The 123,947-nt window shown below is 39.2% G+C and overlaps 3 protein-coding genes across 4 annotated transcripts; 1 reads left to right on the top strand and 2 right to left on the bottom strand.

Annotated features, from left to right (window-relative positions):
• Positions 1-22,467: 22,467 nt before the first annotated feature.
• Positions 22,468-43,880, bottom strand: slc9a8 (solute carrier family 9 member 8). Of its 2 annotated transcripts, XM_031745481.2 has the most exons (17): positions 43,727-43,880; positions 43,201-43,620; positions 42,606-42,790; positions 41,693-41,773; positions 39,838-39,896; positions 35,128-35,211; positions 34,576-34,677; positions 34,248-34,282; positions 32,071-32,214; positions 28,829-28,970; positions 28,622-28,727; positions 28,402-28,518; positions 28,231-28,313; positions 28,035-28,146; positions 26,485-26,705; positions 25,600-25,746; positions 22,468-23,255 (listed from the first exon to the last, which is right to left on the bottom strand). In XM_031745481.2, exons 2-17 carry the CDS (start codon positions 43,437-43,439, stop codon positions 23,142-23,144), a joined length of 1,971 nt encoding a protein of 656 aa, XP_031601341.1. In that variant the 5' UTR covers positions 43,440-43,620; positions 43,727-43,880; the 3' UTR covers positions 22,468-23,141. The 2 variants fall into 2 exon arrangements, with proteins under 2 accessions (XP_031601341.1, XP_039460947.1); XM_039605013.1 differs by lacking the exon at positions 43,201-43,620 and having other exon boundaries at positions 43,727-43,879.
• A 547-nt stretch (positions 43,881-44,427) lies between these two features.
• On the top strand, positions 44,428-75,476 carry b4galt5 (UDP-Gal:betaGlcNAc beta 1,4- galactosyltransferase, polypeptide 5). Its single transcript, XM_031745460.2, has 9 exons — positions 44,428-44,933; positions 65,222-65,341; positions 65,921-66,034; positions 66,386-66,513; positions 68,292-68,408; positions 68,604-68,791; positions 68,882-69,004; positions 69,426-69,527; positions 70,945-75,476. Exons 1-9 carry the CDS (start codon positions 44,828-44,830, stop codon positions 71,090-71,092), a joined length of 1,146 nt encoding a protein of 381 aa, XP_031601320.2. The 5' UTR covers positions 44,428-44,827; the 3' UTR covers positions 71,093-75,476.
• A 4,848-nt stretch (positions 75,477-80,324) lies between these two features.
• On the bottom strand, positions 80,325-96,968 carry LOC116324751 (EMILIN-3). Its single transcript, XM_031745467.2, has 6 exons — positions 96,290-96,968; positions 85,224-85,346; positions 84,086-84,366; positions 83,548-83,894; positions 83,057-83,407; positions 80,325-81,948 (listed from the first exon to the last, which is right to left on the bottom strand). Exons 1-6 carry the CDS (start codon positions 96,472-96,474, stop codon positions 80,803-80,805), a joined length of 2,433 nt encoding a protein of 810 aa, XP_031601327.2. The 5' UTR covers positions 96,475-96,968; the 3' UTR covers positions 80,325-80,802.
• Positions 96,969-123,947: the final 26,979 nt, after the last annotated feature.

Here is a 123,947-nt window from a genome sequence, read left to right as displayed (position 1 = left end):
TTTTTTCATTATTACTTCATTTTACCTTGTTTCTTTATTTACTTGTTTAAGGTTTTTTCATTATTACTTCATTTTACCTTGTTTCTTTATTTACTTGTTTAAGGTTTTTTTCATTATTACTTCATTTTACCTTGTTTCTTTATTTACTTGTTTAAGGTTTTTTCATTATTCATTTTACCTTGTTTCTTTATTTACTTGTTTAAGGTTTTTCATTATTACTTCATTTACCTTGTTTCTTTATTTACTTGTTTAACTTTTTCATTATTACTTCATTTTACCTTGTTTCTTTATTTACTTGTTTAACTTTTTCATTATTACTTCATTTTACCTTGTTTCTTTATTTACTTGCTTGTTTAACTTTTTTTCAACTTATCTAAATAATAAACCAATTGAATTTATCCTTTGAGTATTTTTCATCTCATCTTTGCAGAATTTTTCCAAAACATTTTCAAACATTCAGATCTGTCTTTTATTTTCTTCTTGAAACCTCATAAATGGTGAACTAAAACCCCGGTGTGTGTGTGTGTGTGTGTGTGTGTGTGTATTACATTTCTATTATAAATTTTACTCTGTTTTTATTACTTTAAGGAAAAGTGTATCCACATCGGTTTACCAAATTAGTTTTTGTCTTTAATGTTTACATGTAATGAAAAATATATATAAATAAAATGGGCTTTGCCATCTTGTTCACCTGCACCTAACAGTAACTTCTGGTGCGTGAACCTTTTAGTTTATAGCTGAAGAAAAAATGAAAAAAAAAAAAAAGAAGAGAAAAATAAGCATGTGAAAGCAAAGCACAACAAAGTATAAAGTGCACAGTTCCCAAAAAGGGTATGACCCATAGTCTATTGGTTAAAAAAAGAAAGCTATCTCCTGGCATCTAATGGCTGCTGTTACATCAAGCCATCAACACCAGGGACACATTGTGTTTATGTGGCAGTATGGGAGAGTGTATAATCATGTAATCTCACTATATTACACTATTATTTGAAAGTATTATTTAAAAACAAAGAAAAACTGTTTTATTGTAAAAGTTCTACTAGGGCATAAATTAAAGTATTTAAAATCGTCTGTATTCTGATTTCTTTGCATTAGGTATTGTTACAGTGTCAAAAAAAAGAAATAAAGACACTATTACAACGCAATACAAAACTTAAAAATTGATAACAATTCCAGGAATCTTCAGAATTCACCTTTTTTTTAACAGAAATTTCCATTCACAGAAATGATGCAGTGAAGCATTCAAACATCATTGAAAATATGAGTCAGCTGTGACAGCGTAGGAGACTATAACAGCTGGCTGTTCTCTAAGTTTGTTGCTTTTAGTGGAAAGGAAGCATTAGACAAGACAGGAAAGGAAAAACTGGTGGAAGGAATTATGATAATAGAAGAAAAGACAAAGAAAGAGGGACAATCAACAACCATATACATGTTGACTGGGTACATAAGTCTTTTCTTTCCGCGGCCACATTACGCCTTCACATTTTAATTATGAAACATTTTCCATTATAATCCAGTCAGCTGCATATGAAAGCCAGCAGTTCCACTGCATGTGCCCTGCAAGTGGTGAGAAGAAACCAGGTATTGTGTGTGCACATGCACTGGTGCATACTATCCGCATGTGTTAAGCCCTCAATATTATATGGCTAATTGAACTGACAGAGTGAGAATTCAATAACCAGGCCACTCTGAGGATGTGTTGACCTTTAATGCTGATACAGCAGCCACACTCCATGGACGGATTGTGTTCGACTGTAATCGACATGTGAGAAGTTTAAACAGCTTTGGAGACTGAGGTGCAATAAGCCTCTTTTCAATACCTTAATCACTTACCTGCTGCTACACCAAGTTGGTGTTGTATTGACAAATACACAGATAGCTTAAGGCATACAGTCGAGTGTTTGTGCATAGGTGTTTGCAGGCGTGTATACTTTTGTTTGTGTTGCAGCATCTATGGGTTTTCTATTTTACTTAGAAATGGATTTCAGATGCATTGTCCAGTGTTTTGATGGGGTAACTGGGATGTGTATGATATAAATACAGGACTGATGGAAGCATTGAGTGAGTGATGCCTTCAAATAACCATTGTCAGCTTTTAAATTGGTTCTGCTGATGCATTCTTCTTCTCACTGAGCGTAGAAAGGTGTGAGTGTGTAAAGATAGAGGAGTGCGGTGGGTAGAGCTATTAAACCAGACATTTAATTTAGCAGTTAATAAAAATCGCCTACACCAGTCATGACGTAAATGGCCAGGAGTATCAAATTCTCGCAGCAGAGGCGACGTTTGCAGAGTCGGTGCATGCGGAGGCACGATAAACTTCAAGCAACACATAGAGTGATGCCATGAGGCAATTATTATTACTTTAGCTTATTTTACTTTGTATTTGTGTAAGATAGGAGCTAAGGTGGGCTTGGAATATGAGCACAATGTACTTACAGTTTGTAATTTTCAGTTTTCTTGGGAATAAAATATGATTTTGCACTGTTTCCTGATAGTTGGCAGTTTATCTTGTTTTTACTTGTTTAGACCAACTGAATGCATTATAAACAGGTCTTATACATGCTCGGAGACAACTGGAACACAAAATCTTTTATGAAATTTTAAATGCAAATACCAATTTGAGACCATTTGTGTGGATGTATAAAGACTAGAATTGTTAGTTTGACTCTGGAAAAACAGCAGTAATGGCAGAAAAGTCCATTTCTTGAGGAAGTTTTTAACTATCAGCGTACACTTCATTTCAGTTTGGAATGATAAAATATATTTCAGAATCTGAACAAGTTATTGCCTACAAAAAAGAAGAGAATTTATATTTTACTAAATTAATTATTCTGAAAGTAGAACAGTGGAACTTTATCATAGCATCCATAGCTCCCTCATTTCACCAGACTTCTCTATCTGTCATCCAACATCCACTCTGCAGTCCTTCACCTCTTCAGCTCTGCTCCTCAAGGCCTGAAACAAATCAATATGAAAGATGATGGGGTTTTATTCTTGCAGAGTTTATGATTTTAAAATGTCAAAGGAGTTTAGCAGTTTGAGTATTACAGAGAATTTTGATGTCAAGTTGACCTGTTATTTTAATATGTTGTTTTCAGCCATCTACGTGGTTGTACCCCTCATAGAACGCCCAGTCTTGCCACTGCCAGGTCATTTATAGCTATTTATCTTACACAGAGAAGTCTATTGTGTGTCATTTTATCAGTTTTTCTCCTCTCCAGATATACGTCACACATTTTGTTACGCTGATTGGTTGTACGTTTATCTCAATTGTGTCCAGAGGCAAACTGAACTCAGGGGTCACATTTGTACATTTGTCTGGTCATGTCAGACTATGGAGAGCTCTCATTTGTTCAAACAAAATCAGTGTGAAGTCAGGACAATCCCATGAAGTCTTTCATGGAACACACAAATTTTATGAAAGGTGCAATGCTGTCCGCATTTTTAAATACAGAATGAGTTGTGAGAATGTAGTGTATAATTGCATATCAGCTCTGTAGAATGCATGCTGATTTTTTTGCAAAATCCAATGCACTCAATCCAGTGCATATTTAAGTAACAGCATGTAGCAAAATTAAGCATGCTGTTCTGTAAATGTGTCTGACAAACTTATCGCAGTCAGTTCTCCAGGGTTTTAAAAAAAGCAAGTGATTATAGTGTGATGATCTAAAGCACCTTGAAGACAAAGCTCACAAATGGTAATTCAATAACCTGTCCAATATAAAAAAAAAGGTCTTTTTACTTGGCGCTCAGTAAGTCTTACAAGAAATGTGAAAATAGCAAATTTCAGAATCACAAATTCACAATCTGCAAACGGTCATTTGACACAAAGATGGCATATAGACAAAAGACAAATACTCATCCATTCTTCTTGACATACAGTACTGTGCAAAAGTTTTAGGCAGGTGAGAAAAATGCTGTAAACAAAGAATGCTTTCAAAAATGGAAGTGTTAATGATTTATTTTCATCAATCAACAAAATGCAGTGAATTAACAAAAGAGAAATCCAAATCAATATTTGGTGTGACCCCCTTTGCCTTCAAAACAGCATCAATTCTTCTTGGTACACTTGCACAGAGTTTTTGAAGGAACTCGGCTGGTGGTTGTTCCAAACATCTTGGAGAACTAACCACAGATCTTCTGTGGATGTAGGCTTCTTCACATCCTTCTGACTCTTCATGTAATCCCAGACACATTCAATGATGTTGAGATCAGGGCTCTGTGGAGGCCATACCATCACTTCCAGTACTTCTTGTTCTTCTTTACGCTGAAGATAGTTCTTAATGACTTTGGCTGTATGTCCTGCTGCAGAATACATTTGGGGCCAATAAACAATCATTTATATTTGTGAAAGCATTCGTTTACAGCATTTTTTCACACCTGCCTAAAATGTTTGCAAAGTACTGCACATGCTAATTGTCACGGTCCTGGGTCGGATCGACCCAGCATTTGAGTTCCTTATGTTTTGGTTTTGAATGATTGTTCTTTATGTTTCTCTGGTGCTTTGTTGATTTTTGTTATGGATCTGTGTTTCAGTTATTCTGGTATGTTTCTGCATTATGACTAAGGTTCGGGTTGTATTTTGTTATTATTGCCGGTGTAGTGCAGCGTCAAGTCTGCCTCTCTCTGTCTAGTCCGTGTCTTAGTTAAGTGTGTTCTGTTTCCTGTTTTAGTTTGAAGGTTCATGTTCCTGTCTGATGTCAGTGTTCCAGCTTTGCTCTCCCTGTCTCGTTAGGTCTTATTCCTCCCAGCTGTGTTCCCCTTCTGTCTCTAATTCCTTGATGACCCTCTGTGTATTTAAGCCCTGTGTTTTCCTGTGCTCACTGTCGCGTCGTTAACGTCTTTTCACCCTCGCTTCCTCTGTGTGTTCTGTTCGCCAGCCTGTCAACCTGCCTAGTTATTCTGTTTCCCCGGTTTAGTTAGTGTTTTCCTGTTCTGCTTCTTACCAGCAATAAAGCTGTGTATTTTGAGTTACTTCTGCCTCCGTGAGTCCTGCATTTTGGGTCCTCTCTTCCTGCCTGCCTACACACAGACATGACACTAATCAAATCTATGTAATGTGTACTTCACAGTTTTGATTGTTGCTACAATGAAAAAACATTTAAAAATGCCGTTTTAAGTTTTATTTTAACTTTTTAATTACACTAGTCATTACGGTACACACCATATCACCACACACATTGAGGGAGGGGTTCCCACTGCCTTTGGCTTGGGGGGGTGGGGTGGGGTATTGTGGCTTCCCACATTCATTGTCAAGTACATTTCGTATCAGAGACACAGACACTATTACTCTTTCTCTCTCTCTTGCCCCCCACCCCCTACCCTCTCCACACACATGCAGGTGCTGTATGTTTGCTTTTCTTACAGGAGCTGTTGATGATACACTGTGCATTTCTATTTGTACTCTATCCTCTTACTATATTTTCCCCTATTTTCTCCCCCCATCCCTTTTTTCCCTCCAGCCCTACCTGCTGTAGACACTGTCATACCATATCACACATAATGTAATAACTGAAATAACACAAATACAAAAACAGGTCTGATTGGATTAATATACGTTGTGACCATTTGCTTATTCATTGTTTTGCTTTATTTCTAGTTGTGTTTGGGTTTATGGTGTCGGTCAAGTTCCTTTTAATTTTGTATTGTTTTAATGGCACACATTTCCTGGTTGGTTTCTTTATGCTTATATTCTCACTTTTAGCTGTTGGTACTTTTTGACATATAATAGTTACTGTTTGCCTTTATAGTTATAGGTTATATTCAGTTCCTTGAGTTTCAGTTCATGCTGTTTCCCCTGTGTTCACTTATATATTGCTGTGAAGTCTCTGTGCTCCATGTTTTCCCTGTATTAAGTGTTTTCTTTTTGGTATTAATTTTTCTCTTATGTCTTCTATTTAGTTTTCATTTTGTGTCATTCTCTCACCTAGTTTCAGCGGTGTCTAGTTCCCAAGAGGTCTCCACTTGTCTCCTTATCTTCAGTGTATATAAGTGTCTGTTCACCCCAGTCTTGTGTGTCTCTTCTTGTGTCCCGATGTGCTTTTGGTTTGTTTTTAAGCCTGCCTTGTGAGTCCTGCATTTGCATCCTTTTCTATTCCCTGCTTCAAACCCCAACACTGGCAATCATTTTGGGGGTTTTTTGAAGGTATTTCCCACTCTACCCACTGTCATCCTGACCCAGTCTTCTTTGAACTCTTCACATACAGTAGATTTTACATTTTTAAGAGCAGGAAAGAACAAAATGAAGGATAAAGATAATGAGTAAAATGGATAATGATGTAATAATACATTTATACTGCAAGATGGGAAAAATAAAGTTTTGTTGCATGGGTCCAAAGAGCCACCATACAATGCTCTGTTTCTTTGATCGTGACATTAAAATCTGTGGCTCCATTAGAGTTGGTAATGACTAAATCAAATGTCAGTCTGTTCTTAAGCGTACTCTGCTGTGCTACACCTGCCTCACCCGGTTATTATGCTTTTTTACTCACTTTAAGTCATGTTTGTATCTATGTCCCAGCGAACAAAGTTACATAATCAAAACCCCAACAGGGAGAAAGAAAAAGAGAAGAAAACATAACAGAAGTCATTAAGAGATGAGGCTCATTCTCCTCTTGGCTCAGGCCCCTGACGAGATTCTGAGTTGCTTAAAATAACCAGAGTCAGCAGCATCCCACTGTGGACCAAAGTCAGAGAGAGAGAGTGATAAATCAGCAGCCTGATGTGGCAAATGCAGAGTGTTTGTGGGCAAGTCACCAGGGTCTACAAATGCAATATGTATGGTTACATATGTGTGAAGCATTAATAAGTATCATATTAAATCCTGATACTTTTTGGCATTACTTATATTTATTTTATTTTATTCTAAAAATAATCCAAGGAAATTTTTACTTGGAATTTGGATTGCATAAAGTACTTAATTTCAAAAACGTAATGGGATCTAAAGTGTAGATGGGATGCAAATATGAACTGGATGAAAAATATTATACAGGTTGGTGGAACGAATGTATGTCAGCACTGGGGCACAGGAGAGGGAAGGTGAAGCCACAGAGAGGACAGAGGAATCAGAGCACAGCAGTTCTTGTTTTGCTTGATATCCTCCTCAGTGACACCTTCTTCCTCAGGGTATTGTGACGTCCAGAGGACATGTCGAAGCAACTCTTATCAGGGTTTGCAACACATGCACACACAAACAGTATGAGCCCCACTCAGGCCCCAGCTTAAGAAAAGTGCCCACTGTGTGGGTGCATGATAACAAAACTGTTCTATTTGATGTCTTACTCTTTCAGTACAGATCTATTATTGTTATTTGTCTATTTATTTGTTGCAGAGGCTTCATGCTCAGGCTAATGGTATGAGTGTGAGCTCTACTGCATCATTAGAATGCCTCTCTGTCTTCAGATCCCCAGTAAGCTTGGGACCATTCATGGTTCATTTAAAGGCTGGCTATTTCTGTGCTGCACATCATGCGTAACATAACATGCATGAAGACACGGCATGCTTGTGGCCTTCATGGCACTTAGATTACATGGCACTATGGGGACTATATGTGGCTGTAGCTGAAGTGCAGATAAATCTCACTGCAGGTTTAGGCAGCCTGCCATGTGGGTATATAACAGATGAAGGTGACATGGTAAGTAGAAGAGATCTGGTATTTGTTTTTGTTGTAATGTTAGAGTCCATTCGGTTAGAAGAACTGACCTAAAGAAATGTATTCTTTTAGGTTTTTGTTTGACACTACAGTAGATGTGTTTTCCATTCTCAACCCAGAGGGACAGTTCAGGTTGAGCGGTTTCGAAACAAAGTTAGAGAAGCAAGGCTGGGATGGTTTGGTACGGATGAGGATTAGGGCCACAATTTTTTTTTTTTTTTTTTTTAAATGGGCACGTCTTTTTTTCTTCTTTTCTAGAATTCTGACAAAAAGTGAGATGACTTTTTCTCAGAATTCTAAAATTAAAGTCAGAATTTAAGTCAGGGTCTAACGCTCACTGAGAGCTGTTGCAGACAGGTATGACATAGGTGGGGTTTTAATATAACAATATAACAGCAATAAGATGTAATCAGATATCTGCTTATTAATGGAAATCCTGAATAATTCTGGTCCTTTATCCATACAAATGAAATTGAAAAGTTTTTTTTCCCCCAAATCTTTAGGCTAAGCTTTATCTCCTGACAGTTGCTGAAACAGTTCTGAGAAAAAACGTCAGAATTCTGAGATTAAAGTCAGGATTCTGACTTTAATCTCATAATTCTGACTTTTTTCTCAGAATTCTGGAAAAGAAAAAAAAGATGTGCCCTTTTTTTCTTTTTGTTTTTTTGTGGCCCTAATCCTCTTCCGTAGTTTGAACATGTACAGAGGAGGGAGAGTGGATATATCTGACAAAGCTTGTAAAAGATGAAGATACCAGGGTGGGGGAAAAGAGGAAGACCCCAGTGAAGATTCATGGAGATAGTGAAGGGGGGCATGCATGTGACAGAAGAGGATGTAAGGATAGGATGAGATGGAAGCAGATGACCCACTCTGACAACACCTAAAGGGAGAAAGAAGAAGAAAAAGGCGAGCATGTCTGTGTACATTCCCAGTCACCCACGTCATGGTAGTCTAAGGAGCTTGGAAAGAAAGTAACTGGATTCTGAAAGAAGGTGAAGACAGTCCTACATTGTATCATGAAAAATCAATATTACCCAGATGCACTAGTTTTTAATACCTAATTAATTCTTTACTAACGTCTGAGATATTAATTTATTATTGTCCTTGTAATCGAAAACATTAACTTTCCAAATGTAATATAATTTAATTAAACAGATAATTTTATGTTTTCAACTCATGTATATGGTACTTAATTTAATAATCTAATTTACAGAACTGCATTATATTTTTAATTAAAAGTGCTGTTCAAGCTCATTCTAGCCTACTTTTGTTAGCCTCCTAAGACCCGAACTCTTCCACGGCATGCATTTTTAATTTCTCTTTGATATTTGGGCATATTGGGGCCCAATGAATGTAAAAACAAAGAATTACCAGATTTTTTTTTTACCTTATTTTTGTTTTTATGAAAAATCAGAGCCACATATGAGGATATTCGTTTAAAATTTTGATAGAACAGTAGCAGTATAATGTCCTCGTAAGTGGATACCAGGCCCTTGTAGAGCAAAATTGAGTATTTTGGTCTAAATAACCCAAAATGTGATGTCCACATATGTGGACGCCAGGTCCTAGGAGGTTAAAGTAGTTTAATCATGGAGCAACTGAATAAAAGGCTAAAAAAATTTTAAACCTCTGAGTGTCTAATAAAGTGCAGCTATCTTGAAGGTATGCTACTTCTTAGGAGATGGTTAAGTGTATATACATCAGGGCAGATATCCCAACAGCAGACCATGATGCCTTTCAGCCATAGACTGTTTATCAAAAATGGATGTATTCATTATGACATCAACCACTGGTTAGTGAAATCCTGTCTTGAAGCCTTAAGCTCAGTCTTTTCGTGGTGTTTTGATACAGAACGTGACAAGCAGGGTGGATGTGACTGAAAAACGAAGTGACGCCGTACACTCGTGCTACAACAGTATACCCGGTGCGACAACATATCCTGCTTTAATAAAGCTTGAAAATAACAACTGAGACCATAAACTCTTGAAGTAAGGCTGTGTTTGTAAATGGAGTGAGCTGCAGGGTTGTTTACACAAATATTTTTCATTTTTTAGCCAGAGGATTGGTCACCTGTGCTTCACAGAAGTTATCTTTTATACACTCTAAGCTTATTCTGACTATTACACATGAATGAGATTTTAATACAGTCATCTCTTAAAAGTATATGTAACAATATATGTAACTGAAGGTTAAATGTTTACAATAAAATCTAGAATATATTAAATCAAACCCTGCCTATATGTAATGAATGCATATGTTCAGGGCATGTTGTTGAATACACTGAGCAATAGTCAGAATAGATTTAGAGTAGAGTTTTGATAGATGTGGCCAGCAGAGAACACCATGAGGAAGAAGGAGCACTAGAAAACATTGATGTACACTGGGATGAAGCAACAACTGGAGCAGATGTGGAAGGTACAGTCCAAAGTGGTCCCAGTGGTAGTAGGAGCATTAGGAGGTGTAACCCCAAAACTGGAAGACTCGTCCCAGCAGATTCCAGGCACATTAGCTAAGATACCCTAAAACTCCCAAGCTTCTGGTAGAGAGTCTGAGCTTGAGGAACATACACGTGCACCCCCACCCATTTTATTTGAAAAAAATGTACACACCATTTTTATACCTGTTTTTTTCTCTTGTATTCTTGAATCTGTAAGAAGAAAAAAATTGAATCGATGCACTTAAGTTGGCCAAAGCTCTTGCCGTGAGTCCTGTGTTTATGCCAGAGATGTGATCTTATGGGTAGGAGAACATAATCTAACCAGTTTGTTACACTGAAAGACCAGTCTATGGCTGGTATAAGATAATGACCATTAAGTCTGTGAATCATGATGATGAAATAGTAATTAATTTTTATTTTTCAGTGATACAAAGCTACTCTAGTAGAGTTCAAAAATAATTTTTATAATGACCTCACTTACAAGTACATCAAACAGTACTTGAGTTAATGCACCACTGCTTTTGCTTCCATTTATTAATAGTAAAGTAATGTAAAGCATAATCCAGTGCGGTACCTCTATCAAACATTTTATATTCACTGCAAGATTTTCTTAGATTAGGGTGCATTTACATATAAATATCAGTTCACTCTCCATTTACATTATTTAATGACACAGACACACAAATATGCAAAAGAAAAAGAAAAAAAAGATGATTAATTCGCAAAAATGAGATGTGGAGTAAAAGAAAAGGAGTTGGTGAGAATAAGGAGAAAGCGCAGGCATTGTGAGGCTTTCTATTGAGTGTGTGCTAGTGCGAGTGGAACAGCTGGAGGGAGCAGATGTTACATGGTGTCCCAGGGGTTGCAAAAGGCCACGCACCATCTCGCATCTTGCAGTACTTACAAAGACAGGTTGGCTTAAGGTGAGGACTAGACAGGCTGAATGCTGCAGGGGCAGCACTGAGAAACCCGCTCACTCATCACTGACTCTAATTAATGCTGAAAGATGCAGTGCTGCACACCAATCTCCAGCTTAGCTCATTAAAATGGCCAGCTCCTCTGCCCTGTTTTAATAACTCCTGCTTGGTGTCTTTGATTTTTCTTTTTGAAACGATCAACCTTTTTTTTTCTTCATTTTTACATATTGGTCTAAATTATGTTGCCCTTCTCTATTGCCATGCATTTTTTTATATACCCAGTTTGTCTCTATCTAATGATTTCAAGTAGTTTTTGGTTCCAGGAATATTACATTTCTTGTAAACATAAGGTTACCAGATTCCAGGATATTTCCATAATGCAAGTAATTAACCAGAAAATATTGCAGCAAGAAAAAAGAAGCCATTACTCAGACTTGATTGCTCTGAAATTAAGCACAGTCTTAAAAATGATCATTTCGAGAAAAATCAGTAAATGTGACTCTGGCAGCAGTCATATTTTCTGAACACCTGGCTTTTCAGAACTCCTTTTTCCTGGAGCCTTTTGTCTGCTTTCTTTCCTAATAGTTTGCAATTGAAAGCCCAACATTTTAATATTAATGATACAATTACCTGCTTGCAGCTGCAGCTAGTTTTTTTTTTTTTTTTTTTTTTTTTTTGTCCTGTTGTCTCTACAGTCTTCCTGGTGCTCTTATCTGCCTAGAGTGCTGAGTGGCTTGTTGATGGGGGGTTTTTCACCTTACAATTGATCACAGTCATCCACAGACCTTATGACATGTACTTGATACATGCAGAAGAACATAAATTGTCATGGCCCACTATGATTACATACAGACATACAGTCTTCTCACAGTATGGGGCGATCGTGGCTCAATAGTTGGGAGTTGGAAGTTCGCCTTGTAATCGCCTTGTAATCGGAAGGTTGCCGGTTCGAGCCCCGGCTTGGACAGTCTCGGTCGTTGTGTCCTTGGGCAAGACACTTCACCCGTTGCCTGCTGGTGGTGGTCAGAGGGCCCGGTGGCGCCAGTGTCCAGTAGCCTCGCCTCTGTCAGTGCGCCCCAGGGTGGCTGTGGCTACAACGTAGCTTGCCATCACCAGTGTGTGAATGTGTGTGTGACTGGGTGGATGACTGGATGTGTAAAGCGCTTTGGGGTCCTTAGGGACTAGTAAAGCGCTATACAAATACAGGCCATACCATTTACCATTTAATCAACCACATGTACAAAAACAGTTCTCTGAAATCCATCAGGTACAGCCCAGACCTTTGCAGTTGAACTTTAAACAATTTCAGTTTAAGTAGATCCAAACACAATGTGACAAAAGCTTTTTAACATGTTTAAATGATGTTTATGATCTTAAGATGAAGGCAACTGACCTTTTTTAGGCTCATGAAGACATTTCACTCCTATCCGAGGGTATTTAACCTCTAGCAGTGTTGCCACCTTGGATTATGAAGGTTGTTGCCATCACTGAGTAATTATGGTCACATGAGTCAAGGTGTGAGTGGAGACTGAATCTCCTGCAAAGGTATCTCAAGATTGCATTATAGACTGCACTAATGGTTGTTGTCATAGGCCACCTCCTCTATTCATTGTTGGTCTCTCAAACAAATGTCAACATTAGTAGTGTTTCTCCATGTTGTGCTATGCATCTGTGGAGTGGATGTTTTGTCTCTCCCTGTTTTGCTAGTTTCATGCCTTATTAAAGTAGAGTCAACTCAGGTGTGTATGACTATCCTGAGCTGGATCACTGAGAACCTGAAGATGAAAATAGCAACAAATAAATGAGGAGCAATAAATTAAGCTAGAGGATAGAGGATGTAGTTTTATAAAGGCCTTGCGGCGTGGTCCCAGGTCCAAATTTCAGATAAACCCTTCTGCAAATATACTTTTTCTGTTATGTATGAATGACAAGAGTATTGTATTGGTGCATGTTATATTCCCATTCCATACATTTTTATTATAACAGGTAACTAGCACACTGTCACCTTGTAACGTGTGACCAACTATTCATTCCATACTAATTTACCCCAGGGGGTGTATATTTCAGAAAGCATGGAAAATGCCTCTGAAGGTCTGTGCTAAGAGTTCACAGTATGGAGGTATAATGCAGCCACCTGACTTTCTTAGCACCTGATTCATTGTAAGTCACATCACTCCTCATAGTATTTTAGTCAACCAGCACCTTGCACTCACAGTCAATTACAATCCTTCTGCTGCTTTATGGGGTGTTGTTTGGTAGGAATGCAAGGGGTGTTTATGTTCAAGGGCAAGTTCGTGTAGAGTAAATGACACCAATCTCCGCCCATCCCCTCCAAACCTCTTTTCCTTTATCATTTATCCACAGATGAGTTGATAAAGTTTCTTACTGATTTCGCTGAGCAAAGTAACAACTTTCAAACAAACAAAAAACAAAACAGAAAAAACAACCCGTGCTCAAAAATCCCATGAAGGTGATCCTGTTTAACCTGTCGTAAACACTCCTGTCACGTCAAACACATCAGCAGACCAAAAACATATTAATTAGTTCAATTATAATAAAAATTAAATATTTAAAATGAAAGGCGATTCTAGAAAAGAGGTGAGAAATGTGTAAATTGCATGAATATTGCTGGTTTGTTTATAAAATCTGCCTAAATAACAAAACATATGACAATATTTTAAGCATTTCCTGATATGCATGAGCACATTCAAGCTTTCTTCATAGAATATTTGCATTAATAGGGCAATTTGTATACAGTGTGGTCCTTAAGAAAAGCTGTACGCCTGAAATGGCAGATGCAGTTGTGTTTCCTTATTGCCTTTTGAACAAGAACCTATTAATTTTTGCAGTAGCATGGGCTCATGACACTAAAAAAAAAGTATATAACAGGAAAATAACCATCAATGGCTTAAAAAAATTTCTGAGCACCTTTATGTGATGTTAACACTAACCTGCTGGGGTGCTTAATGTTCATATGGCTGATACAGACTTAATTTTGATGTGTTTACACAAGAGTGTGTTGAAAAAAAGAAAAAAAGGAAAGAAGAATCCAATATCTATACACTGTTAATGCTACACCGTGCTGAGGGGATCAGGGTAGATGGCATTTTCTCTCTTGTCAATACACAGAACCCCACAGGCTCTCAAACACAGTGTCTGCAACAACAAAAAAAAAAATAAAATAAAAAGGAGTGGTGGGTCTATAATTCACTAAGCATGATTCCATATTCTGAAAGTCCTCATGGGGGATGTCCATGGATTGAAAAGATTCAGCAAACATGCCCCTGGTAGTCAGATCAGCACCCTGGACAGCAGCCAAGCAAACCTCTTGGTTTAGTGAAGCAACATCAACATGCAACATCTGTGCAGAGGTGCAGTTAGGAGTGTGTCGCTGGCATCTGGGTAATTTTGCTGTCCTGATCTGGTCAGTGGTGCTTCTTTTCTGCTATCAAATGCTCGCTCAAAAACTGTCAAACACTCTAATGTATGTTAATGCGTCCTCCTTTCCATCGTCTCTGCTTCACTTTGTTCTGCTGTGTACAGAAACACAAGTGGCAGCTTTGGCCTGTTTAAACCACTGTAGCCATAAGAGGTGCAGCTGCGGAGCTGTGTCTGCTACTAAACATCTATTACAAAATGCTAATGTTTAACCAGTAGAGCCAACTAGATCCCCTTAATTCTGAATAATAAAGGTATTAAACTAGAAAATCTAAAGAATTTTAAGTTGGGGATTTGTGTGTGGTGCTGTTGATTTGAGCAGACTGGCTGGTTTCATAAATTCCTTCTCGACACCTTCTTACAAAACAGCCGCAGGTGTTATCCCTTTAAAGGTGTGCAGTTGTTTTTACAGATGTTTCTACTCTTCTTTTTCCCGACAGGGAAGTGTTACATGTGTCCTTAACAGGCAACATACTGTATAACATTTAGATGAAATGTATGGACCCATGACCTCGATTCAGTATCAAGTTCCTTTTATTTAGGCGCAGAACAGTAAGGCTGCAATTTAATACTGACAATAAAAGTACGCACTAAATGCAAAGTTACACCCTTGATTTATTGTTCTGAAAAAGAACAGCTTCATCTAAAGAATGTCAGCTGTGAGCGTGACCATGAGCTTATGTGACACTGTGGCCTTCAGAGGGAAGAACACATTTCTCTCACATTCTCTGCTCCACTCTCATTATTATTGTGCTTTTCCTTTATTCCTCATTCTGTCACTCTTCATTTCACTCTTTGCCACCTCTGCTTCCTACTGACTCACACACAGTAGCCCTGTTGCGATGCACACTATAGCACTTTGCCATCGTGTTAGATAAAGGGGCAATTTGTTGATGATGCACATTCCAAGGTTGTTTTACCACTCGGGGTGCTTGTCAGAGAACATTTAAAATATACAGCCAGGGCTTTGTGTTGAAAAAAATGGCTGTTAATTTCCAGTGTACATATTTACACATAAACTCTGCTTTATGCTTTGGAGGTGAATCCCCAGAAAATTGAAACCCTATCTACAGGGTAATGAAAGTTTAACATAGATAATAAATGCATAAATACAGGTTTTTGCTCAGTTGTCAGTTGCAGACATTGAGCTGCTTTATTTATGTGCAACCACATAAGTTTTGCAGCACCTGGCTTAGATGGAGGTCACTGACCTTATGAATGCCCCTGCCTGCAGATCCATGATGAGCTCGTCAGCTTGCTACAGCCTGCTGTACTTTTCCAGCTGACAATTCCAAAAAAAAAGCAGACACAAAGTGACACATTTCATTAAACGTACATAAATATAGCATAACTATAAACTGCAGTAGCAAAGCAACATCTTGCAGTGGTATGTTCAAGATTATGATACAGAGAAGACATCGTATCCAGAATGATTCCATACAAATGTCAGGACTGAACCAGTGCTTTGTAATTGTCTTCTTTGCGGATGTGAATCCGGCAAACAACATTTTGCATTGTATTTGTTTTAAGGAGTTGCCAGAGGTATCGTTAAGGAGACAAAGACCAGAATTGGGGTTCTTTGGACCATTGTTGATTGATGCTCACCACTATCCAGCCTTACTGTTTCAGAGATGCACACATTAAGTTAACCGACCATAAAAACATGACCTTTTTCCAAAACTGCTCAGTCTTCACTCCTGCCAAACATGGAATCGGCTCACTATCCCAAACAAAAGTTTTGATACTTTAACATATCAAAATTGTAGCAGCAGGATGAAGGATGATGTCGTTTTCACCACATGAACGTTATTTCTTTCCATCTTTCTTAGTTGCCTTTGTTTATCATTGGCTTTATGATAATAATGGTTAATGTAGCGTCGGATCTACAAATGTAGTTTCCAGGTCTTGTTGACTACTTCTCGTACTTCTTTGTAGATTCATTGGATGCTGACATTGCAAACCTACTGCAATGTCAGCATCCAAACATAGTGGCTGTGTAACTGTGTATGGCTGTGTGAGCAGTAGGCACATCTGTAAGCCAAATAGCTTAATGTTATAATATTCACTACTTGATCTATACCTATTTGTCTTTAGAAAAATGCAACCAATTATTTATTAAGAGCTACTGAACACACTTCCCTTAAATCTTGGCCACTGGCAGATCTGACTAAGGCTTAATGTTGTGGGAATTTTTTCTTCCTGCGTTGAATAAGTAATGTGAAGGATGTTAATTAAGTGTAAAAAGTCACAGGTAATATATTTAAATTCCTGCAAAAATATGCACAGAGACGATCATTAATTCCACAATATTCAGGTTTTACTCCTACTCCACTATGTTTTTTGCATGACTACATTATAAAAAGGTGAAAACCTGCAGTAAATGCTGGGGTCAGCCCCACAAAGGAGCTGTTGAGGGCTGTCAGTCTTCAGTGATGCATCACACCCTCTGTGGTGAATATGAGTTGTGACCTTCATACCTTCCAGGGTAGTTCTGATAAATCTGATTGATATGCTTTTGTTACTTGCATTATTATGTACTGGAAGAACATAAATTTGCTTTCACATTTATGTTCAGCTCCGAGCTGTTGCTTTTGACAAATTAGAAAGAAGGACAGTTCTTTTTCTTCTCTTTCAGTTTCTTGAAGGCAGTTTTGGTGCATTTTGCACTGGGTAATGGATTAAGAAAAGTGCTCAGTGCTGAAGCCTTCCAAATCCACTCCAAATTCTGAGTGAATTTGCTTCCTAATTAGGAATACCTTTAGCTTGATAATATGTCTCATCGTTTATGTGCAGCTGAGGTTTTCAAGAACTCTAACTCCTGTCAGTTGTCTCTAACCCTTGTTAGCAGCGTTTATCTTAAAATATCAACTGCTGGTATGTGCAGCTTGGCTTCACCAGAAGTGAAACATTGTGATGTTTCTCATACGCCAATCTAATGTCATAAACTAGTAGCTGAGGTGCTGGTAGCTGACACAAAGGGATTGGTGGTCACTTTGGCAACTGAGCAAACTAGTGGTGTCCCTAATACACATATTAGTAAAACTGGGGAGCCTTGTCAAGAAGAAGGCTTCTGGTTTATGTCAGTTCATAATAGGTCATATCTGAGCCTGTTTCATGCTGCTATCTGTATATAAATAATGGATATGCAGTCTAGGTAAAAGAACACCCTCTAAGGTTTTTACATATCGGGACATAGTAAAAAATAATGTGGTCCTAACTTGTAAATGTTAAATGCAAGATTTGCAAGTTTCTATGTAGCTTGATTAAGTAGTGTGCAAAGAAGACGAATAAATATACATGTGTGTATATATCACTGTAACATGTCTACATCATTCCATTGTTAAGTGCTTATAAACAGACAAGTTTTTGTCATCTGACTACATACAGTAGCATCCCAAAGATATTCAGAATAACAAGCTAAATTAACCATACATGTCTGTGCCATACATGAGCGCTACAGGCTAGTAAAAGAATAATAACAAACGAGCACTAAAGCGACACAGAGCTGAGTGAAGGAAAAAGAAAAAAGAAACATACAGTTGAATTCAGTGAAAATCCGACTAACTCCTAACTCCACCATTGGAATAAATAGCATCTATGATAAAATAATGGCTCATGCTCAAAAAGTGATGTTCAGGTGAGTGACAGGTAGGTGTTTCAGTGCTGTGCAGAACACATTGGGTGTAACTATTGATGTTAAAGGATGTCTAATGAAATGTCAATAAGGTTAGCCGCAATAAGCCTCTAAATCTTGTGATCTAATTACCACCAAAACGTTAGCTATCAGTCCGTACTGTGTATTATTGATTACTCTCATTGCCGCCATTGACTTTACGTCTCTTTGTGCTGAGTGGTCAATTCAGCCAGTGAATACACACTTCAAGCGTTCTCTCTTCTGTTATCAAGCGAGCACACATTTGAGAAACAGATCTTTACTTTGCATAGACTGACAGTGCAGTTGTTTATTCATTTAAAAAAAAGTTCATATATGAAGTAGAAGTAGTCACCGGCACAGTTATTAGGCACACCTGTTCAACTCCTCTTTAATCAGCCAATCACATGGTAGCTACTCAATGCATGTAAGCATGTAGACAAGGTCAAAACAACCTGCTGAAGTTCAAACCGAGCATCAGAATGGAGAAGAAACGTGATTACGAGCGTGCCATGGATGGTGATGCCAGAGTGAACTGGTATTTCTGAAACTGCTGGTCTACTGGGATTTTTCCCCCCACACATCCATCTCTATGGCTTCAAGAAAATGGTCAAAAAAAGCAAAAATATCCAGTGAATGGCATTCCTCTGGAATGGAAGGAGAATGGCCACAATGCTTTGAGCTGATAGGAAGGCAACAGTAACTTCAGTGGAGTAGAGTGACTTTTACAGAAAGGTAAGCAGAGTTTATGACCCTCCCGTTACTGTTTTGTGCTGTGTCTTTTATTCTGCTAAATATGCTGACAGCCTCCTGCACCTTGCTGCACTCTTCTGCACTGATCAATACAACTGCTGCAGATGTTTAAGGTTGAGCTCATTTTAAAGAATTTATATTCTGTCGAAGCTCCAGAAATGTGTTGTATTCTATAAAGCCCTGTATTTTTAGTGGTTGTCTTGTGAGGAGCATGTGCACCGTTTAATGATCTCGAACATCGTGTTTTTGAAGATACCTAATCATGATACTGACCTGTTGCCAATGAGCCTATTAGCTGTGAATTGTTCATCCAGCTGTTTCCTTTTAGTACCGTTAATTTAGCAGTACAGCCTTTTGTTTCTCTGTCGTAGCTTTTCTGAGGCATGTTGCTGTTGCTGCCATCAAATTCAAAATGAACCAATCATTTCATCATCCTAAAATGGTACATTTTGTTAGATAAGTTCTTGTAAGATTAGACTTTCCTTTTTGCTAAACAGTACTGGGTCTCTTTATTATTGCGTCTACAGACACCAGGCTGCCAGATGTACTTTCTCAGATACACCGAGTTTTTCCTCTTCACAGTGTTTACCCCTGCCGATGACTATTTTTTGTCTTCTCTTTCCTATAGTCTGTGTTTTGTCATTGTCTCCCCCGCCCTGAGCCTGGTTCTGTTAGATGTTTCTTCCTTTTAAAATGGCATTTGTCCTTCCAACCATCACCTAGTGTTTGTCCAAAGGAATTTGTCTGATTGTTTGTTCTTCTTTCTAATATTGTAAGATCTTTTCCATGCACTATCAAATTCCTGGAGGTGACAGTTGTTGATGTGTTTTTGATTTAGAACCATATAAATAAACCTGAACTGAACTTGAACTGAGCTGTCTACCCTAAGGCTTTTTTCTGTGTTAAAATCCAAATTCCTATCATTTGGGGATTTTGGATTCCATGATAAAATGTGGCTGACTATTGTCTTCTTACTAAATTCAATGAAGACAGTAACAAGAAACCATCATATCAAATGCGATTTCATGTTATTTAGTTATATTCAGTTACATAATCAAGGTCAAAGAATGAAAACTTCAATTCTTGCATTACTGACTGAATAGTTGGAGGCGGGTGGAAATCTCATCAGTGATGCAGAGACATAAAAACAGGTTGAGCAGAAGTAACGCTGATGTTCTTTTTATACATGACTTTTTCTCTTTATTGTACGGCATATTAAAATGGTTTCATATCTAAATGTATAGATATTTGCTTTAAAAGACTGCTCACAACATTTGCAACCCCAGCAACTGAATGTCATGCAACAGAATTCAACCGCAATAAATTCTGGTACAGAGCCCATTTTTATTTTTGATTCTTCAGGACATGCTTTTTATATTCCAACACCTCCATGTCCGGTGAAAACTAAGACAAACTAAGATCAAACCACACTCAAAACACCTGGTGTGACATGTTGTACTTTTATTTGATTAAAAATATGAACTCAAACATCCAGCCATCTGCTGAGTGTTATGGCTGTGTTTTCTTCATTATTAACACACACACACACACACACACAGACAAACGAGGATCACTGGGGGCAGCTGGAAGTATTTGCTTTGCCTTCTGAGGTGACTTTATACGTGACAAAAGACAAAAAGCTGTTGTTCTAAACGAGCCCTGATGCAAAGACTGCTGGTAAACTGTACTAGTACTAGTAAAAGAATTGACATATATTATTCTTTGTGGTGCAAAAGAGTCAAACCATGATGCCCAGATATAGTGCTTAAGTTTATTTTTCTCCATTACACCATGACTCTCTGTTTAAGTACTGGGTATTTATTTGCTGTACTTCTCCCAGATGTTCTTTCCTCAGTTTGTGTGCTGCCTTTGAACATAAAACTTAATAAGTGAATTACTTCAGCAAGTTTCCATAGTTAAAAGCTGAAGCAATTCTCACCATATGGAGACTGCTGTGACATATAGGGAAACGTCATTTAAATCTGTAGCCTCTGATTCCAGATATGAGCAAATTAATCAGTGAAATCCCCTGCTGTAGTTCTTCTACAGCTGAAATCGAATACTCATATGCGTGCATATACATATGCATGCGTGTGTGCATAATCAGAAACTGTAAGTGTGCCAGAGCGGGATATTAATTCACACCTGTACCAATTTATTTTGGTGTTTGGCAGAGGACCAGACTCAATTCAGACACTGTGTAGTTTTTAATTTTTCCATCTAACCTCTTAAAAAAAAAAAAGGAAAAGACTGTCCATTTGCAGTCACTGTGTAGTTTTTAATCTTTCCCCTAACCTTTTTAGTAGTAATTTGAGTTACTGAGTACTGAAAAATAATATTAAAACCACTTTTATCTGGCGTCATCAATTTTTCATGGATGTAGTGGATTAAGACCCCCCCCTACTGGATGCAAATCATTATTGCAAAAAGGGATTTCTATAGAATTAAATGCCCTGTTTATAGGGCATGTTAACACTGTGCTTTCAGGAAATGATGTCCATTTATTACAGCTGGTTATTTCTGGCTATGTGTTTGTCCTGCAATAGAGGACACTGTTAATAAATAACAAATGCACAAAATCAAACTCACGCTCAGAGATATGCGGTACTGTATATGGACCAACTGGCCATGACTTGTAAATTATGTTCTTGCTCCAGTTTAACACTGTCACTTCTTCATCAATATGCCTAATGAGTTCCCACAAGATGTTTCAAGGGTATAATAGTCTGGCCTTATCAGGACTGGACATGAGCGCTTTGAGTGTATGGGTATAGGATATTTTCCCAGCAGGATAATGCATTAACCTTTTTATGTATTCTAATTACTCTGTGGACCAGTCTGGCTCCCTGTCTATGTCAGACACATTTAACCTTCCACTTCCACCTACTACAGTCTATGAACTAATTAGTTCCTGCAGCTTAAGAAATGGAAAGTGAACCCTGCAAGAATAATGCCTACCGAGTAATTATCACTGAAATTCACATTAAAACCCGGAGATGTCTTAAACGCAGTGTAATCTAAGATATATTTAGGAGACATGAGTGCACAAGTTGAATTTTATCCTTGTATTATTTTATCCAGCATAATAGTGTGTTATAAAAGATGAGACTAATAATTAAAGTGAAAATGTGTGAAACCGCTTACTTTACGCACCTAATTCACCTAATTCCCCAAAAAAAGAGTAATGCATTTAATTATTAACAGAATTTATTATAGATATATATATTTTTAATCATCTTGTGGTACTCACAGAGCTTGTATAAAAGCCATTATCCATAAACAGCACATAAATATTCTTCAAATAAATACAAAAAAAGAAGACATTACCATTGCCATCAGACATTCATTGGTGCCCATGATCAAAAGAAATACTTTGTGAACAACGTCCACTTTTAGACAGTCTAGTGACAGAAAACTTGCCCACAAATCAGCATAAACACATGGAAGTTAATTGTTTTTAGAACTAAGGTGTACATAGAAATGAAAGCAATTTCCAGTTTTTCAGAGCAATAATCATTCTCCTGGAACTCCTGGAGCTTTTAACTATTAGTTTTATCCCGCCTGCTAAACTAGTTTTAACTCTCTCCTGCATTTTTCTTTGTTGACCGGTAGTTGGACCTTTTTTTTTTTTTAATCTTGTATTGTATCAATATATGTGCTTAAAATTTACTCAGAATAATTATTGAACACAAATGTGGAGACTTGGAGAGAATTAAATCTAGTTAAATAGCTATTCAAACCTCTGGCAGTATACAAATAGATCCCACAGCGCCACTGTATTGTATCTTTCTCCTCACAATCATTAAAACTTCCAGTGTACTTTTAACTAAGCAAGGGCCAAATAGAATCGAGCCATACAAATGGGAAGAGATAAGGTGCTTTAGAACTGAACATTTCCATCACAGTATCACTTGAGGTTTCCCTTCAGATTGAAAGATTCATACATATAAAAAAAAACAAACAAACAAACAAACAAACAAACAAACAAACAAACAAAAAAAACCACACACACACAGGAAAAGTTTCTCAGAATCAGCAAAACTCCCTTCCTGCCCTTCAACAAGTCAATGGTGCATGCAATCAGATACCCTGCCAATTTCTTTAGAAAGTAACAACATGTTTTTTCTCATCCAGTTTTACAGTGTTAAATGTGAGTTTTACTCAGACTATGACTTGACACATTCCACACATTCCTGTGGGGGAAATGAAAAGTATGCTCATTTTCACAGACGGACACACAAACCACAGCCCAAGACACACAATGTCCATAAATTGCCTTCAAAGTGAAAGTGATCAGAGAAGTTCGGCTTCGTCTTCGTCGTCCTCAGAGCCCGACGGTCCTTGTCGAACTTCTTCGTACCACTTGTTGGTCAGAGTCTTCATTTGGATCCGGCCATGTAACAGGTCCTGTTAAAACACATCAGACACACAAAAATTTGGCCACATGTTAGAATGAACATGCACATACAGAAATGATCGCACAAAGATACTGAAAACTAGACAAAACAAAAGATATGGGAATCCAATGGCCCTGCAGTGAGATCCAACTTGGTAAAGAATCAGTGTTCAGCATTCAGTGTTTTTCTGTCACTTTGGTCCATTTCTTAGATGGAATTTGGCAACTTTTTTGCAGATGGTTGTGCCATTTTCTTACATTACGTAGTTCAGTTTGTGCCATGTTGGTCCTTCTTGCAATAGTCTTACAGCAAAAACATTTAGACGCTTGTTCACCACATAGTGAACTGCATGCAAAATGGTTGAACTAGTTGTCAGAATCTCTCAGACATATTTCTTGTATATTTCTATTAGATTATTGTTTCTGTGTCCAAACATGACAGTTTCATTTTGATACAAGAAACACAACCCTACATAACATCCCCCCGGAAAACTATAAATATAAATATAGGAATAAAGCCTTGGGCAGAAATGTTCATGCAGCCATCTTTACACATTTCCTGACAACACAGATTCTCATCCAAATCAAAACACCCATCCTCCCCTCGCAATATAGCGGGGAAAGAAACTTTAGGAATGCTGGACCAGCCTCTGCAAACTTCTGCAGCGATGCATTTCATTTGTTTTGTGCTTTAAATCAGTCTCACCTTTTTCTTTTACAATGAAGAATAACAGCAGGTTTCTTAATTTTTTACTTAACATGAAATATCTTATGTTTGCCCATAAGATATTATGTCCATCTATGTGCAACAGGAATTCAGGCAGAAATGCTAATTGGCTACTAGAAATCCTTCAGATACAAATTACCACAAATTTACAAAATTTCACATTTAACAACATTTAAGTATAACGGCATTTTCTGACTTACAGATACTTATATACTTATAGACAGTGCTCGACAACAAGGGTGGAGAAACCCTTGTTGGTCAGAGTCTTCATTTGGAAACGTTTCTTGTAACAAGACCTTCAAACACATCAGACAGAAAATTTGTCCCACTCCTGTTAGAGTGAAACTCTAAATCTTCAGATTTCTTGGCAACTCGAAGCTTCAGCCCCCTTCACAGATTTTAGATTTTTTACAGTACACGGTGTCATCTATTGGTCACTCAATCTGATGAAGTTGTCCTGCACAACTTCATCAGATTGAGCCCCACAGCATAATGTTTGCACCTCTGAATATGATCATACTCTTTACTTCCTCCAAACACAGTGGTTTGAGTTGGTGCCAAAGACCTCAATACTGGTTTCATCTAACCGCAGCGCTTTGTCTAAAGTTTTCTGAATCATTTAGACATTCACTGAAAAACCTAAGACAGGCTTGTACATGTGCCTTCTTGAGCCGTTTAGAGCTTGCAGGCACTGTAAGATTTCAGTCCATTACAGCATAGTGTGTTACCAAAGGTGTTCTGGTGTTCAACTGTCTTCAGATCATTAACAAGCTTTTCCCGTGTTGTTTTGGGCTGATCCACTACCTTTTTAATGATCACTGTCACCCCATGAGGCAGGATTTTACATGGCGCTCCAGACAAGGGCAATTGATGGTTATTTCATATTTCTTCCACTTTTGAATAATCACATAAAGGTTGCCACTTTGTCATCAAGCTTCTTTGTGATGGCAGATGAGCTTTATGCACTTAAAAAGTTGAGATCAGGCGCATGTGTAAGTGATCTATGTGGCACACAGACACAAAGCCAATCAGTGGGAGCCACTGTTCTAGCTTGATTTTAGGGGGTGAAAAACTTCTTTCCCTCACTATATAATGAAGATTTTTGATAATTACAGCCAGCACTTTGAGAACACATAAAAGGCCTTTTGTCTTGGTATCTGGTGCTGATATTGTGACTGGACAGATTATGTAATGAAACTTTATAAAGTTTGTGAGTGCTGCATGTAACTCACTCCCTCCAAACATGAAATCTGAACTTCGACACAGTGTCTTCTGTAAATCTGTTTATACTCAAGGTAAAATAAGTTGAACTGGACATTTATTTTTACTTATAAATGTTATTCCTCTCCATACTTTGCTTGTCCAAACAGCAATGGGTTTAAAATACATAATTCATGTTTTCTTCAAAGTCCCCTTCCTTCCATGTTACCAGTGTAAAAAACAAAGATAAAAAAAGGCCCAGGGTACTCAGTTATCCCTGAATAAATATATTATTATATTGTGAAATATATATTAATGGATAAATCACAATGACTGGGGACAAAGCATGATGACTGCAAAACAACCAAGTATTAACAAAGGATTGTGATCGTTGTGCCACACAAAAGATTTCCCCCCGATTGTCTTACCTCCTGTGTAAGCCTGCGAGTGAAGAAGGGGTTAAGGTACTTAGCATCCAGCCACATGAAGCCCTTTAGATCTTGCCTCTGGTAGATTTGAGCCTCATACTCCTCCTCTGTCAGTTCTGATAGATGCTCTGACTCAATGGTATTACCCTGTAGAGAAAGATGAGCACAGAGACTGGAGTCATATAAACAGATAATGCAATTAAATGAGAGGGGGCAACAACGCAAGGAGGAGAAAAAGATGAACGCATGAAAGAGTTCAAATGGCAGAAAAGCGGTGAGACTGGTGAGTCAAGATCACACACAGAAGGAACAAAGACGAGGGAGAAAGAGCAAAGGGACCAAAGAGTGAATTACATCAAAGCGGGCTGGAGACCCGTAAGGAAAAATGGGGATTTGATAGATCTCGCAGCTAGTACCTCAGGGGGTAACACTTAGCTTTGGAAGACATCAAACATGCAAATACTATACATGCAAGTCATGGAAACACACCACCATTAGCTTCAAATGACCTCAATAATAGGATCTACTTCAAAAGAATGACCCATTATATTGAGCTAGAGCTAATACAGTTAACTGAAATATTAAACACAAGAGCTTGGCCTCTAGTATCTGGGAAATTTTTATCAGTGCCACTGGTTAAGGTCTATTTGTGCCTGTCAGAGGTTTGGTGTTTTCAAGTGTGAATCTCTATGATAGCAGTCCATTCCTCCTCACTGATTCAGTGTCCTTCACACAAACTACAATCAACCCTTTGATGTTTTTCCCTCTGAAGCGAGCAGAAAGAGCCTGATGGCAGATGAGAGGATGGCACAGCTAGTACCAATGCAGACAACAAACTCTCTGTGTGCCCCCGTGTGCTAGAACCCCGGGTGCTTCATCCATTACCATCTTTTGTGTCTTGCTGAGATTGATGTCTTTCTTGTTTTTACGCCGTGACTGGCTATCCTCAATGTCCATGATACGGATGAGTGGCATGGTGCCACCCCCGAGGAAGAGGATGGTAAAGAGCACGATGATGATGGTGGTGGTGCCGATTAGCTGACGCTTCTCAATGGGTTCCAAGCCTAAATGAAGGCTCAAAGCATAGGGAATAGCACCTCGCAAACCTAGCCCAAAGAAAAAAAAAAAAATAGCAGAATGAATGGAAAAAACACAACATATAGCATAATGGCATTCACAAGAAATGGTTATTATATAAAGCTCAATATGTTTTGACTTTTTCCACATTTTGGTTTTAATGCACAAGGTATACAACAGGAGCACATCTCTGTTTAGCTAAATGACGTTGTTGTGTTCAAAAACAGTAGGAAAATGGTTGTCTGCTATATCAAAAACTAGAAGTTTAGACTTACTAAACAGGCACCATAGTGCAAAGTCTTTGCTTGAAAAGTTAGTGCACTTTTCTCGCTTTGAGTTTTACTGCTTCCGCCTTTATTTTTAATGACAGACTCAGACCTCCTCAGCATGATAGATAGCAACATAGCACAAATTTCTGGAGAGATTTTCTGACTAACTTTAGAGATGTTTTTTCAGATGCTCTTTGCTGTAGGGGTTGTGTTCCTCTAACTCTCTCTTTGAACTACCCCGACTGCATTCCACTACACTTGGGCAGCATGCTTGTTCTGGTCAGTTTTCAATTCTTCAGAAACTCTTTGCATAATTATCAGGATAAAATATTTTGCTGCTAAAGAGTCTTGAGACTGGAAGTCATCTTGTTAAGTAGTACTTTGTTACTCCTACAGGCACTTTTGATGCAGTCTACAAATTTCATCGTCCGATCTCACAGGAATCACAGGTTTATTCACTTTTGTTGTAGTGTCTACTAAACAAACAAACAAAGAACGCGTTAATATATAAAGTTGAAGCAAAATATTCATTTTATCTCCAAACACAGAATTCAGTGACTATATTAATCTTTGAATACAGAAAATGCTGCGTCAGAGATGCTTTTCTTTTTTCACAATTGTTGCAGTCACAAGAATTTCAGAAAATTTGACCTCTGACCTTGAGGTCGAGACCACTGAGAACCGAACTTTGATTTTTAGAAGGTACGGTATCAATTTGAAACTCATGCATTGCCTCGTTATCGCATTCACAAAACATGATGCATCTCACAGCGTACTGGGACACTAAGATTTACAAAGCCAAAAAAATATAATATGAATTCATTTTTATATTATAGAGCAGAGAAAAAGAAATCAGACATTCTTTTGATAAGGATAAGCTAAAATCAGTGAATTTTAGACATCAATGTTTTTTTCTCAAAAATATGATAAACGCAACTAATTTTCCAAAACAGTAGCAGAATAATACGAACTCTACTTTCATTTGCAGCCGGAGATGTGCACACTGTGTTAAGTGTAATGAGTGTGGTTTACACACCAATAAAAAGATGACTCCCTGTAATTAACGAAACACGAATCATGCCATCTTACCACTAAACCACATGATGAACATCATTTTGGGTGTGATCTTGTGGTCCCTGCAGAAGTTCAGCAAAAATGACAGAGGGAAGATGTTCACAGCACGGCCAACAAGAACCAGGACCTACAGAGAGAGAACAGCTGTCATTCCTGATAACCGTGGGAATAAGCAGAGAGATTAAAATGACATCAATAAAAGACAACTTACTATGCACCAGATTACAAATGATATTTCAAATTTATGAGGGAAGCTGAAGATGGAAAGGCCGAGGAACGCAAACACACACGTCTCTGGAGAAAGAAGTTAAGAAAGCAGTGAAAACGTCTGATAAAATGACAGCAAACGGTGAACTGGGATGCTAAGCGAGAATCTACTGACCACACATAAAGGCCACAGTGCGCAGTGTCTGCTGCATAAGGATCTGGGTGACAGGAGATAGGTTGTGATGGGTGTAGTGAGACATCACAATTCCCGCAAACAGGATAGACATTATTCCTGTAGGTAGAGAGAAACAGGTGGGAGATGGAGGTCAGAGGAAAAGTCAAACGTACAAAAATATTCATGTATTCATTATGTGAATGTGATTGTATTGACCCACCAGATAATTTGATTCCCTCTGCCAGTCCATAAGGAAGGTAGGCAAAGATGATCATCATCCCAAACTCCAGCGATGGCGTGTTCCTCAGGTCAAAGTGTTTCAGAAACTGATCAGTGAGTTAGGGAATTGAAATAAGGCCAGACAAGAAAATAAAATTCTCACACATATAAAGTACAAACACACGCAGGGAGAATGGCGGCTGGATACAAGAGCTGAGATGAGTCCAGTGAGGGTTCCCAGTGCAGCAGAACCAAAAAACATGTTAAGGAAATAACCCAGAGCTTGTAGAAAAGTCTCCCAGCCTGTTACCGTGGAGTTGTCTGAGCGGGAAAAGAAACCCTCCGCTGTGCTGAAAGACAAAAGAAATGACAAAAGTAACAAATTAAACCTTAATGTCAGTGTGATGCATTTAGTCTTGTAATATCTACATTGGACACTAGAGGGCAGAAACACTCCACCAAATTGGGAGCTACTGCAACCATTAAATTCCTGTTGGTTTAACTGAGATATTTGTACCATGCATTTCAATTTGTTTCTTTATTTATTTTTATCACAACAAGAAAACAAACAAACTGTAAGACAAAAGTTCCCAAACATTTACTGTGATCTGTGATTACCAAAAACACCAAAATCTCTTATAGAGAGTGACAAATGATTATCTTGTTGCTGGCACCAAAAATGTTGCATCTTTTGTATTTTATAAATATTAGTTTAGCTGGATTCAGAGTTTGAATCCTATTTATAATCACAATGTTTACTAACAACCTTCCAAGGTAAAGCATTAGCTTCTGCGTGGCTTTTGGAAATGGCTACGCGATTGCTTTCTAAGAAAACCACTTTGTTGGGTGCTAACAATAAACACACTGCCAGGGCTGCTCAGTCAGTCTATTTATTATTTATGCACTCATTTAGACTCCAGAGACACCCAGATACTTGAGATCACTTTGCAAATTTAGTCTGTAGTGAGTAGGAGAGATAAGGAAGCAATAAAGGGAGTACAGATATGGAAGCTAGCACAATGTGTGTGAACAGGAATCCCGAACACCGTTTCTGACAAACTTGTCTGTCAAGTTTCTGTCACCTGTCTGAGGTAGTCAGTAAGCAGATAACAGTAGAAACTAGATAAACGTTTCTGAGTAGCAGATATTCTAAAAAAAATCTAAAGGTGAGTCAAGACAAAGTTCAGTGACACTAGAAGTCTACAGACATCGCCGCTTTCAGCCTTCCAGCCACTGAGTTTCATCCTTTTTCCAATTTTGATGACAGGCTGCTCACATCCAGTAATTTAATGTCTATAAAAACAAAATATATTGCTATTTCTATCATCTTCAGTCTTACCCATAAAAGTAAAATGAGTAATCTGCAAAAACTAGATCAGGTTCAAAGGTTGGAAAATGCCTGACATCAAAATTTTAAGTCACCGGTGTGTTGGTGTGTTTAAGAGGTCTACCGCTCTCAAGCAAATAATTAAGCCTTGAGGACAGTATAAGTCAGCACATGAGCACATGACTATATGTTTTAATATAAAAAAATATCCCTCTCTCTGTCTTCGCTTTCACCTCATGTAACCTGGTCGAGGCAGGTGGCTGTCCTACCCGAGCTTGGTTCAAGAACGTTCTTCTTGTTAGAGTAGTTTTTTTCCCCACTATTGCAAACGTCAGTATTCAGTATAATCTGAGGTAGCAGGCTTTACAAATACATAAGCCCTGAGATCCTGAGTTGCGTGCTGTTATGAATCAAGTGCTGGAAACGTAGGCATGTCTCAGCTGACATATACATCAGTAGATCTTTACTGTGTTACTTAATGACGTATTTTGGACAGAGTTGCATAGTGGCAAACTGTATTGTAACTCTTGTGGTTGTCAGATCATGCTATTGTTTCCTGTTTTGTTCAAAGTGCAATAGTCCACCCAATTTAGAAAAGAGACAACACATGTAAGAGCATGTTGGTTATCACAAAGACGCCTCTTAGACTTTGTTCACCAAAAGATATCTAAAGGTCCCTTCTGAAGCATACTGTCAGTATTACCTGCTGGTGTCACTAATTTATACCCAGTTTGAAACATGCTTGTGAAAATTCTCGCAGTAATAATTGTATTATTACCTAATCTACCACCCATTCTCTCTCAAGACCCAATTCAGGGTTGTGCGGAGGAGCTAAAGCCTATCACAGTGGCCAGGATGAGAGGCAGGGTACACCTTGGCCAGGTTGCCAGTGTGTCCGAACATAAACATTACCTAATGTTTATGTTTATTTTGTCAACTTCATGGTTTTCTTGTAAATGAAACATCACTGTTTACTTTAAATGATCTCATTTCCTTTTCCTTCATTTTAAAATGAAGTCATTGGCTTTTGTTTCAAAATGGAAAAAAATGTTAAGCTTATTTTATCCACCAATAACATGATTGAATAAAATTAAACCGATCAGGAGAGCTGCAGTTCAGTAAGTGCTGTAATGGGCTAATATGATTTCAGCTAAAAGCAGGTACTGCTATTCTGATCCCTCTTTATAGCTAGTATTTGTTTACATTTTGTCTAACTGGTACCTGTAAAAGCAATCTGAATGAACTAATAGCAGTCTGTGCTTGTAACAAAGGTTGAATTACTTTGAAAACTGAAGAAATCCTATAAGTGTAGTACTTGTGATGTTCTGAAACATGTAATTTTTTGCTGATTTCTATGAGCACTTGGGGATCTTTATTTGTTGTTTTTTAACTGCCACAGTAAATGTCTATTACAGACCACAAAATGCCACAAGAAATATTTTATCCCCCACGTCTCTAGTTTAATGGACCTTAATGAGGTGATCACAGTAAAGCAAGTTGGACATACTAATATGTTTTCATATGAAATAATTTTTGCTATAATTACACATGGTGTCCAGTCAAGTGTTTTAAGACTTGAAACACTGACATTTCTGGAAATCATGCCAACCCATATTAGCTAGAAATAGTTTTAGTCTGAACAAACAGAAAAAGAGAGTTTTAGAAGCATCTATGTTCACTATTCGTCATACCTTGTGAAGCCCCTGCCTCATAGAACTTTTCAAGTAGAAAAACATTAAATCTTGACTAACTGTGGTTACTTCAACATGGATAAAGAACTACAGGCACTGCTGAACTTATCAATGCCAGCAGCAGCTATTGCTTTATCATGCTAGTAGTGCCTACATGCCAAGGAGGCAAACTTATTAAATGAACCTCATTCTGGACAGTGAACAATGTAAAAAGCTGTTTTAATATGAAAACAGAAGTTTGGACTTGGCCTCAGTTGCTGTTAGATTTTAAGACGCTATGTCGTGTTGTACATCTAACCCTTGCATAACATGTGCAGAGTGCAGACTCTTTGCATGCTGTCCTTAGGCCTGCTGTTTGTGAAAGACTGGGAAAATGTAAATGTGCCAGTGTGTGCAATGGAGAATATACAAGTCATGAAGGAGTGTCCTTACTTGGTGAGGACAATGGAGACAGCATCGTTGAGAATGCTTTCACCAAACACCAGCATATTAAGGACTGGGTCCACGTTGAGTGCATTGAATATGGCGATGGTAGCTACGGGGTCCACAGCTGAGATCAGTGAGCCAAAGGCAAAGCTACAGCAAAGTAGAAGGGAATGAGAAAGATTTACTTAATTCATACAAGAAATTAAGACACAAACACATATGGGCAGTAAAAGAGGAAAAACATTTGCAAAATAAATAAGAGGAAGCAGGAGACAAGAAATATGATTTTTACTTTCTCTGCAGTCAGAATGCATACAAAGTAGCACACTTTAGTATTAGGAAAATATAAAATTAAAAGATTAACAAAAGTTTCCTGAAAAAAAATTGAAAAAACAAAACAAAACGCAGTAACAGGTGCAAAAATGCAGTAATTAAGAAATGGAGAGGCTGTATTGGGACTTTCCATCAGAAATTCTACAGGGAGTGCAGAATTATTAGGCAAATGAGTATTTTGTCCACATCATCCTCTTCATGCATGTTGTCTTACTCCAAGCTGTATAGGCTCGAAAGCCTACTAGCAAGTAAGCATATTGGGTGATGTGCATCTCTGTAATGAGAAGGGGTGTGGTCTAATAACATCAACACCCTATATCAGGTGTGCATAATTATTAGGCAACTTCCTTTCCTTTGGCAAAATGGGTCAAAAGAAGGACTTTACAGACTCAGAAAAGTCAAAAATAGTGAGATATCTTGCAGAGGATGCAGCAGTCTTAAAATTGCAAAGCTTCTGAAGCGTGATCATCGAACAATCAAGCGTTTCATTCAAAATGGTCAACAGGGTCGCAAGAAAGCGTGTGGAAAAACCAAGGCGCAAAATAACTGCCCATGAACTGAGAAAAGTCAAGCGTGCAGCTGCCAAGATGCCACTTGCCACCAGTTTGGCCATATTTCAGAGCTGCAACATCACTGGAGTGCCCAAAAGCACAAGGTGTGCAATACTCAGAGACATGGCCAAGGTAAGAAAGGCTGAAAGACGACCACCACTGAACAAGACACACAAGCTGAAACGTCAAGACTGGGCCAAGAAATATCTCAAGACTGATTTTTCTAAGGTTTTATGGACTGATGAAATGAGAGTGAGTCTTGATGGGCCAGATGGATGGGCCCGTGGCTGGATTGGTAAAGGGCAGAGAGCTCCAGTCCGACTCAGGCGCCAGCAAGGTGGAGGTGGAGTACTGGTTTGGGCTGGTATCATCAAAGATGAGCTTGTGGGGCCTTTTCGGGTTGAGGATGGAGTCAAGCTCAACTCCCAGTCCTACTGCCAGTTTCTGGAAGACACCTTCTTCAAGCAGTGGTACAGGAAGAAGTCTGCATCCTTCAAGAAAAACATGATTTTCATGCAAGACAATGCTCCATCACACGCGTCCAAGTACTCCACAGCGTGGCTGGCAAGAAAGGGTATAAAAGAAGAAAAACTAATGACATGGCCTCCTTGTTCACCTGATCTGAACCCCATTGAGAACCTGTGGTCCATCATCAAATGTGAGATTTACAAAGAGGGAAAACAGTACACCTCTCTGAACAGTGTCTGGGAGGCTGTGGTTGCTGCTGCACGCAATGTTGATGGTGAACAGATCAAAACGCTATGTAGCCTACATTCTAAAAATTCCCCCAAATGTAAATGCCTTTAAGTCATTTCTGAGAAATTCATTCAAATACAAATAAAATACACAGGCAAAAGTACTGCCGGAATGTGCTAGTTGCTAGAAAAAACACATGGGTGTGGAGTAACATACTGTGTTTGTACTGGTTATGTCTGTGGTAGGTGGATTATCCTGTTACTTGGAACTCCTAAAAGACAAACCCTTCAGATGCAGAGGGCACAGTTCAAACTAAGTAGGCAGAGGGTGTTATTAAGAATAGAGAAAAAAAAAAAAAGAAAACCACTAGTGAGTAAGTTTTGACCTTTTGTGGCTCAAGTAAAAATGGTAAATTCCAAGAGTTCAGTTCTCCACACTAGCAGAAAATGATCTCAGCTCATCTGTATGTGATTTCATCAGTGAAATGCATGTTTAGTCCAAGACTAGGCTTAACACTTGTCGGTCTTATCTGACACAGAAAAATTCTATCACAATGAAGTAAGAAAGCTAGCTCACAGTAAATTCTTAGAAAAAAAATCTCACCTATCAGTCATGGTCATCTTATAGATGACATCAGCCTGTGAGGAGGGTTATCATAAAACAAAACAAAAAAAACAGATTGTTAAGGTGCAAGAAGACCATCTGATTACGTCGATATCAGCAGAGTGTTACAGATTTGTACAATAAGGGGAAGTGATAATGGCGATGAGGCGATAATTTATTTGTGAGCATATCCCATTAAATATTTCCGGTACAAACAAAACCCTGACAGAACATTGGAAATATTTAACATGAGGTCACATATTCTTTAACTGAATGAGGTCTGTGTGTCACGGACCAGTGTTGATTACTAGATTAGTAGAAACATCACCTGGCCAAGGAAATAGATGCCTCCTCCAACTATGAAGGCAGAGATAGCTGTGCCGATCACAGCAAAGAGGGTAATGGAACCAATGTTCTGGAAGAAGTTACCCTGAAGACACGAGAACACGCAGGTTAAGTATTAGATATCGCCAGCATAAAAAATTATAGCATAATTTCACAGAGTGTTGTAAAAAACTAAAAAGACTGTGACATTTTAGTTGTTTGGAAAAAAATGAAGCTAGTTAATAATATTATAAATATATTCCATATAAACTAAAAACAAAGGGAGCAAAACTCAATTATCAAAACAGAAAACACAAACAGGTGATCTGCTTAAACCTCCTGCTGCTTTTGAATGATTTGTAGTTACTGCATTTGTAAATGTAACACACATAATAAAAAAAGGCTTCAGCTTATTACTGGGTTTCTCAGACTTTTGGTCTCATGAGTCTTATTTCCTCATGCCTAAAGGTCGGTTTTGTCCTTTATAAATATACGTGGTGGCTCTAAGAACACAAGGGTGTTGGTTGTGTAAATTGAGCTTCATACACACAAGTACCTTATGTAAAGAGTATCCAGATTCAAAGATGATTGGTGGCAGAAGCAAAAGGAAGAACATGTTGGGTCTGAACATTTCCTCCTCCTTTTAGAAAAAGAAAAAACAAAACATTTTATTGCTAAATAAACTGCAGCAGAGAGGCAACAAAATACTGCCTTTGACCTTGGTTTAGAGCTGCAACTGGCCAATAGTAACAAACTGATGAGGTACAAGTACAATTGCAAGTGTCTTTACTGTAAAGTGAGACATGTGCAAACATTGAGTCATAGTTTCAAATGTAAAGAAACGATTTGAAAACGTTAAAGGGAAATGTAACTGGTGCTATTCAAAGAAAAACAGCACTTAAATAATTTGGACTGTTTTTACACATTTGGCACTGTTAATCTAAACAGGAATCCTTAGCAATACTGTTGAATATGTTAATGCAATAAGTATGTACATGCCAGTAAATGATAAAACACTAACTTGTGGTTACACATTCAACAAACACTCCACATTATTCATCTGACACATGAAAGCCGGTTCAGTGACCATCAGCTGACCTAATGAGTCATGGGGGAGGGGAAAGGGTGAGGTGGAGGGGGGCTGCCTGAGCTGTTATAGTTACAGCTCCTTATCTGACAAAACAAATTTGGATGTCGACTCCTCAACAACGAGCACGCACACACACACACACACACACACACACACACACACACACACACACACACAACAGGTATTTGTCTAGGGACCGCCTGCCCTGCCTTCCTATTAGGCAACTCACCATTCTATTAGAAGCCTTTCAACACGTTCACTTCAACATGCTGTAAACAGACATATAAGCTCCCAAATGTGCTTTTTATCTGTGAGCTCATCATTCATACAAACAAGAATATACACACAACACACACACACACACACACACACACACACACACACACACACACAGGGACCTTGGCTCTCTGATTATTTCAGCAAAATAATGCAATCTTTGTTGCTTCTCAGCTAAATGGGCCAGCCTCCAAGATCAGGCACAGGCATCATGTGCCCATGCCTTACGCTCTAGCTGCCAATGTGTCTGTGCATCATGCACCGTGTGCTCTTGTGTTAGCTAAGTGTGTTTGGACGGGTGTGTTCTTGCCATAATCAATCTTAATAATACAAAAGTCAACACACAGTATGCATTAATAAATGTTCATGCACAAGTTAGCATGAACATGCACAAGTTAGCGGTTGACACGGCAGTTGTTTCTGTTAGAAAGTTTGAAAAAGGCAGGGCCATATTTACACCACCCAGTCAACAATCTCCCCCTTTGTATTATGAAAGCCTGTCATGACAGCTGGTTGAGCCTGAATTTCAATCCCAACAACCCCAGGAGCAGATGGACGTTTAGACAGTTATTGCCACATTTGATGTGGCTTTCCTGAAAAGTATTGCAACTCTGGCAACGTCTGACTGTTTAATTAGATCCGGAACTTTTTTCTCACATACACAATCCCAATCCACAATCCTCCAATTTACTATTTGAGACACTATTTTTATAGAATTTGATATAAAACATTAAGTAGTTAATAAAAAGGTTTAAGAACTGTTAGGGGTAGTATATTTTAATCAAAAATATGCTGGCAAAACTTCTTGCATATTCTTCTGCTTTTAGGTATTTATTTTTTCCCTTTCTAAGTAATTATTTAGAATTGAAAGAGTATAACTGGAGTGATATAAGATGAGACAGAACCACAAAAAAAAAAAATAAACCAAATGTGTGGGTGCAGGAGCAGTCATTTTAGTTCAGATGGTAAATTTCTCAATATCAACAAAACCATGGCTACAAGCACAGAGGGTCAAGCATTGAGGACAGCCTGCGGAGGATGTACTGTATGCTTTTGCTAAAAGGCTATGCCCTTGCCTACTTTGTTTTTCCATTACATTCAAATTTCAGGAAAAGTAGACCAACTCTTGCTTCCAGGTTACCAGTTTCTCTCGACATTTAGGTCAAGCAGCAGTCTTCAGGCCAGGTGCTCAGGAATGAATATTAACACCAGAGACACATGAAAGTATGCCATGCGTGCACTGCAACCTGACATCTACCACTGTACTCCCGAGGCATCAATGCACGTGTTTCTTTAATTCAAATAAAAATGCCTACTGGGAGGACTGAACAAGTGCACATTGTTTTTTCTCTACACATACCTCAAAAGATTCTCATTAATTTACAGATAAGAGACTGGCTAAAAATTGAGTGCAATAAATGATATTTATCAATTAATAAAACAATTAAATAAATTGTTAAATAAAACAGTCTAAAGGAGAAATAATTGTTCTTTAGAATTTTGGGGCAAACAACTGTTGTTGGGCATTACATTTACAAAGCACTAGACTTTAGGCAAGATAGCACTGTAGTGACCTCCTGAAACTATGGAGAAAGTTATGGACTGATGAGGAGTAATGAGATTACAGAAGCACTGGTATTAGTGGACATCACAGAAATCTGTTGTAAGAGAAGGAAAGATGAAATGGATAAAACCAGAAAGCTGACGATGGGTATACTCTGGAGAAGAGCTGATACAGAGGTTGAACTAAATGAGAAAAGATGAATGCCAAAGATGAAGAGAACACAGTTAAAAGAGAGTTGAGAGATAACAAAAAATATGAGTGCAGATGTTGAAGAGACCTTCATTTATAGTACAGGGTCCCTGGAGGCTTGATTTTGACAACCGGTGAAATCACCACATTAAAAAAAAAAAAAAGCACAAAAAAGCCCCTAAAACCACAATTAAAACTTCTCTCATTCTGTCGCTCTCTCTCTCCGTGGCGTGGGAGACATCTATTAAAATATGTGCAGCCCTTTGGGGCTAAAAAACACCACTGCTCCCACAGAAGCAAAGTGACAAGCCCGGATAGGACAATACAGAAAAGCTTAAACAGAGAGAGAGGTCTTGTTTGGAGTACAAATATTCTTGTTTATCTCTCTCTCCTTTGGCAATGAGACAAATTTCTACTATTGTAATACTTAATACCAGCATCCTACTTCCGCAATCTGTGTCAGAACACATGGGAGAGACGGGCGGATAAAGGTAAGTATAAGGGAAAAGCAGAGAGGCTTTCCCTGCATGTGCTAGAAAAATGAATACAGGAAAAGGCTCTCTTTGTATGGTGGGTTGTAGTAAGTGCACTGAAGATAGAAAGCTCAGTTGTCAAAAGCAAAGACAGCAGATTGGTGGTAAAAAGGAAAGAGCAAATCGAGCAATAACAGGATGCTGCTGCCTGAGGGAGTTGTACACCCTTCAGGCAGGGTATAGGGCAGTCCTCCAGGCTGGCAAGATTAACCAAGTGGGCCAGCTGTAGAAATGTTCTAGTTGGATGAGGTGGCGCCAGCCTTACAGGCAGCTACCAAAAGACATTGATCAGGGAGAATAGATCCCTTTAATTAACTCTAAAAATAAAACACAAACCTACAAACAAAGGTACAATTTCAAAACAGCTGCAATTAAAAGTAAACAATAAAAAAAAGCCTGCTTACAGAAGCCCAGTTCTGCCACTGGCAATCTTACTTCAAACTGGTTTCATTGTGCTTCATGGAAGCTTTTTAAAAACAAATAGGTCAGACATAATTCATTTGCATTGTGTCCTAGGTCTTTTCAGGTCTCAAATGGGCTATAAACCACTTAGCATATCCATGCTCCTGCAGAGAAGCAGCTGCAAGCCATAGTGTAATTCATATTACTTTACTACTATTGAAGTCACTGCCGCCTAGACATAGACAGGAAAGCAGGCTTGTTTGCTACAACTTAAACACAAATAAAGACATAGAGCAGTCTAGAGATTCACAGGACTGGGGCAATGTGTGGAAAGGGGCTCCAGGGGCTCTGGTTACTAATGTAGATGACTCAGCAATACCCTGGGGCCTCCAAGCTTAAAAGACAATGGGACCCTGTGTGCAAGAAACATTGACATAACCTGTCCTCTTTTCCTGTCTCCCTTTCACTCTGCATATCCTTCCCTGTCTACCGCTCCTGTTCACTTGTTTTCTAACTCACTTGCAGAGAACAGGGAATGCTAATTAAAGGGTCCGAGAACTGCAGGGGGAAAAAGGCTTGTGGGGGGGGGGATACCAAGCACAAGAATGGTGCATGTCACAGGTCGATAACAAAGTTTGCATGATATGAATTATGAGATTTGTGACAACAGGAACCAGGAAATTAATGAATGAGTGAAGAAAGAAATACGATGCAAAGATGAAAAACCAAAACAGATGTTTTGGGCAGGCGTGGGAAGGGATTTTCTGGGGAATTTGTTGCATGAAAAGTTACTACAAGTTACAAGACTGTGCATTACGTAGGAATGCAGCTACACTAAATATGATCAATCACTGTATCTATCCAAAGTATAAAATGGGCAAAGGTTTTAGAGAATACTTGTGTATATTGTTTGTGCGTTTATGGGAATGTAATTATTTTACTCCATGCTAAGAAAATTAAGCAAAATTAAGAACCACAAATTTTGAATCTGAGAGCAGTGAGTGTAGTGTGGAGACAAGAAAGGTTGCTATGGGTTAAGCTGTGGACATGCACTGCATATATGTATTTGTTTGTGTGCTTGCGGTGTAGAAGAATGTGATTATTTTACCTAATGCTAAAGTAATCAAAACCAAAAAAATACATTTTAAATTTGGACCAAGTGCAGTGCTGACAGAAGAAAAAGAACCATGTTGAAACCCAGTAAAACTATACCTTCCAGTTGGCCAGTTCCTGGAACTCAATGATCTTAATGAAGCCTCCCATTAGAATCCCTGGAAAGAGTAAGGAAACACCAGTGTTTGAAAAAAAAAAGTTTACTACTTAATTTCATGAAAATCACGCAACACATGCTATTTTAGTGGTTGACAGTAAATACCTCATAAATGTCATCATAGTTCAAATATAACTTGTTTAAAAAAAGCTACTGTTATACTTTTGTCTTTGAGAACATCCTGCTGGGGCTTCAGTTCTCGACACAACCCAGCAGAGCATTAATTAGAAGGGTGATGAAACACAAAGCTTTGTATAGAGCCGAGAAAAGGAGATAGATAAGATGAAGACAGAAATTAAACACAAGCCTCAAAGCTGTGTGTAAGTTCTAGATATAGTGGCAGATGGAGAGTGATAGTGCAGAGGAAGACATACAAAGAATAGATGGGAAAAAGGAACTGATGAGGAAGGAAAAGCAGTCTTTTCTGATTTGTAAGCAGTGTGTTATCGCTCTTCAGCAGAGTCCCCTGTGACGAGGCCTGTCTTATATGCAGCAAGCAGGTCTTGCAAAAGCACAAGGCCTTCAGGGTCAAGACAGACGAGTGTCACTGAATTATAGTGAGTGTAACTGCACAGGCATGTAAAGAGGAAGCTGGTGGAGAGAATTAGAAAGAGAATTAACCTAAATCGACCGCACAGAGGAAGCAAAGCTGCACCTCAGGAGAAAAATTAAATACATCTTGTTTTTGTTTTTTTTTAATTAATAAGTACTTCTTAAATATTGAATAAGGCTGCAAATCGCACCAATGAGTTAGTGTTTGCTCATCTTAAATCACACAGACAACCTAAAGAAAAACGATTTTCCTTAGGTCGTCTACCCTTTCTTTCATTTTGTCGCATAACACAGATGAAAACTGAGTCTGTGTGTGTGTATAGAATATATGACTAATATATGAAGTCTTGTGAAAAACTAATTACCCCAGCCACAGGATCTGGGTACCTTGCTGTTGTGGAGTCAACCATGAACTCCTCTGTATACCAAAGTATTTTTGCTTTAAATATGTGGCTATCTGTGTGAAAGTTAAAGGTTGGAAAAATTGGGTCATGCAACAGGACTGAATGGCTGAAAAAAGAAAAAAAGAAAAAAAAGAATCAAGGTGCTGCAATGGCCCAATCAAAGTTCAGATGTCAACCTGATTGAAATCCTTAACAGAGCTGTGCGTGAAGAAATTCCAGCAAAATTCAATGAACTGAAGCAACGTTGTAAAGAAATTCCTCCACAATGCTGTGAGAGACTGTTCATTTATACAAAAATCAATTACTTCAAAGTTTTTGCTGGAAAGGTTCTTCTACAAGCTACTGATTCATGTTTTTAACAAGAATGCAAAGACATCTTAATGTTTAAAACAATCCATATGCTTTGGTGCAATTCATCCACTGTCTGAAATAAGCCATTTCTGCTCTTCTGCCTTTAAGGCCACACTCATTTGAAGGAAAATCCTCGCAAACAGAAGGTTCAAACATTAGATAGTTGAGGCTGCTCTGCAATGAGCTCTTAATATCAGATTGAGGATTACCCTCTTTGACATAATAAAGTTCCTTACAGAAAGTTCATTGTAAAATGTTAAAAACTGGTGATTCAGATAAGTCTGAAGCCTAAGCTTTTTATCTAAATTAAATGGAAATATGTTGACATAATTGAATTTTTTTTGTGAACGTCCATTAATCTAAATATAAATATGACAGATAACAAGAAATAAAATTCTGCTTTAATTACTTGGACAAATACACTTATGATCTTAGAATTTTAGTATGATGCCAAATGCAATTACAAATTTAATACATAAGCAGTACTTACCTAAGGACACAACAGCCACACTCTCTGGAAGAAAATGCAGCTTGAACTTGATGAGCAGGTGCACCAATATGATGCAAATACCTGGGGGCGAGTGTGAAGAGAAACATACATCCATGTTAATAAAAGCACACAATCTCCCAAATATTACAATATTTTCATCTTTTCGCAAGCTGCCTTCCTTCCAATAACCAAGTACACAGGGATGTCAATGAGAGATGAAGAGTAACATTGAGCTCCAATTAAATTTTTTAATTAAATTTCATTTCTTGAACACTGAATCCAGGAGATTTACTGATTAGATCTAAATTATTTGTCATAGGGGAGATGCTGAATTAAGGCGAAATTCATTCATGCAGCAATGAAATAAAAGGCAACTTTACAATATATACAACTATGTGGTTTCTAAACTGCTCTTTGAGATGATTTTTCCATTTTCATAGTTTAGAAAACATTTTTTTTCCATATGCTTCTTTAAATCAATGAAATGTTTTCTTAGTTTACAACTAAAACTGCATGCTTTTACAGTGTAAATCAGTCTAAATACTAAGTACATGCGTCATTTATGATAGTATCTTGGTTTATGATCTGACAGCAAGATAGTGGACTAATGTGCATAATGGCTACTTTAGGTGGTACTTCATGGACATTCAGTGTGTAACCACATCCTTCTCTATATGCACTGGTATCATCCTAGATCACTATCTACAAACTTGATTTAATAAAACACTAAATTGGTCCTCCATTATTATGAGTACGGGATAAAATATGCATGCTTTGTTAACCACAAGAGGCATATTTCCTGCTGTAAAACAATTTACTTCTTTTGGTCTATCCTGTTTGCTCAGACAAACAGTGATCCTGTACAGACAATATGGAGTCATACTTATTCGGTGATGGGTGAAAACACACTAACCAATAACAAGCAGGCTGAAGAATATGGTCATCCCGCTGGACTGTTCTTCTTCTTGGGCCTTAACCCCTGTCTGCACTGGGAGAATGGGCTTGACTGTTGGGGGTGCCGGGGTAGTTGGCTTGACAGTAGTTGTTGTTGAGTGAAGGGTGTCATTGCTGTAGTTGTCGGTGGTGTCATTGGACTTACTGCAAGGTGACAGACAAGAGATTAGATTCAGAGGTGACTATGTCAGCTATCTCAATAAGGCTCAGTTATGTCTTGCATTGAAATAGCCTAAATCAAAATGCCATCTAAGTTTAAGTTAAGCAAAGCTGAATGGAGCACAGAAAAACATTTTATCTATTTACCCAGTTTAAACACATGGAATGCAGATTTTGTTTTGATGGAATTATGTTTGTCTATGTATTTTTGTACTTGTGATATTAGAAAGTATAAATATTTATTTGGCTTCCATACAAAAAACAAAATTAATTTGGCTTGTACCGTGTATTCGTTACTGATAATATATTAACATCACTGAAATTATTTCTGGCTAGGTACAATATGCCAAATGAATCCAGAGAGAGTAGTGAAATTAGTTTTTGACGTCTCTGACCTGAGCGATGACCCATCCTTCTGTAACTCGTTTGAATCGAGGTTCAAACCATGTTCTTTTTCATGGTTTTCTACTGTCTGCCCTTCTTCGGCTATAATATTGTCCTGTTGTTTCACATTTCCTCCATCGTCATCTCTCTCATGCAAGGACAGTGAGTTTTCCCTCTCTGCTCGCTCTGACACACACAAACTTATGAACAACAGCAAAAAGGACAAGGCTTTAACACTAACGCCTCTCATCCTCAACCGACTTTTTTAAAACACCAAAGCTACGTTTTGTAATTTAAAAAAGTAAAAAAAAAAAAGACCGTCTGTTTCACGTCGACAGCTCCATGTATCTGTTGACATTACGACTCTACTTCCGGGTAAAGCTTTTTCTGGGAGTTGTAGTTTTTCTAGTTACTGTGCAAGGTGGCATAAACTAAGAGTAAGGGAAAAATCAAAAGTTGTTGATGTGGTTTTAGTTTAAAAAGATAGATAGATATAGATATTGGTCAGTGAATAATCCAACTTTCATGTGTACATACCAAATGTTGGCGTTTACAATTCTTGTATTTTCACTTTCCCATGAGCCATTGTAATCTCACGTCAACCGTCTTCTTGGTGCCTCGTGGGTATTGTAGTTTTATTGTGGCTCGCGCTGTCTGCGAAGTACCAGATGTGTATTACATAACACTAAAACACCTTCCACCTTGTACTGAGTGATATAAGATGCCTGCGAAGATTCTGCAATATATAGTGTAAAGTAAAAAGAATTTAAAAATTTAAAAGGTCTGCCCAAATACGTAATAGAGGTCTGTGTTTTAAATGGACAGATTTTAGGGCTTCTAAGTTACAAATAGTCTTGTATTTATATCCAAACTGTGGTCACAGTATACTCATGGAAGGAGGGACTGGACAGCCAGCGTTTACCCGAACATACATCCCCTAAGATTTTTTTTTTAAATCCCAATATTGCTAATAAACAAGCCAACAGTTACAAGATATTAGCTCAAGTAGTGCTGTGAAAAGCTCTTTAACCATTACGCCATAACGTCTACAACGTCTATTGAAGCGGGCATCTTATTCGAAATTTTGCTAGCCGGTGTTACGTCGTTAAACGTCGAGCTCGTATATGTTTGCTAGGCCTGAGCTGAGCTGCTGTGAACGCCCACTTCAGCTACTGCTGCTTTTTTCCTTTTTTTTTTTTTTTTTTTTTTTTTGCGGAGGGACAGTTCCATTCATAGGGCTGGGCAGGCGAGGCAAGGCAAAACGCAGGAGCGGCAACACCATCGGCGACTACTGTGGAACCCAGATGATGGTCTTACACTGAGTATATCAGGCCAGTTCAAAGTGTGCTGCCGGTATCAGACCTTTTGTCATCGGACCCGCCGCGAACCTAAACCAAAAAAGTAATGGAATTTAAGTGCATTTCCTGAATATTGGTGGTCCTATACTCGACCTGCCGCGGAAATAGACGGACTTCCTAGACGCCTGGCTCTCCCCTGCCGCAGCCCTACCACTCCACTCGGCTCATTTAACACACACCGCCACCGGACTACTGGCTCTGGCATCTGGATACATCGAAACGGGTCTGCCATCGTTTTAGAAACGCGAACGTGCCTGTGTGTGCTTCTGTTGCCTGTATAATGCCGACACATTTGCGGTTCCGGAGAAGGTCATTCCTTGGGCTTTTATTCCTTTTTACACTGTCCACCTCGGCACTATATTTCATCTACTCCGCCCCCGGAATCGGTAAGTCAAGTCAAATTGATGAATTTATTACAAAAATTATTGGTGATGAGGATGTAGTGAGGTTGTTTGTATGGGCTGTTAGGTCATGTGTGACAGCTCGGCTGAGAAAAGACGTTGCCATGCGCCTGTACTCATCTCCCAATCTATGATGATGATGATGTCCATCTGGGATGCTGGAGTTCAGTCTATAATATCCATGTACCTGGACACTATAATAATAGTATCACTGATGAGCGTGGCTATTATATTCATGCCGATGTTAGCAGGCCTAACGGCTATGATTATACTGCTCATCGTAACGTCAGGCAGCACAGAACAAAATGTGGTATTCTGGCCCTCATTTCAGATACCCTGATGTCACTGATAGACTTATCAACGCCGAATCATATGAATTTTACAGTTCTCTCCCTCTCTATCTCTCTTTGATATACTTTATGAATCTTGGATACATGAGCCTTAATGACATCTGCGGTGTCAACCTGAGCATAGGGATCACTTACAAGCGAGTCATTCCTGGATCATATGCCGCCTGTTAGTCACATGCAATTGTGTAATATCACATGTCCTGAATACCTCCTATAATTAATTCATTAACGTTTCTCATCATCTCCACCCTTCTCCTGTTCTTTTACTCTCTGTTTGCGTTACTGAGTGTGTGTGTGTGTGGACATCCCCGTCACCTCAGCATCTCGAACATCCTTATTTTAGGGCCTTGTAGCTTCAGCCGTGGCCCATTCATCCTATCAGCCTGGACAACTAGGTATGCTATTTTGGACTAACAGCTACCCAATTTTAGCTCATTCTTCCGCGCTTATCTTGATATACACCTAATAAAATGTGGACTTTTACCTCCGCTTATAATAAGTTTCCACTAATTACCTTTAAGAACATTGACGACCCTTGATATTCACCTAATAAAATATGGACCTTGCCTCCAATTGTTCCGCTGACTAGATTTAAGAACGCTGACAGATACGATAAGAAGCACTTATTGTCACTGTTTACTGGGATGCAGTGACATTACAAAACACATGGCATACATCCATACATAGGCTATGCCCAATCACACACGATCATTTTCAGCCTGTCACAGAACCATATAGCATAAGGAAAAAAAACAAAACAGAAAAAGGCAGGCTATAATAGGACGTTTTGGTGTTTAATATGTAAATAAGGAGCAAAAGCATGGTTTTGAATATTGATCTATTTTTAGACGAGGAGAAAAGGAAAGTTAACAGATATTTTTGAGGAAGTCAAGATTGCAGTTAAAAGTGCTTAAAAGTTAGAAGTACTTTGATGCTTTGCTATTTACTGAGTGGATGTCCTGTTTGGGTTAACTGTGCTGGTAGTTAAAGTCAGGCTCTCTTAGTGAAATGGTAACTGCTTGTTTTAGTTCTATTCTTAGATGTCACAAATCATCAATCTGAGCCAAAATAAACCAAGAGATTGTTTGTCTGAAGAACAGCTTCTTTCCTCTCGTTTCTCCATGTTTGAATAAAATAGCAAGACAATTACTTTTTCCACCCTCCCACCACTATCACTACCACCACCACAATAAAAAAAGAGGATGACATAGAATGTAGTGGACTTTTGCCTTTGCTTATTATAAGTTTCCACTAATTAGCTTTTGATGAAACACTGATATTCACCTAATAAAATATGGACTTTGCCTCCAATTGTTCCGGTAACTAGATTTAAGAACGCCGACAAAGACGTCACTGTGTACAGGGATGCAGCAACATTACAAAACACATTGTTGCGAAGGTATGGATGCATGCAGTCATGCACATGATAACTTTCACAAAACTATACAGCAAAAAAAAAGAAGAAAAAACAAACAAAGCAGGATGAGATAAGGTGTTTGCATGTTTAATGTGTAAAGGAGCAACAGCATGGTTATGCATGCATAAATAATTTCCACATGGTACATAATTACCCCCCCCACACACACACACACACACACACACACACACACACACACACACACACACATACACACACACACAAAGATGACATTCATGTGATCTAACTGTAGCCTTTCTAAAACATCAAAGAAAAAGCTTTTACTTCTTCCTCATCTAAATGGATATTGATCTATTCACGCTTTTTACCAGCTTTGGGCACCTTAATCAATAATCAAATCAATTCTCATATGGAGAAAACATTGCTGACAGGAATAGCCTGTGTTGGGTCTGAGTAACAGAGACCAATGATTTCTCTAAATGTGAAAATTCTTCATTTAGTTGACTATTTTCCAGCTCGAGCATTGATGGTGTCTGGTAACTGACGGAGAGGTGCACATGCCTGTATTCTTCTTCCTAGGTGTCAGCTATTGTGTGGCTGCAATGGTCACATAGATTAATGGGTTTGGTTTAGAGGCAGAACAAGAACCAGAAGCGCCAGTCTATTAATTATAGATGGTAACCAGGAAAACAAGGCAGCTTTGCTGCTGTTACTAAAAGCCTCACTTTAGTCTTTTACACTTGGGGAGCCTGGGTGAGCTCTGGCAGCAGACCTTAACTGAAGGTTTGTCAATGGTGCTTAAAAAGGGAGTGGTTTTGTTCTTTATTTTTAACCATATGTTGTGATCTTTTATCTTTTATTCACTGGCAGTGATATTGATTCAGAGACATAAGCAGAAGTTTCACATTCTGTGGTCAGTGATGCATCAGTGAGCTGGTAGCATGTCTCACAGACACACAGAAGTATAAATTGAATATCTGAAACAATGGCACAATGATACAGTTCGATTGAAGTTTCCCCAACAGGATACATCATTTTGAATGGCTTTAATCTCTTGGACCTACGTGCCTACCTAAAATAAGTTCATAATAATGATACAGACAAGTTGAATGATAAATCAACAATCAGACATACAAAATGCTGTTACCTGCTGTGTATACTTTGAGTATTAAAAACTGTCGGGTTGACATTTTAATGTTAGTTTTGATCTGATAAACTGTGACCACACTTTGCACATTGTAGTCTGAACTTCCCTTAGCTTTGACCACATTTTTAAGAGTTGACCAATGGAAATGCAGTTCTCAGAACGTTTTTCTGTGAAACGGCTGCTACATTCTACACAAATATTCCAAGAAAATACTTAGGAGTAGCTTTACTTTTGCAGTTGTTTTCTCCCAGCATGCAATGTGCGTTTAATAAGTTAAACAACAAAATCCTGTACCATTAAGCAACACGTATGACCATCTTTCCTCCCTTTGATAAATGTATGAAATACATCATTTTGGGCTGTCACACATTTTAATGTGAACAGATTTACTGAAAAGTAAATCAGAATAGTTCAGAGTATAGAGAGGAATTTTCACAATTAAAAAGGGCAAGAGGGTTAGGAGGGGAAATGAAGAGGGGAGGATGAAAGAGCTGAACTGAGCTCCTTTCCTTCTGCTGGTTTGCACATTGGGGAACCCATCCAGTGCACCTGAACAGGGCTTCCTATGATACTCAGGTGGCTTTAGTGCACCATGCCCCAATTTCACAGCTTACTCTCTCTCTCTTTGCCGCTCTCTGTGCACTTTCTGCCTCCTTCAGTTTCTCTGTCTGCATGTACTCATATCCACTGATACCACATCCTCTATGTTGTCCCTGACCACGGATGCTGACTGATGCAGACTGGGGATGCAGGGCACAGCTGGGCCTGATAGAAGCAGTTTATTTAATTAAAACATGTGAGGATCCCACTGGAGCGAGCGCTAGGGAAGACAAAGCCTCTATTTATAGGTCTGAACACCAACACGCACACACACACACACACCTCCATATCCAGGGAGAGCAAGGAAGACAAGAAACCAGGTGCCTCTCTTTGACACTGGAGACCCTGTTTACCCTTCTGTCAAAATAGAAAAGTGCAGGCGAAACTCCTTCTGTAATGACATTTCCATTTTACCTTGTACCTGATTCAAATCTAGGTGTGCCCTATTGAGTCATTCTTGTTTTGTTTTTTTAAATTGCTTTACGCATATGAAGCAATTATGGGAAGACTACTACAAAGCAAACACACACTGAACCTGTGTGGTTACCACACATCCTCTCGGCTGCACAAGAAATGTTTCTCTTGCCCTAACTAGCTATTTAGAATTTCTAAATGTAGACTGTCAAATCTAATGTGAATTTGCTAAAATAATCTATAAAAATATTTTTTTTGTTTTGTTTTCTTTTGTTTTGTTTTTTTAGCAATATCTGCAGGATTAATCTCTTCTTTCACTGAAACATGCTTCGGAAATCATAAAAGGATTTTTTTTTTTTTTTGAACTCATAGAAACTCATAAAAGAAGTCATGAATTAGGTGTGAATCGTGAATCGTTTTATTTCAGTGTACCTAAATATCTTTTGCAATGTAATCACACCAATCAAGCAATTTCTTATCTTGTGCTAATGAAAACCATAACTTTCATTTGCAAAACACATTTTAGCATGTTTGAATTTCAACATATTTGTAGTTTATGGCTACACATTTAAATTATGTAACATGTGGCATTTTGTGTGTTTAAAAACGTATATATTTATTGCTATAGAATTATTCCCAGTGGATGTCCATGAAATGTAATTTTAAAAAAGTCTATTTCTTGTAGCTTATTTTCTTACAATAGATCACCACTTGCAGAATCCATTTGCAGTTGATAATCTAACTTCCATCACAATGTCATTTCTTGTTCGCTTTGTAGTAGTACTATAGTATGATAAATAAATGCTAAAGGCATTCTCCCCACCCTGTCTCAAGAAATTACTTGCAGAAGGACCACATTCTGAATTTTTGCTTGGCAATGTGCCCTTTCCTCACTTTACGGGCAGAGCAATCAGGGCAGTTCCATGTTGTAATGCTGCTTGCAGTGTGTTCCTGAGCAAGCTGTTTTCCCAGAGCATTTTCCATTTCCTCTGGCCACGCCCACTATGTGTTGCAAGTGCGAACTTGTATGATTCACTTATGTGCATCTATTTGTTTGTGCAGCCACTTCCTGCCTGGAAAAGTTTCCAACTTAAGTGGCTACCTTACTTCGGGATCATTTGAATCCTAATTTGAGTAAAAAATTACTTCTGAGGTGGGAAGGTTTACGGGAGGAAGACTCTTATAATGATAAGACAGATAATATTTTTAAATTTGCAGTTTGGAATTTCTAGGGAATCCCACATTAGGTCTGCATAGTACATGTTTGTAACAACAACATGTTCAAATGCAGCCCTGTTACTCTAGTCTGAATGGGGTAAATCATTAATTTTGTCAAGGTGCATTACACTTTAGTTCATTATGCTTAATGGATTTGTTAAATCTGTACTTTGACTAAGAACAAACAGGCAGTTGATGAGCATTTTAAGCACCACTAGAAGAACTAAAATCCAAATAAGTACTAGTTGTAGTAAAACTGCCTCTGTTAAGTCTTGTATTGTTGGTGTTTATACGCAGAGTTTGAAAGCATGGCTGATGCTAATCACAGAACTAAAAATTGGCTGTACTCCAGTAGAGATCCACTTGTAATAATAATGGTGTCTGTGCACTGCAGTGTTAAGTGAGTGTGTATGCGTGTGTGTATTTAAGTGCAAGTGAGTAGAGTTGTCTCTGGAAAATGCGGCCTGTTGTGTGTCATAATACTTGGAGCCCATTTGTGCTTGATGGGTCAGTTACTTCTGTGCTGATGCTGGTGTCTCAATGTTAATGCCTGAGCTTCTCTGGCACTCTTAAAGCAATTTATCCTGGTCCTAGAGGCCTAGTGTAGTACTATTCTTACTCCCTCTAACACCCTCCTGCTACATGAAGTTGCTGGAATTAGCCAGCAACCTCAGGCTAATTTCCAGAAGCTAGAGAGAGCCAGGGTGAAATATTAACTGTGTGCCAAGCTGCCTCAGGTGGATTTCATTGTGAATAGACAAGCGTGCTGAATAGGGATTAATTATGTAGCTTTAACTTTTGTGACTCTCTTTAGACAGCTGCAAATGGACTTCTCTGATTTAATAGTAAGTAGAAAACTGTATGAAATCTAAACGCACACAAAGTTGAATGCCTGAGAGTCCAGACACTAAAATTCCTCTACTTTGGTGTTTGACATTTTCACTGCAGTTGCCATGGTTCCCTCAGGACTTGTTCCCATCCAGGACTGACTAGTTTTTATTGTCACAGGAACCATAGAGACATGCCATCCTGGTTCCCATGATGGTCTGTATGATGACAAATCGTCATTGATTCAGCCATTATAGTAATTTGGGATTTTGGATAGAGACATCTCTTTTGGATTGAGATTGTATAGATAGGACCTCTCAGTAAACTTCATTAGAACTAGTATAAATAAAACAAAGTAACCCTGACGGGTCAGAAGACCGCTTGCCTCATTATTTCAATAAACACATATAAATTGTTATTTCTGCTTCAGTGTAGACCCTTTACCTCTGCACATGCATTTACACATATGAAAAGGACACGTGACTTAAAACTCTGCCACTGCAGGAAGCAGTAAACAAGATTAAATTGATTAAACTGTAAGTGTAGTGAAGAAATTAAAATAACCTGATACATGTTTATTGTGTGATATTCTTTACATGATGTGTTTGAGTGAAGTTTTCAATATATAATAAATATAAATATATTGACAATCAGTGTCCAGCCTACTACTGGTCATTCCTGATCTTTCTAATTTCCTTCATCGATGAATACAACTTTTACATACGGGTTGCAGACAGTAGTGTGAAAATACCAGTCACCAGTTCCAGATATGTCACCAGATATTCTACTAAGATATTCATGTACACCTCTCTAGGACTTACAGAGAATAGGCAAAGCAGAGTAACTAGTGAAGCAGAGTAATGGTTTGGTAGCAATTGATGATTATTAACTGGCACAACCTACCTGAGTATTGTTGTTGTTGTTGTTCTTTTATGAACACAGAGCTAAGATCATCTAATGACTGCTATCAGCACGATAACGGGCATGTACAAGCTCATTTAATTTTAGACAGGTTGCCTAAATGTGAGAATGATTTCCTTGTAGTCAAATAACCAACTGTATCACCAGATCTCGATCCAAAAGAGTGTGTTTGGGATGTGGGGGAACAAAAGATGAGTAACTTGAAGGTGCTGCCCACAGATCTGCAACATCTGTGTAGTGCTATCATGTCAACGTGGATCAGAATCTCAGAGGAATGGTTCAAGCACTTTGATTTTGATAGAGGCCACAAAGAATAAAGGTGAGGGTCTATTTGGTAGTAGTAGAGAGAATCTAATACTGAAGTGAAAAGTGCTGAACAGTTGACTTAATCTCAGCAGTGTTGGTTTAATAAATTATGATAAAGAATCTAAACTCTGATTTACTCAAATTTAAAATGTCCTTCTCATTTTATTTTATTGGTTTGTTCTTGTTTTTTTTTACTTGTAGCTTCTTTAAGATACAAGTAGAAGGGCATAGCAAGCACAGTCATATGCTTCTTAATCATTTTTCTGTAAAATGACTCCTTAGCTGCCTGGATATTTGATCAACAGATAGCTAGTGGAGGTGAGTGTTGGTATACCACTGCTTACACCTTGATTATAGTCTGTTATGGACATGGACAGCTAGAGACAGTACAGCAGAGTAGTCATTCCTCTTAAACCTTGATTATACTCTGTTGCGGACAGTTGGAGACAGACACGGAAAGTAGTCGTTCCTGATATTCTTCTTTGACGTCTGGGACTGCATCTGGGACACATGCACAGTTGATGTATTGTAATGTAAAATCCCTGGGGTGGAGTTCAAGCATTCTCAAAAAATTAGCAGGCACATGTCCATAGGGACCCTCGCATTTACTGTATGATGACAAAATTTCAGTTGCTCAGACCCTAACGGACTCGCAGAAACAAGAAAGTATAATTAAGGCCTTAGCTGGAGGGCAGTGAGTTATTTTAGAGGCTTACTGAGGGTCTTGTGTTGGGGCACTAATCATTTATGTAACCTAATCATCTGGGGGAGAATCCCAGTCTTTGTTGACCTGGTCTGAGCCTCCCTTTGTTTTTGAGACGGTTACCGTGGTTACTTTTGGTCAAATGTTTGAGGGCAGTCAAACATGCTGGTGAGGCATAATCCAAATGCACACAGTGTGTTGATGAGTGACGCACTGCTGATTCTAGGGGATCATTATTGCAGGGACAGCACTGGTTTTAAACATTGCCCACAAAAGCCATTTACTGAAAGCAAATATTCGCTGTCTACGCTTTACATGAAAACATAGTGGAAGTTCCAGTTTTGTTTCATGGAGACATGAAACTGTAAAGTTTTGCTCATCTACCATTATTTTCTTTAAGCATATTCCATTTGGACTAGTTTCTATACCTTGACATAAAAATAAAGGTGAGGTAAGAGTAATGATAGAGTCACAGTAAGCTGTCCTGTTCTGTCCTTAAAAAGTAGTTATGCTTCATGCTGTGGGTGCTCCTGGCCACAACAGATTACTGGATTCAGTGGCTGTGCGTAATTATCGGAAAAATCTGCTTACTTTTGCTAAATGAATCACCTGACTGACACATGACGCTGACTTAAATGCTTGTGTCATATAAGTGTACATGTAAACGTCTGCCAGTATGAAGTGGACTGGAATTTTGCTTTTGTTTTTTTCTTTTTTTCTTTTTCTTTTCCAGTAGAATTGCAAAAAGTTTTTTAACAATCAGTATACAAAAGAGGATTGCTTCCAGTAATGATAATAAAAATAACCTGGATTTCGTTTTTTGTTTGTGGGTAAATATAAAAAAGAGCAGAAAACCATATCTCCCAGAACTCAATTAGACGGCTCTTCTAAAGCCACAGGAGAGCATCTTAAATGATAAAACTGACAATATTGAAGAGGTCCAGGTAACAAAACATCTGTCTCTGCCAGCTTAAATGGAAAATCAAAATCCTTATTAGGTTACTGCTCAAGCAAACCAAACATTTCCAGCATTATGTTAAAAGTATTTAACTGGTATGAGATGACTTGCAGTATATTATGAAGGATCCTCCAGATGTCCAGTTTAGTTGTTTAGGTTTTAGGTTGTTCCTGTTTTCTGCATGTTTCCATAGCAGATGAGTTTGAAATATTGCTGGGTGGTAATGAAATGACAAGAAGCATTTTTGAAAGCTGCAGGCGACAAGTTGCGCACCTCAAAATCCACAACAATGTAACTGACTTCTTTCCGTGTGCCCTGCTTTTTTGCAACCTTGCAGCATAAAATCAGGTCACCTGTGATCAAAGAATGTGTGAGAAAGGCTGATTATTTACCCAATATGGACTTACAAGTAACTTTTGACTGAAATCGTCAGCAGTACCTGTAGCCATAGCTGTTTTACGACCACTATGCTGAGTTAAAAAAAAAAAAAAAAAAAGAGCGACTATTAATATGTGTCTGCAACAGATATCAGTGTAACCAGAACTATGTATTTTAGGGGGATTTAACCGTCAGGATTCCAATTCATTCACTTCATACGTGATCTAAAAATTTATGATAAAATAATGAAATTGTATATTGTCAAATGTCAGCTTCACATCATGTCATACAAAACCACATTTCTGGCCATTACTCAATACCTTAAAGCAGGAACTGAAAAGTAGGCAAAGGTGTAAAGCTGCAGTGTTCAGTAATATTGTTTGCTACTTGGATTTTGGGGTGATTTGCATTTTAACAATAAAAAGTTGTAATGATTTTAGAGATAAACCATTCCATCTTTTTCCTGTTCCGGTATCTGTTTATATCAAATAACAGTCCAGTAACAGTATTAAATTATTAAGCTGTTTTCCTCGTTGTGAGATCTTGGAGTCATCTTTCACGTGTAAGGCAACACAAGGCTCAGCTTAAACACTGCTTTTCTAACTTTAGAAGATAAACATAATTCATACATAAATATAAATGAATTGGTATTTCTTGGTTAAATAACCCATGACTTTAGCTCAAAGATGATAAAATGAAAAATTGCCTCGGCGTTAGTCATCTGTTTAATCTGCTGTCAGTGCAAAGTGAGTCAGTACAGCTCCACCTGTTTGTCTGTTTATCCTGCACCACTTCTTTCTTCCCCATTCATTTGGCTCAGACATGGGAATAGTAGGGGAAATACAAAAAAATTTTTTTTATCTTTGCAGCATTCCATCTGAATAATGAAATGTTCTCATGAAGTTAAATAGAAATGCATGGCTTGAGTAAAGAGAATTCTTTTTTCCATATGCATCAATTGCATTAAAAGAAAAGTACTATTATTCTCATGAAATATTAAATGTATCAAATGCAGCTCCAAAGCCTTAGCAGTTTTTTTTTTAATGTTATCTAATTAATGCATACATAGATGTGCATGCAGTATAAAATAGCGCAGACATACATTATTTATTCCATATTATTAACTTGGAATATCATCTCATATGTTTTCCAAAATCATTACACAGTTTATGTTGCAGCTAAGCAAACTGAGTTTTGAATTTAGCATTGATGTGATTAACCATGATATTGAAAAGTGTCTCAGATGTCGGCATTGAAACCTCAGTGCTGTACGCAGTTTATGTATTTTGGAGGATTTCGAATAGTAGCTCTAGCATGCCTTGTAGATAGTTGAATGTGTATATCACAAGGAAAGGCTGCGTTATTCTGCATCTTGTTCCACTATATGTCACTACTACTATTGTGCAGCGTGCAACGTTTGCTTGCCCGTCTGGCCCATTGCTCAGTCAACAGGAGTAACCTCCAGCTGTGAAGAGATTTCAGCTTTGTGGTGGGGGGTGGGGGGGATTGGTAGGAAAATATCAAGCAGCAGGAAATGGGCAGTACAGTGTATGTTTGGGGGTTGGGGTCCATGTGTACCTGTCTGTGCATGTCCTTTGTATGCCCATTATTCAGAGCCACTGCAATAACACAGGAATGCATTGGACAACCGCCAAATATAAAAGCAGGAGGAAAGGGGTGAGATGAAGCTGTGGGTGTACTTGAGGAATGAAGCAATGCCCTGTCTTAGCAACACTGCAACTGTCTTGCATATTGTGACCTGACGAGATTTGAACAGCAGTTTTTTCGTCATACAGATCAGAAGGTCAGTTGGTTCTAACAAGGTTAGATGTGCATATTAAGTAAACTCTACGATTTCAGATTTTGTGAAATGAAGAGGCAAGAAAGGAAGTTGCAGGTCGGGTTAGCAGGTGAAATACAAGAGAAAATCAGAAACATCTGGCGAAAGACCAAAAGCTACGTGAGTAGAACCCAGTCATGTTGAGCTGGTTTAATGATCTGCATAGTTGTATTTCGCAGGAACTGCTTTGTTGTTCACAAAACCGGCACCTGAGATATTCTTGGCATACTACAGTAGAAAAAAAAGTGCAGGAGAAGGGAGGAGAAGGGCTCTCTCCAACTGGGGGCAGACTTGGTTCAGAGGGCTAACAGCAACTGGAAAACCATAAAACATGGTATAAAATGATACAACTTTGATTTTTATCGCTCCTAATCTGTGTCCTTCAGTCTGAATGCTGAATATTCCATTTTGTTATGCTGGGAATTACATAAAGGAATTCTGTAAACTGTGGCCTACAGTATATATTTGTTACTTTTAATGAAGTTGTGCTTTTAATAGTTGTGCATCCTTATTATTATTTTATTTTTTATTTAGACATCGAGCAGTTCTGAAACACTGTAAAACTCTTTTTCAATAGAAAAGGCTCTCTTAAACGTCATAAAAATCCACCTATAGTTGGGCACAGGCATCCCTGTAGCTAGCAATGAAGTCACCAATTTACTTTAGAGCTAAAAATAAAACTGCCTATCGGGAGAACCAGAACATTTCCCGGTGGCTCTAGGGTTTTCTGCACGAACAGTCAGCTTGTCGAGCAATAATAAAACAGCTTTCAGAATCCCGGCATCAGGCAGACTTTCTCACTTTTGTTGCAGTTGTGGGCCTGTTAGATAAACAAGGAGCTGAATTTGTTGTAAAGCTTTATAAACCAGAGGAGGGCTGCAGATTCGAGGTGATTATTCTCCAGAAGTTTATCACTTCAAGCAGTGCAGTTCATGTGGGTTCACCCAACACTTTAATACTTAAAAAAGAATGTATGTTTATTAAACCGTGCAACAAGCGATGGTTTGTTTATTTGTTGTTGTTTTTAATGGAGGCTGTTAAGTACTATCATCAGCAGCAGATGACTCTCTGGTATAACATGACTTAAAATACGTATGAGCTCTTTATTTCCTTTTTGTAACCGATCTCAATAGGAACCATAGCTTTCCTTTCACTTCTCAATTCATGTAATCTCGTTGTTCTTCATGTCATGTTGCCACCCCGTGATCACGCGGTCATCTCATTCATTCTGATCGGTGCACTGATACCGTTTTCAGACACAATCTTGGACCATTCATAAACGAACATTTCCCGTAGTCATGATTGAGTGAACAAACTCGGAAATAACCTTGCATTTCATCCTGTCTGCTCTTATCACTTACAAAACAAAGTCCCATTAGGATGAGAAAGTGAGCGCGCACTAGTAAGAGAGAGTCTCTCTCCATCTTGAGCTAACACCCATACGTATCAACAATCTGTCTATCTCCCGCTTTTCATCTCTCACAGTCCTTCCTTTAGATCTCTTTTCCAGTATTTGCCAGCAGCAGAGTGAAAACAAGGGATCCTGGCCACTGTGTCGTTTATGTAATTCTCACTGCCACTTCTGGTCCCTGTGCTTCTCTGCCATGTAGTGGCTCAGCAGACATAACGAGTCAGGGGAGGGTCAGATATGCAGACAAAAAGGCTGATATGAGCATGTTCACACACACACACACACACACACACACACACACACACACACACACACACACACACACACACACACACATCCATACATTTGGGAGAGCAGAACAGATGGAGGGACAGAGTGGCTAGTGCAAGACCAATAATGAACTCAAACTGCACCTCATGTTGTCCCTGCTGGCATGTGTTAGTGTATACTGTGTCTGAGCGTGATTACATTATGTGGCTTTTTTTTTTTTTAACATTTTTTTTAAATAGACAGCAATGATTTTTCCATTACAGTCACATTTTATATACAGTTACAGTTTATATACAATTCCTACATCCATAAAATATTCTATTCTACATTTCATTCATATAATATAGTATGCCTGTTTCCTACCGTCTTTCAAGAAGTGTGTCTCTCCTTCCAGCCACAAAGTTTCAGGCATTTATGTCCCCTCCATCTTTGCAAATTGCTGGTTAGTTTCTGTAGCACAAACAGAGCTGACGCTAAACAAATATGAGATGTTTTGCAAACTTTGGATTACAACAGGCATTTCCAAAGAAATGCCAATAACGTTCACGTATCATGCATGTCATAATCCAAAAATACTACATCCGAAATGTCCAAACTAAAAAAACAAAACAAAACAAACAAAAAAAAACAATGTTTGCATGGTCGCCTTAAATCCATTTTCAGAATTATAGTGATTGTATGAAGATAATTGGTGACTAACGAGGGAGGTTCAAAGCAACCTTCGAACCTAGCGGTCAAGAAAGAGGCAGTCACTGTAAGAAGGTTTTAGTTTCAAACAGTATTCCTGTCTTAAAACATTCACATTTAAAGCTCTGTAAATTCAAAAGTGAATAGGAAGGGAGTTCCCTTTTAAAATTGGTGTTTTCCCCATTTTTACTCTGCTTCCTGTGCTCACAGCCATTGAGTACATGGCTCATTGATCAGTACTCACCTCCAATTTTACATCAATAAAAAAAAAACATCCTTTAAAACATTTTGCTAGAGGGTATAAATCTACTCTTAGGTCTCTGTAGGCATTCCCATTTGTTCTTATCTGAAAAAACTGAATGTAGGATTTATGTTCCACATATGCTCATATTCACTTTTGCAGCGCAACCCCTGGCATCTGCAATCAACAGAGCTTTTCACAGACCGTACCACCTCATCTATATGAAACACTTGCATGTAAGACTGTCAGGTCAAGTAATTTAAATGTAAATATTTTTTGTTCTCTGAAAGAAACATTTGAAATGTGACCTCTCACTCAAATCCTCACCACACAGGAATATGAAATTTGGTTTCTCTCAACTTGCAGTGACGCAGTAAGTCCAGACCACAAGTTTTCATACAGACGCCCACACAGCCAGACTTCTCTTGCTGTTACTCCTGCAGGCTCATGGCGATCTTTGACAGTGGAATGAAGAACTTAACCTTTGATTATGTAACTATTCTAATATCTGATATCCCAGAAGTATTGAAAAAAAAATTAAAAAAGAAATTGGCAAAATGCAAACAAGCATGTTATGGGAAGAGGCAGGAAAAGGACTATCATTAGCAGGAGCTCACATTGTGTTAGGTAAAATAAGGAAGTTCCTAACTTCCTCAAGGTCAATTCAGATTTAGATTTTTTTTTTTCCTCCTATTTCTTTTTCCTTTGTCGACATAAAGTATGAGGATTTCAGAGCGCACTGCTTTCACTTTTGATGCTAGTCACATACAGTATGAAACTGATATTTTCACTGACAGGAAAGGTGGCATAACAAGAGAGTAGTTTACTTTTCAGGATTTCCTTCAATAGCAGGCATTTACCACCAGCAGAGATATTGTGGAGGGGGAAGCAACATTTCAGAGATACAGTGGATAACAATGATTGATTGAATTCAGTTGTTACAAGAGGAATTTAGAAGCTTTTAGAAGGCAGGGGGGTGGTTCCCACGTCCCTAGGAAGTGGGCACACAGCCACGAACATAAGTACTGACGTCATTTAATTTGCGGTAAAAAAGTATCTTGATCTTGTCAAAAAAAAAGGCGGGGGTGCTCTGAGAATGTAGACTTTAAGGAATTTTTCTTTTTTTTCTTCTTTTTGTAACTCCCATGGACCTTTGCTTTCTTCGTCAAATAGCTCTGTTGGGAGCAGGTCTGCATTGCTGTGCACGTGACGAGCATTCTGGTCAGTGCACGCATGATGGTTTTCCTGTAATTTTATTTTTATACATAGCGCTATTTGGAGTTAGTCTAGATGTATTGTGAAAGATACTGTGAGTGTGCTCATCAGTGTGTCATGCGCGTGTGTGTGTGCAGGGCAGCTTCCTGATCTAGTTATGACTAAGTGTAACAGAGCCGTAACTAGCACAGCTGCCATTCCCTTTGTTCATGGTGGTATGTTTCACATTCTCTGAGCAAAATCACATTTTAGTTTGCGAAGTTGGTCAGACAAGAAAAGAAAAAGATTCACCATTATTACTCTCTCTTACTTGCTTCTAATCCCTTTTTCCTTCCCTGGTGTCATGCATTACGGAGACTGTCCAGACCCTGACAGCCGGATAGACTCTTGAGTACAATAACAAGTCATAAATGAGTAAATGCCAGAGCCTGGTTTGCTAACTGGGAATATGACAAACACAAGAAAAAGACAGACACTGAACAAACAAATAAATCTATCATATCCTTCCTGCCTCTGTTACTACTAATAAAAACACTTATCCACAGTAACCAAAGCACAGCAAAGACCTTTGAAAAATAATTGCACACTGCTGCTTGCATAACCTGAAGTTAACCATGATAACATGAATGTCATTGTAAGCACAACTGTTAGAGACATGGTACCTAATCAGCAAGTCAAACATTTATAAGTACCAGAGCTGTGCAGGCAGGTTTTGGAGCACTTCACTGAGGCGTGGCTCAGCTAGTTAACTTTTGGTACAGCACTAAAAAACAAAATTTGCCATTGCTTTGCAACCTTTGTGCAACTCTGAAACGCCCCATCAACAACTCACTAGTTACAACAGCACATTCAGTGTGTGTGTTTATGTGTACATGTTTAGGCGTCTTTGTAATGACAGAAATTTGGCATGCCGCTATAATTGTGGGGACGAGCAGTGACTTATGGGGACAAAATGTACATCTCCACGAGTCTGAAGACATTTTTGAGACTCAAAATGTAGTTTTAGTGTCAGTTTGTTTCTATTATTAATGATAAAACAATAAAAGCAATACTGTGTGCAGGAAGTACCTGTCTTGAGGTTTGATGTTCACACAGGCTTATTTGAAAAACTGATAAAAGGACTGATAAGGAGTTTATTTCGTGAGATAATTATGTCTTGAGGTTTGATGTGGGTGTTTTTTTGAGTTTTTTTTTCCTTTGTTGGGGTGGGTGGGGGGGGTCACACCTATCAATGGGTAAAAGGACAGGGGAGGATGTAGAATGTTCTCTGTGGTAAGTCATTGTTCATTTCACATTCTCAAGGCATCAATACGGTAGCTTATAAACAACATCATATACAAACAGTTCAACAAGATAAAAACAAGTGTGTCCCTTCAGATAAGATCCAGTTTGTGTTTAAAAAGGTCAAGTTACACATCACCATGTGCAAATGCCAAACCTTTATCAGCTGATCAATGCACTCAAGTTACAATTGTTACAATTGTTGTTCCAGTTCATTGTGAGGGATTTTGCGTTTTTGCTTAGAGTAATCACCCATTTTCCTTCCCATAAGGTTTTCAAACGAAACTGTGTAGAAAACGCTCTCACAATTCAAACGCTCACCTAATCCACTTTTAAAGTCAATTAATATGTGTGAATAATATAAATGGTAAATGGCCTGTATTTATATAGCGCCTTTCTGGTCCCTCACCTAATCCAGTCACTCACCCATTCACACACACATTCACACACTGGGTGATGGCAAGTCAATTAATACAGTGTGAAGATTATAATATGATTAATTTGTGAACATAGTGCTTTCTTGGCATGGCTCTGTAGGTGTCAATGATATACAGCGGCATTAAAATGAACATTTTGAAAGTGACATCTTTAAATGCTGAGAGCTATGAGTGCAACTAGAGTGGATGCATGCAGAAAGCATTTCTGGTCTGAGGTGTAGAAAAAAATGCCTTTCAGCTCTTATCACCCAGCTAGCAGAACAGGACCAATCACCTCCCACTGCTGAGCTATATCAGTGTGCAGTTAATTGCCTTTTTAGAGAAAAAACAGAGGGGCATGTGCGTGTTTCTTTTTTTTTTAGTTCTTTGTTTCCTTTTTTCTTTTTCGATTAACCTCTCTTGCACTACAATATGGTGCAGGGTCAGTGCCTGGAATTGTCCCCATAAGCCTGCAATCCATCATTCAGATCATTTTCTTAAAATGATAGCAACAAACGGACTTGACAGAAAGTGATACAAACCACATTACACCGAGACGGCAGCACAACTAGATGAAGAGGGAGATAGAGGAAATGACAGATAAGTGGGAAGAGGGAGTGATATGGAGAAAGAAACGAGGATAGGTGGGCTGGGCTTGGCGTGCTGGCTGGATGTTCTCTGAGAGCTATAGAAGACAAGGTCGTTCAAGGTCACCTGTCGTGGTTGATGGGTTACAGTGCGTGGTGCTGATGGGATGAAGAGCTGGAAGGGTTTGGCTGGGGGGGGGGGTCCTACATCTCTCCGTGTCTCATTTATATAGTTGTATATGCCGACACTGACAAAGCTCTGTGGTGATACATGCCTCCTCTGTCCTGATATATCTAATGTTAATGGCCTTGTGTTGTAACCGGCTATGTTAGTTTCCTCTAAAGCCAAGGTCTCTCATGGCTATTGGATTTGCTACAGTTTATAACCTTGCCTACCTCACCGTAAACCATTAATCCAGCCTCTAGACTGTTTTTTATCACATTTTTTTATCAAATTTTTTTTGTTATCTCACTACATGGCTTGTTTTTTAGCTAGTAATTTCAGTCAACCCTTTATATTAAAATTTTATACCAAAGAAAAGACTTCTTGGCTTTGCTTTAATCTTCATATGCTGATGTTTAGTACAGTATGGCCTTTTCTTGATAGGGTTGTTAATATATAATACACTTGTGGTAAAATGAAAGTACACCCTCTTTCAATTCACCTCTTTCAGGTTCTTAAATTTCAAAGTATAATGATAATTTGGTCCTTAATAGGTCTTGAAATGGCACATCTTTGCTGCTTCCATAGAAATTAGGGTAAATACTAGCCCATTGCCAGTATTCCCAGGAGTGTGCAGATACCCAGGAAATTCATCCGAAGAGCAGACCCTGCAATGTTCAGAGAAAATGCAAAAGAAACCCAAGAACAGTTGACGTGTAAATGCTTCACGAAGAGTACAGTCATACTTGTTTGACTTGGACAGGTTGCAGGAGAAAGCATCTTCTTTCTAAGTTCTGAGGATAACATGGCAGTATGGTTTAGGTTTACAAAGGACATTCTTCCAGAAAGAAGTCTCATGACTTCTGGAAAAACATGCTTTGGACACGTGAGACCAAAGTGAAGATGTTTGGTTTTAATGCACAGCAACACATTTGGTGAAAACTAAACACAGCATGTCAACACAAACACCTCATATTAAATGTCATGCATAGTGGAGGAAGGGTGATGGTTTGGGCTTGTTTTGCAGCCACAGGCTTATTCTACAGTCACTGAGTCGACCACACACTTTTTTTGTATATTGAAGTATGAGACAAATGTGAGGCATCTGTACGATAGCTAAAGCTTGGCCAAAACAGGACAATGATCCTATCAGCAAGTCTATAGCAGAATGACTAAAAAAGACAAGAACAGATTGTCCATAAACCTCAGTGAACAGAAGTAATGCTATAAAGAAGAGTGGACCAAAACGCCTTCACTGAGATCTGAGTCTTCTCAGTTAATATTGTTTAGCTCATTTAAGATCTTCTATGATAAACACCTGCTTATTATGTTGTGGCAGGGTATTTTATGGCTTTTTTTTTTTTTTTTTTACTGTATATCCATATGCTTGGCAGGGATGAGAAAAAGATTTGTCAGAATATGTTGGTGCTTGCACTGGGTCACACTCCAGACGCCTCTTAGCCTTTTTCCATCCATATGGTGCCTCAGAAGGGCATCAGTTAATGCGTGTGCATGCGTGTGTGTGTGTGTGTGCGTGTGTGTGCGCATATTTGAACATGCATACGTGTCGCTCCTCTACATGTGTCACAGTGCAAGTGAAGAGAATCTGTTCTCGGTTCCATTGTCATCTTTTGCAGTTCCAGCTGCACTGTAGTATTTGTGTGCTGCAGAAGTCAAATTAGAAGATTGATTTCAGCTAACGCTTAGCCACTAGTCTCGGGTCCTGCAAGCCTGGCAGTTTGTAAGATGTATTCAGCCATAAGATAAATGTGATGGAAACTGTAACGCAATTACCATGACAAATCACATCCTGGGGATTTCTACCTCAGCAGTATACATGGCATCCACACAGATACAATGTCCGCAAGAATGCGGTCATCTTGATATCTTGCCGGTGTTGGACACAGAGCTACAAAGGCAGAGAAGTTATTCTATGAGTTGTGTTTTTGCCTTTTTTGTTTGAATTCTGAAACTTGAGTGAGTGTTTTAAATGTTTTTTGAATGTTTTTAAAGCTTCTTACTATGCGCATAGTATGCCATACCTCTTTACACCAAAGAGTGCATGCATCACTCAGTGTGTTCAGCCACTCAGATTCACAGTTAGACCAAATAACCCCATTTTGTTCCACTACATTGCTGGGCAGGTTAACCACTGTTGTGGTGTTTATCTAGGTCAGTTCCATGCTGACTGGAACGCTCACTAAGCCTCTCTGGTGTAATTCCTAATTATAATTGGGAATAAATCTACTGAACTGTTATAGCAAACAGATCTACTACATAATATTGTGTCAGTTTGATGAGATGTCACTGGTACAATAGTAATCTCACTACAATTCCACAGACTGGCAGATTCACCTAGAATCTTTTTCGACTTCCTGTTTCCTGTATGTGACTCTTTGCTGTGTAGTTTCAGCCACATCCTATATGTGCCCGTTACACTTTCTCACGAAAAAGAAGGCTTCAAAAAGATACAGTGGTTTCCAGACCTTTATGACTGCTTAGTATAGTATAGTAAAATATTGCGGCTACCATGGAAGGAAGTTAATCAATCACTAAAAATCCTTTTTCAATTTCATAAAAAAGTTTAAGTTTAACCTCTTCTCCCACTGCTTCTCTTCAATATACATTAACATGCCATCGGTCGGCCTCTTGATATTTAGTTGGGAAATTCCCTCCTTACTGAGCACACCCATGATGTTTGCAGTGCAACCTAGTGCAACCTGATTTCTTAAACATGAATATTGTTTGAAATAATTCTCAGAAAGAAGAAGTGAAAGGATAAGGGGTCTGAGAATGAATATATGGATTCTCAGACATTTAAAACATTTTTAAAAGTGGTTTTGCGTTAACATAATATGATTCATGTCTGTGCTTGGGTTTCTTAAATACATGCCTCAGTCTGTGTTTAATAATGAAGTGTATTAATTCTTTTTTTTCGCCTGTTTTTTCTTCTGTCCGTAGTGAATGAGTATGTGTTCATGGTCCAGGCCAGAGGGATCCAGATCAGAGAGAACGTGAAGAACATTGGAGCTCAGGTTCTGGAGCAAGTAGTGAGGGGGGCTTACAGCATAAATGGCACAGGTAAAAACATGCCCATGCACACAAGTTTATTAGAAAAGTTTAGCACAAATGCTGTCTTTCATATCCTTACAAGAGAATGAGGAAGTAAAAGAAAAAGCGCTCTTATGTTTTCACAGTTAAGTCTGTTTGCTTTCCAATAAGTGACTCATGCTTGCTTTTACTACAAAAGATATTTTGAATGACAGTGAAATGCTGTTGGGAAAATACCGGGTGTATCAAAATGAATCAATCAATTTCAAAGTCCTTTAGTTCTGCAGCTGTTTACCGGTAATGATCGAAACACGTGCTGTTGGAAAAAGGGGAATTGTAAGTTTCACGTGATTGCCTGTTGGTGGCATTACAGCCGTGGCTCCAGACATGCTCACAAAAGTATGGGACAAGTTTGACTATAATACAGACATGTATTCATATTGTATTCAACCATGTATGTTAAAAATTACTGTTAGCTTCTGTGTGCATTACTTTAGAAAATGTCCGCCTCCTGAAATCGAATGATCTTCTTTTTTTTTTATACACGCTGTACATCAAAGCGTGAAGCCGGTCATGTTGAAACATGCAGATTTTTTTTTTCACTTTCAGATTATTCCTATGATTTCAACTTCAGCGAAAGCGATGCTCTTCCCACTACATACCTTCCCGAAGGTTTCACCTACCTCCCCTCACAAGTTTGCCCTGAGAGGCTGCCCACCATGAGTGAGTGCACTGTTAGAGTTATGATTTTAAAGTTTAATTTGAATTCTCTGCAATAAAAGTAGGTAACAAATGAAAAAAAGGCTCTCAGTGGAAATGTTCATTATGCCTCTGTACTTATTTGTTGTAGTATTGAGCTGTGAAACTGTTTCAAGAATATGTTTTATATTAGCTTTGATTGATGACACATCAAATACAGGATGGTGTTATAGCACAAGTGGATCTTTTTCCTCTCTCTACTGTTCTTCTTTGCTCGCACACCGTGTCTCTTATTTTCTCCCCCACGCTCTTGACCTTTCGTGCTTCATGACTGTTGCTTGACTCCCTCTCACTCTCTCTTTCCCCCACGCACAGAGGGCAGGTTGGAAGTGAATATGAGTGAGATATCTCTTGAAGAAGTAGAAAGATCCTTGCTGGAGGGAAAGCCCAACATTGTCCCTGGAGGCTACTGGAAGCCCACAGACTGTTTACCTCGCTGGAAGGTAAGTGCCCACTGAAAAAAACAATCTTGTGTGCAATGTGGCCGATGGAGCAAGAAATAGTGGCTTCATAGAGTGGTTTGTATATTGTTAAAGTATGGCTCAGCAAAAGAACATCAAACAGAACTTCTTGAGAAATGTTGCTTAACCCTCCTGTGACATTGCAAAGAGCTCTGCACACCATAGCATGCATGTGCTCTGCATACTTGGGTTTCTGTTCAATTGTCACCTGTTTGTAGATGGTCGAATGGTTGTGCAACTGTTTCCGGATGACTTATTGCATTTTTTATATAAACAATGCCTCTCACACAGTGCAGCAGCATTATGTTTGTAGCGCTGGGCCTGCTAAAACCAGCCTTTGCCCCACAATAACACCGATATATGTGCGTGCTTAGTTGCTATCTTTTTTAACACCTTGCTAAAAGTAATGTAGGCAATAGTAATGCAAGAGTTTCTACTCTGAGTGTTCAGTGTTTCAATACAGAGTTTTCATAGCAATGTCAAATGAACAGCAAAACCTTAAAATTGGAATAAAGACAAAAATATTGTTTCCACAAAAGGTTTTTTTGCGTTTCTGCGGCATTAGACAGCAGCAGAAACTCTCCATGAGAACACAAGAAAGTTGTGTTTATTTATACACGGAGCATAGCATAGCAGGAGTTACTTCATAAATTACTTATGATAAATTATCAGACACTGAGACAGGATCGATCTGAAATCTCACAGCAAATAAGTATTGTGTATAATAAATAAGCAATAGCAGTTTAATAATGGTCTGATCTGTTGACGTCTATGCATGTGTTTAGCACGCATAGTCCACAATATAGGTCAAGTACCATAACTGATTCCGGCATGTCTGATTGAAGCTGTGAAGAACATAAAAGCTTAGCCATAAATACTATCACCGTTACAGTAGTAAAGCCAGCACTAAAACATATTCTCTACCTCAACAGGGCTTTAATGTCCTCATGGAAAGGTAATGATGAGAGGAATTACCAGAATTTCTCCTATGTGTACCTTTCCTTTTATGCCCTTTCTTTTATTCTGTTGCTCCCTGTGCAAATAAGATTGATGGAGCTCTTCTATTTGACATTCAAATTCCAGAAATAGTACACATAAACACAAAGTACAGGAAGTAACCTAAATTCCAGCCTGTGTTTGTGCTTTGCAGTATTGTTTCAATCTTTAATCTTTAGCCTAACAGTACTTTTTTTTTTTTTTTTTGCCCGGTAGAGTGATCTTGCCTCCCATCTGTCTGTATCTCTCTCACATTCCTTTGCCCCAAAGGACCGTGTATGGTCTGACAGAATTTTTCCCCTGTTTATCTCATTAGCCAGCAGTCTCTTTCTCTCTCTCTCTCTCTCTCTCTTTCTCTCTCTTTCTTTTTTGTTTTTACACCTGTCTCTTTCTTATCTTCTCCTAGCCAGTTCTTTTCTGTGAATATTTCGCTTTTTTTATTGATCTTCAAAAGACACTGGAAAACAAGAACAGCCATTATTACAAATCTATGGCAAATCCGCCAATCTTGTGATAAATCAGGTGCTAATTGGAATATTTTAGTGGTTTCACACAACACACACTAAGATGCTGATCAAGATGACCAGATCGGACAAACATGTTAAGCTCTATTTCAGTATTAGTGTTGATTTGGACACGTAAAGGTGCTATCTGCTCTAACTCACCCTACTGCTGGGACATCACCTGAAAATTTTTGTACTGTATTTATCTCTATATCTTTGCAATATATTCAAGTCCCATGTTATTCTCCTTTGTGTACCTAGGTGGCAATCCTAGTTCCCTTCAGGAACCGACATGAACACTTGCCCATTCTCCTGAGACACCTGGTGCCAGTGCTGCAGAAACAGAGACTCCAGTTTGCCTTTTATATCATAGAACAAGTAGGTTCACTTATTTTCACAATCAATCAATTGAATTCAGAGGTAAACAACTACATGAATTTCATCTCAAGCCACTGTTTTATGGAAGATATATATATATATATATTGTTTAAAACAGTTATAACCCATTATCTTCCTTTTTTTTTTTTTTTTATAACAAAGCATCTATACCAAAGTATCTTCTTTTTTCTTTAGGCGGGTACAGAGCCATTTAACCGAGCCATGTTGTTCAATGTGGGCTACAAGGAAGCTATGAAGGACCTGAACTGGGACTGTCTGATCTTCCACGATGTAGACCATCTAATGGAGAATGACAGAAACTACTACGGCTGTACAGACATGCCCCGACACTTTGCGGTCAAACTGGACAAGTATTCCTACATGTGAGTCCTGATTATTGTCTTTGGGGAATTGCAGAGTACATGTATTCGGACCCCAAATTGCATCTCAATATGTATAATTGTCCCTCCAAGGCTTCCGTATAATGAGTTCTTCGGTGGTGTCAGTGGCCTGATGGTTAAGCAGTTCAAAAAGATTAATGGATTTCCCAATGCGTTCTGGGGCTGGGGAGGAGAGGACGATGACCTCTGGAACAGGTGAGGGCAACTTGTACAGACAAACACACACTGGCCTTTCTGATAGAGCTGCAGCACGTGGTTAACAGTAGTGTTGACATTAGGCATCCTCAAGTGATGAGGTAGGCCATTTGGCACATAGAAGGCTTTTGTATTGTATTGTTTTCTCCCACTTCGGCCCAGAGCGTTTCCCCCACCTACACAACTAACAGGCAGCTGTACACACAGAGTAAATCACACTACCAAGTCTAACTGATTCTCTTGTATATTTGTTTCCATGAAATCCTTCCTTTTTGCATTTACTATGAAATCTTTCTGATGTATTATAGCTCAGCTATCAGAGGCATTATTGTCATTATTATTATTGCAGGATCATAAACACAATGCCTTTTCCTCCCAACTGTGTACAATATGGATTATATTTTTAAATATGTTTGTGTAGGGTGCAGTTTGCCAATTACACAGTAAGCAGACCACACGGAAACCTGGGACGCTACATGTCTATTCCACATCACCATCGTGGAGAAGTGCAGTTCCTGGGCAGGTTAGTGTCCTAGGTTTTCACAGCTCACTTACAAACAGTACATAACACACACTCCCAACCAAAGGAGGAAGCTGATAATTGCAATGAGGCTTAGACTCATGTGATGTAAGCCAGTCACATGAAAAGCCAAAGCAGTACCTTTGATAGAATTTCCACTCTTTTAAAGACTTTGCATGTGATATGCTCGTATGCTTTAGGGCTAAATTCCTGAGTAACTTAAAAATGACCCAAAGAATAAATGTTTCTTTCATTTGTTAATAGGAAACCTAGAGAGTCTATACTGGATAGAAAATGATGATAATTACCAAAAATTGACTTTAAAAATCCCTTGGTCAACGTTGTCATGATTAGATGAGTAGCATGAGTCTTATGATGAGGTTTTCCTGTGAAAATAAGTAGTGCAGTTGAGCTTCCTGTCTGAACAGGATAGTACACTCTCATTGTTACATTGTAGCCATCTTTTAAGGTGCTTTTATCTTGTTTCTTTACATAGTACTACAGTACTAAGTGGAATTTATTTTCACTAATGTAACTTTAAAATAAGCCTTAAATTTAAGCTACTCATATACTCATATCATTTAGGGATCTACTAGAATACGTTTGCACATTTTATGTCAAACTATTTTATCCCCTCTGTTTGAAATGTTATGTTTTAGCTCCTTTCTCTTCTAAGCCCAGCCTGATGGTCACTTTGCCTGACTAAACTGAGGCAGCAGGGGTGTAGCCCTCTGTCTCAGTTTAGTCAGCTTTCAATTTTACTCTTTGCACTTTTACATTTACATGAATGAGGATATTTGTCACACAGTGCAGCTGTTTGTTAAGGAATTTTTGCAGTCCAGAGCTGTACTTTGGCAGCTCGCCTGAATGTAAAGGGTGGTTTCCATTAATGAAGTCGAATAACTTTTATTCATGTCACACTCTGATATGAATTGATCCAAAGCACTTTCCAGCTTTTTAGTCATCTAGTATGCAAAAGTTTTCTTCTGTTGAAAAATGTATGAAATCGATGGTACAACATAGCAGGAGACTAAAAGAGTGCAAGTGTGTATATATAGTCTGTGTTAGTCCTGCAGCAGACTGCCCCCATGCCAACTCCTCTGAGATATTTTAAAGTTGTTTAGAAACACCACTGTGGTTAGAAACAGTGGCTGATTAAGAGGCAGTGGGCTCTTGCTTAGTTTTGTTGAGGCAACTGCTCGTTCTTTGTCAAACTTGCGGCTTTGAACATTTAATGATGTACATAAGTAGTAGGTTACAATCCTGGGCCACAAATGAGGTATTTTTGACTGTTTAGACAAGAATCACTCCATTTGGCACAAACTTTGGACTTTTTAAATTTTGCCATCCTTTTCACATGTAACGAGAGAAAAGTGCTTCTTACTGTGTTCTGTTTTCTCCTCTTGTTTTGCGCCTGCAGGTATAGTCTTCTCCGTCACTCAAAGGAGAGACAGAAGGTGGATGGTCTTAACAACCTAAACTACTCCCCCCTAGTGTCCAGAATGCCTCTCTACACCAACATCACAGTCAGATTGAGCAGAAAGCTTGCACCAATAGCTGACTACTGACGTAGGCAGAGCTGGACTGCAAAATCAAAGTCCTTTGGGACATCAGCCATATCTCACCAGTTGCAACACTGCTTAGGACTTTTTAGTTGACAGATTTATTGCTTTTTTTATTTTGGTTGTATGCAAAAAAAAAAAAAAAAAGGAGAATCAAAAGCATATGTTTGATAAATCATATAAGAAAATAGGGATAAATGCTGCACTTGTTTGTGCCACAGTCCATCACTCCTCTCATCTGGGCTTATCTAGACTTCAGTCTCCACATGCCTTTTGCACCATTTTGGCCTTCAGCATTCATTCCTCAATTCATTTTCTTCTTCTGTCCATCACTAGCTCCTCGTGGCACCTCTGTGCTCGATGATTTCGATAGGTTATGGTACACATACGTTTAAGTGCACGCACATATAAACACACACACACCACACATGCACGCAGAGTTTGGCTTAAATGTGCTGACATTGTCCTGAGGCTATGATTTATTTTTTTTTTATCACTTTTCTCTTGCACTTCTTATTTCATAAATGCAGTACGCCTGTGAAACATTTGCATGCACACATAACACCACACATCAACTTTAAGCGAGTGGACTCTTGCAGCTGGTTCTGCATACGGTATGCCAAATCTACAAGAAAAGAGAGCAAGAGAAGATGACATAGGGAGTTAGAGGCTGTGGTTATATATTGTATGTGAAATAGTTTTTCTTTTGAAGTTTAGAGAATATTGTTTCCTTAACCATCTCTTGTGTTTTGTCTTTTAAGCACACGATTTAAAGACTGATGTTTGCGTAATTGCATGGAATGTCCTGCCTGCCTGCAAGTGGCTGTATGTTGGAGTGCAATGTTCATCCTGTTAGCAATAAGCTGTAATATCAGACAGCAGAACTTTAGCCCTGACTTCCTCACTATACAGATGCAATAGCGCGGGTGCTAGCATACCCTCATTGGATTAGAGAAGAAGAAGTGACTGCGTATGCAAACTTCACACTCAACCCAACTTTGCCTAAGCAAACATGCCACCCTGTTCAGAAGTTGCATGTGCCTGTTTGCGTGTCTGTGTGTAAGTGAGGGAGAGCTATGCAAATGGCCTGTATGTGTCTCGTTGTCGGTTCAAAGTTATCGGGGTGACGTCCCGGGAGACTTTGCTTCTGAAGCTTTGACCGGCAGGTTGCAGACCTCACTTGGCATGCGGGTGTGAATTCGGGCCAGGGAGAAATAAACACTTGCCTTTTTTATTTTTAGGTTTCACGTCTTCAATGTTTACTCACCTTCATTGTGACAAAAGAGAATTGGAATTAGAAAATACTTGATTGCTGTAACTGTCACTGGTGTTTACAGAAGTGTTTGCTTTGTTATTTTGCAGATTGTGTAGTCTTTGTAATACTGTTAGCCAGCCCTGCTTCACTTTGGGCCCTGTGAAAATACAACTACCATTCGATGGCTGCCTTTACTTTTTAAATTACACCTCTTTCTTTATCAACATTTAGATTGGTGGGAAAAAATCCACAGCTTGTCTCAATCCTTATCTGAAGTGTCAGGTTATAACCACTGATTAGCTTTGTTAACTTGTGGCCAGGCTTTGGCTTGTGAGATTTCTTGTGAAATTCAATTTTTTTTTTTTTTTTTTTTTTGATAGAGGAGGGTGCTCTAAACAGAGGTTTATGTTCAGTGGCATGCAGCCTTTCACTGTGCATTAGACACAGACAACTCTCTGGCAGTACATAGAAGTGTAATGCTCCTCTCCAACTTGTGTGTGTTTGACAGTGTTGATTTCAGTAAAATCCCAATACTGTAAATGAAGATCCTTTTTAATATATCGTACAGACTTTACTGTCCTCACTGTCTGTCCTCTAGTCATGCAGCTACTTCATTTCACACAAATCGCCTTGTACGCATTACTTAACATGTACCTTTTTGAGGAAAATATTGGTGGTTGACTTACTGTTGTTCCCACAATGAAATATGGAGCAAAGAGGCTGGACCTCATTTTATTTATTTTTTTGGATTATTTTCCTTAATTGTTCAGTTTTTATTTTATCTTGCAGTTAATGTGACGGTTTAATAGGTGACACAAACTGATATAGATGCACTGAAATGTAGTCATGCGTAATTGTGTGGGGCGGTGAGGTTCAGGTCTGTGTAAATGAGGCTGTTCCATTTCATTCAGATTCTTATTCCCTCTTAAGAAAATGCATAGATAGATAGATAACTGCTTCTAATGAAATGGAATGGGACCTGTAGCCTGGTATTAAATGTTAATCTCCTGAGCAGACATATTGGAGGAGGCCATTTTGTGTGACAACCACAGGAAGAGCAAGACACAGAATCAGAAAATGCTACTGGTCACTGTCTTTCACTGATCACCTCCATTATACTAATTGATGATCAATGGTGCTGACCTTCCAGAGGTCCCTTCTAGGGACTCTCTCTGCGTGCTTACTGGAACCCAATCCCAACATCACAGAGGCTGGTATTGACAGGCAAAACATCCTTTAAACTTTACATTTTAAATCCAATTACAGGAGCAGATGTTGAGCATGTTTACATCCATACATTTGTAAGCCTGTTGCCTTTCCACCTTAAAGTTGATCCAAATTGCCGCAAGCAGAAGCACGTTTACTTCCTAGCCTTTCACCCAGGAGGTGTCCAGTGGAAGTCACAGACAGTAGGAGCATTTTAGTTGAGTTTTCTTTTCCACGTGCGTTTGAGTGAAATGGCTAAACCTTTCCGAGGTCTACCTATCCTCCTAGGTTCCAAAGTTTCTGTTTTGTTTTGGTTTTTTTCCTTTTGGTTTTGCAGCACTGATGACAAAATTATTTATAGTGACCTTGTTGTGAACAACTGGTAGGTTATTATTCTAGGTCTTGATACCTACATAATGCACTGTATATTATCTCTTTTTTTTTTAATGTTTCATTGCTTTAAATTAAAAGCTAGGTGGACTTATAGCAAAAGCCAAATGGTTTTAAATTGAGTGTTCAGGTAAAGAGATGGACCACACAGGACATCTTAATACAAAGAGGCCCTCTGATCGAGACCTGGTTAAGGTCAGTATTAGGCTTTATACTCCACAATGAAGAACGAGCAGCTTCATAAGCCAACACCATCTTTGAAGAGACTAGTACACAGCTTTGTGTTTTTTGTGACCTTGCAACAGGGACAAATCAGTCAGTACTTCTGCTTTTATCTAAAACAGGAAGTAGATTGATTTCACTCGGTGATAAGAGCATGTTGGCTAGTCTTGTTCCAGTTCTATCTATCTATCTATCTATATATATATACATAAATAAAATGTACCTGGTGTCAGTCCAGACCCAGACCAAGACTGCTGCTCAGTAAAGAGTCTTCATCGTTCCATTATCTCACCTCATCCATTCTGTGCCAGTTTAAATGAAGGGACCATTCTTTGGGCATCTGACAAAACTGGCAGCCTTAAAGCTTCTTAATTTATTGCAGTGTTTTTGGGTTTGTTCTTGTTTTTGTTTTTTCGTTGTTTTCCATTCAAGTTTTTATTTTATTTTTTTTATAAGCAAAAATATTTAAATTGAAAAAAAAGTGCATATCAAGATAATTATCATTGTAAATATTGTTGTGTGTAGTGTTTTAGAAATTCTATAAGGTCTTAATTCACTACAGATGCTAAAGAACAAGGCTTCGGGAGGGTTTGGCTTGTGGGTTTATCCGGTGCCATTTAAGTGCTAGTAAAGCTTACACAGTGACATCAATGTTTTTACATCACTGCTTCCCAGCACAGACTTTTTGTTTCTGATGGAAAAATAACCTCATTTCATAAATTTTAAATTCCTCTCACGATCTCAGAGGTGTTCTGCATCCCGCAGACCTCCCTGTATTTTAACGCGCTGTCGCAATGCAAGGCACACGTCGTGGCAGACAGAGGCGTAAATCCTTTGATGAATTTAACTGTCCTTGTATCTGCACGTGACGTTTCTTTTTAATAGTGACAGCAGCTGAGTTAAGGCGCAGGTCACAGGAGAGCGCTGCGGGATAGCAGTGTTTCAGCCAAAAAAACAACACCTTATGCTTACAATGCAATGAAACACAGGCACCCAAACCAGCGACCACAATCCACTCCAAAATCCACACAAATTATTTTTTTGTATGAAAGCTAACTATTTAAAAAAAAAAAAGAAAGAGAAACAAAATACAGCTAAATTTAAAATTTATCTCCTCTGATTGTAAGGAGAGACTATCTCCTTGAACTGAAGCCATTTGAAGCCACTTGTCAAAACTTGATGTCAGCCTTATGTGGATCCGTTTGTGTATTGGCATATTATCTTTTGATTATTGAAATTTGTATGATGGAGATTTTTCTTTTATACCATCATTGTTATTGTCAGAGTACACCAATAAAAGTAAAACTTGTAAAGATAGCTTTCTGCCTGCCTGTGTGTTTGTTTCTCTGTCTGCATTGAGATCAATCTCCATTCTGTGAGCTGACTGGAACGGCTGCCTCTTCCCAGTGTGGTCAGTGACTCTTAAATATTATAAATCACAACAAGGATACACTTCACACACGACGACTACTTCACAGTGTAAACACGTACACGCAGACATGCTTGCTCTTAAGAGATCTTCAGTTTATATTTCATCACTTTGAACAAGATGCAGAACACAAACTGGCCAAGTCGGTCAAGAGCAGCCAACACTGGAGCTCAGCTGGAAGTAGCTTACAGTAGCTTGAAATGACTTCTGCTAGGCTCCTTAATTAATTTTACTAAAAACATAAGTGCATGCACGAGTGCAGAAGGGCTCTACATTGACACCAGGGGATATAAACGGCATCCTGTTCCTTCTAAAACTCCTTCCTTAACAGAGGTTTTTTGTCTGTATTTTTGGCCTGAGGATCTTGTGATTCACAGTTGACAACAAAGTTCCAGTTTTCTGGGGCCAGATTCCTCTTTTTCTTTAAGTGCAGTCCTGTTTTTCCCCGCTGATGTCACTCTGAATGCTCTGCTGTCAGTTAATGCTGTACAGACCGGATCCTCAGACAAAAATGATCCTTATTCAGACCCTCTGACCTATCACCCAGCGGGGAAAAAACCAAAAACAAAATGAGTAAAACCCCAATGAGGTCATTTAAGGCTCATTTAATCAAAGCAGCTCCAGCCCTATGGTGTTTAGCACATTTAGCTGAGTATCTCCAGCGGTTAACAGAAGTGACATCTGATAACTGAATTATCTTATCAGTAAAGGAAATGCAAAACAACAGGGAAGGAATTCAAACTGAATTCCATGGAATTTGTGCACCACTTCTCACACTGGATCCCATAAACTGCACATGCACAAGGAGAGGGCTGTGCTTTATTATATGATGTGCTTGGAAGTGTGCAAAAAATATACTTGCTTCTCCGCTGCTGTGTAAAAGCAGTCCCAGTGTGTGTGTGTGTGTGTGTGTGTGTTTGTGCACAAAGGGATTTCGCAGACGCACAGGGGCCTGGCTGGAGCAGCCACATCTTAATGGAGTCTGGGAAACACAAGGCTTTGGTATGCTAACGCCAGTGTCACTTAGCTGTCAGACACATGCACAGGGGGTAGCTCTTAAGATCTCAAGAATTGTTTTGGCATTCACACACATGGGCATTCGTTATGATTCTTTTGAGTGTTGTGCCATTCAAAGGTTTTGCTGTCATCTGTTAGTGTCTTCGCCTATCTATCTACACACACACACACACAGCTTCATGTGTGTGTGTGTGATCTATGTGCTGACACCATGCATTCAAGGGCCCATCCTCTCATATCTGGTTAAATCACATGTTTGAATAATGGAGAACAACAGTGCCTTACGGGGTGCACAGCCTGTGCGTGCATGTGTGTGTTTGAGCCGCTGTGTGCACGACAGCAAGAAGCAGCGGAGTAGAGAAAGCAACAGCACCCATGTGTGGCTGTCGCATGGATTTGTAACATTCTTTGGTATTACATAACGGTCTGTTACAGAATCAGGTATGAGCGTTACTCCGGCATAACAGGAACCCTCTCCCCTTCGCCCTGTTTGACGTGTTTTTCTCTCGCCACTCTCCCATTTCTTCTGTCTCTTCTCTGGGTCATCAAGAGGACAAACCGCTGTGTAATTCCGCTTCCCAAGGGACGACAGAAGATCCAGCTGGTACTGGACACCGGATTTCAAATTTACACTGCTGCAGTTTTTTTTTTTTTTAAATTGTATTATTTCTGTATTTATTTTTTGCCCTGTTCAAGCTCACTGTTTGTTCCGCATGCCAGCCTGTGAGCAGCATGTGAGCCACGATGTCGCCTCTGCAGCTCCTGTTGTGTCTTTCCTGTCAGGACACAAGACACGCAGCTGAGAGACAAGATGGCTGTAAACACATCTGTTTCCACTTCTCACATTATTCATCCCCCTTGACACTGTTGTGCTTTCTGTCTCAGTGTCCATTCCTTGCCCTTGTCACATCCCTGTCTATCAGTGTGAGTATTCCACCTCAGCGAGCCGGCCCGTTCTCTCGCCTCACTTCCTCCCAGTGTGGTCATGACTTTGTTCACATTTCATGTTTTTTTCATGATTAAGATAATTTCATATCCTCCCACCCCCACTCGCGCGCGCACACACACACACACACACACACACACACACACACACACACACACACACACACACACACACACACACACACACTTCTCACTTCTGCCTGTCCGTTTCACATATATGGTACTTTGCAAAAGTCTTGAGCCACCCTTCATTTCTTTATATTTTGCTGGGGAAATGTGAAACAGGTTTAACAGAAACGTGTGCCAAAACATAAATGAAAATAAGACAACATTCTGTAAGACCACCTTCATTCTCCAACACAGCCTGAACTCTCTTTGGCAAGCTTTCTTCAGGAATAATTCTTCAAGACCTCCTGAAGCACATTCAAGGCTCTTCTCTAGATGATGGGTGCCTTTTTATCCATTCTCAGCTTAATAGACCCTACTGCTTCAATTATATGGCGATATTGGCTTTCGGGAGGTCAATTCAAGACCCAACTTTGTGCTTTTCTATCCAGATATGCTGTTACTGCATTGGCAGTGCGTTTGAGATCACTGTCATGCTGAAAAATGAAGATGATGCCATTCAGATGCTTTCCAGATGGTATCGATCAAAATCTGAATGGGCTTTCTGCTTTCATAGTTCCATGAAGTAAGATCCCCAACACCACTGACCGAAATGCAGTCACAAACCATGACGGAGCTTCCACCGTGTTTCACAGATGGCTGTAGCCACTCACTGTTGTACCTCTTTTATGACTTCCTCCATACATAGTGGTGATGGTTTGAACCAAAAATGTCAAAATTTGGATTCAGTTTTCCATGAGACCTGTTATCACTGGTTATCAGTTGAGTTCTTATGTAATCCGACATAGGTCAGCTTTTTCATCCAGTTTCATTTCTTTTGAATGGCTTTCTGACAGAAACAACCTCCCACAGAAGCCATTACTCACAAGGCTTCAGTGAACAGATGCATCTCTCGGGTCCTTGCAAGGCTTTTTTTTAATTTCACGCTGTGATATCTTTGATATTTTATGTAGATTCAACTAAAGAAATGGAAACAAATGATTTGAATTGCATTTTTATTTTTTTTAAAGACTGTCGGAAAGCCTGGAGAACTTGCTCAAGACCACTTAAAAAATTTTCAAGAAAGTCTGGCTTCTCGGAATCAAATTCTAAGGAAATGATACTCAGCACTTTCACGCCATGTACATATTTGGCTCCCGAAGCATTTTTTAAAAAATCTTTTTTTAAATCTAGCTTCTGGATTTCCTTATGCTGTGATTGCTCCATCCTGTTCTGTTTACTGTAAGATGTTATCTTTAAAAACTATGTGCTGACGGTGTACAGAAGGTCTGCTGATGGCGCTTCAGTGGAGCAAGGTCAGCAAACCTTTTTACAGTTGATCTTACCCAGCTTTATTAATTCATTGTGATTAAGTGTCACCTGATCTTAAAGTCTACCAAACTTTTCACCAAGTGACCTTATTTATTATCTGACCGCCGCGCAGCACCACAGTCTTGTGAACTGATTTGTTTTGCAGATTTAGCACATCGTTCTCAAACTATTTCAGTCACGTCCGTATCAAATGAGGTCAGACTTTCATGCATCGGCTTGGTTAAGTCAGCGGGGTTGAACAGCTTACTCTGCTTAGTCAAGCATCAGATTCTTCAATCCTATATGCTTCACTGCAAATAATGATATATTTCTGGTCCCCATTACATGCTGGCAGCCACTTAATCATGGAGGGATGTTACTGTCTTTAACTATGTGCTGACTCTGTAAAACCTGCAGTGCAGCGAGCATATTGACTTAGTTGTAATTCAAATTATTTTTGCTGTTCAAATTATTTGGTAACTTTTTATAAAAAAACTCTTAGAAGGAGGAAGTTTACTGCTCTGTGAAGTGGACAGTTTAATGTACTTTCAGCTTTTGGTTGCTGGTTACACCCTTTTAATGAAGGACACAAACAGACTGTAGAAGAGTACAATGTTTTTCAGATCTTTTTAAAGAATATTGGGGTGAAATAGACAAAATCTTGGCAGGTACATTTTTATCGCCCTCTTCAGAGAAATAGGCTAGAGCTGGCTGTAAAAAAATAATCATTATTCCAGTGTTACATCAGATTTTTATGAAGGTGTAGATTTAAAAAAATTCATTAGGAATGCTTTCTACTGTGAAAGTTGTCATGACATACTTTATTTTTACAGGAATGGCTACACGTTAAGAAACAACAAAAAGAAAAAGGCCGAAAGGTTTCCAAGGTATTGATGAGAGAGACCTAGATGATGCTGTTTCTGCTATACCACAGCACAGTGTGACTCAGTAGGGTCAGGGTAGCTCACTGAAGCTGAAATATAGTGGAGAATTTGACGGGTTAGAGAATTTGGTTTAACGAGAAGTACTTACCACCCAACTTATAATTATAATAATTAAACAGAAAAATGAACTTGATAAACTAGATGATGTATAGAGTTCCTTACGCTACAACAGATAAAGTTGTACTTATGGTTTTAGACTGTTTCTCTACTGTCGACCACGCCGTGTTGTGTGTTCTCACTGCCCCCTAATGGTGAATTATGGAACTTCTCTGCAACTTTGAGCCAAGTGGCAGCAAATGAACACAACAGACAAAGCAGAGATATATTTGTATAAGGCATTTTTAAACGTGTAAAACAAACAAAGGTTTACAAAAATGCAAATAGCACCAAGTTGACATACAGTATTTTTTTTTTAAAAAACAACAAAAAAACAAGGCAAGTGTCCACACAGAGGTTGTTGAGTGTGCTTCTCAGCAAAAACCCATAGCAGCACTGTGTTTTGCTGTTTTTTTCTCTAATGCAAACAGTTTAATATCACAACAATCCAGTCACTTCATATAAGTTAAACAGGTAAAATGTCTAAACAAAACAATCATGATCCGAGAAATGCCCTCTAGAATAAAACCTTGAGAGAAAATATTGCCCAGCTATACAACCGTAGGCGTGTCTTTGTATTCTGTGTTGTCCTCTTCTCTTTCCAGATGATTCATCTAAACACCCAGGACATCTGGATGAACTGGGATGAGAAGCTCACAGGGAAATGACTTTCACTAGTTTGGTTAATTTGCGTCTGTGCAGAGTGGGTTTAAGAGACAGGGGACAGAAGCAAATGAAGGCTAATAAAAACCACACGTAAGTCTTAATTTTTATAAAAAACTCTCTAGCTGAAATGCTACTGGTCTCCTTTATGGTTGGCAGCATCCTTGGCCTTGCAGTCTTTGATGTCATCTTTCAGCTCAGCTAGCTGTTCTGCATGGATTGCCAAGGTACCGTTTACTTGGGACAGGTAGGAGTCAGAGTGTCTCTCAAGCTCCGCCCGGATCCGTTCCAGGTGATCCGCCAGCTCGCTCAGGTTGCTGCACTGGCCTTCTACCTGGGTCACCCTGCTATCGACATCCTTTACCTCTTTCTGCACTTCTATTGTTGTGCTGCGGCAGCCCCGTAGTTCCCCAGCCAGCTGTCTCTTCAATGACATTAGCTCCCCCTTCAGCTGGACCAGTCGCCTCTCCCCAGCTCCAAGGAGGGAGGCTTGGTGGCCCATGAGTTTGGTGATTCCTTGCACTTGGTTGACGAGTTGGTGCTCTCTTTGTTCCCATGTGGAATTAGCATGTCCCACTTCACTTGCAATAAAGCTAAGAGAGTCCTTTAGGCCCTTCAGAGTGCGGTTCACAGAGTTGATGTTGACCTTTAGCAGTGTGATTTCTCCTTGGATAGACCCTTCTGTTTCCTCCTGGGCAATCCGGAAGAGCAAGTTCTGAAGGGTGTTGTTTAAGCGATCCAGCTGGTTAGAGTGAGAGTCCAGACGGACTGTCATCTTCTTTTCCATCTCTTTGCACTCGTCCTCTACTTGAGTGCCGCTGATACCTCCCGCTGGTGGCGTCGAGGGTGGGCAAGAGGTGGTACAGAGGAGCTCCAGGTGTTTTAACTGTTTTTGAATTCCATCCAGATCTCCTTCAACTCTCCTCCTCACCGACTCAATCTCGGTCTCCAGCGCAGGGACCACCTGCCCCTCCAGAAGAGCCGGGGCTGTGGCGTTACTCAGCTCCTCCACAGCCACAGCCACTTTCTCCTCCAGGGTCTTCAGCTTGTCCTCAAACAGAGTCTTGAAACCATCCAGACCACCAGGAAACCCTTCTACCCCGTCAAAACTACCACTTGTGGCATTTATTCGGCCCTCTATGTCCACCAGTCGAGTCTCAATCAGGGTGTCTATGTGGATGGTTTGGTCATTAAATGCGGTCTGGAGCTGCCTTTGTGACTCCGTTAAACCTTTAACTGACTCCTCCAGCAGCGACACACGATGAGACAGACTGTTCACCTGCAACAATCAATAACTCATTAGTTGTTGTGTAACCCATGTCATGGCCCAACAAACTGCACTCATAAATTGTTACAATTTAGTGATGTGACCCTTTCTGGATTTCAGAGCTGGATTTGGAGCAGCCAAGGTATTTTTAGTACCTTTCAACAAAACTCCATAATAACATTTCAGCATAATGTGTTTCAAAGGTCTGAGAGGGAAACACTGGCTTTTTAGCACATATGAAGTCATCTCTATGGTGGGGCTTTGAACATAGAGTGGAGAAGCACTCTTTACACCACTCTGCATTTAATAATTACTTATTATTTATCTCCTTTTTTTAATCTTTTGTCCTGTCTTCATCCATGGCTGCCCCTCCCTGAGCCTGGTTCTGCCAAAGATTTCTTCCTGTTAAAAGGAAGTTTTTCCTTCCCACTGTCACCAAGTGCTTACTCATAGTGGATCAACTGATTGTTGGGGTTTTCTCTTTATAATTGTTGGGTCTTTACCTTACAGTATAAAGCATCTTCAGGCAACTGTTGTTTAAGTACGGGAGTGTTTGCTTTCCTGTGCACCGCAGCTTCAAATTAATATAACTACGGAAGAGGATTAGGGCCACTGGAAAAGAAAGGGGCACGTCTTTTTTTCCCTTCTTTTCCAGAATTCTGAGAAAAAATTCACAACCTTTTTTCTTTAATCTCAAAATTCTGAGAAAAAAGTCAGAAAGTTAGAATTCTGGCTTTAATCTCAGAATTCTGACTTTTTTCTCAGAATTATTTTTTCTCAGAATTCTGACTTTTTATCAGAATTCTGACTTTTTTTTTAATCAGAATTCTGGAAAAGAAGAAAAAAAGATGTCCCCACTTTTTTTTCGGTGGCCCTAATCCTCTTCCGTAATATAGCAGACGGGTGTTTTGGGAAATTTTTATTTGAGTGTCAAAATTTGAAGGTTTCAGCAACTGTCAGGAGATAAAGCTTAGCCTAAAGATTTGGAAAACAAAAACTTTTCAATTTCATTTGTATGGATAAAGAACCAGAATTATTCAGGATTTCCATTAATAAGCAGATTACTGATTACAGCTTATTGCTGTTATATTGTTATATTACAACCCCACCTATGTCATACCTGTCCGCAGCAGCTCTCAGTGAGCGTTAGACCCTGAATCTGAGCTTGCAAAGATCCCAACTCCTCCCTGAGTCCAGTTTCTCTGCCATCCAGAGATTGCTGCATCTGTTGCTGGCCATCCATGTGCTCCCTGTGGCACTCCCTCTGCACCTCCCCGATCTTCTGATCACAGTGCTTCTCAAGGTTCGTCAGACGGCGCTCAAAGCCATCCAGGATCTCAGCCCTTATACCTGCCAGCTTGATATCTAAGAGTTCATCCAGAAGAGAACTGGTGTCAGGGCCAGGGATGGGCCTGCCTATAGCTCCTTCCAACAGCTTCTTCAGCTGGCCATCATGACCCAAGACCATCCCCTAAAGATGAACAGAAGTCAGATCAGAAACAAAACTTAATATTTATTGAAGGAATAAAAAAAGAAATGAGGCCTTATTTGTTTCAACTATGCAAAAAAAATGTATCAAATGATCTATCAGCAGGCATTATGGCGCAGTACCTGAATCTCCTCTAGAATATGAGTCTTGGCCCGCAGCTCATCCCTAACTTCTGTCACTCTCCCTGCTAAATCACCAAATCCAGTAAAGCTTCCTGCCCCATCCAACCCATCATGAGTCCCATCTGGGATCAGCCCAAATCCCACAGGAGAGTCAGGCACACGCGGTTTGTTGGGCAGCAAGGACACCAGAATTTTATTGGTGTCTTCCCGGAGTGATGTGCGTAGTCGGTCCTCAAGGCCAGTCACCACCCCATTAAGAGTGTCTAGACCCTGGGTAAGGCGACGCAGGTCCTCTTCGATGCGGTCCAAGCGCTCACCAGTTACACCTGAAATGCCATATTTGTTGCCTGTATTTTGAAGGCAAATCACAGAAAAGGGAATGTTTTAGAGACATTCGTAAATATGTCAAATATGAGGGGAATAAGTGGTTTCAATTACAGAATAATGCACAAACATCCAAAAACATTGCAGAGTTAATGACAGTCGTTAACTTAATACTCCAAGATTTTACAATAAACCAGTTGGAGCCTCTTCTCACCATTTGTCTTTCCTGTGGGTATACCCGGGAAAGGTTTGCCTGGCTCCAGCTGGCCTCCTCCAGGCTTATGCTCAATAGGAGGTCTAGGGCCATGGGGGAAGCCCTTCACACTTGGGCGATGGGGAATAGCTGCACCCTTGAAAGGTGGCATTGCGATATCTGGTTGCGACGTGGGTCCATCGTAACAGTTTTCTCCAGAATAGCCGGGACAACATTTCCACTCGAGCTCGGTCACTGTTTTAAAACCAACCTTGTATTTTGGCTTGTAGAATGTCCTATACCTGAAGGAAATATGATATAAATGTTCTTACAATAAGTGATTAAGCAAATGTTACAAGTGAAATATATCAGGTTTTACTGTTAGAAGTACTTTTGTTTTCACCAATCATGAGCACAAATACATGATGGAAAGATGGCGCTGAGCAGAGATAACAGGATTTGGTTGTTCACTATGAGATTAAACAGGGATTAGAGGAAGATTAAGAGATTAAGATAATCGTGGTGTAAATGATGGCATCAGGGGATTGGACCTGGGTTAGCACCCAACTACATTGTTATTTAGTTTAAGCTGAATTTTCTATCCAGTGTGAATCAAAGTCTCTCTTTATACACACACACACACACGGAAAATCCCATCTTGTTCCCATTGTGTGAAGTCTTTTGAATGCTATATGAAGAGAAACTGACTAGACAACGCTTTGAGAGCAGATAGCAGAAAGGTACATCTGCCTAAGAACAAGTTAAAGCCAAGTTAAAATGTTTTTTTTCTTACTTTCTCATGTTTTCAACAAATAATAAGAAAACAGAACAACAGCTTTCCAGAATTCTTAATAAATAAAAAACAGATCTTAATCATTTTCATGCACAGAGACAGAATTGGTAACACAGATGTCCCTGCATTTTATTTTATTTAGCAAAATAAATAAGTTATCAGCAGTATCACAGATGTGCATTAATAAGGGTATATATAAGTGAACACTAGAGGGCAGTATTGATGTGGAGTATGTTCTACATTGTGCTGCAGTTTGCCAAATATAAAGAAAGAACAACACATTTAAACATCACTACCAAACTCCTAAGACGCAGACTGAAGTGTAAAACATCTGCAGCATTGTATTACTTCGTTTGATTGACTCACATCACAACAGGACATTTCTGACCCCAGATACACTTGGTGGTATACTCAGCCTTCACGTAGGTTGCCACTCCATCCTGCATGATGCATGTGATGTTTCTCTGAACCACATAGGCGCAGTAGTTTCTGGGGGGAGAGCAGAGGGATGTTACAACAATAAGACAATAAGATGTCAACAGCCCCTGTCTTGCTCTGTGTCCGTCAAACTGACGTATGTTAAAGTAAAACCTATTTAGATTTTGTTGAACAGCAACCACTGCAGAGACAAGTACTATAACTGACCGTGAATTTACAAATGTGGTTCAGAAGCAGCACTATTAATTCAACAGGGCAATATACAGTAGACTTAAACGGCTAAAACATTAGCCACTTTAAAATACAGAACATGCCAGAAAAAGTAAAGCTGTAACTGCAAACTCTCAGTGTATTGAAGTTAAGAAGACTCTGTTTTATTGTGCATAATTAAAACTGTTGGAGTGTAACAGGCAAAATGTAACAGAAAGCTATTTCTTCCATCAAAAGTGTTGAAAGTGATGAAAATGCTTCATAAAACCTTCTGTAAGATATTATTGACCCTGTGTTTTAATCTTTGCTTTGTTGTGTTTAATCTTTTACAGCTCATTCTTCTTTTGGATTATGAATAAGCCCGTGTTGTTATGTTTTTCTCTTTTTATTGGCACTCTAATAAAAAAATTAAGTTTGCTTTTGATCTAGCTGATAGATGTTAATAAAAGATCTTATAAATCAAAGAGAGCTTTTCATTGAGGAGCTACAGCTGCAGATGGACTGAGTAAGGATTCCTTTGCTCTTTTTTAAATTGTATTTTTTTTTTTTTTTTAAATTTTGACATTTTAAATGGATTGTTTAATTACTAGTATTCCCAATTACTTTCAGATGCAGCATACTACAAATACCCAGGCGGTGAGTTGTGTTTCAGTTGTGTGTGGAATCACAGATTGTATATAAATGTATATATGAGGTGGCCACTTTGGCAACACCCCTTGGTTAGTGAAGTCCTGCTGCAAAGGCTTAAAGTGAGCTTGGTTGTTGTTGCCAAGTTCTTGTATTGGAACAGGATGATAAGAGTGAGGAGCAGCTCTGACTGAAAAGCTGAGGGATGCTGCACACTCATCAATCAGTGAAGTGCAATTGCAAAATGGACTTCAGTTTACAAAAACGGCATCTTTTATATTCATTAAGACGAAAATAGCAAGTGAGGCCTTAAACTCATCCAGAAAGGGTTTACTGATGTGGATAAGGAAGTTGAAGAGTCACTTTCCAATGGACTTCCACACAAGTGGAAGTCTTATTGAAACTACAGGAATTGCCCACTGGTGGAAGCAAGTGCTCAAACATTTCAACACAAGCTCCTTTATTCAAAAACTATTTTAAATACATGCGGTGTTGGTGTCAGCCTAATGTAACCATGAGGTAAAATGTTAGTTACATTACCCTAGCTTAAGCTTTATATAACACTGGAAATATTTTAGCCCATAGCTGTTTTTTTGTCTGCAGTGCAAATTCTCTCGAAAAAAATTGTAACGTGTATTTCTGGCAAACGCTTTCACAGCTGTAGTGGCAAATTCCACATGTTGTATTTGCTGTGCCATGTGTAATTTTTTCCTGTGCTTGTGAGTGTCCTTCTTTAGCGTGTAAAGATACGTGAACATTTGTACATATATACTGCCCCTCTCAGTGCTGGAAGAATTGCAGTCTCAGTACATACACTGCTTACAGTATCTATGGTACTAAAAGACCAAGTACCTTTGGAGTCCCAAGCTACTGTAAGTATAGTTTCTGGTGACATCCCTCACCCTCATTGGTCAATAATTTGGGAATGTAGTGGACGAGGAGAGACCACCCATGAATTTTTACCCAGCAGGAGGAAGATACGCAGTCAGCATCAAAGACTGTACCAGAGCTAGGTAGTTCGCTAAGAATGGCAGATTTTGTGAATGTAATGTGTCGTGGTGTTGTTTGATGTTTAGTTTGTGTTTTTCACATCCGTTACAAGTTGCAAATATATGCAAATGCACCGTGTCATGTTCAATTTCAGACAATGCCAGTCCAGTCCTGCCAGAAAACCATGCAAATAAGTATATTGTACAGCCTACATAGTGTACTTTATGTAAGTATACTAAGAAAACTGAAAGTCCTTTTAGCTTGTTTTGCTTCTTTTAGTTACTTAGGGTAGTTGAGCACCAAAAACATTCATGGAGACTGTTTTCAATCCTGGAAGAGCTCAGATGTGCACTAACTTGTTGTTGCATCACACTGAACTTTCCCTGTCCCACTCGCTCTCACTCTTCATAGCCAGTGCAGCTATAGCAACTGCTAAATGTTCCCCTGGCCTCTGTGCAACACAGGAAATGATGATCTGCTCTCTTTAGGCTCACATGTGAAGCATTTCTTACATTCAGAGGGGAGCATTTAGCAACACATGCGGCACTTAGCATTGCTCCACAGCTGTTTCAGGACTAATAGAAGTGTTCGGAGCAGCAGGGAGGGACACGGGGGTCTACATGCCAAGTTAACAGGTTCAGAGGGCTAACAGAGAGGGGAGCCTGTTAGAATGTGTGAGAAACCACTGCGCCGCTGTGTCCTTCTGCAAATGTGTTGACAGTGTTTTCAGCGTGTGTGTGTGTATGTGTGTGTCACCACTCTCCCTGTGTTGACATATGTTAATAGCAGTAGAAGGTAAAGGGCAAAAGTTAGAATGACAGAGCTCCTTTCATACCAGCCTGACAACCTGCTGCAGGTCATGGGTTGTTAAGGAAGTGGCAGTTACGACCTTAACTGATGTGGTATGATGGGAGTTCTTTAAGTACTTATAACTCACGCATGCAGTTTACTACTTGGTGCAAATGATTTTCTTAGCATAACAAAAAAGGGGAACTGACTGGAATAATGTATTAGGTCATTGAAATAAGAAATGCAAGCTTAATTTGACAACACAAATGATGCTGCATCATCTTTTCTGGCAAGTTTTTTTTTTTCAAAAGCTGGACTCCTGTAACATTTCTGTTGTTCTTAATAATTTGCTTTTGTGCTGTTTTTCTTCTCCCTCCCCACCTGCAGGCTCTTTTCTTTACCAGGCCAGAGGGACTTTTAAACTGATCACTCCCTGTGCTGTCATCTGCTGTTCGCAGTGAGATTTATTGCAGAGAATACACAGAGTTTTTGGCACCAAAGTAAATGACTTTAAAAAAAAAGAGGGAGAGGGAGAGAGAGAGGGAGAGAGAGAGAGAAGTAAGCAGTTACAAATGTGTTTGTCAAAGTCACATGAAGATTTTGATAGAGATTCCTGCAGTATAGAAAAGGTATAGATACTGTCAACCTGAATATCTCAGCACTATAGTAAATGGCTTCAGTATATTATGTGATATAAATCCAATTTAATGCCTTTAGTTTTCTCATCTTATGTGTTCAAAGAGCTTCAAGACTTGTCTCAGTGTAGCTCTTAAAAGCTGATAGTTGCTGATAGATAGATGTCAAACTCATTTTACATTGTGGACCACATACAGCCCATTTTGATCTATAGTCGTCCCGACCAGTGAAACTTCATGATAAATATGTAAAATTGCAGAAAAGGTTATTTTACTATCCTGTAATTATAATATATTTTTGTTAATTTACTGTGGACTCACTAATAGTGGGGACAAAGGAACTTTCCTGTCATTAAAATTGTTTATCTGTTAATTACTTTGGAGTAGAATGAATGGGTTGGTTAGTCTTTATCAGTAGGAAAAACTGTAAAACTTATGAACATACAGTTAAAAGTTTAAAATCTATGCAGTCTTTCACATTATCTCAAGCTGTCCAGTGGGCTGAATTTCACTCTTCGCTGGGCCTGGTTTGGTCCCCAGGCCTTCTGTTTAAAACCCCTGATATAAAGAATAGTAAGTGTGTGACCATTTTCACAGCTGTGAGATGTAACCCACAGACTTCACACAATGGCGAAAAGTGCAGCAATCCAGATGTACATGAGGGGGGAAAAATGGTTCCCTGTCCACAGTTTTCTGTTTCTGCTTCACATTTTTTTTGTCATTTTTCTGTCAGTGTCATTTCAGTCTATGAGTGATATTTAATCCTCACTGTCTTGCATACAAGGGGGGTTTCTGGCTTTGTGAAACTCAGAGTTGAGTGCTGATATAAATCCCGTCCCTTTGCGCTGCGCTGTCGGTCAGGTCAGCAGCAGGTCGCCTTTGCTGTGTGAAAACCTGTTTTTACAAGACGAATGTTAAATTTCAGCTTGAAAGCCTGAAAGCAATAAAATAGTCAGCTGTAGAGACAATGACACATACTCACGTGTGCAGATTTTATAGACACATAATCAAGCAATAAAGACCTTGGGTTATATCTCACATCCACAGAGACCACTCAACTCTGCAAAAAGAAGACTACACAAACTTTATTCCAAAAATATGAACTCTCAATGTGGAAGTGGTCATATATGAGCAGGAGCGCTGCCTTTAGTATTTGTTATTACTCCAGCCACTTCCAGCAGCTGCAGAGTAGGTGAGAACTTTGTTTGGGCTGCTTTTGTGTGTGGGAGGATGTCCAGCTGTGAGAAGGCTGTTAATCTGGACACTTTGGGGGAAAAAAATGAGAAGTCCTGATGTGTATGATATGAGATCAGAGAGCTATAGACAGAACAGTGAAAAGGTGAGAGAGGAGTGATAGCCTATTCTGAGCTTTTTCCATACCTCATCTGTCAGCCAGTGTGGTACAAGGTCACTGCTGTTAAAAAGTATAAATACTTTCTGGTGTGTTTGTTTTAGAGCTTGTGGGGGACAGATGAGAAGGGTCGGCTGCCCATAAAGTACCACACAGTACAAGTCACCTAGGTCAAGTCGAGTTTATTTAAAGCTTATAGTTAAAAGCAAATAGCACTTCCAAACATACAACACACCTGATCATAATATAGAATAGAGGTGAAACTGCAGTAGACACCATGGTGGCTCTAACACTGTAAAGCCTGAAACATTAAATAATTGCCAGAAAATTAATATATATATTTTTAAAACGTGAGTTTATTGAAAGTTATGACAAATTGAAAAAAAAGTCATTAATAATAAATTTGTTTTTAATTTGTATAATTTTGCTACATCCAGTATTTTTGTGCAATTTATTGCTCAAACATTTGTTGTGAAAAAAATCACACAGATGAAGTAGAGGTCTCAAAAACTCAGGTTACAGGGTTAATAAATGTATACTAGTAAATAACCTATTGGCCAGTACTATTTATTGCAGTGATGAGTTGGTGAGGCTGACACATTGGCACAGGGAAGTCATGCCTCTAAATGCACGATCTCTGAAAAGACAAGAGGTCTACTGTATGTAAGAAACGATTGACTACACACACAGTTTCCTATTTTATTTTGTAAATGTGAAAATTCTGCACCTTCTCCCATCAATTTACACTGAATTACTCTTAAAAACTCTGGAAAAAGGAAGATTCCCAGACATGATGAGACAAAAACTGAAATATTTAGCCAGAACTTAGAGCCTGGTGAACTCCAGACCCTGCCCATTATTAAGCATGCCACAGTGAAGCATGGTAGTGGTATCATCATGCTCTGAGGCTGTTTCGCAGCAGGAGTGATATGGTGACTGGCTCAAGTTGAGGCAATGTCTCTGAAGATAGTGCACACAACCCGAGACTGAGACATGTGTTCAACATGACAATGAAAGAAAGCTTAACAGCACAACAATGCTGGGTGGTTTCTGGATGTCTATGATTGTCCTTAAATTCCTCAAAAAAAAAATATCAAACCCTCAACAGCATTTCTGGAGAAACATGCAGCTAGCTTGTTTGCATGTGTTTGAAACAATTTCATAGGAAAAGGGGAAGAACCTGCCCAATTCCAGATGTGCAAAGCCCGTAGAGACTTGTGCAAGAAGGCCTGAGCTCAGGGCTCCCAAAGGAGATATACTAAGTTTCAGTTTCAGTTTTTGAAAATTCTCAGGGTATGTTTTTACTTTGTTGGTAAGGCGGAATAAATGGATATCAATGACACAGTAATCACTTTTTGGATGAATGAAAATGTTGATCTTCCAAATAATCTCTTTATTTTGGTAATAGTCATTTAACTTCACTTACTTAGTGCTAAATATTTTTTTTGTGTGTTATATGAAACTAACCATTGATGTTTTTCAAAAGAAAACAAAAAGAAGGCAGGGAAACACCCAAAACTGATCGTCTCCACTTGATCCACACATTCACTGAACCACCCAATCCCCACTGAATACACAAACTGAATTTGTTTATTAAACTATGTTATGTGTCTCCAGACCTAATCTGACCTTGAAGTCTTCCTTTTCAATCAGTATGAAAATCTCCATTCACCACGACAGGAAAACTGCACTTTCATTTGTTTTTCTTGTCTCTCTCCCTCTTCCTTACTCCGAGTATTGTCTGTTTTCATGTCACTGGAGTATGGCATTTGTGACTGCTGGTCTGGTCCCACTGTAAATGTTTGAAGTATAACGTTTCAGCCTTAAAATCCTTTCATAGCCTCCCAAGAGAAAAGCGGAATTCCCATCTCAAATTCACATGTGGAATGTGTTTGGAAAGTATTGTTGTGGCTACACCTCCACAGTTTGATGGGCCTGAACAAATCACCTCTCATTCACCCTTTCCTATAAATTTTCCTATAACTTCAGGTTATGTTTAATTAGTCATATCAGTGTTTCTCTTGCTGTGTTGTACGTTTCCCCTCTCCCTCATTCTATATATCACAAAGCTCCTCTGCCTTGCCTCATCATGTCAGGCTCTTTACTTTTCCCTATACTGCCTCAGTTGTTTTGACATGTGGCACTAAAGGGCTTACCTCCCTCATTACTAACCACACTCTCACCTGTAGGAACTCCTGACTGCTTGACCCGAGTCCATTGCTTTTGGGTCCGACAGATTTATGAAGAGTGGAATGGATAAAGAAAAAAAAATATGATCTTTAATAGGACCATTGGTCTAACTCCAAGGCCCATCTCTTTTGATATATGCTTTTAATGAAGCCTATTTCCAGCCAACTGGCAGGTCTTGAAATTCCCATGGTCCAGGGATTATTAAAACTGTGCTTATGCCTAATGATTAGAGGTAAAGGCATGCTACTCCCAGCTTTAAGACCAAAGGGATCACTTTGTCATTCGCAGACAGGGTCAGCTCCAAGCCAGCTCTAGTCATCATAGCTTAAACTCAAGTGACTACACGTGCTTACATTTTGGAAATTAAGCTGTTAAAAGCAACAACGTAAGCTTGTGTACATGTAGATGTACTGAAAAAATAACTTTATTATCCTCAGGCATTTTCCAAAGTACATAATCTACTTTGAATAAGCTCTCTGTGCTTCTGAAAAGAACATTTTCAAACAGAATTATTAGATTTACAAAGCAAAGGGGGGTATTGTGTATGCAATAAGAGTGAAATAGTGTCAGTGTGATACTTTATTTAGCTGTACACATAGGCCTGATACACTGAAGAGACCAGAATATCAGTCATATGTAACCTGCAACACAAATCTCTTCACAGGCAAATAAAAATAGAAATATTCTCTTTTTATTCAGAGGCTTTTATGAGAAGATCTTTTGATCTGTGTATTAACCAAGTATGAAGGTAAGAGTCACAGGTTATCAGCCAGACTTAGCATAAAGACAAGAGACACAGCAAGTGTAACTCTCTCCAAAGAGAACTCCTATAGCTGGACTTATTCCATTTATTAATTCACCTTCTGCCCTATTTTTCCTGCAAATTTCTATTACATGTAAATTATAAAATGCAAAAAACAAAACAAAAAACAGACTGCATTCTTACCAAAATGATAATCTTTTCATAAACCAGGACGTTTTTATGCCTAAATCTGCTGACTAAAAACAAAAGTGAACAATAACTTTACTTTTTGTTGTAAATAACTTTAGTCTTTGTACATAAGATAAGATGTAAGATAAGTCTTTATTAGTCTTGGAAAAGTTTTGTCACAGCACACCTGTACATGCCAGCTGTGGCTCATTGGAAGACTTTTGCATAAAAATAACAAAGCACTGAAATGTAGATGCTTTACTTTAACGATGTAAGTTCTCAGTTACACTTTGCTTGGGATAATTATTTGGAAATTCGCACCAGAATCAACACCCTATCCAATTAACTATAAACTGAATCATAATCCAACCTCGTTTCATACCTTTAATATTTTATTACAGCAGCTTTTAAAAAGCAACTAATCTTTTTCTCTGTTCTTACATAAACCTGAGTACTTTTGCAGATGGATTTTAAAAGAAAAGTGTCAGGTAGCTTGGGAGTTTGCTGCACGGTCTTTTTGACCCTTAGCAGGAGACTGGCTCCATTCTTGCTCTCCACTGGACATTCAACATAAACGTACAACAGCAACCTCTAACCTTTAGCCTCTGCTAACTTATTGACCTTTCCCCCTTGATCTCTGTCCCATACATCAAAGAAAAAGCCCTCAGATATGTCTCTAATCTGATTGGTAAAGACATGTGCCATCTCCCAGGGTGCTATTTGATTTATCCAATACCCATTTCCCAGTGATGACTATGTATGACTCTTGGCACCTGTTCAGTGGTTATATGTTGCTGTGTAACTGAAAAGCGATGTGTGAAAAATAGTCATTGTTTTGCTAATCCTAATCTTAAAGAACTTCCAAAATACTCAAAAAGCGATTTCTTTCAATTATTTTTGCCTCTTTCCCAGACCTTTCGTCAAAAACATAAATCATGAAATCTGAACTTCCTGAGCCACAGTTTAACCTTTGGAAGAAAATTAGCTTCTTTGCAATAGAGCTGTGACAGGTACAGTACTGTAACTGTCTAAGATGTCACAGTCACGCACTGGGGGGCCATATATTTTTCTTACAGAAGCAAGTGGTTGCACTGAATGAAGGAATGACTGTGAAATCAAATCACTTGCTTTGCTGCCAAAATACAGACAATAATTCAACATGAAGACAAAAAGTCTGGGGTGTTCCAACAGCTGAGAATTTTCTAAGTCTCGTACTAAAAATCCAGTGAGGTTTTGTCCATGTGAGTGTAGTCAAGTTAGAAAGAGGAGTTAGACTTTACATGCTGTAAAAGCGCTCCAGTGAAGTCCTTTAGTCACACTTAAATAGGCATTCATACACACAATCACACACAATCACGCACACATCATAACGTGTTATTTTAAAGTGTCTATTTCCATTGACCAGTCAGGCTGACAACAACTGAGCTCATATGTCTGTAGTGGTGGTCTGACAGCAACACATCCCCAGAGGCTACTGTGTCCAAGATGTGCCTGCAGCTCTTATATAAAACTATAGTTTTATATAAAACTACCAGTTACCAGCAACAAGCAGTTCCTGACTGTATTTCGTTATTGATCAATTTGTTTTGACTGAAAAGTCTATTATGTCTGGCTAATCAACTAATCTTGTTGTGTAAGCCTGGAAATCTGGCACGATGGCCTGTATAAAAATAAATAAACCTCTTTGGCAACGCTGTCAAAAAGTAAAGGAAAGTATAAAGGCCACTGTTATACATAGCAACCATGCTGTGGATAAGAACTCTTATAGCCTGAATAAAAAAATTAAAGTGCATACATTAAATTATTATAAAAACAGCATTGGCTTACTATTTAGTAAGCCAATTCAGGTTTGGCAGTTTAAGCTTCAGCTCCCTGTGACTCCAAAAATATCATATTTATAGATGTTGTGTTGCCAATTCTCTGAAATTGCCAGCTGTTCAGAGTTTTAGGGCACGTGAATGTCGGTGAGTAAATACCTCCAAAAACACAAGATGAATGTCCATTAGAAACAATTTATACAGATGAAGTCCAGTTCTTACAATATAAAACTGTACAAAATATATGGGGTGCAAGGGTCTGATTGTATAGATGTATTTCTGCAAGAGTCGTGTTAAGTAAGAAAAAAGTAGCATGTACTTTAGTTAGTCAATTAGGTCAGTTTTTTAAGTGGTAATTTTATAATTGCTGGGGCAAATTCAATATTCAGATAAATTGAATAGTGAGCCAAATGTAAGGGGATGAAAGGAATACATTCAGTTTTATAGTTAAGTGAGAGGGTTAAAGGTGTAGGCTGAATATGGACACTGCAATCAGGTTGAGGGATGCTGAACAGTTTGTTGGGTGGAGGTGAGCGTACATGGCAGACTAAGTGGGGCTGGGCAATCAGCAGTCTTCTGTGGCGGTTTGAGTGAAGCAGCAGGTAGCTGGGGAGCTGTCCAAAAGCATAAATGCTCTTGTGGGAAGCCAAGCAAAAGAGAAGGGGAGGAGGAAGAGGGAGGAAAAACCAAAAGAGCCCTGCAGGCCAAACATCAGGCATCAGGCAAAATATATCCACAAGGTTATGTTTCATCTCAGAACTTCATGACTTTCAATAGTGTTCTTAACTTACTGTTACTCTTCTCTGTGTATGTGTGTTGATCAGCTTTTTCATCTCTTGAAGAATTTCTCATGACAGTGATTCAATAGTGTTTCTGGAAAAGGTAAATATTTTTCTACTTAACTCAGGATAAGTTCATTTGAAATCAGTTTCTAGTGACTGGAGGCCAGTTGTGCCACTCCCTCCTGGCAGTGTGTGCCCAGCTGTACCATAAGTCTTGCCTCTAATTGAGCCCCCCGCCCCCCACCCCTTTACCACACACACATACAGTGACTGTGAGGAATCAATACCCTTGTCATCAACTCTGCACCCCCTCGCTGCACCATAATGACAGTCATGATGGCTTTGTTTTCACTGTTGCTTCGTTGTTGCACTATAGTGTTTATCCCCAGCCACAGATGGTTTTAGGTGTGAACCACAGAAAAGAGGCTGATTTTGAGTAAGACAGAAACAGAGCGTCAATTCAGGGATCTGTTACCAAGCTGATTCCATAACTAAAAACATATTTCTGCAACTCACTGGTGACATGGGTTTCTCGAGGGAAATACAGTATTAGGTGGGTCCTGCTTGAACTCCAGCTACTTGGAATGATTTCAGAATTCAATACCCTGCACCTTGGAAACACAAATAAAACATGCATTTGTTCCTGTTATGTGTCCAAGGTGGAGAACTTACTTGTGACGGGTCATGGGCTTGTTTGGTGAGTGGTGAGGGTTGAGTCCAGCCTTGTAGAGGTTGTATCTGTTTCCATAGAAAGGGTTGACATGGCCTCCATAGAAAGTCCCTTTACTGTGGACAACAGAGAGGAACACTCCTAGGAGAAAGACCTGTGCTATTAGCTGGCACAACTTGGTCCCCATTTTGTTTTTCTAGGTCTTTTCCAAGGCTATTCCAGAGTCTCAAAAATTCAACTGTCAGGTGAGGAGAGGGGTTCAGAAGTGGTAGTCTCAAGTTCCTCTGGGTGTTGTGTTGCTCCTTGGCACATGGAAAGTCTTGTTTTCTTTAGTGGGCCCTGGAGGAGGCATGCAGTCCAAACAGCTCTAGCATCAGCAGCATCTTGTCCTGTACACCTTCACGTTGCTCACTCACAAAAATCTGAGCATGCAAAACGGAGCAGGGGGAAAACTGATGAGACTGAAGAGGGAGGGGGAAGGGAGAGGGGAAGGAAAACAACACAAAGGTGTGCTGGAGGAGGGGAAAGAAGAAAGATGAGAGCAAGAGAGAGGACAGAAAAGAGGGAAAAGAGTGTCAGTCTGTCTGTTGGAAAGTTTCAGCTCCATATACACAAATGCAGTGTAGGAAACCTGCTGCCGAGGCTCGACCTTCTAAGTAATCTGCTCTCTGCACGAGTGAGGGTGTGTGTGCAAGAAGCAATGTGCTGCTCTTGCTGCCTGTGAAGGGGCAGGCAGATAGACAGCCTATATTTGCATATCCCACCCCAACTCCAGCCCGGTGGCTCGCACAAAGAGGGGGACTGACTGATATCACTTGATGTGTCGCTCTTCTTTCTCTCTCTATTGCACCATCACAAAAATACAAAGTTATACATGAAGATATTTCACTTCAAAGCAGACTCAGATAAACAACAAAAAAAGCTGCTGTCTTATTCTGTTTGAACTTTTTTCACCCCGCACCCCCCATCACGCATTTTTAATTGTTGTCTATTCAGTCCCTGAAAGATTTTATTTCTTTACCCTGTTCTTTTCTTTCTCCATCTGCTCTGGGAGCGGCTGTACATCAAAGCATAGCCCCAGTATGCAGTGCCATGTGCGTGGCTATGGCTGCAGCCAGCTAAGACGCTGTAGATCTGGACACAATGGACCTCCTCCTTGCTTCACTGCGGTCAGTCATTAAATATCCCAGCCACAGCTTCAGTTGAGATTCACGTCCCAGCCCCCCACTTATGTCTTACTGCACATAAATGCCTCCTGCGTCTCTAAAGAGTATTTCCTGGGATTTAGTCGAATCAGTTCAGTTTCTATGATAAGTGAGAGCGATTGTCTGCATTCATTTTTTCGTGAGTTGTAAAGATTTACATTACATAAACCTTTAGTAAAAGGAGACTAGCTTGTGCTAAACTTAATTCAATAAAAAATAAGCACTTTTGAGCTTTTTGATGGCAGCAGCATGTATTCAAAAAAGGCTGGAAAATTGGTACTAAAAAGAAACACCTGGAGGAACATTTTGCAACATTTTTTACAACTAATTAGGTAAACTAACAGCAGGTAAGCAACATTACTGTCCCTATAGAATTGGTGGCTTACACATATGGAAAGGCACCATCAATGCTGAAAGGTGTATACAAGTTTAGGACCAACACATGCTCCCTTGCAGACATCTTTTTCATGGAATGCTTGAAAAAGACACAACACAATGCTAAATCACATACTGCATCTATTACTACAGCATGGCTTCTTAGAAGCAGAGTCCGGCTGTTGAATGATCTTCCTGCAGTCCAGATCTTTCACCAAATGAAAACATTTGTTACATCATGAAATGAAAAATATGAGAAGGAAGATCCAGCACTGTTGAGCAGCTAGAATCCTGGATCTGACAAGAATGGGACAATATTCCTAAAAGTCAAACAGCTGGTCTCCTCAATTCCCAGACTCTTAAAGGACATAACGATGCTACATAGTGGCAAACATGGCCTGTTACAACTTATTTGAGATGTGTTGCTGCCATGAAATTGAAAAAGAGCAAGTATTTTTCTAAAATGGTACAGTTTCTCAGTTTAAACATTTGACACATTCTCTATGTTCCGTTGTGAATAAAATATGGATTTATGAAATTTGCAAATCATTACATTCTGTTTTTATTTCCATTTTACACAGCATCCCAACTTTTTCGGAACTAGGTTTATAAATGAATTTTTTTCATGTTTCTCTCCGAGTAGTCCCAGACACATTGTAAGAAGACACTAAAACCAGAATGTTGTCATTTTTAGAGTTAGTATCCAGTTTATATAAATCCTGAAGGACCAAACATTACACAGCACTCAGCTGTTACAGAGACGGAATCCAAGATGGATCTAACTTAAGGAGAAGTTTGCCAGAAATAGGCAGTAATCCTGGGATATAACGGTGTCTTTATGTTCCAGAAGGGTCACAGAGGATTAGCATAATACACTAGAGAGATGCACAGAGCATTCTCAGTAGCTGGTAGAGGAACTTGGTGACTTTCATACCTTGCTTAATTGGTCACAGCTATTTTTGGCGGGGGTATAAACTCTGGCATGGACATGCTGCCAGTATATCTCTTGGCTCCATCCCAGTTTTCAGGTTTTCTTAATCCTCATGTTATTGATAAGAGCACATTTATATGCATGTGCAGCTCATTTTTAAAGTTTAGAAGCCAGACTTGGAGGAAGAAGCTGCTGTTTGAATTGACCTCTTTGTTTGGAGGGTTGGTTTGCAGTTCCCTTCTCACCTGTGTGTGGACTTTGCACCACTTAGGCTACTCTATTTAGTCTTCATTTACAAGTCAATAAGAAAGAAAAACACACAGCTTAGTGATATGTATAGAAATATTGACAAGAGGGAGAGCCCCTCAAACACTCAAGCAGGGGGTGGATCTATTGAGTAATGTAGGCTAAACAGATCCAAGTGGGTAAACAAAACCTTTGAAATGCATTTTGGAGTTTTGGTTCTTTATTTCTTTTGGTCTTATCCCATGGTGTGCCCTACATTTAGCTTATCCTGTTGCAGTTTTCTTTTGTTGGCCTATGCTGCACAGACTCACATGTCTATGGTTTGTGAAGATGAAGCATTTTGCTTCCTGCTGAAGATGAACCCCATTGCTCCATAAACTGTCACCGCACACTGGCAGGGAGACAGTAAGAAGGAAACTATTTTAAATCTTTGTCCATTCTGGCAGAAATCGCTGCAGTGAAATACAGTTTTTCACTGAAACGACTGGCACAATTTTAAACAGATGTGTCCCAGCATACTGTCCAGATGTCAGGGTAAAATGAGAAATATCTGGGATTCTGACTTATCCTAGTTTGATAGTTTATGATAATTTAGAACAAAAAATAATAATTCTGGTCGTTATTACTGTGGTGAACGAACACTCGGGCCAATAGATGTCAAAGCAAAAAAGCCAAAGAAAAAATAAAGAGTACTAATAATGACATAATTGCAGTGTACTGTGTAAGAGCCAAACATAAAATTTTCTGCTTGAATGATGCATTACTCAGCCAAAACAGTTTCTGTTCACTGTAAGTCTTGTGAGTCAGGATTTATTCAATTTGTTTCCTTCAATTTATTTATTTTTTTATGTATTTTTTTTCTAGCTAATAGCAGATATAGTATTTCTTTTGTGCTGCATTTGTGAGTGGTTTTAGATAAGTATTCTTATCTTACTCTGAATGACAGACTCCATACCCTGAGTGGAAATCTGAGAGGAAGTTCATACAGCTTTTCAAAAGTCCACGGCCTCCTGAGCATTTGGCTTATGCACTATAAGTCAGTGACATTTACACCGCACTATATTGTAGGTGCAGTTTCCTCGTTTTTATTTGGTTTCAACTCAGGATCTTTTTCCAAGTGACATACAGCCCGTTTTCAGTTTTTTCCCTTAGCGAACAAGCTGTGAAAGGAGCCTTCAGTTTGTAGCGTCTCTGTGCACCCTCCTGCAGAGGTGAGATACAAAATGAATCCACTGCAGTGAAATAGGACACCACTCTGTTAGTTTGATTTCCCTAACCCCTCCGTGAACCAACCCCATCATTTGCTATCAGTCTTCTCTAGGGTTTTTACAGACTTTTATTAGATATAGACACAGGGGCACAGGCACACTGAGGAAGAAGTACAGAAATGGGATGGATTCCAGGTCGGTGACATCAGCTACTTAGCAATGAGGATACTCGATCCCTTCTTACAGTAGTGACCTGGGATGCAACCCAGTCTTCAAAAAGTAACCAGAAGAACCAGGAAAATGGCTGTTATTTATGTCCCTATATTATGTCCCGAGCCTAGAGAGTTGCAAGATTGTACATGTATACTCAAAACCGCACCCAAGTGTCCAACAAATGCCATCAAATTCAGCAGTAAGGTCTCAACAAGCAGACCTAAGTGTATTTTGTGTAAAGTTACCCAAAACAAAACTTCTTGCTCATGAAATGTATTTATTGTTTGGACACTTGGTGTGTTGATTCCCTGTGGTGATATGACTCTCCATTGCTTGCACTGTAAAATGTGCTTTTTAACATGTGACACCAGCAATAAAATCAGGCCTCCATCTACAAGAGTTCATGATGGATGGTGATAAATGACCTGCTCTCAACACTCTACAGGCACTCGACTGGTGCTTTCTAGCTAAAGAAAAAGGAAATATTCTGTGTTGTCTTTGGTATGGTAAGATGGTGCGTACATAAAATGAACTGATTTCACTACCACAAAAAAGGGCCTTGAAGTACATTTTCCATTTTGCTCATAAGCCTCTTATTATCAGGGTGATTGGACATATTGTGAAGGACTCTTTTGGTGAGAGATTTCCATATTTTGCTAACACAGAAATAACCTTTGTTCATGCTCTTCTCATGGGTTTGAAGAAGGCTCCGCAAGAAAAAAGTGATGCCACAAAGATTGTACCAGTCTTAATTTAGCAAAGTGTAATCTAAATAGATATCCACATGAAAGGAACAATGACTTTGGTACTGAAAGCTTTCTGGATTCTGCTTGTAGTCCAAGTTCTATTGACCACTGATGAGAATATTTATGCACAAAATCTATTTTCCCTCAAATAAAAGCAGTGTTTTCACGGGAGTGAAAGTGCCTTTCTGTGATGGAAAAAAAAGCTTTTTTCCACAACAGAACCAGGAGAAACTCCTAAAGATGTTTGTATGGGACTGAAAAGGCATTCCAGAAAGTATACATAGATGATCACATTCCTCTTCCTCTCATCTGCAAAGTACCAGAACAGTTCTTTATGCTGTTGTCATTCCATGTGAGCAGTGCACCAGAGTTTACTTTCATTCCAGTTTTCCAGACAAGACAGAAAGGCGGTGAGTGGGTCACACAGAGACCCCTTGTGAGTTTGCAACAGAGTGGGACCTTTTGGCAGAGGAAGCATCTTTGCTTTGTGATGTGACAACTTATGCTGTAGGAACAGCAGTTCCAGTAAGACCAAATGACTGAGAAACTTCCCATGCTTTTATCAGGAGATGGGGAAAGTCCATTACTGTCTGTTAATATCTGTAGGCTTTTTCATCAAAGGCTCGGTTTCAGTTTGTAACACTGAAGGAGGAATATTTTTTTAATACACTACAAATAGAGACTGTTAATTTCCAGGTCTTGCATAACTTTTTACACTAACCACATTAAAAGAAACCCACAAATACTTCCACTTAGGGAAAACGCTTTAGTAATATAAAGGTCAACTTTAATTGTAGAAAGACTGAATGACAATTCCAGTATCTCTTATAAACACTGTTCATACTATAGACACAACCAGGCCAGCAGCCACGCTGATTTTATTGTCTGTGTTACATTTAAGTTTTGCAATCCTTTGTGTGCTGAAAGAATGACAGATATGATTTTTTTAATTACTTTGTGTGTTATTGGCACTATTTTTTCATACATCAACCATAAAATCCAATTATAGAATTAATCACTACATGTATTATAAATCTTTTCTTAAATGGCATAAAAATCATACAGCTCTTTAAAAGATAAGATAAGATAAGATAAGATGAAAATCCTTAAAAGTGTAATTACAGTAGCCACTGTGATGTAATGCCAGTTTTGCTAACAGTGCTTCAACCACTGTTTGTTTCCAAATGCTTCTCTTAGCTTGAAAACACTGGTGCTACTTATTTAGTATCTCCACAGCAGTCCCGATTATCTGCCCAGAGAACATCACAGAAACATTATTAACAGTTCATATCTTTTGCACATTATCCCCATATGCATCATTTTCACCAAATTGGTAAAAATGGAGGACATCCCCACAGCAAGTGCCATCAGCAGTGGATCGCCAGTTTAATTTTTTCTGGCTGGGCTTCTTGCATGTCACACTCACATACTCACCAATTCGTCTTTTTTCTGGGACTTTGAAGATAAGTCTTTTTCAGACATTTTAATTGTGTTTCAGCAGAGTTGCGTGCAAACAGCTAAATGTAATTTTTTTTCTTATGTACCCTTCTCTGCATTTTCACTGATATTTATAGTAGTAGTTATTTGGAATACTGGAAAATTCAAGAAGTCAAAAAAAAAGCTGATTGAGGTACCGATCGGTGCCCACAGACCATTTTTCATGCCCGGACTGCCACTGGTAGTAGCTGAGGTCATTTTTCTTTCAGATGTTGTTTGACAGATGCCTTGAGAGCCATTGTAACACCGCTGCTTATTTCTGAAGTTCTGACACATGAATGCTAATATTTGTGCTTACAGACTAAATTGATTGTGGGTAAGTGTACAGAAAATGATGCTTGGGGGGGTTGTATTTGGCTCCCTGCAGCTTTTCACTCCAGAATAAGCTAATGATGTATGTGAGCAACTGTAATTTCAGTTATTCACAGTGCAGTCATACACAAACATTTCCTGTAATCATTTTAAGAAGCATTTACCACAAATACACATATAGATTTCTTTCTTTTTCCGTCTACACACTCCACATGCAGCAGCCAAACATTAGAGAAGTTCAAACACATTGTGTTCATGTAACAGCCTTAACTTAAAAACATTCAGGTCTACACACTCTATAGATTAGACTCCTGTAGAAATAGTGATACAGAAAGCGTAACATCAGGGTGGATACTCAAAATATAAGCTGGTTATCCTTAAACAGACTCTGCATTCATGATACTAAGATAAGGGCAATTAAATAAATCTGCTCCACGTGAATTGCCTCAGTGAATTCTACTTCTTTCTATACACCAGTTTATTCATGTAATCCTTGCTCTCTTGGCATCCATTGAAAACACCTGACCACTTCAGTGAGTCTGTTCATTCTTGCCTAATAAAATTTTAAGAAAGTACAAATAAGAGAGGGCGCACCGATTTGGTAAGATGATCTAATAGATTGCTGCAAATACACTATGCTGCCTGTGCTATGAAAAAGGTTCAACAAATGGAAGCATCGCACTCTGTTCTTGCAGATAGGTTGATTAGATTTGGCTAATTTGTTAAAAAGGGATTTGGTTCATTCTGAACAGTTGTTCTTGCTATGAAATCTCAGTATTAGTATGCATGACTTGTTTCTCAGGTAGTCTTTCTGGGAAAACTGATTTCCAAATAAAGCTAATGATCAGTCCTCCACATTGACCTATAACTACCACGTATTGACATTTTAAGTCACTAGAAAAAGAAAAAAAACTACTCAAACTCCTGAGATCTAGAGCAGCAGTGGCTATATGAAGCCTATGGAATTTATGGATCAGTTATATGAAGCATGAGCTCATTCCAGCAAGCACAGCATCCCCGCTCTGCCAAATGTGGTTGGTGCAATGCAAAATTACATTGGATTTGTAATCAGTGAGGGTGCGCTCCATGCACAAACACACACACACACACATGTACACTGGGTTCATTCTCCCCACTGGGTACAAAAGTTTGCATCCACTCCACATCTGGTTTACATCATAGCCAGACCACCACCACCCAGCCTAGATCTATCATCAGTCCCTCTCTCTCCCTCTCTCTCTCTCTCTCACACACACACACACACACACACACACACACACACACACACACACACACACACACACACATTTGATTACATTTTGGTTTATTTATAGACTGCCGACTCTTCATAATTATTTTCTCAATAAAAGTAACATTTTAAAACTTTTCCTTATAGGATATCTGAAGAAGCTTTATTTCAATTTACCAAGTCTTGCTACTCAGAATCCTGCTCATTGTTTGAAATTTCATTCACAAAATCACTGGTCAGATCTTTCTTTCTCACACTCATCTTGTGGTTATTGTTGCTATGTAACATTAATAATAAAAACAAAAAGAAAAAAAAATCTTATTGGGGACAGATGATATTATACTACTGCCCACAGTGCTATGTAAACTGTGCCATCATCTCTTGCCGTTAAGGCCATCATTTATGAACTGCAACTGCTGGCACACACATACGTGCTTGCCTACACACCCATCCACCCACACACCCACACATACACTTTTAGGGTGTCTGCATGTGAGCATGTTCGCAAACACTTAGTCTTTTAATTGCTGGCTTTGTTTTTTATAGTAAATGCTGGTGGGGGTCGGTGGTCTGCACAAAATATGAGGTGCGTTGAGATGAACAGGCACTCACAAAGAGCCCCTTGTTTCCTCAGCAATGTGTTCTCAGTTGCAAAGCAATTAAAGACTAGTTTACTGGCGAGGACCGTGCTTTTCTCTGCATGTGACGCAATCATCTAGGTTTGCCCAGCTGAAGGCTGAGTGATGGGCATGCACACGCAGCAGGAAGCACAAAAAAACAGACACGTGTATGTGCGTACAAGGGGAGACACACACATGGACTTGTGCATGCCTGCGCGCATGCATATACACCTACACACACAGACGTCATTTAAGCTCAGCCAAAGCTGGCAGAAGGAAAACACTCCACTTTACTTCAGCACAAGGCATGCCCTGTATGAGGCTCTTATTTTACCAACCTCACAATAATGATAAATCTTGATGAGCCACAGAAAACTTCACATTAATGGCACAGATTGACTGAACAGAGATCCCCTTGTTAAACCTTTATTTATAATGTAAATTGTATATATACACACACATATATATATATATATGTGTGTATATATATGTGTTTTTATATATATATATATATTTGTTTTTCTTGCATTACATTTCAGTAAAATATCCATTAATCAGCCACAAGTGATCATTTTTATTCACTCGCCTTAGACAATAAAAATTTAAATAGTTCTCACCGTTACAACACAAGCAAATCACTGAGCGTGAGTATACGGTGCGGTTTAATATTATTGGACCTCAGTCGGACCAGTATCCACAGCTCACACCGGCACCATACAGGTTGTATGTTTTCACAGAGAGAGTCCCGCACTGTGCTGATGTGCTTATGATAGCACTGCAGGGTATGTGAAAGGACATAACTTTCTCCATGTGTGTAAGCAGTCGGCTTTACCATTTCTCACTCCCTCTGAAATCTCTCCAGAAGCAAAAAAGACACACATGATAAAGAAGGATTAGATGGACTTGAAACAGGCTTCGACAGTACTGGCCCACTCGGGGTCAGCTGATTAGGGATTTTTGCAGTGGCTTAAGGGGGCGAAAAGGTTGAAGTAACCCTGTCTATGTTTATTTTATGAGAAGTACCAGCTGTGGACTCTACTACCACCTGGGGTTGCACTATCACATTAAAAATCAAATAAATCAGTTCAATCCACAGGCTGTAGTTGTTTTCTACTGATAGCTTCCTCTGTGATGCTCTCCTTGTCTGATGTAGAGGTTGAATCTCACAATAGCTGCTTTGTGGTCTTGTATTTGTTCACTTTCCTGTGGCTTGTGGTAAAAACAGCAGAAATGAGCCAATCACTTACAAAGTTGTGTGGTATGTGTAAAGATATACAGTATGTGTTTGCATGCTCCCTCGTTTTGTGAGCTTCTGAGTGGGTTTTTCCCACAGACACATGACTCACATGAGGCTAACACTTAAAAGGGTCATAAACTTATAATACTAAAGCTTAAACGATTGCCTTTCCTTGCCCATATTGTTAAATATCACTGATCTGTCTGTAAAATCTTATCAGTCTCATTCTTCAATTCTCACCTGTTCTCCTGTCCTGACAGTATGCAGTTCACACCCGTCTCTAATCTTTCGCTCCATTCCTTCCTTCAGATGCCTCCTCGCTCCCCAACACTGCTCTTTCATCACTCCATCATAATGGAGGGATTTGATTCTTGAGACTGACCTCTGCAGTTCTCCAGCCGCAGTTTGGCGTGCTTTCTAAGCTTATCATGCAGTGCGTTAACTGTGATCAGGGCCGGTATCACCACCCTCTCGGACGTGGTCCAAAACCTCCCTGTACAATGAGAGCGTGCATCAGGAGTTACAAAAGCATTCACTTTTCCACAGTGTCACTGACTGGTGCCAGCTGGTTCCTCTTGGCTTGTCCATATAAAAAGGGATTAAGTGAAAAAGCCCAGTGGAGTGTCACTCAAGAGCAACAAAACCCTAAACACCAAGACACTTATTTTAAATCTCAAAATTCATCTAAATATAATCGGTCACTCAGTGGAGGGAGAAAAAGGAAGTTAGTAAAGTTGAATCAGAGCTGCAAAGGAAAGCACAACCATCAAAACACACAGAAAAAAGTGCAGTGCATTAATTGCAGATATGTTCAAAACTATTGCATGAAAACCGTCCACTGGCTGTTCCCCTTTTATTTTCAGCTTGAGCTACATTAGTGTTTTTTGACTTTATGATTAGTTGGATTTTTCCCTGTTAGAAATTTTTTCTACATATTTTCCATACACATTCAACTACAAAGTATTTAGGTAATCAAGTAACCAAGTAACACTTTGTATTAATTGTTTCATTCTAATTCCACTTTGTCTTTTACTTATGTCATTAGTTTTAGTAATAAAAAATATTATTTGTTGTACAAGCGACAATAAGAATTCCATTCTGTTGACTTTGCATTATGTACCATATTATTTACTGTAATATCCATCCATCCATGTTACACTACTCATTAGAGTAAGCAGAGATGCCAGGACCTCTAGCTCTTCTGAGAGGACACTGGAGCATTTCCAGTGTGTCCCATGTTTTAACCAGACAATAAAGGTTTCAGATTGGATAAAACTACAGTTTTATTTCATATCAGAACATTTTTTTCCATAGTTTTTTCTCATCAGATTTGACACAAAAATTCAATGGGAGTTGGGGATCCGAGACTGTTTGGCAGATGCACCTGTTGTATCAATTAGAAAATCCTAGGCCAAGTTTTCAGAAAACTTGACCTCTACCCTTGATCTTGAGTTCAAGGTCACCAGGATTTGAATGTCTGAGATTTTCTAGCAAATGCACTTTTGTGGTATCAATGACAAAATCCTAATTGCATCGCTCTTGAGATATTGGATTCACAAACTCGGGTGTCCAAGTCAACAACACCAAATATATTTTTATAATTAAATGAAAAAAAAACCCCCAAACTATTACAAAGGCTTAGAATAGATTAGAATAGAATAGATAACTGGAAAAACAAAAATATCATATAACGGTGTTAAAAAAGCATGCACAATAGTGTCAGTACATAATTAAAACAGATTGTTGGAGAACGAAATAAAGACACATCATGCTTCCATTTAAGTTGCTGTGTTCCTTTCTGGATAGAGGATTTGCCCAGGGAGCAAAATGAATACCTGTTGTTAGAGCTCTGTGGTCTGCCTGCGTGTTGAGTTTATAATTTCTAAACAGCACTGACAAAGAAAAAGAAAGAAAGAAGAAAAGCACTTGGCACAAGCTGCAGAAAAAGAGGGGCCATTTACTGTGCTGTGATCTAGGACCATGAGGAAAGCTTTTATCACCCCAACTAGTACAGCTTCTAATCTCTCTCCTTTTTTACCTTCACCACCCACCACTGCACTCCCAGAACACTCATAAAAACTTGTTAGTATTGTTCCGCAGTAAATACAGCAGGCTGCCATCAGTGATGTTTACAAGTTTCGTAAATGAGTTTCTTAGCATTCAAAAGAGGGCTGAGGGTGTTTATTTACTGTTATAAGTCATCACTTCAGCACACCACTCAGGAAATAGGTGGAAAATCAGTGCAATAACACTTTATCGCCTGTTTTTCATTCAATTTAAATATCGAAGAATCAAGTTTTCACTGCAACACACAAATGGTCAAATTTTGTCTGTGAGTTTAAGCTTTGCTTTTTCTTTTTTTCTTCCCTAATTTCCTGTGAGCTCAGCAAAGCAGACATGTAGTAAAGTAGGGCTCATATGGGCTGCAGTCTAAAGCTGCAGATGCCAAGAACCCCTGCCCTGCATACCTGAGGGAGCCGAGACAGGACAGAGGAGTCAAAGAAGCAGCATCAAACATGCCGCCAATCAGTCTAAATGCTGCTCTAGGTTAAGGGTCTCTCACCAGTCTTTGAACTAGAATCCGTAACATTTTTTTCTGTGCAAACAGTGATTGCACTTTTCCTTGTGTGGGTCACAAAAGGCTTTATTCATACTAGTAAACTCAAAAATAGTAATAACTAAGAGCAACTGAAGGAGACTATAAAACAGGAGCACAATCAGCTCTGGACTTTTCTGGTAAAATCGAGCTGCAAGTTTCAGAGTGATAATTCAGGAACATAACACTTTTTTTGATGGTCTGCAGCTGTGTGTGTATGGTGGTTATAAAATACACATGTACAGAGCCATGGATCTAATAATGGCATCAATAATGCTATATAACGGTATAATCAATAATGGCACTGTGGTGCAGATTGTGTTATATGTTAGATTTTCTTTTGTTGCACCAAGTGACAGCATCAAAGTGGAATGGACAACTGTACATGAGTGATAAGCATCAGCCAGCTGTAAAGAGCTCTAATTCAAGGGTCTGGCAGCTAATGGTGGGTACCATTTGAAGTCAGAAGTTGGAATTTCTAAGTTCCCAGTAAGAATCTTCAACTGGAATACCCCTTAAAGTAAAACTTCGAGCTTGTAAAGTTGAAGCAGCCCCACCAATCCCGACTTGACAATCCAAGATGGAGGCAGTGCACATAAACACCACTGTACCATCACTGCTGTGTAATTTGGACTGGATAAATAAGCTGTAAGCAGCACACTGACCAGGTTTTGGCCATGAATTTGTTGACCAGTGGTCATGGCAATTTGCTTTTCAACGATCACAAAACTGAACTCCAGGCCTATTGTTAGTCAATAATGCTAGTTTTGGTCATTAGGCTAATTTCAATTCAATTGGAGGGGTGGCCATCTGCCATTACCAGCTGGGGGTGAGGGAAGGGAGACAGGATAAAAGACACACCATGGAAGAGAGCCAGAGATTAATAATAACTAATGATTAAAGGCAGAGCGGTGTATAAAGCGAGTGAAAAAGGTGAGTGAAGCCCTAACTATAAGAGAAAGGAACGTTTCAAGCCATAGCTTAAAACTTGGAAGGGTTTCCGTGGTTCAAATGCAAAGTAGAACCTGGTTCGACAGAAGAGGGGCTGAAAGCTGGAGGCCTCCCTTTCTACTTTTAAATATCCTAGAAACCACAAGTAAACCAGCAGTCTGAGAGTGAAGGGCTCTATTAAGGTGATCTGGTACTATGAGGTCTTTAAGGTAAGATGGGATCTGATTATCCAAGACCCACATGTGAGGAAAGGTTTTAAATTTGATTTTGGATTTAACAGGGAGCCGGTGAAGAGAAGCCAAAATGGAAGATACATGTGTGGAGTGTTACAAGGGCAGGAAGACCTGCAGTCAGCTCAAAGTGAAGAAGTCAACTGATGAAACATTTCTCCCACTGAAAACGCAACGTACAGATGAACAGAATCAACTTTCTGGGATTTCCGTACCTGGATGATTGAGCATGTATGAAGGCATTGCATTGCACTGAATGGCATTATATTACTGGGTTTTTCCAGTTTTTCCTCCCTTTTCTTTTATTACTAGAAATCACCAACTTGAGAGTGACGACACCCAGCTCTGACGTCCAATTTCAGCGTCAACTGGAACACAGCATAAGCAAAAACATACAACATTAATGAGAATAATGCAGGTGAAAGACCATCTAAGTTGCTTTGGCTTTTCTCTTTAGATAAGGCTGTAATATTAGTCCACTTGAAATGTAACTAAGCAATAACGGTTATTAATTCAAAATTTCTTTCTGCATTTTCAATTTTAATGTAGTCAGCACAGGTTTTTAATTTTCCAGTGAATGTAACATACAAGCTTATCCACTAAAAACACGTGACAGGAACATTTTTTTACTCTGCTTTGTTCTGATATTGAAATTTTTTCCACCTCTTCTTGCACTATTAACACATTTCCACGTACACATACACACGCACCCCGGACAACTTGCTGCTCCACATACCTGAGTGAATTATTCCAGTATACCTAATGGATCACACGTGCCACGGTGCACATTGGCACTTGGTCAAGTCACTCTCCACTCCCTGGGGCCAGGTCCAGTAAAAAGGCTTCTATAAATAAGGCCAACTGTTTCTCTGGAGCTCATAAATCTGAGGGAGCTGGATTTCTCCCCATTCTTGCATCTGGCGTCATTTGTCACATATGTGGTGAGCAATTAGGTATAAAAGCAAACCAGGAAACCCAGCAGAGGCCGCACTGGCCGGTGCCAGCAGCCAGTGCTATGTTAAACTTCACCACAAAGAGCCCTCAATCTGGAGACTCCAGTGGGGTTCGAGGGAAAGCAGAAAAAGATAAAAACAGGGGGAAAGAGCAAAGGAAAAAGACTAAGAAACCCAAGTACGGGCTTTCGGAAATGACATCATTGTTTTTGCAGTGAATGATGTGGCTGAAGTTACAGCACTGTGTCTACCACAGGCTACCAAACATTTAAGGCTGCGCATAGACTCCAGTCAAATTCATGCAAGTCTGCACCCTCAAACAAACAGAGCAATAGTCTATTACTGCAATTCAATATCAGACACTCTTCCATAAAAAATGGCCAGTTTATGGTGTCACTGTGGAGCATTTCCTGAGTCTGTTCTTTTTAGACTGAAGTATTTCTGTCCTCTTATCAAAACAGCAAGTAACATTCAATGCAAACCAAACACTAGTAGTTGCTTCCTGTGTCACGCCCAGTCACTTCCTGGTGTCGATCACCCTGCTCTGATCACCCCTGTTGGGTTGTCTACTCCAGCCAACCCAGCCAAGAAGTTTCAAAATCCATTTTTACATTTACTGTATAAAAAACACAGACTTGTACTATAAATACTGACATATTGTAGGGAAAACTGTGTCCACAAGACTTTTATGTGACTTTGATTACATGCTTGCTACACATTTTGAGTGGGTTTTACAAGGAATGGACCAAAAAGCTCCCCATCCTTTCGCAGCCAATGCAAAATCAGAAACTAGCCGCTGCAGCTGCTACCTTTTACATATTAACCGCAAATAAGGGGCTTCACAGTGAAGGGGTTAAACAGCAGACCAACAATAATTACATAAAGAGTATTAGGCACACTAATGATTGTAGACAGGAGAGGACAAGTCAAACCTGCAGGGAATTCTCCATAACTTAAATGCCTCTAGTCATGATCTAATGTTTACATTTGTACTTTCAGGATTACTGATTTAAATTCAGCCACATGGACACTAAAGCCACTTCCAGATCCCATCTAGTGTAAGAAAAAACATTCACCTCCACCTTCACTGGTATTCAGCTTCTCTTTCATCAGAACCCCTTCTGTTTCTGCTGACTTCCTGATCTGGCATGTTCAAAGTCAAGGGCTGCGCTGAAGCATTGCACCTGTGCCAATAAACATGAAAGCATAAAAATCAGCATATGTATGCACATGTGAACATATGTGCGCACAGGGTCACACACAGATAAAAACAAAAAAGTTCAAAAGTCTTCCTTCTTCTTGATTATTACCCAAACATCTGTGACATAGCAGATCTTGGTTAATTGATTTGTTTCATATGGACGCACAAAATGTCTCTGTCTAGACACGTCTTAGTGCCCGAGTGTGTGGGCGAAGGGACGATCCATTTGGGATTTACTGACGTCTGAATTGGGAAAGAGACGGGCAGCAGAAGCAAATTCTTTTTATTACCAGGCTGCCCTTTCCACTCACTCTCTCAACAACAAACACAAAATAGCAACAAAATGCTCTCTTAATGTGGCTTTGACCTTCCCAGTGGGAAAGGGCTTTTGAATGCAGGAGCTATAATAGGGGGACGGGTGTGTATGGGCTGAGAGCGGAGTGGGATCAATGATGCACACTGAGCTATCAGACGTAAGCCCTTCAAGCCGTCAACTACTCAATCCCGCTTCTATCCAAAGCCTCACTTCCCCTCCCACCACCACTGCTGTCTGTGGCATTCTTTCACCTTCCACCCCACTCTTTCCATTTCTATACATCTTTTATTGCCACTTTCCCTCCCTCCTCTCTGGATGACATAGAAAAAAAGAGGGACTCTTGAGTTCACTGACACTGAAACCCCATTTAAAAGATTTTTTGTCATAACATTTTTTTTCACAGTAAAACTCAACCCTGCAATGTGCAGTTTTAACTCGGTCCTTTAGCAAAGCAAACGTGTCTCGCATCAGCGGTGTATTTTCAATATGCCTATGTGCAAACATCATATCCTCTTGTTAAGAGACTCTGTGCCGACCTTTGACTTTTTCCTATTAGACGGAAGCCGTAGCAACAAGTTCAAAGGCTGCAGCACACACCCGAGACCTTTCTAGCATTACCGGTTTATGAAGAATTCAATTTTCTTGTGTGTATATGCGAGCGCCTGTGCAACTGTGCATTCTTGCACTGACATTTAGTGCTCTGACACTTCACTCTAAGTGATAAAAACCATTCACTAAACACTTGGAGCCAACTCTCGGAGCTCCTGCATCACAAAAAAAGAATGTAATGCACCCAAATTAGACAAAGCACAATGCAGCTTCTGTTGTTACAGTGAAACTCGCCCCTCTATGTCCCCAACACACATCTGCAAAATCATTAACAGATGTCTAAAGAACCTCCTTCGGCCAGCCTATCGCAAACACACGCTCTACCTCACTATATTATTCCATTTTCTCAGTTACCATGTCTGGCTCCACTTCTCTCCATCTCCCCTGCTCACATGCTTAAAAACACTCAGACCGCAAACACATGCAGACACACTGGGAGAAAAACATAAAGTTGAAGAAAAAACTTGCTAACTCGCTCATTCAAACTTCAAGAAAAACATTCAATCTTTCTTATTCTGTCTTTTTCTGCAGCAATCACTTGATTGTGGCAAATCTGGAACATTCAGAAGAAGAAAAGAAAAAAGTATCTTATTTTGTACTTTTACATCAATGTGTTTGTTGAACACACCGAGCTTTTCCAAGCTCATTAAGCTGCACACCTCCAAAGGGAAAAGAACAGCAAGGGAACCCTGCATCATTACCCACAGTCCGCCCTTCATCAGCTGTGCTGAATATAATTATCACCTCATAATTGGTGGTCCAATTTTTCCCAGGCTAAACAGAAAGAGCATAAGGTGTGCCAGGGGAAGTGCTTGCCAGTCTGTAAAGCTGGAAGAGGCAGAATTTGGTGGAGTAAGAGAAAAACTGGATGCAGTCCACTGTGAGACACAACTCACTCAGGAATTTACAGTTGGTCTCATAAAGCAAATGAAAAGCAGAACTCAAAAACAGCAGGCACAGTCATCCAAAGTCAAACACTGGGAGGAAGAGAGACGAGCGGCAGTTAAAAGCTCTGAATGGATTGGTAGACAACAGGCAGAGGAGCTGAGAACCTGAGAGAAACAGAACAACACATCATGTTTATTTATTCATTTTCAGCTATCATTAATAATGAAGTATTGCTTATTTAACACCTGCATATTCGTGCTTTCCCATCGCTGCTTTTAAATACATCGCTACTTGGCTGCAGGATCAGAGGAAAAGGGATGAAGTAAATTGTGTGTGGTTTTCAGAGTAAAGTGATAATGTCGATTAGGGCTTATAGGATTAGTCTTGGTTACAGACAAACTCTGGAATGCGTAGAGAGTGTGGTTATTCTAGTCAATCACTACAAATCCACAAGGCATTAGTCTGCTGACAGATCAAGAGGTTTGTGAACCGGCGCTGCTGGTAAAGGCTGGAACAAAGTCGGACCGTTTGGGCCAAAACTAATGGAGTTCTGCCACAGACTACCTCACTACCAGAATGTGGCTTAGTTACACTGGCACTGGATTAATTGTGTGTAAGAGTGAGAGTGAAAGAAGGAGCAAGGATGCAAGTCAAAGGCATGGGCTATTAACCACCGTAGCAGCTGTGCTGGCGCTTGTGAAACCACACATTCATCACTCTTTGACTAAGTTAAATTATGCTCTTGTACATTTGAGTGTAAGTGCATGCATGGGGGTCCAGGGAGGGCGTAATCGGGCGAAATGCGCACAAATCGTTTCAAATCCATATGACTCCGAAAGCTTACAATAAATACAACAAATGGAGGGGAAAGGGTAAACGAAACCCAGCATCAACAAAAAAATCAAATAGTTTGGAGCCAAATGATCCTGAATGAATGTGTAAACAAAGCTGCGCTGAGTTTCCATCAGACATCTGAGTGAACTCTGAGCTGCTGCTGCTGCTGGCCTCTCACTTCATGTTCCGATGTTAAATTAGCACTCCAACCACCGAGGCTTTCCGGGGGACATGAGGCGAGATTGAAGGAGAATGACAGATGGCATGAAAGAGGAAAGACAGAGATGACACGGAAGGTCTTTGCTTGTTTTACTTTAGTTTCTTAGGCATTTGGCTCTTTTTTACTACTAGCATGAAGGGTCGACATTCAGAGTCTGGCTGTTAGGCTTTCTCATGAGGCGACGCACAGCAAAGGCAAGAGTCTTCTGTGCAAGGAGGCCACTAACCAGGCCAAACAAGTCCCTTTATTTGAGCACTCTACACACATGCGACGGTGAGTACCAACCAGGGAAAACTGGAAAACTAAATTTATGTGAACAATAAAGCATCAGGCTAAGTGTGTGGTGCTGTATTATTATTTTGAGCACCTGAAGATTTTGACTTGTTATTCATGAAAAGATAACTGATGAAATGTTCTCAAAAGGTGCTTTGTATTCATTTGCAGATGGCTCACTTTGAAGTTCTTACGGAAGATTTGCATATTTACTTTTTTATTCAGAATGCTCCGTCTCATCTTTTGGATATTAGTTTGTCTTTTTCTATGCCTTGTTCCTCATAGTCTGAAGTGAAACATGAAAAATCTCCAGCATCTGCACTTGCCACACTCCCATTATTGTACATTATTGCACACACAGCCCAACTGGAAAATAATAACCCTGACCTTTCCAGAAGTTTGGCATTGACTATGTGCAGAGGTATCGCTGCTGTGACAAAGTGCTGCATGTGTTTGGATAGCATAGATGGTTATGTGTTATAAAAACAGGCTGATTAAGGGCATTTAGCAGGAACAACATATATGAAAGGAACACAAAGGGTCTGAGCTGAATGCTATCACATAATAGAAAGCCTACTTTTTAGATAACATCTAAGAAACAAAGAAAAGAAAAAAACTTATAACTCAAAATAAAATAAGTCAAAAAATTATATTATCCGCTTTAACATGTGGAATTTTTCAGTGAGAGCAAATTTTAGGGGTGCAAATGATCCAGACCTTGGTACGGGTGACACTGGGATATTTGACTGTTAAAGTTGCAAAACAGATAAGGATGTTAAAATATATTATAATCATCTGTCAAAATATAATAGCTGACAATTAGCTCCCTGCTTGAATTTGCACTGCATGTTTTATTAGTGAGTAAAAACTGATTTTGGGCTGCTATACCCTCTACAAAATGCCTCATGTAAATGAGATGGTGAAAGCTTACTTTAGAAGTGGTTTTAGTTACAAGGAAATGATTTCTCTTCTAGCACATAAGCGCAGTGTGGCGACAAGCATAGGGAAGTTGAAAGGATGGTGAAGAAAGCTGCATCTGGTCAGAAGGAAAAACGACAAAAACTTGGAAGAGTTGGCCGGATTTATACAAAATGAAATAGCTGGCAGTGGACAGATGCAAGGATACTGGTGGTCACACCCTTGTGCAGTAAAGAGGATGTATGTTGTATCACAAGACACAATAAGACAGCTGATCAATTCGTTTCACTAACTCATTTACACAAAGCTCATTTACACATTTCGTAGAGGGTATAAGAGCCAAAGCAGTTGTTTCACTTGAAACGACAACTGTAATTCCACATTTCAACTTCATTCTCAAAATAGTGTTTTGAGAATATGATCAAAAATGTATATTTTTTACCATATGTCTCCCTAATAATCCTAAAGACTTTGTAATAAGTTTAATTCTAAAAAAAAAAAAAAAAAAAAAATTCAAACAAATCTGTTTTAATTGTTTTTTTCCCCTCTTGAAATGCATGATATAAAGAACTAGGAGATATGTTAGTGACAAGCACAAATAAACACCTCTTGGTCATGGATTTTGGTATCATCTTGCCAATTATCACATAATGCACTGTATATCCAATGTAATATCCCTTTTACAATCTGCAAGGCAACTGGGAAGTTTCTTATAATTCCTGGAAACCAGATATTGCAGCTTTACTTGCAATATTTCTGTCAATCATATAACTATGACCTATGTTTGACAGACCAAAAGTAATTTCTCTGTCAGATCTGCAGTTTTACAGCCCGATTCGACACTTTCAAACACAACTTGTGCACAGATGGTTAACTGGGAGAGTGCTACAAACTTTTCGAAGCAACCGGGGCCGATAGATGACACTTTTTTTCGTGCTGCATGCTTCCCAGATTAGGAACGGTCTTACTGCTGAAAGCCTTTTCCTGTTTTTTGATTCTCAGATCCACAGTCGTCCTGTGATCACACTGGCCAATGAGGGAACGCTATCCACTGAGAATACATAGCCTGCATGCCAAAACCTGTCCTCAGTTTAAACAGTGTCATTCTGGAGATGGACTCTGGGCTTTTAATGGCCAGGTACAGTATGAGGTTTAGCAGACAAGTCAGTGATATATCCAAACCACTTACTTACTAAAGGAAGTAGTTATACAAAGTCAAGGATTTGAGAAAAGTTCTGTTTCATATCCAAGTATGAAACAACAATTGGAATAATGGTTGGGGGGAGAGCGATTTCCTTGGAGTTTGAAGTGGAAAACTCCTTGTCTTGATGGGCTGCTGCTGATGATGACTGGGTTGCTATAATCCGGGTGGTCAAGGATCCCAGTTGTCCCAGCTCCCTCAGCCATGCCAGCTGGAAGCAGCAAGACCCTGGGAACCACTGGGACGAGGGGAACACAAGCCAGGAAACAGGGAACAGATTTCCTGGTATAATTGGTTGAATTAGCAGCAGAAGAGGCACAGCTAGGAACATCCAGTGGATTAGTGACATATTTGATAGCAATTTGGCACTGTTTTTGTGTGGAACAGAAACAAGAAGAGACAGTACTATGTGGGTTGAATGAAAAATGAAAAGCATAGGAAAGAAATCCATGGAGAATACAGACACAATTGGCTGAGTGAAAGACTTAATGTCTTCACTTTGGATTCTAACCCTCATTAGTAGCTCTGAATGCCTCCACAGATAACTTCAAGTACAGCACATGTCCTTGCAGTTTCCATCTTCAACGCTAGACAGATAGCTGACACTATGAACTTTTCCAGTGAAAACAAGTTGCTACTTTTCTTAACTTTCTCAAAGCTTTTCATAAGTAATTGTAAGTAATAGTATTGTAATAATTTTTCTGCAAAACATATTCTGAACATTAGTATTTAACATTATTGTGCTCCCATTTACTATATAGCTCAAATCCTTGAAAAGGAACATAACAGAAAATAAAAAGTCACTCCTCCAGGGTTGGTAGCAGCCTGTATGAACCGGACAGACTTTGAGAGGGGGCATTTGGTTCAAATCATTTTGCTATTCCGTTAGAAAAGTCAGCTTGCAGACACATAGTAGACTCATAGAGAAATGTAACCACTTTTAAAAATGCAAATAATATCTCCCAGGAGACAAACAGGGCAGACATTTTCTCCAGGTGCAGAAGTGGATTGATGAACAAAACATGTCCATTTGTTTTGCAATGTTTGAGCAGATTCATGCTTTAAAAGTAGTTGCACAAGCAGAGGAGCTTTTAGTTTCAAAGAGTCATGAGGGGTATTTCCCAGAGTCTGCTGAAGTGCTGAAGCCTGATTGTGTGGTGCTGAAACCTGCATAGGCCTGTCCGTGCAGTGTCCTCCTCAGAGTCATGTTGGATGCCACGATTGCACTAAACTAATATGACTTTCACTGCAATACCTTATTGGTGATGTGGATGTTTAAGTTTTTCATTAGCAAATTGTAAGAATTAGCGTAACTTATAAAAGAAATAAAATTAAGCTGAGGGGACACTTTTTTATCATGCTGCTCTCCTCAACCAACCAAATATCAGTTATTTGACTTGAACTATATTTGATCAAACTTAAAATGTCTCTCGATTAGTGTTTAAAGTACAATTACTCAAAATACTCACAGACAAACAGTTTCCAAGGCAACAAGGTGTATGAATAATCTGAAGTAGAACAAGCTAGTCACACCATGTGCTCTGCAAGGTCCACAACTGCACTTTCTTAGCTCCAGAAGGTGGCACTGTGGTTCACAAACATGCTCTGTAATACTGAAAGCAGAAAACTGGCTGTATCCAAATTCAAGGGCTTCCTCCTTTGAAGGACCTGGCCAAAGTCAGAAGTAAGCGCTGTTAAATTGGATGGCCTAGCCTACAACTGCAGCTCTTGTCACCTAGCAACCCTGACAGTAGTGGTGGACAGTATCTTTGACTGCAATACTTTTACTGGAGAAAATTAAGATGTTTTATTAGTATCTGATGTGTATTAGAGGCTGGATCGAGTCATGGCCATGGATTGAGTCCAGTGGCATTACATCAGGACAACTGTCAAATGTAAAAGCCAAAGTACCAAAGTATAGTGATTTCTCTCTTTTTATCTTAGACATCGCTCTCATAAAGCTTCTAACCTGTCAATTATTATTTGCATACATCCTTTCTATTACTGCCATCTGATGGCTACAGTCGAATATTGTCGCCAAAAGCTGTGTATACTTCAATCTCATAGAACAGTGTAGTCGTCTCTGTCTCTGAGGGTGTGTCTATTTCCCGTTAACACTAAATGAAGTTGGCAAGATGAGAGGCCTGCAGCTTCTTTTTTTGGTGGTTTGCACATTGTGGATAAACTGCAGGTGTTTGACGGTAAACTGAGGGTAGACCAGCGTGCGAGGGAAGCTGCTGCTGGTTCCGGTTTTACTTTTCTTAGGTATGAACTGCACCTCAAATGGAAACACAGTCACCATTAGCAAGTAAACAAGCTTCGGTGAATTAGCATTGTAACAGATGAGTTTTCTCTTGCTAATTACATTGGCCAACATGTGTGATGTAGAGGAGATGGAGCATGAAAAAGTTGGTAATAGCTACTTTAGTATATCAACAAGGAAAACTTTGATGATGATGGAGAGGGGACGGCAGCTCTGACGATATCTGGTGTATAATAAAACAGGCAAGTTGAGCCGGTGCATGCTCAGGCAGCGCTTTCAGAATAACATCTGTGAGAATGTCTGAATGTAAGAAGTTTCACCGCCTGTTTCACAGAAACTCCACCTTAATTTTTCATAATATTTTTAATTCCTTCTGTAGATAACGTCTCTGCTTGCCTTTCTGGTTACTGCACACCACAGGCTAAGTCCCTTTAGCTCATGTCATATAGCTTTGTACCTGTATGACTGTCTCAGAGACAAATGTTAATACATTGCAACCACCATAATTGTCTGAAAGCTTTAATTAGATATATTTAAGGGCAATATCCTATAGTGATAGCTAAAAATAAACCAAAAACACATCATCATTTTCTATGTTTCAGATAAAAATTAATGGTAAATGAATGTAATAAATTTTACTGGGTGAAAAAATTGTGCAATATCATCATGGAAACCCCATCGGATGGGGGCAAAAGGCTCTCAAAATCCCACCTGTCTGTCACTGAGTAAGTATTTATTTGGAATAAATGAGTGTTGAATGACTCATATTTATGCATACTGATGTGTGGTTGTCAGATATTCCATATCTAATCAGATTTATCGGCTCATTTGCTTGCTCATTTGATCTCCACATGTGTTACTGTGAGCATAAACTCGAGTGAACCCAAATACATGTGGAACTCCAGAATAACTAGAGTATTATCTGTGTTAATACCAAGGGGCATTTAACCCAATAACAGGAGCTTAAGTGATCAGACATCATTACGATGTTAGAGTGGACAGAGCCATATTGTGAAAGAGAAACATTTTCCAGATTAAGAGATTTTAGACAACTTTACCAATCTTCTCATTGTTATTTAAAGTTCTTTCATCTCCTTTCCTGGAACTAAAGTTTGCACAGTCATATCACAGTTTCTTCCAGTGGAATCGAATGGTTTAGAGAAAGGTCACTGTGGTCAGACAAGGATGAAAAGCCAAGACAATTGTTATGTGTCCGGTTTGGATCTGGTTGGCTCTGGTGTTGCTTTCTGTATTCTAAGATTTTGAAAGACACAAATCTTCCACAACAAATATTCACATCTGCAGACCAGAGCCGAGCACAGAAGAGATTTGATGCAGTAAAGCAGGGTGACACGCTTACATTTCCTAATGCAATAACAAAGGGAGAAATGGCGAGAGAGAAAGTGAAAGTGAGAAAACCCGCGTGAGAACTCTATCTTGTGGTGGCTGCTGGATTTGATTATGGCACTCTTGCATCATATGGAAATGGACATGGCGAAAGAAGACAATATTGCACTGCTCATTTATGGTGATGACAAATAGACTGTATCAATTTCATTTTTAGCTTATTATCACTAAATCATGTTCATGCATTTATTTCTTTTTCAGTCCAATTTGTATCCATGAGAGTGCTTTGTTAGTAAATAGAGCCCGACATGTCATTTCCCAACGGGGTGATTTAATTCTGTGTGATCTCCACTGAGGCCTTGATGGTGTGGTGCTGAATCTGTCCATCCCTTGGATGAAAAAGCTTGTTTTCCCGTTCTCTGCGTCTCGAGGGGCCGCTCAACTTTATCGCTTCCAGACAGTTCGATGACCGTGTACATGCACATGCACATCCACACTTGTGGGTGTTCAGCCTGTAAAAGCACAACACGAGTTTGATACGAGCAGCAAGGCACAAAAACAGCTGCAATTCTGACACGAGGGTAAGCCGAGTCCTGCACAGTGTGACCTTCTCATTTTTTAAACAAACATTAAATGGAAATTCCTCAACGCAGTGAAAGGAAAATACAAATACATAAGCACGTGGAGTAGATCGAGTGGAAAGTCATGGTGTTTCCCAGTCCGGGAAAACCAAGTAATCAAAGCTTGGGATCAGGAGCTGTGCAGCAAGCCTGTATCCTCGCTGATAAGCCAAAACCCTGTTCCTATCATCCTCTGACCTTCTGGTTCACAGAAACTTTCAGTAATCCAGAGAGATTTTTTGTGTTGCATATTCGCAGCAGCAATAGCGCTCAAATCTGCCTTCAATGTTCTGGGTTGTTTCTGTGTGGAGTTTCTATGTTCTCCCTTCTTTTTCCTGCCTTTATGCTTCAGGTGCTTTTTGCCCAATTTACACGTTTAGTTGGATAAGCAGTTAAGAAAAACAGATGAAGGGAAGATATGCATCCATGCACAAAAAGACCCATTCATTTTGGGTAACAAAGTAAGAATTTGGAAGCCAGGAGCCTTCCTGTCTCAGTGTCTCAGTTTGCACTGTTCTCAGAAAGAATTATTCTATCAATCACAGAAACGTGTTGTGTTGAAATGTTTTTTATCACCCAGATGTTTACATCTGCGCTGTAACTGCAATAAGTTAATCAACCGATTCGCACTACAACCTGGTTTACCTCTTACCTGTAGTTATTTTAATAACTGTACAGTACTCTGTTTATAGTAACCATTGTCCTTAATGTAAATATGTAAGAAAAAATTGTGTATGTTTCTGTTCTGTGTCCTGTGTACTGTTTGTTTGTATATGTGTCTTTCTGGCTGCTGTTACAACCAAATTTCCCCTTGTGGGACAATTAAAGGATTATTCTATTCTATTCTATTCTATTCTATTCTATTCTATTCTATTCTAACTATTTGGAGCTTTTGCTACATTATTGTAAACCTTGCTTAACATCGTCTGGCAGGACATTCAGTCTCACGGGATTAGGATGAATGTGATCGCTTTTAGATCAAACACATCCAGAAAGATTAAAAATGGCCAATAAAACTAAAACCTGATGCAGCGTAAACATTTAGAGCCACGTTTAAAGTAAAAAAAGGAGCCTGAAATGTGCAGACATTACATCATTTGTCTTCATATAAACATTCTCCATGTAAACAGTCGCCATGAAGACAGAGGGCTGTACACAGATCAACGAATGTTTGAACTTGTTCAACAGTGTCTGTAAACCCACACCTGTAGAAATAGGTGTATGGAATGGTCATTAGTGGCACTCCTGCCATATTGTAACATTCTGCAGTGTAGCGTGATGGCAGAGATCATTTTTCTGACTCCACATTGATAGGAGTTGGAGTTGGAGAGACTGAGGCTCATAAAATGTTTTTTCCCCTCTTTTACCAACAGATTTCTGAGCATTTCAATTCAAAGAATGCTCATGCTATACCCATTTTTATTAAAATAAATAAATGTTATAAGATTTGTAACATTTTTAACATATCTGTTAGTTGCCAGTCGAAACAAAGAGATGGGTCACTCACCATCTTTAGCTGCTCATACATCCTGTTGGTGTATGAGGACCAATGGAGAAGACTCAAATACAGACTCAGATGCCAAACTAATAAACAGTGAGCTTTCTGTGTGGTTGAATACAATGCCCCAAAAGCAGAAAAACAAGAGGAGCAAGTAGGACACCAAGGAAACAACTGGAAATAAGGAAAGGACCTAACCCTGACCCATTAGACAAATGCTTTACCACAGCTAATTAGAGTCACTGAAGAGGCCTCTCTGTCATGTTGGTGCTTTTTGAGGCATTTTAATGAAACTATGTGACAAAGATTTTGGCTTGCTGTGTGGTTAATTGTATTAGTACACTGTCAAAGAGCCAGAAATCTGTTTGCCATTCACACATGAAGTGCATGGATCTATCTTGCTAACCAAGCTTGCCAGCTATAGGCCGTGCCTTTACTCTAACCACTTATCCAAGTAGTCACTTCTAGTTTAGAAAAAGGGGGGGTTGTGTCTTTATGTTGATTTTCATATAGTCTACAGTTTGAAGTAATTTTGATCAAAGTTTCTTTAGGAAATATTACGGAATACGCTTGTTTTGTCCCAAAGATATTTTCATAGGATTACATATCACTGGACATTAGTTATCCAGGGATTTTACACACGAATTAGGTCAGACAACAAAGTACAAACAGATGCACTTGAAAGTGTCAGATGGGTCTGAAAATAATGGGATCTGGGTCATATTAAAATGCCAGATTCAAAAACACTTTGGACACATAGTGACAGCTCAGAAAAAGAACAGTGCAAAAACATTTATCTTCTTTGTTATTAAAAGAAATCCAGCAGCTGTTAAACAATATGTTTGCTTTATTTGCTCTGATGAGACAGGATATGTTCAGAAACGGGCCCAAATTCAGAGATCA

This window comes from Oreochromis aureus, linkage group 20 (assembly GCF_013358895.1).
Source record: "Oreochromis aureus strain Israel breed Guangdong linkage group 20, ZZ_aureus, whole genome shotgun sequence".
In the NCBI taxonomy this organism is placed as follows: domain Eukaryota; kingdom Metazoa; phylum Chordata; class Actinopteri; order Cichliformes; family Cichlidae; genus Oreochromis; species Oreochromis aureus.
The sequence above is the reverse complement of the archived record's forward strand: the minus strand, read 5'-3'. Positions and strand labels throughout refer to the sequence as shown.

Excerpts from the sequence above, each read along its gene's own strand:
- slc9a8 (XM_031745481.2), bottom strand. The coding sequence starts at position 43,439 with ATGAGAGGCGTTAGTGTTAAAGCCTTGTCCTTTTTGCTGTTGTTCATA. Across the intron at positions 32,215-34,247 it reads AAGATGACCATGACTGATAG|CTTTGCCTTTGGCTCACTGA; the intron begins GTGAGATTTTTT and ends ACTTTGCTGTAG. Across the intron at positions 28,519-28,621 it reads AGAGGGAATCAAATTATCTG|GAATAATGTCTATCCTGTTT; the intron begins GTGGGTCAATAC and ends CTCTACCTACAG.
- b4galt5 (XM_031745460.2), top strand. The coding sequence starts at position 44,828 with ATGCCGACACATTTGCGGTTCCGGAGAAGGTCATTCCTTGGGCTTTTA. Across the intron at positions 65,342-65,920 it reads TTACAGCATAAATGGCACAG|ATTATTCCTATGATTTCAAC; the intron begins GTAAAAACATGC and ends TTTCACTTTCAG. Across the intron at positions 66,514-68,291 it reads ACTGTTTACCTCGCTGGAAG|GTGGCAATCCTAGTTCCCTT; the intron begins GTAAGTGCCCAC and ends TTGTGTACCTAG.
- LOC116324751 (XM_031745467.2), bottom strand. The coding sequence starts at position 96,474 with ATGGGGACCAAGTTGTGCCAGCTAATAGCACAGGTCTTTCTCCTAGGA. Across the intron at positions 84,367-85,223 it reads CAGAAATGTCCTGTTGTGAT|GTATAGGACATTCTACAAGC; the intron begins GTGAGTCAATCA and ends TATTTCCTTCAG. Across the intron at positions 83,895-84,085 it reads ACCCACAGGAAAGACAAATG|GCAACAAATATGGCATTTCA; the intron begins GTGAGAAGAGGC and ends TTCAAAATACAG.